This window comes from Lycorma delicatula, chromosome 2 (assembly GCF_047948215.1).
Source record: "Lycorma delicatula isolate Av1 chromosome 2, ASM4794821v1, whole genome shotgun sequence".
NCBI lineage: Eukaryota > Metazoa > Arthropoda > Insecta > Hemiptera > Fulgoridae > Lycorma > Lycorma delicatula.
The window spans coordinates 210,495,566-210,639,744 of NC_134456.1; the positions used below are offsets into that span (position 1 = coordinate 210,495,566).

Here is a 144,179-nt window from a genome sequence, read left to right on the forward strand (position 1 = left end):
CGAATCGCAGGTAGTTAACGTAAAAATAGAAACAGGATAGAGATAATTTAGAAACGACATAAATTATTGCGTTTCTTTTTTCACACTTTGACATTAAAGAAGCAGCAAGGTTTATTACCGTTCCTAATTTTTATTAACGAGCTGCGCGCGAAGGAAAACTGAACGGCAAGTTTATGGTTTTTGCCGTAGATACGGCGCTGTTTTAAAGTCCAGATAATAAGGTTGTTCTTTCGCATTTGGTGTACGAGAACCTTCAAAAACTTAATCTGTGGTTTTACGTAAACTCGTGGGTATAAATGCATGATAAATTAAGTTAAAGCCTACAAGTTAAGGCCAAAGCAGACCGGACACAGATCTTCAAAATTTACGCTACCGGACGCGTAGCAGTAGTCTGTGGATGTGGAAAAATTGGGGAAGCTATGTCAAATATCTTGACAACAGACTGAGGAGGGGTTACCATATTATACGTTTAAGAAAGGAGCTCATCGTAAGTCATAAATTACTGTTTACGCCCGGTCTGTACAACAAATACGTTACGTTATGTATTAGTTCAAAATAGTCTTCAGTACGGGAAGGCGCTTATCTTTCACAAATTAAATCGCTTACGTTAGGTCAGAAATGTTTCATCTGGATGTCCCGGGTTCGAATCCCGGTCAGGCATGGCATTTTCACACACGCTACAAATCATTCATCTCATCCTCTGAAGCAGTATCTAACGGTGGTCCCGGAGGTTAAACAAAAGAAAAAAAAGGTCAGAAATGTTTTTAATACGGACAATAGCTAAAAACTCTCTCACCCCTCGCTGTGTTTTATTTTTTTTATAGAGAGAGGGTACCACCGAGATATTTATACTTTTATAAAGTTCTCGAAATATTTTATATCAAAAGCAGCCAATACTCGAATAGTATTCATAATTTAAGATCGACGGGTATACTACCTACTTCAAGAACCCGTAACGAGGCATTCCACAGATTATATATAAATGAGGCTCCCCGTAAATTAGGGCCACTGCCGCCTTATATAAAACACATTAAGCTAGTAGATGTTTTTTGAAAGCGCAATAAAGAAATGGCTTCTGGATAGTGCGGATATTGAATAATTTTTGTAACATATAATCTAGTCTCCCCGCACCCGATTTAGAATCTTATCAAAGTATTTAGTTACCTACCATCTAGCGACAGTCTTAATCCGATTTAGTAATCTTAAATTGCATTTTTATTATATTTTACATCATAATGAACGCAAAATTTAATTATGAAACGAAGCGTAACAACTTTGCTGTACGATTGTCGGTGCAATAAAATAATGTACAAGTACGGTTATGACATCCGATGGAAAGTTAATAAGAATTCTTTAATTTTATTATTTTACTCTTGCTTGCTGTACACAGAAAAACATTTTTTGTTTTAACAGATATATGCCGGTATCTCATACATAGGTAATCCGAAGAAGTACCTAATTTCTCGCTTTGTGCACTATCTTGTAGCTGTAATAAGTCAAATAATCATAACACTAATTAATGCTAAAATGTAAATGTCATTTTTGGATGTAATTTCAAATTGTGTGAAACGATATTTAAATCTGATGTATATTATTTTGCAAGAAATAAAAACCATTCGGTCGTTCAAATATATTAATCATTTTATAAAAATTAAATAGTTAATTACAAGTAACTTATTAAGGGAACAAAAATACCACAATACACGGGCAAAGTATAAGGGCTAAATTTAATAAGAATTTTAAGATTGTTTTCCTTTTCTGAAACTTAACAGAAACACAAATTACAAACCTATGTCGCTTCTAAGGCGTAACCCGATATTGCCAAACGATGAAATTTGCCTCGACGGTAAACTTGTTGATGTAGCCCGCTCCATTTTTAACCATTAACTAGAGAACAATACGTACAGTTTTCTTTTCAGATTACAGAAAAATTCTGTAGATTGGTCGAATAGCGTATCCGAATTTAAACAGAATCGAACTAAGAGATCTCAAGTTCCTTCAACTCGATCCGCAAAACTTTCATTTGTAGATAAAATACACTTCATAACACGGGAAACAGATTTCCTTAAATACTACTGAAAACTAACATAATACTACTAATAACATAATAAACTAATTAAATAATACATTTAACCGAGTAAGATAGAAAGCAAAATCCAAAAGATCCTTTTTCACGCAAAGTACTTTTGATTTAAACTACATAATAAATCGACATTCCCGACTTTTCAAAATGAAACACTTAAGATCCTTTTAGGGTTGTTTGGGAAGTCCTCGAGCTGACACAAAGGTAGCACAAGTGTGGCAATATGACTATAGTATTTTTAAACATGATCTTTTAGATGGCGTGCGCGAAGTTTCAGACGCGTGCATTTTTTTGCTTGTTTGTGTCGATCGAGTAAAGAAAACAACTTTTAATATTTTCTGAACGCCATGTTATACTCATAAAATACTTTGTTTTAAAAGATTTAACCCCGTCGGAATAAAAAAAAGGTAGATTGTACTTTAAATGATTCTTCCCCTTCATTTCCGACTGTAAAAAAGCGGGTTGATGAATTTAAACTAGGTCGTACATCCGTTGAAGATGATGAACACTCGGAACGCCCAAAAACCACTACGATCGACGAAATCGTCACAAAAATCCACAATTCCGTATTAAATGAAGTTAGGCGAGCTTGCTGATATCTTAAACATCTCTGAGAGACCGTATTACGTGATATTTTGGCTAGGATAAAGGATACCGCTCGATCGGTGCCGTGTTTGTTAACGGTCGACATTTAGCGTATTTAACAAATACGCATTCCATTGAACACTTCTTAAGGGTTTCAGACTTCCTTGGAAGTTTTATAACACTAGATGCAACGTGAATTCAACATTACACGCCAGGGGTAGGAGCACCCATCAGTGCTCGCATCCGGTGGGAGACCAGGGTGGAAACAGATGAAATTCTGTCAAAGAAAGCGAAAGCGTTTGCATCTGCGGGAAAATTCACGGCTACGATTTTTTGGGATTCTCATGTTTGATGGGTACGATGCTCACTTGCAAAAAGGCAGAAACATCATCATCCCAACCCAGTAGGGTCATCCATCCTAACATGATTCCCTCAAAAAAACTAACCGAAGAAACTGGACGAAGATTTACTTCGAATGATGAGGTTAAGGTCGAGAAAACCGTTTATTTTATTCATTCGGATAAATCGCATTATAATAAAGATATTAAAGATTTGGAAGTCATCGGTCTAATTATATCGAATTACAAAGCGGCCGAATTGAAGAATAGAAAAAAATTCCCGAAATATCTTATTTTTTGTTCGTCAGGTCGAGAACTTTCCGAAGTTCTCTCGGAATCTTCGTTTGTGTTTTTACGAGTTCAACGCTACTTGTACCTTTAAAGCAGCGATACCGTTTAAAAATTTGTGTCATTAAAATAATTAGGTCTAAACTTAATACGAAAAACCGAAACGATAGATTCAACTTCAACCGAATCTACAAGAGTAATACTACAAAACGTACGTTTCACTTCGATTCGCTTAGAAATAAATGAAACATCTTAAATTTTCACGCTCTTTCGATTACGAATCTGACCAATAATTAAAATGTCACAAAACGAAAAAGAAATATATATTTTATAACAGAGTATGAATGCGATTAATAATCTGCCATATCCAGGGTAGAACGGGAGCGTATCCGACTTTCATCCAAGTTTCTAGGTCCGAATTCTGATCAAGCTTGGCATTTTTCACGCGCTAAATAATTCATCAACCGTTTAAAAAATGTAGGTTAACTATAAAAAAGAATAAATACATAAATTATAATCGTATTACCGCCGAGGAAAAACACAACCGGCAACTATCACAAAACTTCCAGCTGAGTACACTAACCCGGAACGGAATGGAAGGATATCCCAGGATGCAATACCCTCCTGTCTATTTCAATATACGGAATTACGTCCTTTGCCGCCGGGTCTTCCAAGTGGAGCGGCAGATAATAAACTGAAAAATGATTTTCACGGTTTACGGTAAGTTTTGAACTGCGTTCCGATCCGACGGAGTTTTGAGACACTGTTCCGCAGGAACAGACGAAATGATCTACTCGTAAGTTTATCTTCCGTGTCGAGCATACTTTCCTTCCAGGAAGCTTCCTGAACTTCCAGAAACCTTTGTAATAAGGAAATACGCTCCCGTAAGGATTAGGTGCCGGAGGCGATTTTAGGCCCTGTTCCTACGCGGCATCTACTGCAACTAGTTTACAGTCGAGTGCGAGTCGGTCGGGCTCTTCTAGGATGGTAAATGCTAGGCTGAGCCCGACCAGTAATATCTCGTAAGGAAAGGGACAGGTATAACGGAATCTGGAGCGATGTAGTAGCGGTACCTAGAATTCATTAGGCTTTTTATATAGTGGATGACGATAGAAACGGATAGGTCAAATTGATGCAGGTATATGGATTTCAAAAACTAGAAACAGTATTTACTAGGTCTATAAATAAAGTAATGAGACTGGTTCAGAAAAACTTTTTATTTACAGTCCAATTATACATAGACTGTATCGCCTTCGAAATAGTTCCCTTGGGAAGCCACGCAACGCTTCAAACGGTTTTCCCACTCATCATAGCAGTGTTAGAACTCAGAAACCGAAATATCCTTCTGATGTCGGTTACATTTTTTTAATTGTATTCTATTGTTCCATCCTTTGAGGTGTTTTTTTAAAATTCGGAAAGAGGAAAAAGTCGCAGGGCCTCAAGTCAGGTGAATAAGGTGGTTGAGGAACTGCAGGAATGTTTTTCTTTGCCAAAAACTCTTTAATTTAGAGTGCAGTGTGATAAGGTGCATTGTTATGATATAGCATCCAGTTATCTTTGATGGCTGGTCTCACTCTTTTCCGCAATCTTTCAAGAATTTCTCGGTAAATATATTGATTTACAGTCTATCCTGTAGGCAAAAATCCTTATGGACAATGCCATTACTATCGAAGAAACAAATTAGCATGATTTTGATTTTTGATTTCCACATTTTTGCTTTTTTAGGACGTGGTGAATTTGATGTATGCAGTAGCATACATCAACAACAAACGCCACTGCAAGGAGTACCTTGCAGTGGCGTTTTGTTTCTGGGTCGTACTCAAATATCCAAGATTCATCACCAGTAATAACATTTTTTTCGAAAATCAGGATTAGTTTCAATTCGCCGTAGAAGATCGCGGCACACTTCCACCCTGTTGTTTTTCTCAATGAGGTTTTTTGGGATCAATTTTGCAGAAACATTTATCATGTCCAGTTCGTTTGTCAAAATTTGATCAATATGGTACGGTTCAAATTCAGTTGTTCTGCAATCGTTGCGACAGTTAATCGCCGGTCGTACCGTATCAAGTCTCTGATTCGCTCAACATTGTCGTCACTTTTTGACTTTAACATTTTTCCAGAGCGTGGATCGTCCGCAATTGATTCTTGGCCTTCTGAAAATGCTTCACACTATAAACTTGGGCTCGTGACAGAGCGTCTTCTGTATATGCCCTTTTCAACTTTGAAAAAGTTTCAAAGCATTCTCAACGAGTTTAACAAAAAAACTTTATTGCACAACGTTGCTCATAATTAGTATTTCTTATTTTTGTAGGGCACAACAAAAACTCGTTTTACGAAAAGTTTGTTTACACCTCACGTGACAACAATAGACCAAAAATATTAATGCCTAATATAAATCAGCTGTTCATATACCCATATGTTTACTAGTAACTTTACAGTGTTACCACTTTGGCTGTCAAAAAAACCTATTCTCATTACTTTATTTACAGGCCTCATATACCTGGAAGTTCTTGCAAACAGATGTGTTTATTTCTTCGGTAAAAATTATTCCATTTCCCTAACGGATTTTGACGTATTTTATTTTAAATTAAAAATCGAGCTTTTACATTTTTATTTATTTTAATCGACATTACTTTTATATAATTTCTTTCAGGTTTAAATTTCTACAAATTTTTATTTGTTTAGTAATAATTTAGCGAAGAAAATTTACGTCAAATCTAAATAGTGCGGTTTTTCGAATCAGATTGTTTCGAGCTTTACACCGATTTTTTTTAAAATTACAAGAGATACAGTTGACGAACATATTTATTATTTACATAAATTTTTCAGATCAAAAACATATCGATCCAGCACTATCTCCTACCCGTAATTAATATCGCGATAATTTCAGTTTACCCTTGGAGCAAAAATCAGACCGAAATTTCTTCTCTAACTGTAAGTAGAAAACTAAACCTTTTTGAACTGCTTTCTACATGAACCTTCTTTTATTACTTTAGTCACAGGAGTAAACTTAAAATTTTAGCAGTACATTGTATAACGCTGTATATATATATATATATATGCCTAATTTAATATCGGCGGACGAACACTGTAGCAACTTAGTGCGAGCTGGCGCACAGTATACGGACGCGCTGACACATCTACCGCCGCGTAGTTCTCACACCATAGCGGTGCTGCGGCTCCCCCACTTTCATACTCTAATAAGAGATCATGCATGAGAGTGAATTTTAAATTCATCGTCGATTACCATCTGGACGTTATCTTCCCACTCCAGCTCCAGCTCGCTGGGCTTCAATCTCCCTGGCCGGCGAACTCGACGGCACTAGGAGCCGGCCCAACGTGGGATCGATCGGGGAGAACCGCCCCGGCACTGCTGAGCTCTGGGGCCACACTGCCACGCTGTAGTGGGGACCCAACTACCGCTGAGGAAAAGCCCGGTCGGACTTCAATGGACGAGCCGCAGCTACCTGACTTCGTCGGAGACCAGTCTCCGAACCCAACAACTCTTCTCAGAGCTAACGCAAAAAACGGCCCTTTTCAGGGTCAGCACAAGGTTATGAATTACGTGGCGTCGAAGCCATTCGGCGACAGTATACACACACACGCACACACACATATATATATATATATATATATATATATATATATATATATATATCTTCTATAGATGATTATAAACTGTTCTGCAAAAGAAATAAAATTCTTATTTAATAAAAAGAAGTATTAATAATTTCAATTCAAATATTATTTATTCAGTAAATAAAATATATATATTTATAATTTTATAACAAAGGACACCATCGATTCCTTCAGAACTTTTATTTATTTAAATATATATATATGTATGTATGTATATATAAAAGTAATTTTACGGTTTCATATTACTGAAATATAAGTTAACTATATCATTATTTTTTATGAATTCGCTATAAATTTTACATTAATTCGAAATTCATAATGAAACCATAAAATTATTGAAATAAATAATTCAATAAAATAACATTATTGTAATACAAAAGATAATCACACGCAATATAAGCAAATAAATCTATTAATACTACACTTTAACGTATGAAGTTTCCCTATTGAAAGAAACTTACTATAAACTGATCAATACGCTACTCCCATTATACTATTTCTCTCTCTCGCTCTCTCTCTCTCTCTCTATATATATATATATATATATATATATATATATATATATATATACAGGCCACATGACTGAATTGAAATATGAAAACTAATTTCAATTTATACTCTGCCGTGGTAGTTAGCAGAGTAGACTCTTATTATATCCGAATTAAACGCCATTCATGAGGCATAAAAGAAATTTCCCTAATTATGTACCGCGTGCCAGACGGTTGAGACAACATGTTTTTGTTAGTCCTTCCTCGATTTAAATGATGTTAAACTTTCATCTTTTAAAAGGTGTTCTTACGCTTAAAAAATTGTTAAAATATAATGTTGAAATATACTTCAAATTACTTCTTCGAAGACTTATACAGTTATTTTTACGACAAATAAGCGTATGTTATTTTAAACTAAATTTCATTAGAATCAACTACGGGCGAAAAAAACCATCGATCACTTATTAAAATAATTGCGTGTTCAAGTACATTCTTACATCGATTTCCGTGCACTTTACAGATCAATTATTATCTTTTTTATTAAGAAAAATAACAATTTTGTAGACTTGTGAGGAAACACGTTAACAAAATAGAGCCCATATATAACATGCGGACGCCAATCTCATATTTTTTCTATCGCTAAAAAAAAAACTTTTAATTATCAAACGCGAGCTGCTTACTACATTTAACCGTTATGTTACTGTCTAACAACGTTTACATAAGATCTATCGACCGCTGAAACCCTAATTTTGTAATTACTGTTATTTATCTATTGTAGTTTCTGAGGCTCCTAGAACTTAAAAATTAATTTATTACAGGGTAAAATAGTCATTGGTATTCGGGACCGACAGGACGCTGTGCGTATTTTTCAAAGCAGATACCTCGTTCCGTACGAAAGCTCTGCCGAAATAGTCGTCTAAAGATTTACATTTATTTTATTAACGGTATCGTAACAAAACATACGAAGTTGAAACGCGTGTCGGTAACCGGTTATGAGATTCCTGAATCTTACATCACTCGACTATTCGTTTTTTCCACACACAGGTGCAAAAATTCTCTCCTTACGAACGATGTAGTTGTGAACTTGATTCGTCGCATACAGTTACGAATTAGAATCGCTTATCTGAAATACCAATTAAAATATCTTAAAAAACCTATAGATAACGGAAAAATTGCCATGTAAAGTAGAAAGTATAAGCTTCAATATATTTATGCCCATCGGTTACTATTCGGGGTTGTTTATCGTAAAACTGTTTTTTTTTTGTGGGGGGAAAGTACGGAACGGCTCATCTAGAACTTGTTTGAAGGAAGAAAAAACATATGTGAAATTCATCTAACAATTCGGTTTATAGGATCGTAAAAATGATCGGGCGTATTTAGCGTAAAAGGAAATAAATTAACTTCCCTTCTGTATGAAATATTGTGTTTTTTGACGTTCCAGAACGGTAGGGAAACCGCAGAATGTTTCTACTACGTCAATCGATTACATATGTTCGATACGATTTATTCATTTTTGGATATAAATCAATCTCTCAGTAATAGAATATCGCAAACGATTAAGTTTATTAAAGTTATCCTAAGTATTACAAGGATTATTCAAACGGAGGTTCCGGGTATGAAACCCGGTAAGGCACGGCATTTTCACGCAAAATCATCATCTCATGTTATCCTTGAAGCGATAAAAAAAAGAAAAGTATTATCAGGATACAGTACGACCCACCGGGTTGGTCTAGTGGTTAACGCGTCTTCCCAAATCAGCTGATTTGGAAGTCGAGAGTTACAGCGTTCAAGTCCTAGTAAAGCCAGATATTTTTACATGGATTTGAATACTAGATCACGGATACCGGTGTTCTTTGGTGGTTGGGTTTCAATTAACCACACATCTCAGGAACGGTCGAACTGAGAATATACAAGACTACACTTCATTTACACTCATACATATCATCCTCATTCATCCTCTGAAGAATTATCCGGTAGTTACCGGAGGCTAAACAGGGAAAACAAAGCAAAGGATACAGTACGAATACCAGTAATAAACTACGTTCATGTATTAAGGATTTACGTACGTTTGACCGTGAAAAGAATTACAAAATCTCATTTCCCGATCTCAGGTCGCTTTAAATATGTTGTATATATATTTTATTCCGCATAATCTTTTCCGTCTGACAGAAACATGTTTATATGCAAAACACATACGACTACTATTAATTAAAGTTTATAACAAAAGAAGAAAAAAATATATATACATAGAAGCGGCAGATAAATATTAGAATTATTTAATTAAAAATTCGCGCATCGAAATCCACGCAAATCGATCTATTAGATCGAAATCTATCAAATCGATAGAATAAACGAAGACGCGATTTCATTTTCTGAAAAAGTACGAGTACAAGAAAGCCCGACTAATCTCTAGTAATAATAAACTTAGCTACCGTAAATTTGTATCGCGGTAAGAAAAACTCGTATTTAAATACAGAGAAATAATAATAGTTTACAATTTGTACGATAATCAGGTGCGGTTGTTATTAATAAAGAATGAAAAAAGAGAAGATAAACGGATTCGGAAAGGAAACGAGATAAGAATACGGGTTATCGTAGTCGTTTTTTTAGTAATACAGTACAAGAATTAAAGAAAACAGTAGAAACGAAATGTATATTTAAGAAGAGAAAATAAAGATATTAATATCGGTCGATGACGTTGTTCTTTTAGTATAAAGCAAAGACGTTTTACAAAGAATTATTACACAAAATACTGAACGACATGGATTTATTGCTAGAAGTCCGATTTAAAAAAAAATGTTAAAGAGTTTCAAACGAAAACTAGAAGAAAGTTAAACGAAACGAGAAGACGATAGATGAAAAGTAAAAAAAAAAGATAATTATTTAGGTAGAAAATTACGTAATTTAGAGATCAAAACCGAAGTGGCAAAAGCAAGGACAGTTTAAAAAAAAATACTTCGATTAGCGTCAGTTTATAAGTTAGAATAAGAATTCTCGAAAATATTTGTGTTGAGTGAAACGCCTGCTTGGTTAGAAATTAGTGTTATAAAAGAATTTTAAAACTAAACGGATTAACAAAATTCAAATCTTAAAACGAATATAAAAGAAGTGAAATTTGCGGTAAAATCTTACAAAATGGCAAATTACTACTTATAACGTACGGTTTTAATCTGGAACTTAATAGTACGTAGAGGAGGTTAAGATTGTACAGGAAAAACAAACACTGGAAAACATAAAACCGAGAGTGTACAACGTAATACATTGAAAATAAGGATTATTACACAGATGAAAGAAAGGACCGTTAGCGTCAAGTCAAACGACCGAACCACCGGGTTGGTGTAGTGGTGAACGCGTTTTCGCAAATCAGCTGATTTCGAAGTCGAGAGTTCCAACGTTCAAATCCTAGTAAAGGCCTTTACCTTTACCTTTATACGGATTTGAATAGTAGATCGTAGATACCGGTGTTCTGTTATGGTTGGGTTTCAATTAACCACACATCTCGGAAACGGTCGACCTGAGACTGTACTATACTTCACTTACTCATAGATATCATCCTCTGAAGAAATACCTGACAGTGATTCCCGGAGGCTAACAGGAAAAAATGTCAAACGACCGGACTCAAACATCTTTAGTACGTAACTTTAATTTCGAACTGATATTTCAATCGCACAAGTGTTTACTTGAAAGAGTGATTTTATTCTATAGGTTGTCAATACGATTAAAGACCTTAATTTGCGCTCGATTAAAATATAACAGATTAAAATATAACATAACGGCCGAATTAAAGGGAAAATATCAAAGATTTTTTTTATAGTAACCAACGATTCGCCAGAGTATTGATTTCGATTTTTATTTAATTCGAATTACTCGTAGGCAACAGAAAAAATAATTGTTGCTCGGCAACAAAAAACCTTTAGACAACATAAACTACAAACCTAATAATGTAAAAATGCTGACAGCTCGCTCTATTTCGCTTCATAAATCACTTCAGTTAATACTCCCTTGTTAAAAAATCCTTTTCTTATTGTATGAATTAAAAAAAACTTAATACAATTACATAGTGTCAACGTTTCATCCGTTGGTATCGGATACAAATCCCGGTTGGATGTGGCAGTTTTCATACTACAAAATTTCCATTCAATCTTCTCACACACGTAAGCCTTTCAACTAACGTTGCATATTAATCATCGATGAATAATTTGAAATTACAATTCACTTTTATTTCGATAGTAACAGTATTTGTATACTTCTCGTGCTTTTTCATACACCACAAAATCTTTTTTCTAAGAAAATAGTGAGCGGTACAAAATCGAACCTTAATCTTTTTTTATACTTTCATTACCGCACGAACACTCGTAGATTTATTCTGCTTAGTAGAAGCAAAGCGTGACAAATCATTTTATACCATAAGGGTGTCGATCAGGTTATTTTAAAACGATCTATCGGCAGAAAGATTTATTCCGCGTGAGAAGATCCCGAAGTCAATATTCAAGGAATAATACTTTGCAGAAAAATTTTCTCCGACCGGCTCGCACAGCTACAGATGTTAATATACAGAAAGTAAAGATAAATGAAAAATTTAATCCTTTAACAGGAATCTTCTACGGAGAACTGGGAACCGTACCTCAAAATTTTAAGGTAAAAGAAGAAAAGATTATTTAAGTGTTAGCAGTATTAATTTCTCTCGATAGATTTCATTCATCCTGAACAAAATAAATATTTCTTTACAGACAGAAGACAGGGGCTCCTCCAGAGAAAATGTTGGAGTAGAGCTGGATTTAAAGTCGTGTTATACCAAAATACCTGTTTGTTTTATTAAATTCATAATCTGGCGTTTTAACAAAGTCAAAACCGACTGACAAAAATTATGTTAGTTGTTTAAATCGCAAGGGGAGAAATTTCTAGACGTAAAAGTAAAAAAAAAAACTTTTACTGTAAAGACATTAGATTATTTGCGTATTACCAATACCAGTCTGTGTAAAATAAAATGTAATAAATTAACATAATGGTCTTACTTCTCGGTATAATTTCTAACAAACATTTTAATTAAATTACGCGAAACGAGATCGTTTTGCATATTATAAAATCGTACGTCAAATCTTATTTTTAAAAATAATATTGTGTACGTTCAAAGAAAATACATTCATAAAAGAATTTTGTTTTCGATTTTTACGCACGCCTTCGTGAATAATATAACGTTAAGGAGGCCGCTCCGTATTTTTCAACAGTAAATTATAAATGAATGTAACCACTGAGGTCTAACAGGCTGACAAAATCGCAGTTAAGGAATGTAAGATGGCGTCGTTTAGTGGAGAGGAAATGCAGGCGTGCGCGCGTGTAACTGCGTGCATAGGATATCTATGTGCTAGAGAAGGAATGCACTTTTCATTATGGCCGCGCCGGCAGCGTCGCTTAGCAACCGAATGTATACTGTATTTATAAATCTGACCGGTAGGGACGCCACTTCCTAACAGATCTCTTTTTCTAACTCGATCGCTACGCCTTGTCACCGTTTACATCAACCGACCGCCTTTTTGTTCATCGGTTGTAGCGTAATAAAAACTAATCGACATTCCTAAAGTATTTCGAATCGTTACGATTATATTATCTATATATCTTTTCTTTAATTTTATAGTCTCAAAATGCAACAAATACTTGTTTATTAATACGACTAATTTTACATGAAAAACGACAAAACTTTGATGGGAATCGAACCCAGGACCACCATACCCCACCGAAGTTAGAAAAGTATGTTGTCTAAATTAGTCAGTCGGTTGTAATACGGTTTTGTATACTTCTATATATGCATATAAGTGCAGTCTCTAACGACTCCTACATGTACAAAAATTTATTTTCATCAACTAAAATCTACGTTCAAAAAATTGTGATTTATTTTGCACTGTTGAAAATACAATCCCTTAAAATCCAGTAATTAAACGATTTTACACCTGTCGCCATCCCCAATAATTTTATTTGCATTATATAAAGCGATTACAAACAAAAATTCGCTTTCGATCGCTTATAAAAAATTAAACCGGTGTATGTGAATACTGTAAATCATATGGTTTTACGGCAAATTTTGTCGGTATATCTGCTCTGCTGCTAATGTCAGCGATCGATGTGTCATGTTACTGGTCTGGCAAGGATGGCCGCTGCTGCAGTAGAGAAATCTTTTTGTGCGCTCGAATTAGCCAAAACAAACTCGGTTACTGTCGTGTAGCGACGTTTCAGAACAAAAAACGGTAAATCACCACCGACAAGAAAATCGATCTAAGACTGGAATAGACAGTTTCAAAACACAGAATGTCTGTGTATAAGAAAAAGTGCCGGAAGACCTCCTGCTTCAGAAGAACAAATCGATCGTGTTCCGTGATGCGTATCAACGTAGCCCGAGCAAATCGACTACATTAGCGAGTTTAGAATTGCAAATTTCTCAACCGACCGCGTGTAAAATTCTGCGAAACCGTTTGAAAATGACGCCTTATAAATTAGTCGGTTCAAAGTAAAAGTCTTACGTAAATACGTTTGTGTGGAGTTGCAGGAACGTGTTGAAATGACGATTTTTCATCGCCTAATTTTCGGTGGTGAACGTACGTTTCACATCAGTGGAAAAGTTAAACAAACATAATGTAAGAATACGGGATGAGGAAACCCAAGAGAAAGTTAACAATATATTCGCGATTCCCCAAAAGCGATCGTGTTTTGCGCTGTATCTCGTGTAGGGGCGTTCTTTTTTCACGAATTGACAGTAACCGGAGTAACTTATCTGGACATGTTAAGCGAACGACTAATGTCTTAACTCCAGGAAGATAGTGACAACTTAGTTTTTGTACAAGATGGTGCTCCGCCTCACTGGCACTTACAGGTTAGAAATTATCTGGATGAACGCCTTTCCAGACGATGGATCGACCATGGAAGTAAGGAAAACAGATGTTTAAGCCTTGGCCACCGCGTATTCCAGACTTAACGCCTCGCGACTACTTTTTATGGGTTATGCAAAAGACAAAGTTTTTGTACCGCTCCTTCTTGTTGATATCAACGACTTAAAACAACGCATCACAAATGTTGTTGCTACCGTTGACCGGCATATGCTTGCACGAGTTTGGGACGAATTCCACCACCGTGTTGAAATCTGTCGGTGTTACAAACGGGGCACGTATTGAACGTTTATAAATAAAAACTTAAAGAATTCTTCTATATAATCATGTAAATAATCATCTCAACTCTTACAGAATAAATTTTTAATAAGCTATCGAACGTGTATATTACATTTGTAATCACCTGTTAATATACTGTTCGTTTATTATGAAACTTTTAGATTACTATAAAAACGTTTTACATATTCTCACTGCGCTTATACTTCTGTGCCGACCCTTAAATTTGTAATATTGTCCGATTACTCTTGTTACTTAAATGTTATTTTCCCAATCGCACAGCCTTCGTTAATACTTAAGATTATCGAATCGTTCTGTTTCGATATTCCTTTATATAATAATCAGTTATTACAGTTTTACTACTCGCTAAGTCTCGGTCGGTCGATAGCGTTACCCAATTTAGGGTAAAAAGAAATCTCAGCGATCGCTAAATAATGTAGCGGATTGCAGACAAAATTCATTAGTTTCCACAGAAGCGGCAACTATATCGGATGAAATCGAAACTTGAAATTTTGATGAAATCATAACAGCAGGACTCTATCGCATATAAAATTATGCGGTATTTAACGATAAGTGAAATAAATTACTCTGGCGCACTTTTAGTTATAATATTACAAATTTCTGTTAGGTACATATATTCATACGATAATATAATGTTTGCTTAAAAACAACTTCTAGGAAGTGCCTTAGTACGATTAAGTTTCTGTTTTTTAATAAATCACCTAATTAACTTTAATATTTTACAATTTATTTTAGATTAAGATTATTCCTTTTGCAAAAACAATATTAACTATAACAATCTCGATGAGTTTTTAAATAATACTTACTTTGCGTATAATACAGATGTTTTTTTTAAAATTTTTCTTTGGTTTTCCTAGATCCTTCCAGGAAATGCAGAAACGCTTCATTTTTATTATTTATGCAATAAAACATCACTCCTGATGTGATCAATAAAACGCGTATAATTTTGCTACGCACTGAATAGAGCAGTTACTTAAATAGGTGTACGTACTAAAACTAATAACAAAAACCGATTAAATTATAATTAATAAAAATATTCGTGAAAACAATTGGACAAAACATCTACAGATTATAGTCAAATGATAATTAAAAACGCTAGATTCTGAAATTTGATTCTAAAATATAATAATCGCAAATTACTAAGAAAAATAAAATAGTAAAAAGATGCTACGTGATACTTTATTGTCGCAGGATAGTTTGAAAAACAACCTACTAAAAACAGAAAACTGAGAATTTAACACTTTTTCATCATCTCGATGTCAAAATGTTAGATAAATGAGGAATAGGAAGGATGCATGTTTTTTTTTTTTTTTAAAGCAATGGAACCTTTTTTTTTATAATTTCGTCATGCATTTTTCAAGTCATTAAAATTATGAAGACAGGCCAAGACCCAAATTAAATGATGGCAGAAATCGATAAAGATGAACCGAATATTAATATATAATTTATTTTTTACAAGAAAAGAAGGGTTAAATTAACGAAGCGATATCCAATAATTACACGACTGACGTAGCATTTCAGTAGGCGATGCATCAAGTTCTCTTTTTGCCACTTCTTTCACGATTTAATTACTCCCGATTGTGTTATGTGCGATGTTTACTGTGATTCTAACACCGTTTGAGAACTCGTGAATTTCTTGCGATAAGCTCAGAAAAAATTCGGACGGCTGCGTATCAGCTTTTTATGACAAACCGAAGCAAAGTCAATAAAAACTCCTTTATTCCAGAAAAAACATCATCGAATTAATAAATGCTACAAAGTCGCGTTTCAATGCTCATACATATGGTACACCGAATCCGGGGTATATCTCTTTTTTTAAAGTAATGCTTACTTATACTGGAGTAAGGCAATTATTACCCGCAATTTAGTTATATTTTTGTTTATGTTGGTAGTACTGTCGTGCTGCGTAGATGACGAATGTGTGGTTTAATTGTTGTTATGTCTGTGCAGATTTAATGCTGCTAGGTTAGTTCCATTACCGCTGCCCCGCCGTTAACCATGGCTGCTCCGCTTTCTATTTGCACCAAAGAAGAGCAACGTTCAGTGATCCGTTTTTTGTGGTAGGAAGGTGTATCAGGGGCCGAAATTCATCGAAGACTTTCGGTACAGTACGGAAACAGTGTGTTTCCGCAACGGAGTGTCTACGAATGGATTGAAAAATTCAAAAACGGTCGCACAAGTGTTACGCACGACGAAGGAGCCGGACGACCGTTTACCGCCACAAATGAGGAAAACATTGAGCGTGCACGTGACATGGTTTTCTTAGATAGACGAGTAACTACCGATGAAGTGGCAAATCGTCTGCAAATTAGTCACGGTTCTGCCTACGAAATCATCCACAACAGACTTGGGTTTCATAAAGTCTGTGCAAGATGGGTGCCAAAACAACTCACACGGTTGCATAAACAAACGCGCTTGGACATCTGCCAAAAACATTTGGATCGCTATGGTAACGAACATCTTCTTAGACAGTATCATCACTGGTAAAGAAACATGGATCCATCATACGAGCCGGAGAGGAAACGGCAGAGAGTAATGGAAACATCCAAATTCGCCCTGCAAAAAAAAGTTCAAGACCCACCGTCTGCAGGAAAACTGATGCTTACGGTTTTTTGGGACTCACAAGGCCCGGTACTGGAACATTATGAGGAAAGGGGCACGAGAATAAACAGTGTGCGTTACAGTGAGATGCTTACTGCCAAGCTGAAGCCTGGCAATTCGAAGCAAACGCCGAGGACTGCTGCCGAAAGGTGTTGTGTTGTTGCACTACAATGTCCGTCCACATACTGCTGCCCACACTGCTGAAACGCTCCAGAAACTAGACTTAAAAAGTATTGGCTTAAAAGTACTGAAGTACTGGCTCATCCTGCGTATAATCCTGATCTTGCCCCTTCTGACTACCACTTGTTTGGTCCACTCAAAGAGGCATTAAGGGGCCATCGATTTACCTTGGACAAAACAGTAAAATAAGCTGTGCATTCCTGGCTCATAGCTCAACTAAAAACCTTCTTTTATGAGGGCATCAGGAAGCTTGTGCAACAATGGACCAAGTGCGTTGAAATGCAAGGGGACTATGTTGAAAAATGATGTACATGTAAGTTTCCTATTTGTATTGCAATAAAATTTATAACTACATTGCGGATAATAACTGACTTACCCTCATACTAAGTTATAATGTTTCAACGAGTCTTGATGCTGAATGTATGATTATAACTAGAATGGTCTATTTTCAGTCTTTAACCGAGGACAATACTGCAAGTCTGTTTTGGAGTGTTTTTGTTTTTAGGGAGATTGGGATCTTCCTTTATCCGATAGGCGCTTCAGTCATTACTGTATAGCCACCAGGCAGTTAATAGAATCCTCAATAAATTTATGAGCAGCTCCCTTATCAGTCAACATAATAGCCGTTTCAAGATCCCAGTGTCTTCAGCATAGAGAACCTAGCAGGGTAAGACCTACAATTGTACAACAAATGGAAGTGCAGATCAAGCATAGATAGTAGGGTAGTACTGAAAGGATAACCTATTTGGTAATCTACAGTCTTATCCGAGATCCTCAGAGTCAAACACAAAATTTTATACCAAGTGGCAGTTGATGAATAAAGATATGTACTTCCAGTGGATTCCAAGCTACCGTAAGATTATTAGAAAGGAAAGGGCAGATGGAATTATTAAAGTTTTATCATGAGAGGTGGGCCAAAGCTGCTTAATCTTTACTGCAGAGCATGAAATTTCTCAAAGTGCAGTCAACAAGGTGAAGAAATGTAAAAAAACATAACCCTTGGGCGGGTAGATCTGACAAGTCCTACCGATACTTGAAATGAAACTGTAGATTTCTCTCATTAAAGAAGCGATAGGAAACCACTTCATTTCTAATTTTCATTAGAAATTTTGGCATAAGATGTTTGTTATTCATTCTTGGTAACAGTTATGTGTTTTCACTAGTGACTTGTGTTTCATGTCAGATATCCATAACTAGACGATTACATTGTTTGATTTCAAACTCACTCATTCTTCTAAATATACACTAAAGAAATTAAGTTTTTAGAAATACAGAATGTAAAAAATCCAAACTATAATTGTACACAACAAAATCTATTAATGGCAACCAATACTTTTATTTTTCTAAATTTCAGTGAGAAGGCAGATGAAAATAATAAATTTCTCTTCAAACTTCTTACATAAAGCAAACCCAATTTAATACATTTAAAAAAAAATTTAAGTCATGTTTTCTCATGTGGCCATATTCAGTGACTGGTGCTGATACTATTACTGGTTACTCTAAATTATACAAATGGTGCTGGTTATAAAGTGTTGAATTTGAACTATATCTGCTTTTTCAGCTCATCATTGTGTATTTTGTGATATATACACCAGATATACAAAAAAAAGAAATCAGTGTTTTAATTTGTACTAATTATATCTTGGATGACGTGTACAGAGATGGTTTAAGGCTAGAATAAAAGAACAAAAAGGCAGGTTTTAGTTCCATACATGGCCATAGATCGATTCCTTATCATTCCGCTTAACAGTGCCACAAGTAAAGATAGCGACTATAGAACAGAAAGCCTTCTGTGTTTTGCAGTTTGCTAAATTCACTTCTGTAATTAAAGTCAATGTGCATTCCATAGAAAGTTAAATTGAAATTGTGATCTTACATGTTAAAAATTTGTTGATACGTAATCAATTTGAAATGACCAAATGTCTATGAAAAGGGAAGAGTCCAGAACGTCCAATGTTGTCTTAAAGAAAATGTTGAACATGTCAGGGAATCTTTCCTACGTAATCGTAAAAAAATTTGTTAGGAAGGCTAACCGCAGACTAACAATACTGGTGATAATGCGTAATGTTTTAAGGAAATGCTTTGGAGCCTGCTGACTACACGATTAAAATGTTGCAGCAAGATGATGACGCTTTCTTGATTGTATTGTGTTTAGCAAATGTTTTGAGCAATATGCAGACAGCATGATTACAGGCTGTTCTTTTTCGCAGAAGCAAGCGTAACAGGATTTGTTTATTGTTTATATTCTATGTGCTTAGTTAGCTCTTTCCTCTACTGCAAGATCAACTAAAGAATTTATGATTGTGCACTTTCTCACCAACAAAACTTCATAGAGATCGGTTGAATGGCATTTTCCCAACCGCTGGATCGTTCAGTACAGATCTGATGACCTCACTTGATGAGCTTTGGGTTTTTAAAAAGGATCTTGTGTATGTGCCTCTGCTACCTACTGATCATATGACTCACCTTATTTGAGGCACAGGATTGAAACGACTGTCTCTTCCATTACTTCAGATAGGCTCATTAAATTATGAGATGAATTCTCCAATTGGTTCGATATGTGCAGTGTGATGAAAGGTATTCATTCAGATTGAATACTTGTAGGGAAAACTGTTAAGAGTTACTCTCTCATTTCATTTGCGATTCATTACTGTAAGTTCAGGTTAACAGATATCAAAGCTTTAAAACCATATATATATATATATATATATACATATATCAAAGACAAAAGTATAACACAAATTTTCCACCAACACTTGAAAAAAATTTATATAAACATGGGTCCGGAAACGCATCATCAGTGAGTTACGGCTGGCAAAATATTTCGCCATGATTCCTGGGCAAAGAGTAAAATAAAACCATACTAAAATTCTAGGAACCCAAATTAAGTCTGTTACAGGCTGAAGCTTGATGGTTTCTTGTGGTTTTTGACCTGACAAATTGAATAAAACAGATTTCAAAACTCTATCTACAGTGGTTTATGAGAAAACTGGGCTAGAACACAAAACATTGTGGTGAAAACTCTGTTTTGTTATTTTACGTGGAATAACTTTGTTACATGGGTAATAGTAAAAATTTTAAACAAAACTTGTAGAGAATTTAATTCTGAACAAAATGATGTAAATAAACAACAAAAAACAAAATCAAGTTACAAAAAATGAATATGCAGGTTTATTAATGCAGGAGTGATTATTAATGTTGGACAATTTTTTGTTAACCTTTTGAATTCATTGTGCACAATATATGACAAATAAATGTGAAACATAAAAAAGAATCTCATTACACATCAATCCTTTTTTAATCTCGCATAACAATCTGCTTTTAGATAGTTATGTTGTATGTGATCAACACATATTAACTCAACACATCCATCTCACAAGAATACCACCTAGAACTCAACACTACAAAATACCTAACAAACAAATATTTAATAGCACATTCATTGAATACATTCTTACATAATATAAATAAAAATCACCAATGAAAAAATTAAAAAAATGCATTAAATACATAAACAAAAAAAAAATTAAACGAAAAACTGGATAAAATTTCATTTTCGAATAATGATGGAGGACCAATAATCTAATATCTTCTATGAATTTAAAATTTATTAAAAATCTAATTAAAATTCTTTAATTGTGACATTAAATGTTTATTCTTTCCATCAATTTTTATATATGGGCACGGATATCTCATCAGTTTGAGGTTCATACAGCTATCTTTCTTGATTGAGATAGTTCTATCTATGAAACCTGTACAAGAAGTGTGGATTAAGTTTTGTTGGGCAGTATGAATCGGGAGATATAAATGGCTTAGATGCTTTAAGCTATATCTAAATCTTCTTTTGGGATTGCCTGTAATGATAAATTTTTTGTATTAAAAGTCGGCTTGACCGATTATTGGTCAATATTATTTATTATTAGGCCTACCTTTTCTTCATTTTATTGGTTTACTTATTTCTTTATTTACAATTTTCTGATTACCGATTATGATTGCTTAACCATCTTCAAATGCTGATGTCCATGGTGGAGTAGTAGCGTCTTGGTCTTTCATCTGGAGATCCTGGGTTTGAATCCTGGTCAGGCATGGCATTTTTCATATGTTACAAAATTCCATTTCCATATCTTGCGCACAAGCTTCAACCTTAGTCGGCGATATCAAGCAGAGAAAAAAAAAAGTTTAGTTTTAAGAAAATACTTTTACACTGTTTTTGAGAATAATCTTATATTACAAATTATTACAAAATATATAAACATAAAACAGAGTACATTAAATAATACATACAAATGAATAAGACATTTAGACCACATTCTCTATTGTATAATTTAACCACATAACATCACCAAGAGCAACTAAATATATTTTGTTGAAATTTTTTAATACTGTAAATTTATTAAGTTGGTTTTCAATTAAAAAGTATAGTTCAATAATTCTATAAAGAATTAGTGCTACAGAGAATTTTATAATTCTTTGAGAGAACATTTTAAAATTTAAATTGAAAAATTAAAATTAATAAAAAATATATATTCGTGGTATTAAAATAATTATATAAAAATTGTATGAAATATCAAATAAAAAAATTGTGATGGCAAATTAAAATTAAATTTAAAATATTTCACACTTGATTTTCTCTGTTCAAGGCTTGAATGAATTCTTCTAATTTTAAATGAATTCTTTTGACTCGCTCTGCAACAGCCAATATTAACAATAAGAATACTAAATAAGTATATTAACAATAAGAATAGTAAACTAAGCTCCTATCGATAAAAATAAAATATAATAAAACATTACTATTGAAATAAAAAGGAATTATTAAATGAAATATTTATGAACTTTTTGGAAAATGTAAATAGTATCAGTGTTGTTTGTACTTCACTGAAAAATAAAAAGGCCAAGACTAAAATTAGTGAAAGCACAAATTCAGTTTCTACTATAATCATAAAAAAGTAGCACATGTAAAGCATTCTTACACCATTTGAGTCTTGTCTTTCTGGTGTTAACATTTATGATTCCCCTGGGAAGGTTCTAGCATTAATAGACACAAAAAAATTGAAGAAAAGTAATAAACTAATGTTTTATGTCACGTACTAAGGTTTCCTATAATAATTTTATTTTATTTCTCTAGATGTTTTAATATACAATTTAAGTGTCATTGAATACTGGCTGTTAGTCACTATAAATGGCAATAGCATGTAGTGAAACCTTAAACAATTCAACTCGGGTGATCTACAGGAACACTATACGATTTCAACAGTTTAGTATTTTATCTTTATTTTGAACTCTTCAATTTAGAATGTTACTCCAGGTATTGTTGTATTGGATTGTAAGGAATGCAGCTTACTTTCTAACCTAGGGCTACTTGAAATTTATGCACAGAGTAAATTTTTTTAATAATTTCTTTTGAAAATATTTTTCGTATACTATGCGTGTAAATCTTTAATAAACAGATATTGTAATGATATGAATACAACGATATAGAACAGTAAAAAGGAAAATAATTTTTTATAACCAGTAAATTACTACAGTAAAAAAAAGTGGAAAGTTTTTCAAAGAATGAAACATTAAAGAGTTCCTATGGACAGGCAACTCTCCAGACTTAAACCCAATTGAAAATAGTAAAAAAAAAAATACTCTCAAAAATGAATTTCACCACAAAAACAGACCTTATTAAAGCAATAATATCGGTGTGGTTTCATGATGAAGAAATCAAAAAAAGTCTAGTACACTTTGAACTGATGCCAAATCGGGTATGTGAAGTGATTAAGAATACAGAACAGATTGATTACTAGATATTTAAAATTGTACAGGTAAGATTTTTTTTTACATAAAGCTACTTTTTATTAGATAAAATCTGTGCTTGGATTAATTTGCATGCTACTGTATATGTACAACATATCTATAAATCCCTACAATTTAAGTAGTTACTTTTCATTCCAATAATCTCAGGATGAATAAATCTTTTTTTCTGATCAGTACATTACATAGATCACGCCAGAAATGGGTAAATATAATACTCTACAGGTAAAAGTAGGAACTGGGAAGGTTCTAGTGCTAACAGATGCAAAAAAACTGAACTAAAGTAAACTTGTAATTTATTTTAATAGACATAAGATTCTGTACTAAAATCACTCTACAATAGTTTAATCTTATGTATTTCTCTGGATGTTTTAATATTTGCTAGGAGGAATCAAGAGAAACTGTGGTAAAGGCTTGATAGAGAGCATCTTCACAAAATATACAATACAATCATAAAAAAAAAATAAAAAAGATATAATTATGTCCTTATTAATTATTTAAGATTTTAACTGACAAAATAAGGCAAGTTACATAAAGATACTATAATAGTGAGTCAAAAGTATGGAAACCCCTCAGCAACTTTAAAACTGTTCCAAATTCAGGATGAGATATCGATCAACTACTTTGTCTTTTGACAAGAAATAGAATTTCAACTCCTTCTTGGTGGGGTGGCCTAGGGGTTGTAATTAAAATATTTTAAATCGTAACAATTTTTATGTGATAATCATTTTAAAGGTCTCTTTAATAGAAGAAAAATGGTACAAATAAAAAGTTGAATATGATGTCTAAAAATATGAATATGATGTCTTTAGCCAAAATGGCGGTGGGAAAAGTTTGGATTTAAAAAAAAATTACATTGTTAATTTAAGGAACTGTTATCGCAAATAAATAGATAAATAAAAATTTGATTAAATGGATGTCATTGAATAGATTTATTTTCAAAACAAATTACTTATTAAGCATAACATTCGCTTACTCGCTTACATTTCATTTTAATAAATGCTCAAACTATACTCTTTCTGTTGTTGACAGTATACCAGTCAGTTGTAAAAGGATGATGATGCATTATTCAATGATTCCATAGTGATATTTTGTGCCGATTCTCAAATCTTGTTTTGCAATCATCAATATCTTGTGGCTTATTATGATAAACAATATGTTTATCGTAATAAGCAACATGAAGTGGCTCCATACAAAGTAATCCAAAAGTGACAGGTCGATTGGTCTCTGGCCATTCTATTTGACCCCTTCAACTAATCAATCTTTCAGGAAAAGATCCATTTAAAATTTCATGTACCTGAAGACTGAAATGAGGTGGTGCACCATCTTGTTGAAACCAAATGTTTTGGAAGTTGAAGCCAACAATGTTTTGAATGATATGGTCGAGAAACAAAGCCTCATATTTCACTCCATTTAAATTTCCATCAATAAATATAGACCCTCTCAATTGTCCACCAATTGTTCCTGCCTGTACATTTACTTTGACTGGATACTGTGTATGTGATTCATGATACCAGTGTGAATTAATATCAGTCCGTCCCGACAATTATGGCGATTTACAATGCCGTTTTAAAAAAATGTGGCCTCACTACTAAAAACTATGTTGTTTAATAAATTAAGATCTGCAAAAATATTGTTCATCATAATTTTGCAGAACGCAGGCTGAGATTAATTGTATTAATCTTCAAAGTTCTAGCACCAGATGAATTTTGAAGGGTTTGAAATTTTCACTTTTTAATGTTTGAATCACTGAATGTTAGCTAATGTTATGTTCTCATGCTGCTGTTCAAGTCAAAGAATAAGGATTCTCAATAGATTCTTACACAATCTCAAATGATTTGTTATTGTTTGTTGCAGATTTTCCAGATTTGTTGGCGAAAATTATTAATGCTCCCCGTTTCTTCAAATCGCTGGTTTTTGGCACTGTAGCTTTTGAAATGGGGTTACGATTATTAAATGATGCACTGAACAATTCATAAAACGTTATATGACCTAACTCACCAAGCCCCTCAACATTAAAAGTGAGACACTTTCCTGTTCACTAAGTGACATGCTGATAACAGATAGTGCAGAAAAAATTAATTCAATAAAAAGTAATTACAAAAAACGTAAATAACAAGTGGCTAACAGATTCGGTAAAGGTAGACAAAATCAATTAGCTGAACGATAACAATAATTATCATAAGAAACTAACAGTGTAGTGATGAAACAAGTAAGCTTCATTTCTGCAACAATGGTAAGATTTATCATTAATGATCAGCATGATTAGGTGACATTTTAATTTATTTACTCATTAAATTGTAACAAAAACAATTTTTTTGTTAAAAATTGAATTTTTTTAATTTTGTAAAATTTAAATTTAATTTTTAAAATAAATTTTAATTGAACTAGATTGGATTTTAATTTAATTTTTTTTATTGAATTTTGTTATTTGAACTTACTAGATTTAGTAATTTTCAAAACTTTATCCTGCCGCCATTTTGAGTACAGACATCATACCAACTTTTTATTTATAGCATTTTTTTTTTTATTAAAGAAACTTTTAAAATTATGTATCACACAAAGGGTGTTTACCATTTAAAATATTTGAGTTACAACCCCTGGGCCAGCCTCCAAGAAGGGATTGAAATTCTATCACCAAAAGATGAAGTAGTTGACCAATATCTTTTCCAGAAAATTACAGTACTCTTATCTGGTAGGGTTACTTTATCACGATTACTATATCACTATAATAAAATAGCATATACGCTATTGGGTTATTAATTCCTTATTAAGTTAAATAACCATAACTTACTGAGATCTTCGGCTAACTCAACTCTTCTCCCGCTTAACAACAAATGTTTTTTATTCAGATCTCTGCTGTAATCATCAAGAACTTCTTCAAGTCTCTCATCTAAATTTTTAACTGAAATAACAAAAAATTAGAATAGAAGGAGGAATAATTATTATTTATTTAACCTTATATAAAGAAAATAAGATCATACTTTTCTCAATTACATGAAAAATTAACAAAAAATTCAGCGCTAAAGAAGATTTTATGGTGCTTGGAATCGCTTACAGCAGTAAACATCACCCTCAAAAGAAGAGTTTTAATTAAAAGTGACTCCAGAAAAAAGTTTAGTTATTCTTGAGATGCTGAGATCCTACATCTGGCTACTAGGAAAAGATAGGAGTTTTGGCTTTTACAAAGCCATATTTACCTTATCACAATGGTATATTGAGCAAGCCAAAATGCAAGTGACATTCAGTCATAAAGTGACCCATTACTCGGTGCCTTGCAGGGAGTGATTTAGGTATGCTTATATCATTTTGATGATATTAAGAGTAAATAATATATTTTTAGCTAATAAAAATAGATCCCATCAATACTGCTACACTGTTCCGTATTGTTGATACTGTTGCCCCTGTTTCAAAAATATTTTTCTGTAAGGAGACAGCAAGTTAAGGAATGCTAAATAAATTTGTTATTTGTAACTTGAAATGGCCAGTTTTTTGCTGGATAAAATTGTTGTGGATAAATCAGTTTCATCAAATACTTACAGTGCAAAACTGATATCTCTACACAATTTTCACAAAATTTAAATCACAAACTCCCTCCCTCCACGGTGCTTATTAAAAATGCAAGCTCTGTCTGGTTACCTAAATCTAAAATGATCATATCATTTCCAATTTACAAAATAATTAGTAAATAGAACAATTTTAAACTAATTCCATCTATCTATAATGTTTATTTTATAGTAAACAGCATAGGACATAATGTCAACAGTTCTCTATAGAGATGCCAAGGTATCTGTACACAGTCTGGTGTGTAAGTGTGAATGTATAGTCTTGAACAGGCTGAGGCTGACTATCCCTGAGACATGTGGTTAATTGAACCCTGACCACCAAAGAATACCGTTATCTACAATCTAGTATCCAAATCCATAAAAAAGAAACTAACTTTACTAGAATTTGAACCCAAGAACTCTTGACTTCAAAATCACCTGATTTATGATGACAAGTTATTGTTAACCACTCGACCCAGTGGGTCGGTGATAAAATATACAAAGAAATTCATAAACAAGGGTTCAATTTAGTAGTATATGTCACAATACCTTTATACAAAGTACAAGTTTACATCCACTGGTGTAGCGTCATGGATAGATGAGTATTACCACGTCTCATGATTTACTGTTATTACTTTCAATTTTGGAGATTGGCTGATGACCAATTATTTTTATTTTCTATAAATAAGAATGCTTGTGAAGTGATCTCTATGCATAGACTTAGTTAAAGTAGAAATCAGGTATTAAAAACAGTTTTCAAATTCTTATTTTTTTAAAATTATAAAAAGATATTTTAGTAAAATTTTTTCCTCTATAAAAAAAAAAACTCTGGAGATTTAAGGTATTTTGAAGGCACTATACTTAGTACGGTTAACAGTAATAATCGGCTTATTGTGATAAAATAAATTATCACCTTTACTTTCTATTTTATTAATATATTTTCATTTTACAGTCACTAAGTATACGTTTTCACCTACTGTAACTCCAACAGTACCATCTACATCATGCTATGCTTCATCCTTGCTCCTTTGCCAATAATTTATGTAGGTATTGTTTGCACTTGCTCTTACAATTAGAATAAAGAGTAACTAATTTTTAACAAAAGAAAAAATATGTTGATTTTCACAAAATGAGTTGTAACTCATTTTTAACTATTAACTTCTCCAACACAAGAGACAATCAGTTTTTGGCAAAGGAAACTAAAACTTTTCAATCTACGTTTTAAATGAACATATATATTTAATTTTTTGTCTTCAGTCATCTGACTGGTTTGATGCAGCTCTCCAAGATTCAGTATCTAGTGCTAGTTGTTTCAATTCAGTATACCTCCTATATCCTACATCCCTAAAAATTTGTTTTACATATTCCAAATGTTGTCTGCCTGCACAATATTTTCCTTTTTCCTGTCCCTCCAATATTAAAGCGATTATTCCAAGATGCCTTAATTTGTGCCCTATAAGTCTGTCTCTTCTTTTAACTATGTTTTTTCAAATGCTTCTTTCTTCATCAATTTGCTGCAACACCTCTTCATTTGTCACATTATCCATCCATCTGATTTTTTATAATATCTATAGATTTAAAATATATATGGTCAAATAATTTTTGATGCATTATCAAAAATTTTTAAAACACTTTTTTAAAATACAATTTTTTAAAACAATTTAGTTCAAAATTATGATTTCTTTTATAAATTATGTTACCATTTTGGTAATATATGATGATTTTAATTGAATTTACCAGATACAAATAAACATCCTCATAAGGAGCAAGACAAGAGCTAGAACTAACATAGCTATCTTATTTTTACTTTTGTAAATTTGCCTATTATTTCAATATAAAAGTAGTTTTGTCTATCTTATAATTTCCTTACAGAACCTAAATTTAAAGAATCTGGGATGTAAATACACATATATATTTAGAATAAATGATTCCCTGAATAATAAAGAAATTATACCCGGGAGCTTTTCTTAATTTTAAGGGGACCTTTGATAATACACACTATCATTTAAGTCTTTGGGAAACAAGAAGTAAAGCTCGCTTCATGTAAATAGATAAAGTTTCTACTCTACAGTTGAGGATGAGAGGAAAGATTATCAGGGAAAGTGAGACAAGGAAATAAATTATTTAAATAATAATGATGCCTTTTATTAAAAAAAAAAAAAATTGAGAGGATAGATGGACTTAGGCCATACTTAAAAGCTTTCAGGTAAGGTTACGATTATCTAGGGATTACCTTGGACAGCAAATTCATCTGGTTCTTTTAACAGAATATAATAATTAACAAAATCTCATAATCACTAATGATTTACAGAAGCCTGCAAATTTAAAATTGGGATTAACATCTCTTCCATACCTTAGGCTGTAAAAGTCCAGTGAAACAGCAGATTATGGATGGTGGAGATAAGCCCAGTAATCTAACATAAAGATGCGGCTCCAATCTATTTAGAATATAATACATTTACGCATCTCAGTGGCTTTTTGAAATAATCCCCACAATTGTAGTATAGGTCACTCAATGTAAGCAGGCAGTCAGATTCAGAGACCCGACAGTGATCAGCGAAACAAAATCTGTAATTCTTTAAACTTAAATGCACATTGTAGTGACAGGCACCAGTGCTAACTTACAGGTTGTCTTAGACAATTTTTCGGAATGAAATGTTCATTCAGGTTTCAGATTCAGTAAGACAAGGAAGCATGGACATTTAATAAGTTCAATGATTTTGTTTAAGTGGTAAAAATGATATTTTAATAATTGTGTGTTTTTTTTGGGAAGGTATTTTTTTGTTTTTATATTTATTTAAAAACTTTATTACAACAAATCTATAGGTCTGTAATTATCATACTCGAAGTAAATAAAAAAAACTGTAAATGGAAATATTATTGTATAAACATAAATAGTAAATTTTGAATAAAAAGCTTAAATTGCATTCCAACAGAGTTGTCGATCGCTGTTGGCAAAAAATAGCCAAAGATATGGGTGTTCAAGGTATATAATTAAAAAAAAAACCAATAATTTTAAATATGACAGTACTTGCAGTAATATTTCCTGCTGAGTAATAAAACAGATCAGTTAATTACAGTAAATATTATACAGATAACAGTTCAGTATTACTTTATACAATACAGTACGATTTGTTAGTTTTTGATCATCATATGACAAGGGAAATTTTTCCATGTAACAACAAAAAATGTTTCTTACACCTTTGGCATCAGTCGGAAACCTTCCATGTCTCTCTGAAGTTACTGATTCACCATGAACAGTAACTTCAGTTAAGTACCTGTGAAACCCTTCTTATCTATAATGGTATTACGTAAAACAGAAATGCATTTGACAACTGTTTCAACTAAATTGATTTTTGTTTCAATGGCTTTGGAGAGAATACACCACTTTGAATTCAAAATTCCAAAAGTGCATTCTACAGATTTTCTTGCCATAGAAAACAGTTTGTTAAAGTTTTACGTCAAATTCTTGCATTTGTGAGGTTTATTAAGTTAAGGAAGCAAAGGGTAAGCCAGATCTGCCATGATAACATAGGGAGCTTTGACATTACAGTGAAGGGAAAGTCAGGTTCTGGAAAAGTTACTTGTTTTTCATTGATAAAATTAAATATGTCTGAAACCAAAAACAGAGCCCCCATTGCTTTGTTTTCCATAACCATCAACATCAGTAGCGATATACTTTTTACATCCACAAGGCCTTGAAGAATCACAGAAAAAAATGTTTGCAATTATAGAACATTGAACCAGTATTATCTGGACAAATAACAGGGACTGTGTTTTCCATCTAAACAATCAACAACATGAGGGAAATTTAAGATTTCAAATTCTGCTGCATTATTTTTAAGTGATTCTACAGTCGGTACCGGCATGTGCAGAGCATGAGCTCTTCCCAAAGTATATGAACAGTTTCTTTGATAATACTTCTGATTGTCATATTTCCCATACGAAAACACAAGGCAAAAGTCCAAAATGATATGCCAGTGGTCAGGAACCTGAAAGAAACAATAAGACGATTTGGTACAATTTTTTTTTTTAATTGCATCATATGTTTTCATACTGAATTAGCCGCATTTGGACATTGTTAACAAAGTTAAAATAATAAGCTGTTGTCATATTATTTTATTTAATTCAATATAGAACAGCAAAGTTCGAAGGTGACAAGAAGGTTTATACTTTGATCTCAGATACTGTTTCGAGAAAGAAGTGGAAATATTTAAAATAACAATTTGCTAGAATTCAGGAAGATGAACTCTATCAACAAAGAGCAAACAAATCATCTGAGCCAAAATGCCCACATTTTAAATCTCTTGTTTTTAAGAGATGTGAAGCCACAAGCTTCCGCAGGTAATTTGTCAGCAACAAAATCTGCTCCATCGTCCAATGAAGCAAGCCAACAGATTCATAATGTCAATGAAGATATTAATAATGAAGCTGCTGAAAACCAGGGTTTTCAAGATCCCATAACATTTGATAAGCCTAATACTAAAGAAAGGACAGATGTTCCATGTGAAGCAAAATATTTATACCAGGAGCCAGAAATATTGAAAACAAAGTTATTTTGTGACAAGAGAAGAGATGAAGGATTCTGATTAACACTAAATACAATGAGATAGTGATTGACATGAAGCAGAGAAAAGTTACAGTTTACTAAGCACGCTGAAAATGAAATTGAGTTGTTTTTCCATGGCCTGCTACCACACGTTGCAAAAATACTGGCCAACATGAAACTGTCTTTCAGGAACTGTGATTATTGTGGAGCAATTTGTGTTCAATTCTGGATCTTCAAATTATGAAATGTTTAAATAAGGTGCCAACCGCACCTCAAACATTGTATGTCTACAGCTCCTCATCTCTTGAGTACCATACTAATCCTCTGATTGGTTTGCACATCTCCCCCTAACATGGATAATTATCCAAACTAAGGGTATTTTACAACACCATAAGATACACAACTCTCCAAAAATCCCCATACCCCTTAATGATTTATCTATTGTGTAAAAATTTAATTTGTCATCAATTTATGTTTTTTATTTTTCATTTTAATATATTTGTTCAATATATTATATTATTATTCATGGGTTTTTTGTACTTTTTCGGTAATTTTAAACAAATAAAAAAATATTTCAATAACAATTATGAGAAGTTTGTATTAGTTTATTTATACTACTTCATGGTTAACATTAGCAGTTTTCCCGCCAAAATTTTCTGCTGATGATTTACATCAATCTTTCAAAAATCTATGCTCAATTTTCTCTAAAATGTAATAGAAAGTTTGAATCTACATTCTGAAATATTCAAAGAACTTGATAGAATCCTTTTTATGATCATCAAAAAAAGTGATGGAATTTTCTCCATATATTCCTTTAGCCTTAATAATATCATGAAACCCAAGTTTCTCTTGTTTTAATTTCAAACTGGCGTTTTCTGATGCTAATAGTATCAAGATAGCTTCCTTATGGCTGAACTCTGTGATAATAAAATAGTAACTAAATAAATACACTTATCATGATGACAAGCTTGTTTATCTGACTCTACTACATGCATCCAACCAACTGTCAGTGCTGGTAATCTGAATCTGACTTCCTGCTTTTATTGAGTGTGTACCCTTAGGACTGCTACTGCTGCTGGACCTGTGGCTAATCTCTGAGACCTGACTATCAGTATATCGGCCATTTGCACATGTTGGTGTAGGGGTGACATAACACTAACAATAAGTACATCATTGATGATGTGCTTTAATAACCCTATTCTTGACATTATATCTGGTAAAACATTAAAAGTCCAAAATGGAAACAGTTAATGAACAGTTTCCATTCATTAACTGTAAACATAGGACAGGAAAAATCTTTCAACTAGGCAGGATTGCTCATTTTACAGAGAAAGTTCCAAAGGGTTTAATTACTAAGTAAAGAATAAGTAAAAATAGAAAACAGCATGGAGTTCTCTCAAACATTGCTCATTGAGATGAACGGTTCATGTCAAAATTTACACCATATTGTGTATTATTCAATATCATGCAACAGTCTACCTACAAAGGCAAGGTCTTCACTTTTCTGACAGTGAACAGCAGCTCTTTGAGCATTGAGCTCAATACAGATTTAATTCTGAGCTAGTATTGTTAGTAATACCTGGATTTGCTAATTATATCTACCTGTAGTATAATAAAGAATAACATAGGATGCTGAAAGACTCTTACATAAATGAAATGGCAAAGAGAAATAATGTACTAATTAAAAAAAAGTGCATCTCCTCTATTTGTAGAGTCTGATCCTGTTTATAGACAAGTTGAAGTTGTGTTTTCGTTACAGACACGAACAATTCCATGATAGTATTTTTTATAGTCTTTTATCTATATCTAGAAATGTCAATTCATAATCTCAAATACAAATCCTCAAGCAGGAATAGTTTCATATCTTTGGAAGGCATTTCTATTCTAGCTAAGAAAGTTCTTGAACTTATAAGACATATAGAGCTAGACAAAGTTAATTATTTTGCGAATTCACACTATAAATCTTGTAGTTATTGTGTCTTAGGGGACCTCTTCTTCTCGCTATTCGGTAATAATAATAATACCATATCTACAAAACTATTATACAACACAATATACAAATTGCTTGCAATATAAATTTAAAATACTTATTACTTTCCCTATTCATGATTTGTAGTCTGAGGGCATTGGCAGTCACTTTTAACACTTGATCTAGCCTCCAAAATAATATGACATCACTACATTCAACCTAGAAATAAATAAATATAATCAAAATAAAATATATTCAAGCATATTCACATAATTATTTTTGTGGTTTTTTTTTATTATTAACTTTGTGCTTTTAAACGAAGATTTAAATTAAAATAATTATAAAGTAAAATGTATAAAATAGAAACACAAAAATATTAAACTTAATCTTTACATTTTGTAAAGAACTATTGAACTCTTCATTACTTAGTGATTAATGTAGTACTACAACTTGGTTGGAGGTGGTGATATTTCCTTGGCAGTAGTAAGAGAAATTAACAAAACTTTTTGTAAGAAAGTATGTGATGATCAGCAATAGTAGTATTATTTGATCTTTATGGTTTTTTTTAATAGTTTTATTGTGTTACTTAAGCCACTATACTACAAATCATAAAAACAAAAAAAAAAATGACTTTATAGGTACAAATTCGACATAACTTTTGACAGAAAAAACTGAATATTGTACAGTTTTAAATACAGCGTAGGTCATTGGCATTTACTTTAATTCACATCCTTCAGTTTCCAGGACACTACTCCCAATGATGTTCTACAAGTTCTACAAAGATTAAAAAGTAGGAAGTACTAAAAATTAAATTATGAAATTCCAAATTGAAATTTAAAACTACACAAATAGTACAGTTGAGAACACATTCTTCAATGTTAATGAGAACTTACTTTTACTGAGGGTCAAAATAACAATTTTTAAAATTATGATCATCAAGCTGAATCTGTCAGGCAGAATTTTTTTTATTTTTAAACGACTAGTTAAACTCCTTCTTAAATATACATTAACACTTATTTCATATAATTAAATTATATAATTACTGAAGATTGAAACTGTATCGGCAGGAAAAGATAAAAAATGTTATATATTTTAGAAGTAGATTTTCAGTATTGCTACAGGTAAATAAACTGAAATCCATAACAATAAGGATCAAAAATAAATTTTATAATGGTATAAAACTTATTTTTTTCCACCAAACATTCTGTAAGATTTTACTCTTCCAACTCAAACATTTCTCCACTGACCAATACTATAAAAGACACAACTAGATATAATATATTTTTTATAATTCATGGAGTCTTCCATTACTAAGCTTGTATTATTACAATTTTGTACTAACGTTAGAATTTTTAGGAACCTTTTTTAGAGGTATTACCTATTTCTATTGTTCACATCATTACTATGTGATGTCTGTAAAGGTTTTTAATTTATTTTATTCATTTTTTCTCTTTTTTCAACCTGACAATTAATGCATGAAGAAGATCTCAAATACAAACAATCCTCAACACCAATTGAAAACAAAACGTAATGGGAAAGTCAAAATATCAAACTAAATAAATTTTAAATCTAATTAAATGTAAGATTTCCTCCAAAAAACTTTTGTAGTAGCTTTTTTTTTTACATTTAAAACAGTTGAAAAATGATAATATACATGTGACACTTTATAAAGACAAAATGTGATAAATCAGCATTTGACTTAAAAAGAATGATGAGACGTGCAATTTCAGACAAGGTTTATAGCCAAATATAGTTTTGTTTTTTAATAAGCTTCTAACTGATATCAAATACAAACAGTAGAAATAGATTATGCTGAAATTAGAACTAGTCAGTACATACAGCAAAGTGAGCTAGTTCAGAATTCTTTATACAGTCAATTAATAGTGGAGCATTGTCACAGTTAATTTAGAGAAATTTTAATGTAAATTATTACTAAATTTTGAATCATGTCAATCTATACAAATCACTGAAAAGCAGCATATAAGCTTAGATTTCTGGGTGAACACTAAAAAACTGAATAGTTTTTAAACCTTACCATAACAAGAATGTGCCAAAAGTTCATTCTAATTAATAGAAAACTCAACACAAATTAAAACAATAAATGTTAATTCGCTCAATATAAAACTAGCAGATTTCATACATCCATTTCCAAGAAAAACAATACAAATAAAATAACATAATAAAATCTTGGAAACTTCTAATAATTTCAAACCCAAAGTCAAACATAAAATGAGATATAAGATACAAATAAGGAATAAATTATATTATAGAATAAAAAACACCATACAAATGATAAAACCTGTCTGAAAGAGATGTTAATTTTATAGACACTGAAACTAAACTAAACAAATACAGCAGAAAAGGTCATACGGAATGGGACAAAGGAAAATTAATAACAACAATTCATGAAATAACATTTTCAGAATTTAAAAATAATGAACTAAAATAAAATTTGGCAACCACAAACAAATTCTATTGAATGACTGAATGAATGACACATGTTTCGTATCATCAAATTAACAATTTAAGAAGTGAGATATCAAACAATTGTATGGCACCCAAAGGTAATCACTAAATTTGGAATACTGAAATTTGAAACTCAAATTACAGATAACTGTCGACTCTATTGATAATGAAAATTCAGCGTATATAAATTATAACACTGAATTTTTTTATTAAGTATTAAATGTTTAATAATTTTCCTGATAAACTTTCCTATATGTAATACATATATGTATTCATATTTTAGCCTCCAGAAATTACCATTCAGGTATTACTTTAGAGAATAAATGAGAATGATATATATGAGTGTAAATGAAGTGTAATTTTGTACAGTCTCAGTTCGACCATTCCTGAGATGAGTGGTTAATTTGAACCCAACCACCAAAGAACACTGGTATCCACGATCTAGCAATCAAATCCATATAAAATTAACTGTCTTTACTAGGACTTGAACGCTGGAACTCTCGACTTCCAAATCAGGTGATTTGAGAAGATGCGTTCACCACTAGACCAATCCAGTGGTTATACTATCTATATACTACACTATACACTATATAGTAATATATCTACTGTATACTATCTACTCAGTTGGAAGGTGTTCTCATCAGATGTTAGTTTATATTACAGCAACAAAAATGATAGTACCTAATTGAACCGTAATACTGAAAATAACATATACAATAACATTTTAAGCACTTAAGCCCAACTTACTAAAAAATTTGAAAATGTAACTTGAAAAATAACAAAGCAACAAGATGGATGTCAACTTAAACTGGATTATTACCTCCAGAATCTTACTTTAAATTGCTGATTACGATTTAAAAATTTTGTTACAATAATAAACTTCAGTTCTTATACTAATTTATTTTATTACGTTTCCTTCACTAATTCTTCAGTGGTAAACACTTGTTTTCTATTGTTATTTACATTCATCATTATTTAATATACTTCAAATTTCAACATGCTAACCACTTATGATTAAAATTTGAAATTTCAATGAAAAATTACATTGTCAGGAAAGTAGTTTATAGAAATCAACTCTTGAGTTATATATATGTATATATTCAAAAAAACAACAACTTAATCACCAAACACAGAAATAGAAAATCTTAAACAAAAAAACCAATACCAATAGTCGTCTTTTTCAGGATCCTGCATCATCAGTTGATACACAATTCTATAATTACATCAACAAATAACAAAAAAGAAATAAAAACTTAAAAATTTAGAAAACCTAAACACTAACCACAAAATCTGTAACAACACAACTACACTGCCATTATAAAAAAAAAAAACAAAAAAAAAGTCAGTTAGTTGTTTTGGGTTTTTCTGTTATTGTGTTTGGTAGTTAAATAGTTTTTTGAATTTAATTAGCACAGTGGTAAATATGTTAATATATTATTTGACTTAAAATATATATATATATATATAAATCTGACCATATATGAGTTGTTAGTAAGATTCAATATTTTGTCATTTTTTAAAAATATATGTACTATTAAAATTGACTTCACTGAACACTAACCTCTAAGCCCAACTGATATTGATGGAAACTCTTCCGACAATCACCAACATACGCTAAACGATTTTTTAGTAAATTCTTCTTATAGATTGCATTCCAAATGCTAACAATATCATCTGAACTAACATCAAAGTTATTTTCATTAAGAGATTTCTGTATTTGTTTTAATTCACTCTCTTTTAAGCTCTTTGGATGCTTCTATTATGCATTAAAAAAAAAAAAAAAACAATATAATGAAATTTACATGAGTTGATACTACAAATATTTTATTAAAAATTCCTTCATATTACAAAGTATAATTACATTAGAATGAAATTTTACAAAATTTATTTCAGCAAGAATAACATAAATATTAATTATTTTAGAATCAAGCATAAATAAAATATATCTATAACATAAAACTAATCTCTATTCTCTATTAGAGAATAGAGAATGATAGGTATGACAAAACAGAAAAAAAACAAATATAATTTTTCTAATACTAAAAAAAAAATACCGTTTTGACTGTAGAAAAATAATAAATTTAAAACTAATAACTATAAAAATTATTAATTGTAATGTAAGTATTCATAAAATTGGGTATAAAATGCTAATAAAACAAGATTTTAAATATTTCTAAATCATGTTTGATCAAGCTACAAATAAAATACATAAATAAAGACCTCTTATGCAAAGCATTAACCTTAGAGGCTTCATATATTTTTCTAAAGCAAAGGGACTAAGTATACGATTCCTGTACAGTTTCTGAATTTTAAAATAATCAGCCTAAACTTATTAGATTTGAAACCTCTTGCACATTTTCTTATTTCTGTTTATGTTGAATTTAGTAAACAATGCCGTAAACGGCCTGCCTATCTTGTCAGTGCTTTATATGTGATGAGGGGCTAAAAATATGTTAGTTGTATTGTGTATTTTGTGTAATATTAATAACTGACCGGTTGTGCCAATGGGTGCAAATGTCCAGTTGGAGTGATCTGGTGGTCATGGCTAAATTGAGATTTTACGTATCAAATTTATTGTGTAATATATTTTGTAAACTGTATCTTGTAATAACCTGTTTATTGTTATAATATAAGCTAATTTTGTTATGCTCATGCCCACCATTGATTGTGGTGCTAAGCTTGTGATCATAGCTGTTCTTGTCTATGCTGATAATCATGTGTTTGTAAATAATGTAATTAGGTTAGTGATTTCATTGTATTCTGCTGTATTCAATGTTCCATATTTTGTTATATAAGTAATGTTAGCACTAGTAGCTTCTGCATCACCAACATCTTGATCAATCCACAAACATGTGACAATATATTATGTCAGTGATCAATTACTGAGTGCAGATCAGTTAAACTGATAAAAAAAATACAATGATAAAATTATATTAAGTACTTGGTAATGAATGTTGTACTATCTTCTTCTGTTTCAATGTCGTCAGAAACTGAATTAACTCATTTTGTATGTGAAAAGAGAGAACACGAGAACATTATGCGATACGTTGGAAGAGGAAAAACCGCTTTATAAAACCTTTTTCTGTAAATATATCATGTAGAATGATATCATATAGAAATGATTTGGTGAAAAATCTAGACTGAGAAGTTGCAATATACTTTATTATCAGACAAAAGAATGAATAATGCTGATAATTACCACAATTATACTCTAAATTTTCTTTAATTTTGCACAAAGCAGCTTCTTAACTTGTAGTTGTAATAAAAAATTAAAAAGTGTTTTCAACAGTTTATTCTTCCTGCCTGCTTTCCCTCTGTAATTGTCATTATTGAATAATAATTATTCAATACGGTAATAATGATAAAATATGAAAAATATAAGATAATAGAGATAATAATAAAATGCCAGTCCTGCCATTTACCTTAAACCGATCGTAAACTTACATAATCATAAACCGATATAACATATCGCATATCCGTCGCATATCCGTGATAATAAAATTGATAAGTATTTTGTCTTGTCTATGAAGTGAATGTATGGAGTTCAGCTTTTACGACTGATCAACATTTTTACTTGTTTTTTATTAATCATTACAAATTTGAAAAGAGCATTCCTTTATAATCCTTTGCGGAAAATACCTTCTGTTGCACTGCACGATAAAAAATAAAGTTATTAACTTTCAGCAGAGAAGATTATGAGCATGAATTTCCACATATTTGTAGAAGTGTGTTATACATAAATCTTAATAGTTTAATATTCTTTTAATATGATTGCACCTTATAATGGTGGAATATTTCACAAACAAACAACTTGTTCGTGAAATATATCATATTACACTCAAAGAAAGAAAATAAGATGGATTTAAATGAAAGCAGTAATGTGGATATTTTTTTTATCTATTTAAGCAATATGAAGCCTTGAAAGATGAATGAAGTGAAAGACATTTTTAAAAGAAAGATTACATGGTTATTTAGACAATCTGAAAATTGTTTTGTTAATTGTCACCATTCATTAGAACCGGATTAATGTTGCATAATTATATGTAGACTGAAGTCATTCTGATATTCAAAATATTTTCATGCAAAACTTCAAAAAAAAAGTACGAAAAGTTGAAATAAAAAAATATTCCCATATTCCAGACAGCCTCAGCTTTTAATTAATAATAAGTTCCCAATAATTTCTTTATATTCCTTTTCTTATGTTTATCAAGACACGTATATTTCTCATTTTTTCCATTTGTTACATGCAGCTTCTTATCATGCAATGACTTTGGCTTTTTGTTCGCCTGTCTTTATTTTAATTAAAAATAAAAGTAAAATAACAAAAGATTAAACTTTAAAAAATAATAAGAAAAGAATGACTTCAGAAAATGCACATAAAAGTGAAGAATATTTGACTATTCAAGTCTTCTTTAAAGTAGATGCATTGCCTTAAGTTTTAATAAGTTATTTAAGATATTATTATATTAATATTGTTTTTGATTTGTCACCGTCTCCAAAAATCAAAATTTAAATTACAAGTGATTATTAGATAACAAATATTTTGATGGTATTTTTATCACTTTATTATTACTTGTTAATACTTAAAATATTTGTAAATAAGTAAAAAATATGATCATTTTTATAATTTGATGAAAGTATTCACTTAGAATATTTGATAATGATGACAACAAAGTTAGCATTTGATCAAGAGTCTACATGATATGGTTTGATCTCATCACAAATAAATTCAGTTTGTTTGCCCCAATCTATTACTTAATAAGATGCCGAAAATTTCAAAATATATGAAGACTATTTTGGGGATGATCATTTAAAATTATGAAGAGAGACAATGCTCTCTTTGAGCAATGTACCTGTTCAAAGGACCAAGAGATCAAGGATGTGCTTTTGGGCACCCTATATTCCACATCTTGGAATGAGAACTATTTTACAGGCTCTCTTTTATCAAAAAATTTAACTTCATCTCCTATTATAGTTAGAACATAAAAGAATAAAACCAACTTTTCATATTTCATAACATTTCATTAATTAGGAAGTAAGGAACTAAATCAAATGATTTACTAATTGTAGAAAATATAAAAGAGAATTGTCCAGTTATGTTATAATTAACAGAATAAAATAAAATGTTTATAATATACTAACATTATTAGAATATAATATTTTGTCTAACTGAGATTTCACTAAACCATTCTTTTGCTGATCATCTGTGCGATATTTCCAGTACAACCACATTTCTTTTACCCCTGGTCCAACCATATCATATATTTCATCATCAATGCTCTGCAAATAAAAAACACATACACTTGCCAAAGGTTTAAAAATATGATAAAAAAATTGTTACTTTCAAGATCTTACAAATTTTCATAATGGATTCAAAGCTAATTATTACTTAATACGAAAATTACTTGCTCGGTCTTAAATTTATAAACTATGTGGAGTATAAAATTAAAATTTTGCAATTAAGTTAGTGAAAAAGTAACTAGCAATTTTTATGAATATAAAAGTTTTTTAAAAATGTTTTTTAATTAAACACTTTTATGATCGCTGTATTGCATTAGCAAATGAAATGTGTTCAGTTATATTTTTAAATATTAGTTTTCAGTACTTTTTTCCATTAAATTTGGGATACAGTAAAAATTCTATTTTTTCTATAATTAAAAACTAAAAACCACTAAAAAAAAAAGGCTGAACCAAATTTAATAAATACAAAGTTTTAAAAATTTACTTCATAACATTTTTAGTTGCTTTTGTGGCAGTCAGCAGCAAATATTTTCATAAAATAACATAATCGCCCTGATACACTGATGATATCTTGTACAAAGACAAGATAATGTGAACAACTATAAATATACTGAAACAAAATACACAGTGAATTAAACTTTACAGCTGAACCAATAAAATAAACTTATTTTCTTGACTTCATATCTCACATCTCAAAAAGCAATCGACAGCAACACACTCAAAATTTACAGAAACTATCAATAATACTTTCATTTGCAAAATCTCACAATATCCATCACACAAAATACATAATTGTAGAAGTTTAACTGCCGACTATTCAACAAACCCAAGTCACCTGAAAACCAAGTAGAACTCAACACTATGAATTACTTTAATTACAACAAAAGCATTGCTCTCCATGACCCAATTGATGTTAAGAAAACAATAATGACAAATGGTTGTTATACCTCAAATCATCAACAAACTCTCTGCTTTCATAGGCATGATACCTACCTACCTGTGTCACGTGAGGATCACATAGAAACAGACACATAAAATATGAATGACATCCACGATATATTCCTACACATTCATTCATAGCGTTCTGCCGTTAGGGCAGGTTCTGTCACGGCTGCTGCTCTCCACCTTGTCCCTTTGTTAACCTTTGTTTCCACATATATTCCCTTTTCAACAATTTCATCCATTACCTGAAATCTCTTTCAATCCTTCCATTCACCAAGCCTTGTATCACACCCACTAATATCTAGATATCTTCTCATACAATGTCCTAGCCAGTTCCTTTTCCTGTATTCAATCACATTTACCATTTTCCTGTTCTCTATGATTCTCCTTAATACCTCTTCATTTGTTACCCGGTCTTGCCATCTGACAATTATTATTCTATGCCATACCCACATCTCAAAAGCCTCAATTTGTTTTCTGTCTGCCTTTCTCATCATCCACGTTTCAGCTTCATAGAGCATCACACTCCAAATAAAACTAAATAAATAAAAAGGAAAATGCACAGAACAGAAAATACCATTACACTAACTTACATAAACAACGATTCAGAGATAAAAATGTTACATTGCAAGCCTCTAGAACACTAAACAAAACAAAATAAATCATTACCCTCAGAAGACAAATGTAAAAACACAAATTCCTTGGAATATGTCAACTGGATTATTCCTTTTTCAAAATGCTCCACACTAGTCCAACAGGAAATATCTTCAAGGATATAATGAATATTTGAAAACTTTAACAGTGTGCATATTATGCATGTACACATACATGGAAGAAAAGTTTTCAAGTATATAGATGAAGACATGTATATTCAAAAAACAAAAACAAAAAAAAAATTCAGCAATCCACCACAGTATAGAACAAAATAAGTGCTCTTACCTTACTTTTTTCATTTTTATTATTCTCCCTTATAAATCAATAGCGCTTTCGAGGAATTCCTCATCATCAGTCAATTAAAATTAAAATTTCAAAATTACACAATAAAATATCACGTTATTACAATATAAAATATATGTAGTCAAATAATTAAAATCTTTTAAACATCTTTGTGGCTAACCATTAAATACAGCACTGCACTAATTTAATATTAAATTTAACTAATATTGCCAAAAGGGCAGAGAAGTTTGATAATTATGCTCATATCAAAGCTGATAAGTAGCAGCACTTTTGGCAAAATTAGTTAAACTTTATATTAAATAAGTACAGTGCTCTTTATTTAGTAGCTAGCCACAAAGATTTTGAAAAAAAATTTAATTATTTGACTACACATATTTTATATATGGACAATTTAAAAGTTACTAAATTAATATATACCATGGTACAGATTCCCAATTTTTCTTGTTATTCCTCAACAATTTTGATAACCATTGTTTACATAACTTTTAAACTAATCTTTCTTTTGCTAGCTTACAAACAACAATTCTTTATAGTTCCAAATAAGAAATTCTTTCTTTAATTAGTTTATTTACAAAAGTGATCACCATTAGTTTTTATGAACATCCAGTCACCCAATTTCAATTCATTACATTATCTTACCTACTGTACAGTAAATGGTAACGAATTAACAATGAATTTAATTGTAAAGCCTCATTTTTATTTCAATCATAGTTCTTCAGATTAGAATTTCAAAAGTTTTCATTAATATTGATTGTTAAAAACAAGATTTTAAAAAATCTTAAATATTATGTTATTTTACAGATTCATTAAAATATTTTAAATTAATCTTATTCATTCTGATAAGACACACTGCATAAAAAAAAATTTAAAAAAGTATCTGTGAATAGTATTATATTATATGCTTAAAAAATTTCTTTCAATTTAAATTTCATCTATAATTTTAAGATTAAAATAAAATCTTGTCATTTTTAAAATATCTACAAATTTTGTTATGAACTTATACTTTGTTGTTAAGAGTACTGTAAAATGTAAAACATTACAATGTACTAAATATTGTTTATAACACATTTTAAGTTAAAAGCATTATTTACAGTTTGATAAGTGATAATGCAATCCAAAACCTTTTTAATGTTTTTGTAAGTGTGATAACTTTAATTTGTGTTATTCGTAGATCAGATATTTTTTAAATAGAATCTTTCTACCACTCTCAGTTTAAAAGAAAAGACACATTAAAAATCTATAAAAGTTAATATGACTAATGTTATGGGATGTCAAATACTCACATTAAAACTTCTTAACAGCACATGCTCTCCTTTTGTAGGTAGGCCTCAGGTACATCTCAAATTAAAGCCCAAAAGTAATCCGCTTGCATATTAACTCTCCATTTGCCTTTATTAAACAGCTTTCTAACTCTGAAATATTTTGGTGGAAATATTCATCACTTACTGCCCCTAGGTTTGACTGGAAGAAATCCCGATGTGAATGCAAAAAATGAAATTTTAATGACATATTACTCCCATAGATCTGAATGAATTTATCAGTTTACCTACAATAGTCAGGTAATTTTGTGACTTTGAACACCCAGAAAATTTTCACAAATAATCCAAGCAATGAGTTCTACACTGGTCAACATAGAGTTAAACATTTCATTTCTGACTGGTTCCCTAATTTGTGAGTCAACAAAAATCCCTTTTTGATTTTTGCTTATTTTGCTTCTGGAAATTCCATCCTTATGTATTAGAATCCTTGACTGTTCTTCACAGCTTTTCCAAAATTTTTTATTAATCCCAGTTTGATATGAAGAGGAGTAAAAATATATTTTTCCTGGTTTAACTAGAGGCTTGTGAATAATGTTTTTTCACCCGGTCAGTTCTCACATTTCTTCTACTGTTTTACTAAATAATGTTGATTCTTAGCTCGAATGTCCTAGTTACAAATAAAACAACATTATTTTGTACACCCTAACTGCATGCCTAGCAAAAGAGTTACTACTTTTAAATTTCCACACAAGTTCCAACTATGATTTTTATAATTTACTTTTTCAATAACAGTTTTCATAGTATCATATATTTCTTTCCTATCGATTCCATAACAAATTGGTACGAAGGATATTTATTACTATTTTGAAGCAGAACTGCTTTTAAGGCATACTTGGAGGAATCAATGAAAAGGCACTGCTTCTCAGATTCATGAACTTGGCCTAATTGTAACATAAGCTCATCAATATTTGCACAGTAAACAACATAATTTTCTTCAGCAAACTATTGCAAAACCTTTTCTGTCAGCTTTGATAGTAAATACCAACCTTACAATCTTAAGCCTAAAAATTCAGCTTCATGTTTTGATGAGTGTAAATCTCTTGCAGAGTTATTCGACTAACCTTGTGATGTAACATGCGCCTCACTAGATTGTAATTCCGACTGAATCATGAATTTCTTCATCCATAATGTCCACTTCTTCATCACTATATTTTCACATAGCAAGTTTTCAGGAATCTTGGCAACTGGATTCGATTCACTGTGAGGAACAGGTCTGAGTGCAAACAGCAATGAAGAGTACAGCGTGTTTAGACTTCTTAGAAGTTCCAGACGTATTAGTTAAAAAAAAACAACAAAATCGGTTAAGTGATCTTTCCATCCACACCAAACCAGAGGGGGACCAAATGGTAAGGCCTTTTGTGTGTCTTTTGGTCATCATCATCATAAGTCAACCCTACACTTACTACATATAATATGAGGAGCCCATTTCTTTTATCCTGCCCATCAACTTTACAGTCAAAGTACATTTTATAAGCTTTTTTAATTAAAGGTGTAATGTTTTTCTTGTGATTTTATAGCAGCTCACCAGACACTTAACAAAATCTATCCAAATAATTTACACAATTACAAGGCATCATGAGACTTCACTTCTAATCATTCAATATGGTTAGCACACGGACTGAAGAGGTTACAATATTAAAAGCAGTATATTAACAAAGTTAACAAACTTTGTGTTGTTTTGTATTGTACAGAAATTAATGAAGTCTGAAGGATAAGTCTTGTTCATGTATGCTTCAAGAGATATGTCATGATATGTGATGTTTGTTATGACTTAAGTTATTGTTACAGGATTAACAACTGATTAATAGAGTTAAAAATATATACTGAGCGCATAAATATAAAGTAATCATCTAAAATAAAAAAAAACCATTCTGTATAAATCATACATCATATAATATCAACAATTTTTAAATTTTGGAATTTTTTAAATGCAAGGAGGTAGGAAAATTCTGACTTCAGATACATTTTCAGCATTAAAAACATATTGGTTTCACGTATCACACGTTAAGGAACAGAAACTCTGTTTATCACTGTATCATTCTGAAAATTATCTGATGCTAGATACATATCAATTTATACGCATCACAAACATAGGTTTGTTTTTTATTCCTGTTTTGATTTCAGGCTATTATGAAGTGCTTGGGAACGAGTGGATTTCCCAAGGCGTAGTTTGATTACAGGATGGTGACTGCTATCTTACTGCATACAGGTTTATTTTTTGGAATCTGGTCCCTAGGATCCACTGCCCTCTCCATTTTTTAAGTTTTTCTCTTTAAGTTTCAAGATAATCAATAATTTCTCACTCATACCCACAGGCAGACAATCTAGTTGGATTTTCTTGTCTTTAACCAAATGGATTCTGCTCTTTTAACAATGCTAATACACCTACCCTTTCTTATTTACAATTATTAGCCAGATGAGCTTCAGACCTGGATTACTGATAATGTTACCACAGGAGAGTACAATTCAATTCTCAGAAGGAATTTTACAACATATAAAACATTGCACTAGCTGAATTACAAAACTGTAATATGAAAAACCTTCTTCAAAGTGTTACCTAAGCATACAAGGAGAATCTCAACAAATATTCTATTCAACTGGCCAATTCAATTATAGTGTAGAATAAGTCACTAAACTTATTAACTAGAAAGTAAGTGTAATCCACCAAAACTATGATCTTAAGACAGGAACACTTGAATCAGCTCTGCAATAGCCTAATACTTCTTTAGACAAAGTAATTTTATTGTCTACTAAGCGAACAAAAATTATTAGCATTGTATTCATGGATCACGTCTGCTACAGTAATGGCAGTAAGAATATTAAATAGGTTAATAAAATACTTTTATGTGATAATAGTGAATCTACGTAACGTCTTAGTTTTCTATTAGCACTTTACCATATTTACAAGCTACGATACAAAAAGAAATTAAATAAATATTTCTTACTTTCAGTTCTTCCTTCATACTATTTTCAAAGAACTTAATAGCAGAATCCCATTGGTATTTCTCTTGAATGGTTTGATCTTCTACAGTGTTCAACTGAATAACTCTTAGTACCTCGTATGCCTGTAATAAACTTCGGATTTATTACTTAATTATTAAGTAATTTGGATACTTACTTAATTATTACTTAATATCATTAACTAGCAAATAATAATATAACTAAAAATAGCTACTTAATAATATTCCCTAGCACTAATATTATTAAGTAATAATTTTCATATAACTATTAATTATTATTAGGATATTAATCCATCATTTAAAAACAAAACTTTTAAATTGATTCAATTTTTTCTTCTACCTGCAAAGCTTCACTAGCTAGAAAATAAATTTTGATAAAATAACATTTAAATATCATCAGAGTAGATTAGTAATGCGGTAATAAGATCAGCTTTATCCAAAAGAAAGTCACCGGGTCAGTCCTTAAGTAACTAGTTAGGAAATGCATTCCAGACAAGTTCAGAGGAAGAACAATTACTACACCAGCTCAAATTTCAGAGTTGTGCATTAATAACTACACTTAATAATAAATCTGAACAGGCTGAGATTAAGTTTCTCACACTGAACCTCAACATTCTGCTATTAATGTATACTGGAAGGGAAGTATTGCAGTATTTGTTAACTTAAATCTACCGTTCAATAATTTAAATTTAATATCATTGCATTTATTAAGTAGTTTATACAGAAGACCCCTGATTTACAACAATTTGCTACAACAACCGACCTTAATTTACTAAAAATAAATGACTGAAGAGTTACGTAAAGAAAATGGACATTCATCATCGCTCATTTGTGATTTCTTTGCTATACTAAAACTGATTGTTTTTATTACCTTCCTTCAACCAAAACTAACTCCTTCCATCCTACTGAACAGACTAATAGCTTTAAAAATTTCACTTTCACTTCAAGCTACATCCCAATTCAGTAAGTTTTAAAGTGAATACAGTTTTACAGTAAAGATTTAAGATTCTACAATATCTATTTTCTTATGCTATCTAATCTGCTTAGTATATCTTTTCATAATATTTATTTCAACAATTAGGCCAGATTTTTCTTACTATGCTTTGATGTTATATTGAATAACATGTAGTTATTATTTAAAATTTTATATTACGATAAATTTATTGTAATTATTCAAGTTCATCTAATAAATTATCAGCACGATAAAGAAAATGAACATATCTCCTTAAGGAAATATGTTTTTACTAATGTAATGATGAAGAAAAAGGAAACCAATTATCTTTTCAACATCAAAGGAAGGCAATTTTTCTAGAATCACACAACATTTTAAAACTAACAGATCGAGGAACAAAATAAATGAAATCGCTATAAAATGTAAATTATCATTTAACTACAAGCAATAATATAAGGAATTATAGTTACATAGATGTTGTCAAAGTAGATAAGAATTCATGAATGTATGATAATGTAACTGAACTGATATTATCAAACATAATCGGCTCATAGCCAGGCAATTATTTCTATAAATACAATGACAAAGTTTCAAATTTTAATTGTAACTGTGAGGGACTTTGCTCTATGTTGCAAAGGATAGTATCGATTTAGAAGGAATCATATTACATTAGATTAAAATACTAGATGCAGCTATAGATAATGGTATTTCAACTGCTAAAGACTATCCTAACACATTAACTAAAGTAATAGAGAAAGAGGAATACTCGACACATTTGAAATTCCAAGCTATTGAAGTACACATGCTACAATAAATGAAGGAAAAAATATACCTGGTTTTAAGGCTCCAACAAATGCGTTTTTATACAGTACAGAACGTAAATGTTCAATTGCATAATATAAGAGTCTACTTTAATCACGTTAAGATAATCACTGAATTGTTCGTTTCAGAAATTTTATGAAATTTGAAATGGACAGAGTCCATTAGTTAACACAAGTTGATTTAATCACTGATGTTGTTCACACTGATTTATATGCAAAAATTCCCTAATGTATAAACTTACACATTTAATAAATTCATGTTTTGTTTGTGCCAGATTGTTTGGCATCACTGAGAAGTTATTTCTAGAATCTGATTGCTGCTCTGTCCATGTAAGTTTTAACATAACTAGTATCTTCAGAATACTGCATCCTTGCTGAATTGTATAACCAATATATGGATGACATTCATCAAATTATCAACTCTGGTTAAGACGCTACAATAATGCTTATAAACTGAAATGTTGTTTACTTTCTAAATAGCAATTTTCAATTTACTTGTATAAATTATACATTAATTCTTCTAAATGACTTTATTAGCGATGAATGAATGATAAGCTGAGTGTATGGAATCTTTTCATATACAGAACTGAAAAACTCAAACATGATACGTATTTACTTTGTATTTTGCTTTGGTACGATTTAATTCTAATCAATATTTTAAATTGTAATATTAAGTACCTTTGGTTCCCAGACATGCCTGTTAATTGTTTCTTTAATAACAAAACTTTTCAGAACATCAAATATATCATCACGACTTTTATCCTGTTGGCTATCATCAACTACAAACTGTGAAAATTTTTCCTGCAATATTTCCCAGCCGATTTCGATTGACTGTTCAGGAAGTAGCTGATTTGCCCAGTCACGCAACTTTATATCAATACTGGTGTTAAACATCTCTGTAAAATTTAAAAACACAATTGCCGAACATTTATTAAATCAAGAAACTTATACAATTTAACAATTAAATTAAAAAGTTAGACTCATTAAAAAGTAATTCAATAAATAATGTTTATACGAAATGAAATAAAAGAGTCAATTTTAAGGAATGTTATAAATCTTATCCCCCTCTATGAATCATGAGACCTTGCCGATGATGGGGGCTTGAGTGCTCAGTGATACAAAGTAGTTAGACCAAAGGTGAAACCATGTCGAAGTGATATCTGTTGAGAGCCAGACTAAGAAATGATTCCTGAAATTGGGCAGCAGCTCTTTTAGTAGCTGTTAAGGGCACAGGTCAGGAAGACTTAAACGGCCATATCAACAACACTCAATCTTCTGAGTAATGCAGAGCTGAAAGCAATGAAAAACTACAGCTGTTTTTTTCCAAGGAAATGTAACTCTCTGCATTTTCATGTAACAAAGATGGAGGCGCCTTCCTTGATAAAATAATCTGCAGGTAAACTAATCCCCCTTTGGATCTCCGGGTGGGGACTGCTAAGCAAGCGGTCACCAGAAAATTAAAAAATATCATTCAATGAGTCAGAGCGTGGAATGTTAAAAGTCTAAAAAAAAATGGTAGGTTAGAAAATTTAAAGGGGTCGGTTAAATGTAGATGTAGTAGGAATTAGCAAGATTTAGTATGAAGAGGAAAACAACTTTTGGTCAGGTGATTTTAGAATAATTAACTTGGCATCAAATAAAGAGCAGGCAAGAGTAGGTTTCATAGTGAACAAGAAGATATGGAAGTGAGTAGAGTATTTCAAAAAGCAGAGCAATAGAGCAATAGAATCATTGTAATAAGGATGAAATCAAAACCTAAGCTAACAACAATTGTTAACGTCTATATGCCTACAATTGCCCATGATGATGATGATGAGGTACAGTATGTATATGAGAAATTGATGAAGTAATTAAACACATAAAAGGGGATGAAAATTTAATAAGAGCTGGAGATTGGAATGCAAGCATAGGAAAAGGCAAGGAAGGAAATAATGTGGTTGAATATGGATTGCGCAAAAAAAAATGAAAGAGGGGACCGACTTATTGAGTTTTGAATGAAGTATAACTCATTCAAAACACCCAGTTTAAAAATCATAACAGAAGAATATACATATAGAAAAAGCCAGGCGATAATGCAAGATATAAGATATATCACATAATTAACCAAAGATTTATAAATCAACTTGTCGACTGCTAAGTACATCTAGGAGCAGACATCGATGGCAACCATAATTGAGTGATAATAAAATATAGATTGGGGTTTAAAACTTGAAGAATAGGTGTCAGATGAATTGGTGGAATTTAGAGAAGCTTGAGGAAGAGGAGGTTAAGAAGACTTTTGAGGAGTACATTGCAAGAGGTCTGAGTAAAAAAGATAAGGTTGAAAATATAGAAGAATGGGAGAATGTTAAAAAGGACATTTTTAAATCAGCAGAAATGAACTTAGACAGAACAAAGAGAACTGGTAGAAAACTTTGGATACAGAAGCCATTTTGCAGCTGATGGATGGAAATAGAAAGTATAAGAATGCTAGTGATGAAGAAGGTAAAAGAACTTTCAACAACTAAGAAATACTATAAACAGGAAGTACAAATTAGTTAAAGAAGAGTGGATTAAAAAAAAGTGTACAGAAGTGGAAAGAGAATCGGTAAAATAGACAGATTATACAGTAAAGTTAAGGAGAATTTTGTGGTACATAAGTTAAAATCTAATACTGTGTTAAATTAAGGTGGTATTTATAATACGAAAGAAAAGGTAAATAGGTGGATGGATTCTATTGAAGAGTTGTACAGAGGAAATGAATTAGAAACTGGTGTTTTAGAGGAAGAAGAAGAAGTCAAAGAGGATGAAAAGGGAGCTACTATACTGAGATCTGAATTTAATACGAGCATTAAAGGATATGAATGGGAGAAAAACTACTGGGATAGACGGGATACCTGTAGAATTACTGCACAGTGCAGGTGAGGAAGCGATAGATAGATTATACAAACAGGTGTGTAATATTTACGAAAAAGGGGAGGTTCTGTCAGACTTCAAAAAGAGCGTTATTGTCATGATACCAAAGAAAGCAAGAGCAGATAAATGTGAATAATACAGAACTATTACTTTAACTAGTCATGCATCAAAAATTTTAACTAGAATTCTTTCAGAAGAATTGAGAGGAGAGAGGAAGAAGTGTTAGGAGAAAACCAATTTGGTTTCAGGAAAAGTATAGAAATGAAGGAAGCAATTTTAGCGCTCAGATTAATAGTAGAAAAAAGATTAAAGAAAAATAAACCAATAGACATGGCATTTATAGACTTAGAAAAGGCATTTGATAATAGTCTGGAATAAAATTTTCAGCATTTTAAAAAATTTAGAGTTTAAGTATAGAGAGAAAAAAACAATTGTTAACATTTACAGGAACCAAACTGCAACAGTAGTAGATGAAGAGCATAATAAGCAGTAATAAGAAAGGCAGTCAGACAAGCATATTCCCTATCCCTATTACTTTTTAATCTTTACAAAGAAATAGCAGTTAATAATGTTAAAGAACAGTGGATGTTAAAGATGCTAGGATTTCCTGATGATATAGTAATTCTAGCTGAGAGTAAAAAAGATTTAGAAGTAATAAATGCCATGAATGAAATCCTAAGCCAAATATCACAGGCCAAACAAGCTTTCAGTCAGAAATATAATTTGCTTATATCAAAAATGAATTTAAACATAGGGAAGCATTTTTGAAAGCATATGTTTGGAGCGCAGCTTTATATGGAAGAGAAACATGGACGACCATAGTATCTGAGAAGAAAAAATTAGAATCTTTGAAATGCGGTGCTATAGAAGAATGTTAAAAATCAGATGGATGGATAAAGTGACAAATGAAGAGGTGTTAACAGTAAATTGATCAAGAAAGAAGCATTCGCAAAAATATAGTTAAAAGAAGATGATTTGCATGGCATTTCTTCCACCACCACCCCATTTGATGGCCCTAAAGCATAAGACTGAATGTCTGTGCCACAAACAACTACTTAGCCTCGAATCAGTTTAGTGACCAGTGTCCTAACTAGCTCCAGAGCTAACCTAATTGCGTGAGCGAACTGATGGGACGTGAAGCAAGTGGTGTGTGTGTCACACACCACTCTCTTGTCATATATTCTAAAATGGGTAGGTCAACTACTAAAATATATATGACATTCAATAAATTAAATTTATCTTGTCAAGACAGCAATTTGCTATCATGCCTAAGTCGCTGAATGCTAGCAAGTACCTGTCCACCAAAATTATAGCACTTTAATTGGCTGATGGCCAGACATAACTCTCGGGTCTTCCCACAGCAGCGAAATAGGAGTCTTTCCCTTAAATAAACTACTGATGCCAGTTGGACAAAGCAACGACATCAAGGAACACCCATACGGTCTTGCGGCTCACGCCACATTGACTTGCTGCTTATGAGTGGCCAATTTTCCCCTTACCTCTAAGTTGAGTGCATACTATTAATGCTCTGCGCTGAGCATTCCTTAAATTCTGAGTAAGTGCTCGATTTCTGTCCAAACAGATGCCATGTAAGAGGTCATACTTTCAAAGACACCCTGGTACACCATGTACAAATGACAGCCCGACAGCCTGCAATCATTTCGAGAAATCCTCCTAAGCTATGTGCATCACATTTCGATCACATATCAAGTGCATCGCACAGACGGCATCCATTGCTACTTGCCTAATGTGGTTGCTAAACAGCAACTTCTCATCAAACAAAACACCTAGGTACTTATGAACTCTAACTCGGCTGATTACACAGCCTTTTACTTAATGTGGGGGTTACGACTGTATGATAATTTGTCTACACCCTTGAGAAGCATAAACTTCATCTTGGGCACAGAAATCTTTCAATTTTGCACGTTCATCCAGTCCTCTGCAGTTGACAAAGCTGCCTGCGCCCAGTCTTCTAGCTGCGGTCGTGAATTACCACAAACTAACAGGAGATATTCATCGGTGAAAATCTGGACCGTGACTACTACTGAGAATGTCAGTCTCAGAAATCTGTGAAATACCAGGTTCCACAGCAGGGGGCCGAAGACAGAACCCTGCTGTCACCACGGTAAGTCCCTGTAGTGACAGACTTTTCCACAGCCAGGTGTGCATCTCTAAACAGAGTCGTACAGTTAGACAAATAGTCATGCACTACGGCCTGCAGGGCTAGGGGAACATTGCGGCATTTCAACTCATATAGAACAGAACTCCAACACAAGGAAGGAAATCCTGTCTCAATGTCAATAAAAATTGCCAAAATATATTTACAGTCGGTGCCTTCCACGTCAGCAAGAACATTTAGGATGCAATCTTCAGTGCCAACCCCTTTCATGAAGCCATACTGACCTCGATTTAGAAGTGAGTTCATATCGATGCTTTCCCAGAGCCGTTCCACAACCAGCCTTTTAAGCAACTTGCCGATTACCGGCAAGAGGCTGATGGGTCAATAACTGCTGACCTCACTCGGATCCTTTTCTGATTTTAATAGCACCCTCATCAAAGCCATCTTCCAACATGCTGGTAAGCAACCCCAGCTTAGACACTCCAAGAACAGCCTGCCAAGCAGCTCTATATGACAGGCAGCAGATAGAAAATATGTTGGTCAATCCTTGGTGCCTTTCTCAGTGCCATTCGAGAAACAACTCAGTCTATATCTACAGATTCCACAGCCTGTACGCCAGGGAATGGTATCTCACCTGCCCTAACGCCAACTTCTGCTTTACCCTACGAAGCATCTGGAAACAGAGTATCCAGGTATGCTTGGTAAGTCGCCACAGATGTTAAAATATGTTCATGACCACCAAACCCACATCAAACACTGGACAGCATGTACAATGGCATTGGCCGGTAACATGACTTAGCGAGCTGCCGGGTCTGTGCTACAACTCGCGCACGGGGTCTTGCTAAACTTGTTTTTGGCTTCCTTGATGGCATGAACATACTTAATACGGTCGTACCAGTAGATCCGCAGACCCTCAGCGCACATGTCATCAACAATAATTCTCATTAGGGGGTGACGCTGGTATCTTCTCTTAGTGGACGTAACTCTTGGCGCAGCACGCTACGGTCAGACAACCACCACTTTTTCTTGGGTTTCTGCCTGCGTTTAACAGATGGCTCCCTAGAAGCCACAGTCATAATGGCTCCAGGCACTCTCTGATCAGCAGACTGGCTACTACCTAAGGGTCCGTCCATTGAGCGGGGCCGGCATAAGACCCTATTGCAGCCAGTCTTGATGGTCTGGCCGAATTGTTCAGCCATCAATTCCACATCCTCCATGTGCTCCATGCACTATTCCAATCCCTAAAAGAAAAGCTAAAAGAAGAGACAGTCTTATAAACCACATCCTAACGCATCCTGGAGTAGTCACTTTGTTACTGGAGGGAAAGGTAGATGGGAAAAATATTGCAGGCAGGCAACATTTAGAATATGTAAAACAAATTGTTGGGGCTATAGGATGTAGGGGGTATACCGAAATTCAACGACTGGCAGTAGATAGATAATCTTGGAGAGCTGCATCAAACCAGTCAAATGACTGAAGAAAAAAGAAAAATAAATTTTAATGTAAAATAAAATATACATTGACATGCATGTGCGCTCACACACACACACAACAAAAAACATCAACTTAACCACCAAACACAGTAAGAAAAAACCAAAAAAATAATACCAATAGTCGACTTTCATGGGATCCGACATCATCAGTCAGTACACACAATTCTGCAATTACAACAACAAATAAAAAAAAAACACAATAAAGATTTTAAAAAAATAAACCCTAATAACCACAAAATTTGTGGCAATACTAACACACTGTTTATGACAGTGAAGTTGTGTTATTACAGTTACACAGTTATTGGTATTAGTGTTTTTAGATTTTGTCTTACTGTGTTTTGTGGTTGTTTTTTGAGTTAAACTGGCACAATAGTCAGTACGTAGATGAATTATTTGAATTTTTAGAAAGTTATATATATATATATACATATATCAAAAGCATAAACAAAATTCAGTACAATCCACCAAAGTACAGAATCAATAAGATCTCTTACCTTATCTTATTTTTCTTTTTTATAAATCAAAAGCGCTTTCAAGGAATTTCCTCATCAGTTAATTAAAATTGAAATTTGATTACACATTGAAACGCTAATAAAATATTTAACATAATATTATTCAATACATTACATAATATATGTAGTCAAATAATTAATTAAAATAATTCTTTAATTTTGAAAACATTAAATTTTTTTTTATGTTTGTGGCCAGCCACTAAATGCAGCACTCTAATGTTAGCACAGCACTCTACGAGTATTGTACTTAGTGGCTGGCCACAAATATATATAAAAAAAATATTAAGTTTTTAAAATCAAAAATTTAATTATTTAATTAATTACACTGGTCAATATGACTTTTGTCTCACGAATACCAATAAGTATACTTAATGCAGTTTTTTATCCAGATTTCAAATATGTATTTGGAATTTCTCCATCGCCCACAGTTTTTTTGTTATTTTAATCTTTTAAAACATTTTTTCATCCATTTGTCCATTGACAAGTAACTGCTTCTAGAGCATTGTAAATATGATGGAACCAAATGAGCTCAAAGGGTACTCAAAGGGTAGCGTTGCTACTTATGCAGGTTCAGACGTGTATAGACATGTCTACAGTGAATTATTTCCATAATCACATAGATATTACTAACAGATCAAATTGGTTTTTCCTGAAATCTTAGATTATAGAATCTAGCTAACACGAGAACATGCATGAAATCTTTTGAGTTAATGAAACATTTTTTTTGTCAAATGAATGACATTTATTAAATTATTAGTATTTAAATTATGCCAAATGCAAATAAATTTTGCCACAATGAAGATTATGTAATATAAACAAAACTTAACCAATCAAATAGTATTACCTTCTAAATAATATTGTGTGAATGGCATGAAGATAAAATAATAATAGAATAAAAATACAGCATACATCTATTGATCATCAAGATCAAAAGTCCAAAGATGGAAGTAATTATGAGATCAGGGCTACAACACTAATATTACAACAAAAGCAATTCATATGAATAACAAAAAGGCTATTATTCGGCATACTCAAGTAAACTGAATTCTCTCTAGTGAAAAATTGTTCAGAAAAAATTTACAATAATTGTAAAGCCAAAATAATCAAATAATTTTTTTTTCATTAAATAAAAAAGACGTGAATTATGTTCACTAATGTAGCCTGTAGGTAAGCTGAATTCCCATTACCATAAATTTATAAATTCTTATTAGACCATTTGGTAATAGATTTCTTAAATTAAATTTGACATACAATGACTTTTTTAATCATTTAAAACCCCCATCAAAATTAAGTTTGCCTCATTTTCCAGAATGTATAGAAATAAAACTTTTGAAGAGGTATTTGTGGTATGGCAGGCTCCAAATTATGTACCACCTGAGCAAAGCAAGGAAAAACTGCTCATCACTTTAATATGAGACTTTAGGATAGACATCGGTTCTGTAAAATACTCACTTATGTCATGATTCTCAGCAGATACTAAATAAATATGCTCGAATAGGTAGCTAGAAACTTTCTCCCAAATCTTTTTCACAAGTATTTCTTCCCACTGTCTAACTGTCACTTCTCTTAACTTCATAACTTGATCAAGTATTTCACCACGAGCCTTCTCAAACAACTCATCTCGATCTAACTCCCGCAATCTGTAAAAATTTACAATATATTTTATAATGAATAATGATAAAATATTAGGAAAGATAATTTAATAATTTTATTATGCTAAAACTTATTAGTGATTACTGTAACCACAAAGAATACTCCAATTCTTTTTCCTCAATAACTTCAAGTATTACTAATATTCTGTACAAAAGTCATGGAAGAACAAAACTGTCTACCATCTAAATTCCTACAAAAATAATGACTAACTGCCCATCTATCAAATTTAATATCTATTGTGCCTTGTTTTGTTTTATATGATTGTCAAGAACATGTTATCATCTTGTTAAGATAAACATTATATCCATCCTGCTCCGTTTTAAAAGTTCACGTTTTCTTGTGACTATTGTCAACTAGAATAAAGCAACTGAATGGGATAAATAGTTATACTCGTGCTTTATTTTATTTACATACAGTGAGATATGTAATTTGTGTAATTTACAAAAACACCATTGGGAGTTTTTGAAAAATGACATTAATTTTTCTTTATTTAGAAAAGCTTAATCTTTGAATTATTTATAAATTACTAAAAAGGAAAATTAAATAAGGTAAAATAGTTTAATAGAATTATTTTAATTTCACTGTTATATTAAAAAAAAAATATTAAGGAATAGTTTTGAAAAAATAAGTTGAGAAATATTAAATTTTTTAAGTTGACAGAATTAACAGCTGATCAACAATTTAAATTCAAGTATTAAACATTTGAACAGCTTTGCATGCTTTCAAAATTAACGCACTTTAGCATCACTTCTGAACAATAACGTTCGTTTTCAAATGATGAATATTCAGACACAATTTTTGAAAATACACTAAGATACACAATATGAAGATTGCCGAATAGAAGTATTTCAAATCTGAAAACCTTTGGCTGCAGTATTTCAGTATTTACAAACAATCATGTTCATATTCTATTAAAAAGAATTATTATATAAATAACACAGAAATAGTTTCATCAATTTTATATTCATGAAGAACAAAAAGTAATTTGGCGAGTTCAACAAAGCCTAGAGTTCAATACTAGGCAAATTATTTCAAATTGTACTGATTTGTCATATAATACAGTATGGTGAATTCTTAAAGAAAATCTCTCTATCCCCAATGCTTCCAGGAGCCAATTCTTTCAAAGGATGGAGTTAATAATTCACAAAATAAAAACATTGGAGTTTCAAAAACCCACACAACACAGTGAAGTAGTTTCCAAAATAGATTTATGTTAATTTTTGGAGTGATCTTATTTGAATATTTATTTATAAAGATTATCTAATGGGAAATACATGCCTGAATTTCTTAGAAAATAATTTGTCATCTATTTTAAAAGATGTTCCACTAATGAGGTAAAGAAATGATTTTTCAACATGACACAGTTCTTCTCAATTTTGTCACAAATTTAGAAACTATTTGAATATATGATTTAGAAACAATAGTTTCAGATGAGTGGACCAATTAATAAGCCTGCTAGGTCACCTGACCTAATACCAATGGACTGCTGCTATCTTTGGGGTCATATGAAATCATTAGAATATGAATAAAAAAGAAGAATTGGACAGAAATTTTCAGTGCAGTAAGAAAAACAACCCAGGGAATTTTACACTGAATGGAATACTGTGTAAACAGTGAAGGAGGGGATTTTAAATTATTGCAATATGGTTTTATTTACCTATTTAATTTTGTTTTTAGATATTTTCCAATACTGGAATGATACTTTACTTAGTTTAAAATTCTAACACAGTATTTTTCTCCCATGTTTTGCTATATTTTGTTTTGAAGATAATGTTCGGTTAAGTTACTACATAGGTTTTAACATAATTAGATTCTCTACATATTCTGTTGTAAAATTTTATTTTTTTAATGCCAATAAATAATTTTTTTAAATATTTTCCCCAACCCTAAAAAATTCTATTTTGTGATATTAATTTTCTATGTTTCACAATAATTTAAAAAAATAATTAAATACAGATGTGACATCTATTTTATTAAATTTTTCAAATGAAATTCACCCATCACTTTATGTTTCAAGAATTTCAGTATCATCTTTTTATCTTTAGAGAGAAGAAATTTATTCTTCTGTTTTTTCGGGTTTTTTTTCAAGGAAATATTTCATCTAAACATCTGAGAATAAGTTTATTAATATATAAACAAAATATTTACAAAAACAACTCCAGTAATTGTGAATCAATAATCACTACACCAGAAATAAAATCTATTTTCATTACTTATTAAAAAGTAATTATTTAAAAAAATTAATTGACATAAATAATAAATTAAGAGATTGCTGTAACATGTCTGACAATGGCACTAAGCAAACTATTAAGTATCCCATTATCAAACATGTTACACTGCCACTATTTTTTGTAGTGTTTCTGGTTATTTTAGACAAAGAACTATGTCCAAGTAATTATTAAATCTTTTCATATGCAAAGAAAAATTGGCATGAGGCGTCAGTTTTTAACTAAAAGTGGCATTGAAAGACTTAATGGGGTGGAAAAGTAATAAGTGAAAAATGGGAAAGAAAGGAGGGTGGGAGAGACAGTAGTCAAGTTAAAAAAATATGAGGTGTTCATATTTCAAAACCAGCTGAGTAATCCATTACCTGCAACAGGGTTCCCACTGAATTTTAAGATTTGTTTTTCCTGACCAATTTATTAATAATTTACTGACACTCATATTGTTATGCTATTGAACTTTACTCTGCTAAATATATAGATTTTTTTTTTCAGCCTCCACCAATCCCCACAGCTGCCCAATTCACGCCTTTTTTTTTTATTAATTATTAAATTACACTCATTTTTATTTTTTAATTATTTTTTTATAATATACATTTAAAATTAGGCTATTTTTGTGATAGATTGTTTCAGTAAATTACATAGCAAAGTACAAAAAAACCACAACATTTAATAAGTTTCTTGCATAAAAATGAACTTCAAAATAATTAAAAATAACACAGATAAAAAATAAAAACTGACTACAGCAATTTTTAAAAATAACTGGCTCGCATTTAAGATTGTTAAAATTTTTTACAAAAACTAGCGTACATTATTTTGCAAAGTTAACAAAAAAAACAATATTTAATAAGCTGGTTTGTACAAAAATGCTAAGAAACACAGATTTCAATTTAACAAAGAATATATATATGAACACAACTCAAAGGAAAACTAAAATCACTGTGACTTAAAGTAATATAGATAAAAAAACTAGAACAGAACACCTTATTTTGTACAGAAAACAAATGTTAAAAATTTACTTAAAAAAATATTTTGTCAATATTGTTCTGGCGTATTTTCAGAATGCCATCAAAGTACGGTGCAAGGCCCACTAATAATGACATAAGAGCATTTAGCAGTTCCAAGCTGGAATTTTGATATTATACAACTATAAGGAAACATAATTTTAAATATTGCACTTGAAATAAATTATAAGGATAACTTATTTTTAACAACACTGAGAACCCACATGATCTCTACCATAAGAGACATCGTCTTTATAAAAAAAAGAAGTAATTGTGTTATCATTTTGTGTAAATGAAGTCGAGGATACAAATGTATCATTCGCTGCTGAAATACTATTACCCTGATCAGAAGATCCAGGCAAAGTAGACAGAGATGTATCATAACCACAGTTCTCACAAGTGGTAATCAAAGTTTTGGTCTGCTGAACTGAAGTACCACTAGGAAATAAAAAGGCTTTCAGTGAAGACTGAGAATTCTTATCTTAATTATATCATTATGCTGCTTTCCTTTACTGTGTGAAGTCACTGCCTACCGGCCCATACTGTGCAGTCCAAAATGATTTTTTTACACTCCACAAAAAGCATGATACACATCTCTACCTTTTCTCAACCAACTGAATTGTGGGGGTAAATTTATATCTAACCACAACTCATTAAAGAGAGTCTTTTTAGACGCCATTTAAAAGCAATTAATTACCTGAAATACAAAAAAATTCATGGTGCTTTGAGAAAAATTCTAAGAAAACAGTCAACAACCTTTACATTTTTCAACGGTAACTTTTTGTTAAAATTTCACTAATGAAAAAATTAACTGCAATTTGAAATATTCCTCCTTCAATATAAAAGAATAATTAGGGAATGTAAGTGAACATGACATTTTAATGACTGCTTGAAGCATGTAGTTGCAATGCGCTGGGCAATGGGGTTGCCACTTCCCAACACCGGGAAAGTCCATCAAATATAATTTGGCATTACTTAAAAAATATTTTATTAATAACTTAATCTTAATTCGGTAACAAAAATGTAATTTTTGAAATTTTTCCTATATTTATATTTCCTAACTTTTCCTGTTAATGGGAACCATATGAAAGCACACTAATAAATTTTTCTAACAAAGTGCATAGAAAACCAACTTCAGCACTAGAAATCCACTGAATTTATAATCACACGTGATTCAAATGCATTAACTACTCTCTTCTTAGCATGTCATTAAGGTCATTCAATTATAAACCGGAATTTATTTAGGTAGTTTTATTGATTAGTTAAATGTACAAATAAATTATCTTATTTTTCTACATAGTTTCCTTTAACAGAAATGCATTTTCTCCACAGGACACTTCCCAGTGGATAGGAAGCTACCTACTTTATGATCCCTTCACTAAAAAACAAGGTGGCAGCCCCAACAACCAATTGCACAATTGCACACACAATGCCCAACTGCAGCACTGTCTTCAAATATTTTCCCTTCTACAGCAAACCAAACAAGTGGAAATCACACAGTGACAAGTCTGGACTATGCAGTGGTGTTCAAAAGGGTGTCTTAACAAATTTTAGCAAGTTTTTGAGTCTGTGTTGTTATTGAGAAAGAGGATGATGTGAATCGTTTGCAGATGTAGTTTGTTGCAATAAGCAGCCCTCACATCATCCAACAACAACACACCTCTTGAATACCAAAACACAATTGCCAGAATTTTTCTAGCTGACAAGTTTCTTGGCCTTAATTGGCGCCCCTTCCTACTTTTCCACCACTCCATACTTGTTACCTTGCTTTCTTGCTTTCAAAGCTGCTGACAAATGTCTTTCTGGATATTTCTTGTATCTCAGTGAGAAGATGTGGAACCAACCTTGCCGACACTTTTCTGTATTCAACAGCATATGACAACATTTTGTGCACATTCAACACTTATGCCCACCTCTGATGTAATTTCAGCGACGGTTATGAGGCAATCATCTTCCCACAAGATCACAAACGACCTGAATCTCATCACTGACACTGGTCAACAAACAACTTTCATGACTTTTGTTCTTCACTGTATCACGGTCACTTTGAAACTTCTTGGGCCAATCAAACACTTGAGTTTTTGACAGGGTAGCATCTTTCTTTTCTGTTTAGCCTTCGAAACCATGTAAGGCATTACATTAGAGGATGTTATGAATGAATGTAAATGAAGTTGTCTTGTAGTCTCAGGTTAACCATTCCTGAGATATAGGGTAGCATCTGTGAACTGTACCTGGAGTCTAGTCAAAATTTCAGAGAATTTGACACTTTCATTGGCAAGAAGTGGTATTACAATCTGTTGCGCAACGGATGATAATACCTCTTGCTCAGACATTCTGCTACTGACGAGAAATGTGACCTACAGACATGGCTAGCCGATTGCTCCCCTTTACACATGTCTAACTAACTACATGCAGCGCCCCACCACATTCACTGTTCATCCTTAGTCCATACGGCAAAATTCCAGTTTATATTTAAATGACCCTCATCTAACATTTTTATAATACATATTTGTTTTCAAATTGCTTTTAATAGTACAATGGAAATTTTTTAATATTTTTGCTTATTCAAAGTGATGAAATCTCAAGAGATACAGATAATGTGATGCACTACTGTAATTTAGGTTACAGTCCTAACTATTACTTTTGATAATACCCAAAAAAATAAGGAAGACCGATTCAACAAGTTGACTAATGTGTATCTTTTATTATTAAAACTAATTGGTATTCATTCTTATTCTTACCCAGGATAATTATTTTTCCATTCTGTTTTAAGATTGGCATAAGATATTTTAAATGAAACAGCTTGCTGTTCAACTGTCTTCTTCACCATTTTCCAGAAACAGTCTGCTACAGCTCTACTTAAATTTTTTGTCATCACTTGACTTCTGATAGATATATTTCTGCATAATTTTAAAATAAAAACATAAGTACAATCAACAACATTAACATACTGGAGTATAATATGTTTATATACAAAAACAGCCACTACTGTTAAATAAATTTGAAGTTCACATCTCAGCCTAACATCCTGCTTTTATAAGCAACACCTCATTAACTAGTACTAGGTTTAATTGCCAGTGAGGAACTGGCAATTTTCATTCATCATAAAAGTGCCTGTCCTGACTGACAATGAAAATATCAACATGGTGACAAAGTAGACCTCCACGCCTGTGCTGTCTGTTTCGCAAATTTGTACATAAACTTAATGCCATTTCCCATCATAAATATTTATGAAATAAATTTCAACCAATGATACAACAGTATCATTGAAGGTATCTAAAGAGATATGAACTCTTTTTTGCAATAAAACCTTTCTTAATGATAATTTAACAGTACTACTTTTTTGCAATTTATACTTTTCATATTTGACAAATTTATTAATTATATAGACATGATTATACATGAAATCTCCATGGATTCAAAAATTATGAATTTTTTTTCAAGTAGAATATTTCTGATCAAAAGGATCTGTTTAAGGAAGAGTAATATATTTTTATAATATCCTTTACAAATTATCAACTTAAAACTAGTGTTACTTATTTTTAAAGTAATTAACAATTAGTGATATGTTGTAGATTCAGATTAAAACTAAATTTGGGTAAATTTTGCGTTAAATTTACAATAGAACCCCTGATAATTCACAGTGTAAATAATTTGCTCTACTGAAATGAGTATATGTCCCTACAAATATTGAAAAATAAATTGCTAAAAATGTTTTATAATACTGTGAAAGTAATCTAATAAATTTCAGTAAATTAGCACATTTTGAAATAAAGGATAGAAATTTGACTAAACTATGTTTTATTGTTAAAACTGGTCACAAACAACGTATTTCTACTAAAACGCAAAAAAATGTGGATCTAAATCTCCAAGTATTTAAAAAGCCGTTTTTTGCAGAATTCTCTACAAAACTATTAATTTTATGGAAAACATACAAAATAGTACAAATTTTAACCACATAAAAATTTTCATTTAAGTGAGATGTGCAGCATTAATCAAATTAGATTAAAATCGAACAAGACAGAATTTCTTTAAGAGAGCATATTTTCATCTTTTGAAAAAGCAAACATCTATGAAACATTCTCATGATTTACTAAGAACTATGAATCATGTGCTAAAAAAAAAACTTTCTATAAAGATAAAATTACATTTAATTTCCTTTATTTGAAACTTATGATGCTTCTTTAAGTCATAAATTACCTGAATCTGATGACTGTTTTTCTTGCAAATACAAATCCTTACAATATAAATAAAGCAAAATTAAAAGATATGCAATCAAAAAATTTAACATGTAAACAGCACTTTATTATAATAAATACATTAACACACCAATTAAAATTCTAAGAAATCATTTTTAGAGTGATATATTTCTAAGTGCCTGATATTTTATACACAAGAATTCAATTTCAAGAGTTGTTGTATTTTTATCTTCCATTATTCTACACCTTAGTTACTGGAAATATTTTGTTTATAATTTATCTTTTTGTTCGATACATTTAATATAACTGCTAGCAACATATTTTTTTAGTTTTTAAAGTACAATTTTATTTCACTCAAAATATTTCAACGAATATGATATTATTTTGCCTAATAAGATCTCTCACCAATATTACATGTGCTTCTTTGCTTATATGGCTGAGACGATGGCTCTTAATAAGTGCTAACACTAACTTTATGTATGATCAAATAATTATACTACTAAAAAAAAATATATATATTGTATATATAAAATAGATTCAACCTGATCCACCCAAGTACAGAATTGAATAAAATAAAATTATACTTACCTTACTTTTTCATATAATAATACTTTTTGCGGCAACCCGCAATATATATATATTAAAAAATATAATGATCATTAATCATTGTGATGATATTTATATGGGTAAAAACTAATGTATCTTTTAAAGCCAGATTTCATGAACATTTTAGACATTATAAAAATAAAAAAATTGGGTTTCTGTAACGTTGCTGACGCCCTGATTAATAATAAAGCATTTTATTTCTGATATTGACACTAATTTGAAAATATTGGAAATTAAGAAAGGAGATATAAAAAATAATAATAAAAATCTAGATATTTTGGAGAAATATTACATATATACATAGTAGTGAATTTAAGTTGATCAACTTACAAACAAGAGCTGCAATAGATAGCAGCACTTTTTCAGATAATGATATTACATAAACATTTAATTAATTGTTCATTACTATAGTACTGGCAGGCCAAACACATGTAGTATATAATATTTTATTTTATAATTCTTGATATGTGATTTTTAATTTTAACAATTTTAACATTTTTACATTTCCTTTAATGAATTTTTAAATCTTTAAAAACTATAATAAATCATTAGTTTTTAATTTTGAGTTTAATATGTAATTTAACATTAAATATTTAACAAAAAAAAAAAAATTTACAACTTAAGATGCAGGTTGCTGCGAAAGTGCTATTGTAGATTGTATGAAAAAATAAGGTGAGAGTCATTTTATTTTATTCAATTCTGTACTTGGGTGGACCACGTTGAATCTATTTCATATATACAATAATTATTAGTACAGAGGTGATGTGGGTTTTGAAAAGATTGACTCTAGTATTATATATAAGGTTTATAAACATTTGTGTCTTTTCTATCACTCATTTTTCTTTCTTTAGCAATTACTTAAAATTATTAGGATCAAGTAAAATTTCCTGTCTTCACATTAAAAGAAAAGCATTATCAACGTCCTTCATTGGTATCTTTTAACTAAGATGGTTACCAAAATTGGTATTACAAATATTTTCATTAAGCAATATTCTTAGGCGACAAGTAATTTTTTCTGTTATAGATTAGTACAGGCTATTGCATGGTATCATTTAGAAAGGTTTTGTAATATTCTAATTTACATTTAAGATTTAAATTAAAAAGCATAGAAAATTATTCTATATCTTGACGTTTAGTACTTGTAATGAAGTATGTTCAAGATTCTTACAAAATTAAAAAAAAAATTCCCAAGCGCAAATTTCATGTAAAATTGCAGTTATAAAATAATATATTACATGAAACATATTCAGAAAACAAGGGTACAAGATCAACAGACATGCAAGGAAGATTGTCTTAATTCACATTCACTAGTGCTGCCAAATTTTGCTTGCAGTTTGTGTTTAAAATAGCTGTATAAATTCAAAAATCATATCTAGCATGAGGTATGTTCAGTTATTCAAATCCTTTGCAGAAAAAGAGGCCGACGCTGCATTTCACTGCACAAGTGTTACTGTTCCTAACAAAATGGTATAGAGGACAGCAATAACGTTCAACATGAATAATGTAGTGCAGTTATCACCGATAAAAATTAAAATAAGAATTGTGTGAATAGATGTTTAACAATAGAAGAAATTTTGAAGAATAATCAAAAGTATTAAGAATTGTTCTTTACAAATTAAGTGTAGAACGATCAAGGAACGGTAACTGTACATATAGTTTCAAAAGCATTATATAAAAAACTTAATGCGTGTGGTACAAGCATTTCAGGAGCCAATATGGTGGAGTTGTACTCTCGACTACATTTGGCATAGAGAAGCAATATAAAGGTATGTCACTAAACATTTGAGGTGTCGAAGTAAAATAACCAATGCAATGGCACACATCCAGTCAGTAAAAATTGTCAAAATATTAATATTTTGAAAATATCAATATAATTAACCTCTGACTTTGATTGAATTTTTGCATAATTTTCTCGAACAGAAAGCAGCTACTTCTTATTTACTTTTGTTTTGTACAGATATAGAACAGACATCATGAGTGCTGCTATGTAACACGAATCCCAACATTACATCCATGTCTCATTATCCAATGTCATTAAAAAAAATTATAGACTTTTGTCATCATTTCATTGATTCAAAAGGCAGCAAGTTGTTTTATTTCTTACACAATAACTGCGAAACAAATTTTGCCACGGTGTGTGTTCAGTCTTTTGGTCAAAATCATGACCAAAATTTTTGAAATCTATATTTTATAAGTTCCTTTTCTTCTGACATTTCATAGACAATCTGTTGATGATTTTCTAATATTACATACATATTCTGCTTAAGCTGAAAGAATTAAACCATTTGTAACAGTTTATGTATTATTCTCACATTTTCAAAATATTTATAAGTGTTACTGTTTTTTTGTGTCTAGTCCTTAAATATATTTTATACATTTTTTAATTTAAGTACTTTTTCAGTAGTTACAATATAAACCATAACCTAGACTTACAAAAATTCCATGCTAGTATATCAATATTCTTAGAAAAGCCTGATTTCTTCATCCCTGCTGAGTTTTTTAATTTATATATTTACAGCTAGGATTCCCACAATCTCTATTTACTATTAATTTATGACTAAATTATGAGATTTATAATACTGCAACAGAAATCATACTTGAAAATTTGAGAACTTTTAAAAAATCTTTCTTCGTATTCCTGTATATCTTGAATTGTATCATTTTTTCTTCCTCTACCAGCTACTACAGCGAAATAGCCCACTGCTTTCATCGGAAGAAAATCTCCAGACAAGATTTTCTCAATCTGGAAGTAATTAATTTGCAGTTAGGATATGTTAGGTGTATCAATATGCAGGGGAGCAAATCCTACATATATATTATAAAATGTATATGCTATGAACAAACTGATTACATTTTTGGAAGAATATACATCAATAGACAATTTCCATTAATTTAATTAAAATTATTAAATCAATTCATAGAATCTGGTTTCACAGCAGTAGGTAGCCATCCACCAGGATGTAAACTATCATTTATTTTATTAATCTGCTTGTAACAAATTTACTTTATAATTAGAAAATCAGCTGATTTTTATAAATTTAAAATCAACTGGTATTAAAGGAATATGAGCCATCATTGCAATTTATATATAGTGAACATACTGGATGATTTTTTTTTAATCCAAATAAAATAAATTTTGTTTAACATTTAATAGTATAGATTTGAAGAAAGGAAAATCTGTGTGTGTATGGAGCCAGGTGCGATTCAAAATACAGTGGCAGTTCTAGTTGCACCATAATGGACTGTAATACATAAAATCAATGACTGCTGGCAAAATAAGTCTTCAAATCAGCAATGTATTACTCCACTGATTTTTAAATTTGAATGTAACAAACACTGCCAAATTTCAAACTTCATTATAGTTTTAATGGCACAAGTGCTGACACTCAGCATTTGTGTACACATAAATATGCATTAACATGTACATAATACACTGCTTCTGGAAGATACAGTTTTCTCCTTCTCTCAGATATAATTATTCATAAAAAATCCGATTGTTTTTACATGCTCTTTAAAAAAATATATATATTTATATATACAATATAATATTCTTTCAGCCTCTGCAAAGCACAGAATTAGAGAAACACTCTTAACTTTACTTTTTTACTTTACTATAACGTTTTCAGACCTAAGCCCATCTTCAGTGATATTTTTTATAAATGTTTAGATTGTTTACATTTACACTTTATTAGCTTTTTACATTTTGTAAAAATTGTTGGTTAAAATACAAATTTTCTTGATAAAATATATAAACCTGATATCATATAATAAAACATTTAAAATTTTATAATAATGAAAAAGTAAAAAATAAATACGATTCTTTCAGCATTTATAAAATTAATGCAAAAAGATATATATTGGTAAAATGAATATATCATTTAAAAACAGATTTAATGAACATTTCAGATCATTTAAAAATAGAAAGATGGGTTTCTCAAATGTTGCTTACCATTTGATAAATGATAACCATAATATAATTAGTTTAGAAGATAATTTGGAAATAGTAAATAGAAGTAAAGTAAATATTGAAAATGAAAATAGTAATAAAAAATTGGAAATTTTAGAAAAATTGAATAAATATAGATATAAACGTGTATTCAGCCTTATAAATCTATAAACAGAATTTTACGTGGACATTCTTATTAAAATTATTTAAGTTGGTAAACAAAGATAAGATGTGATAAATTAATAGTTTCATACTTTTTCATTCTTGACTGAATAAATATTTGTTCTAATTTAGGTTAAATACTTTTAAGAAAATTTTTATTTTAACCAACAATTTTTACAAAATGTAAAAAGCTAATAGAGTAATGTATAAATGTAAATGGTCTAAAAATTTATAAAAAGTATCACTGAAGATTAGCTTAGGCCTGAAAACATTATGATAAAGTAAAAAACTAAAAATAGGGTGTTTCTCTAATTCTGTGCTTTGTAAAGGCTGAAAATTATATTGTGTATATAGATATTTACATACAGAGGGGGAAAAATGGACGACAAAAAGTTTAACCTAAATAAATAAATATATATACATACATGAGGGACATTCAATAATTAATGACACAAACTGATGTAGAGAAAAACAATTTATTCAATGACAATGAAGCTTACAATACTTTTCAACATAGTCTCCGGTAACGTTTAGACACTTGTCTCACCATTATGTGAGCTTTCTGATTCCTGCAGAACAGAAGTCTTTACCTTGCTGTTTGAACCATTCATCTAAAAAGTCTTTGAGCAAGCCGAACAAATGAAAATCAGATGGGGCGAGGTCTGGGCTGCAAGGAAGATGTGGCAACACCTCCCAATCCAACTTCTCAAGCGTTTCTCCCATTCTCTGAGAGATGTGTGGGCGTGCATTTTCATGCAAGAGAATCACACATTTTGAGAGAGTGTTCTGACGTTTTTGCCTTATTGCAGGTCTCACTTCCTGTTGGAGCATGTTAGAACAGTACTCACTGTACATGGTACATTGTTCTTCTAAAGTCACTAAAAATTGAGCCTTGCGAATCCCAGAAGACCCTGAGACTCAGACACTGAGTTCTGAATTTTTTTTTAGTGGGTAAATCTGGATGTTTCCATTCATGACTGCCATTTGGATTTGAGCTCGAAATGGTGTACCCACATTTCATCACAGGTTATTATATACGATCTACTAGGTCATTCCGCTTCAAACTGCTCTTTGAGCTCAGAACATATGGGAATACAGGTATCTTTATGGACTTGAGTCAATTGCCTTGGAACCACCTCAAACATGTTTTGCGATAATTCAGCACATCATGATTGATTGAATGCACAGTTTCAACAGTAATATTACAAAACTAGCAATTTGGGAAATTTTGACTCTCTTGTCTTCATGAATAAGATCATTTATATGATTTTGCAGTATGGTAGTCAAATCTTCAACTGATTTTCCACAGCGATGGAGATCAGTCACACTTGTTCTGCATGAATTAAACTGTTCCACTATACAAGTTACTGCAGTTTAAACAGTTTTCACCATACTGTTTCAACATGCTTGAGTAAATTTCTGCCAGTTTCACACTTTCTGATAGCAAAAATCTTATCACTGAACATTGCTTTCCTGGTATACATATTTCAAGCAGAGCTAACATTCTGAAATCAAGAAGAGGTTACGTTTAGATTAATTATGATCAAACAGCTGATTAAATGTATTCCCAAGGTTGCCAACTTGACAGTTTCATTGTCACTGAATGAACAGTTTTTTCTCTACATGAATTTGTCTCGTCAATTATCGAATGTTCTTCGTGTGTTTGTACATATATATATATATACAGGGGCTGTTCAAAAGTAATGATAAAAATGCTCTACAGAAAAAAATATTTATTCTAAATCTATATGCTCTTTTTCAAAGTAACACCTTCAGTTCTATTATACTTTTCCCACTGTTCCTGCTACTTTTTAAACACGAACGCCAGACCATCTTTCTCAAGCTCCCTGCAGCATGCCTCCACAACTTTGATGACCTTCTGATTGGTTTTGAATTTCCATCCCCCAAGCGGAAACTTGACTTCAGAGAACAGCTAGAAGTCGCAAGGATCCAAATCTGGACTGTACAGTGGGTAGGATACAGTTGCGATGCCGTGAGCAATAAATTAACTTCAGTGTGAGCGACATGGGGCCACGGATTGTCATAATGCAGTAAAATTTTGGTACTGTTCTTGTGCGGCCATTTTTTCTTAAAATGATGCCATGGCTGTCTGGCCTTGAGCGACAGCATATTGATACAAAAAACCCTCGGAATCGAAGAAGATTATCATCATAACCTTACCGGCACTGCGACCCATCATTGATTTTATCAAAGGTGGCAACTGCACCCTTTTCCACTGAGAACTTTGTTCCGAATTGTAGTGTTGTAGCTAAGATTCATCTTAAGTTATGACTTCATCTTAAGTTCATTTCTTCATCTGCTTCCCCACCAAACCACAATAACAGGTCTTGACACATGAAGTCATGAAGTTGCATTTGCTGCAGTGTGAGCAGGCATGGCACCCACTTGCAAGTCATGCATCATATGGCCAAATCATGCAAAATAAAAAATGCACTGCCAACTGAAATGTCTACATTCGGCGAGCTCCCTAATGGTAATCTGTCGTTCTTCGTAGACGATAACGACAGTTGTATTCTTTACCTCAGTACAAGACATTGACCCTCGTGCAGCTCATAGAGCTGCACGAGGGTGCCCCTCGTGCAGCTCATAGAGGCGATGCTCTCCCTATCCTCCTTGAAAACTTTATACACCACTCGTAGAAGGTCACACTTTTTTTTTTAGCCTCCGGGAATCACCTTCAGGTATTATTACTTCAAAGGATGATATGTACGAGTGTAAATGAAGTGTAGTCTTGCACAGTCTCAGGTTGACCATTTCTGATATGTATAGTTAATTGAAACCCAATCACCAAAGAATACCAATATCCATGATCTAGTATAGAAGTAACTGCCTTTACCATTATTTCAGCTGATTTGGGAAGCCACATCGACCACTAGACCAACCTGGTGGATTGTAGGTCACCTTCTTTGTGGACTGTGTCCACAGTTAGTATTACTTCAGAGGATGAGATGAATGATTTGTAGCGTGTGTGAAAATGCCATGCCTGACCGCAATTTGAACCCAGGACCTCCAGGTGAAAGGCCAAGATGCTACCACTCACACCACAGAGGCCGGCGAAGAAGGTCACCTGGTTCATAACATCTTCACCATACATTGTAGTTAATAATTCATATGCATCTTTTTGGTTCTTCCAGTGTTTCACTACACATTTCACGTTACAAAGTTGCTCTAACTTTTTATCCACGCTGGATATGGTAGGCAAATGAATATCTAACAGACATTATGTGAATCATCACATATGTCCACTTACTGCACTGGACTTGAAACTGATTGTTATAGATGGCTAAAAGAACGGGCTACACAATGCTATGCAGTATTACCACCCTTCGCAAAACATTTTCCCTCAGTGTCACTATTATCATTACTTTTTGAACAGCCCTCATGCGTGTGTACACACACACATTTAAAAAAAGTTTTTACCATATTCTGTAGTTCTGTACTCTTCCTTCTACCGTTAATATATGCTAAGACTTCAAAAGCTCATTTTAAAATGTCACGCTTGGTGTATATTTCTGGATGGATAGAATATGGACACTTGGAAAAATGAAAAAGTAAAGGCTGAAGGCACTTAAAATATCTTGTGCGCTTGGAGGAGAGAAGATTAAAGGGACAGAGTGAAAAACGAAGTAATAAGTAGAGTGAACTAGAATGAAACCTTGTCAGAACAATTCACAAGAGTATGAACCCTAACCAGAACAATTCAGAATTGGTAAACAAACTGTTCTTACTGGATAGACAAAAAGATTAAATCATAAAGAGAATGTACAGTTTATTTACATACTTGCAAAATATAGATGGCTGCTGGTGCAGATTTTTTCCACAGTTTTTCAGTCACATTGCTATATTGCACAAGTCCATTATAGAATAGTTTCATGACACTATGTATGTAGTATCAACATCGTATCCACTTGAAGAATAATGGACTCAATTTCTTACCTGTAGTAAAATACCTACTCTCTTCTTAATATATGATAATGGTTAAGTAAAATCAATCCCTTTGGTATAATTCTAATTTCTTGGTCCGTTTTAAACATTCATCTATAACACACTGAATACTGGAAAATGGCCAATGAGTCTGTAATCCTGGAGACTGGAGTATGACCTAAATTTCTAGAAAGCCAGTCCTTATGACAAAGTTATATCAGAACAAACTACATGATTATCTCTTAATTATTTTTAATGACTCCATGTGATGATGGAGTAATAATAAAAATAACTGTAACAAGCTAAACTACTTTTGGAAAAGTAAAAATTATAGATTTTTTTGCATACCTTTAAAGAATCTGCTGAGTTATTTTCAACTAAATCCACCTTAGTTAAAACAAAAATTGTTCTTTTTCCCTGAGGATCTATTTGAGATACAATTTCTGCTACATTAGATCTTCCAGAATTTGCAGAACAATCTTGAATACAAAGTATTATAGCATTTGGATTGGACATATAAAACTGACTCATTTTCTTAACAGATTCTTTAGTATCATCAGACATAACTTCTGCATCTGTCTGCTAAATATTAAATTAATTCATTAAAAATTATTTTTTGATGATTTATTTATAAAATTAATTTTTATACAGTAATTTTAACCTTAACTCTGGCAACTTATAATAGCTCGTCCCAAAAAATAACTGCAATCTGTATCAGGTGTGCAATCTAAAAGTTGTAACAAATTCCACCACTAAATGTAGCATGTTTACAGCATTCTGTAGCAGTTTGCCAGGTGACATTGTTCTGTAAAATCTATTATTCTTGGTACTTGCTAAATGTGTTTGTGATGAGTGATGATAAAGATTAGAGAGTTTGAATGTTAAATTTTGTTTTCTCACCAAAATAGCTGCTGGAACATTAGTGATGCTTCAAAATTCTTTTATATAAGAAGCTTTATTTAAAACACGGATTTATAAACGGTTTTTTTGTTTCAAATGAGGGGAAATATCACTTGATGACTAACCAAGATCTAGCCAACCTTCCACAATTAGGAATGACAAAAATCTTAAAAAAGTTTGCAAAATAATTTACAAAGATCATTATTTTACAAGAAGTTTCTTAATTAACTTGAGTGTCTTGGAATTCTTGCTGACAAATTTTAATAAATGATATGAACATGAAATGTTTTGCTGCAAAATTTCTGCCTCAGTCACTTACAGAAAAACAGAAAGCCAATTGTATGCAATGTCTTAAGAACAAACTTTGAACTGATCACACTTTTTTTTCTAAAAATCCAGCAGATAATAAGAGTTTGTGCTAAGGTTATGATCTGGAATCAAAACAATAATCAAGCCAGTGGAAATCACACAGCTAATATTAATAATAATAATAACAACAGAGCCTTTATTGAAATAATATTTATAAACTTAAAATATTTGACAAAAGACAACACCTCTTTGGTCTATGATCATCAGAGGGATTGTAGAACTAAAAAAAAAAACACATTAAAAATTAAAATCCAGAATCAAAGAAAATCTATATTTCCAAGCCTTTCTACAATATTTACTTCATATTGGCCACCACTTCCATTAAGATATGCTTCAGATCCTCCATTTCCAAAAATTCCTTGTTAAAATACTGTAGCATCATCTCTCATAGAATAGGACAAAATGTGTAATGACCTCCTCTCTTTGCATTATTACACATAGGACATGCCCAAGAATTAATAAAAAAAAAAATGAGAACATGTTCAGACAAATCAATTTCAGCTTTAAAAAAAACCACCATTAAATTTGATTAAATTTTTAATTAGGGTCATTCCAGTATACAGTATTTTTAATTAGGGTCAAGTGGTCCAGTTTTGAAAATTTTTCTCAGTTGACAATCTGCAAATTTTTGGTGAAGGTACCCCACGGTCTGAAATGCCATTATACAAACTACCGCTTCTATAGCTGATTTTTTGTGGCCTCGTGAAAAAGGGGTACTACTTATAGTTTGTGGACACATGTGAAAATTGATATCTTTGACTAACAATTTTGACAGAAATAATTGATACATATAGATTCAAATTTTGGTATTGTTGATTAACTTTTTATACTGTATTCAAATGTTATTACAAGTTTCTTTTGGAACCTGGTTTTCAAATATAGCAGCTAAAATTCAGCCAATAATTTGTTGCAACATTTTGGAAGCCAAAGTTTGAACTTATATATTTCCTTATCTAATTCTTTATCAGAATGAGCTTCATAATTTGAAAAAGGGAGTGAAATTATGTATAGGATCCTGCAGTTTCAAAGCAATTGGAATCTTATGTAAGGAAAAATCTATTACCAAATTTGGTCAAAAATCTTTTATAATGATTTTTCCCCCATCTTCAAAGGTTTATATCTCAGGTTATGTCTTCTCAGATTTTGTTAGTTTTATAATAGGTGGAAAGAGCAACTTACAACAAAAACCATGCATTTTGTTTTTTGACCGTATATTATATTACAACAGGTAAGAAAGCTTTTCACAGATGTCTTTTGATGTGGAAGAATCTTTTGTATGTGGCAGATTTTTAATCACTGGACATTTCTAGTTACATAAAATAGCTGAAGGAGAAAAAAAAACATTCAATGCTTCAGAATATTATTACATTTTTTAAAGAATGTTACCTTCGAAATTATAAGTCAAAGTCAGAATTTTTTACATATATGTGCTAACTATCAGTAAGTACTCTTTTTTTCAAGAGATTACAGAAAATCAGCAATAGCAGTTGTGCAGCTAAAATTTGGTAAAATGGTATTAAAAACCATAGCGAGTGTCCATGCAAAATTTGATGAAGTTTGGAGATGGTTGACAGGGGACTCCTGGTCCACTTAACATAGAATGACTCATTACTGTATACATAATTAAATGCTAAGTCATGATTAAGTTTCTTTGTAAATTTGATGACTACGACTATTGTTCAAAATACCTATTTAGTCTAACTTCATTTTATTCTTAATCATTTCTACAACAGAATTCACTTTAAATTCTGGGTAGACATAAATGAGTAGTATGTTATATTTTTGAACAAGTTCTTTCCATTCACCCTATAAATATATTCTTTTTTCTATAATATGCCTTACTAAAACATTTGGACCTTGTTTCTGGCAGCTTCAAACAACATTGTATGTATTTTAAATGGAGTCTAATTGTATGCAAAAATATAGACTCCAGTCCGGTTTCCAGATATAAACTATAAGTTGGAGAATTCTGGGGCAAATAAATCACTGTCTTAATAAAAAATTTCTGCAGAATCTTTACCTTATCATACATCCCACACCCCTGACTTTGGGCACCCTAACAAATTATTAATCTATACATCACATTAAAAGTAACCAATTTTTTCTCAAATGCAATATTATCATTGCACAACAGATTACTAAATGAATTCAAGGTCAATTTTGTCACTGTAATCTTTTCTTAAAATGCATTTCCAGAGACTATTTTGTTGACAGTGTAATACTTTACAATTTCTATTCATTCTTTTCCATACCATCACTTTTCAAGTTTTGTTAGTCTCACCCCTTTGCGAAAAACCATAATTTTTTATTTACCAAGATTTAACTGTAAATTACACTTCTGGTAGTACAGTAGCAATCCACTTATAATCCTCTGTAATGAGACAGGATCTTCAGCTAGCATGACATCAGCATAAGCTTGGAACAATTTCATTAAAGTGTCAGCTATATAAACTCCTCTTTCCACAACCATTTCCAGATCATTAACAAAAAAAGAAAAAAGTAAAGGGCTCAACGGACCTTGTTTTAGATCCGTAATTGTTTCAAATTCTTCTACAGCTTCACTGTTGTCAGACAGTAAATTGTCAAGTAATTTGCATAAGATCTGACATGTCTGAAATTACGCCAAACTGGGTCGAGAGGGCAGACAGAATAATGTCCTTACATTGTTGTGTCCCAATACTCTATAGACGACTCCCCAGGGATCCTTGTTCCACTGCTCATATAAAAAGGAACACCAGGAATCTCTCTTTGCTGTCCGAACTTTGTGAAAATATTGAGATCTATGATGTCTGTATCAAGCCACAGGCAGGAACTGCCTGCCATTCCAGTTACCCTCACATTGAGAAGCTCTCCGCAAACGACAGACAGCCTGTTTCAAAGCTGAAAATTCCCTGCTCTACCATGGAGCAAGCCTCTCTCGACCAGAACTATAGAGAATTGAATTTTTGGCAGCGTCAGAAAGGGCACCGACATACTCACTTCCAGGTCTTCTAAATCCAGAAGCACCAGTCCCTCCCTAAACTTGAAGCCTGGCCGAAAGAAAATAAATTTTTTTCAGTCCATATGCCTGTGCAGATACAATAAACATTATTATTTTATTGTAAGACAAGATATTATCACATGGAACATGTTTATGAATTAAAAGATGAAACCGCTATTTTTCTAGAAGAGGAAAATTGACCAGAAGCTGTTTAGTTTCCAGGTGGTTTATTTATGATGGAATTAAGTTACTTGGTTGACATATTCAAGAAATTAAATATACCTTGAATCTTCAACTCCAGGGAGCAAATTGCCGAATACGAGTGGTAATTTTAATGCTTTTTCTAGAAAATTGGAATTGTGGAGCAGAAATTTAAAGCAAAAAAACCTAGAAATGTTTGCAAATATGGATGAATGTGTTAAAACTTACAAGGATGAAGAACAACATGTGAAAGTTGTTTTTGTTGACTTTGAAAATCATTTACCCATGCTGGCAAAGAATTTTAATAAGTATTTTCTGGCTGATGACCTGTCTTGCATAGCAAAGTTTTTCAAAGGAAGGTTTAATATTAGTAATAGACACTCTTTTTCTATATTTAACTGAGATCTATATTTTGTCTTCAAAGCAGCAAATCCAATTTTTGAAAGGTAGGATGTTGAAAATGGTAATAGTATACGAAATGCTCTTGTTTTCATTGCAGAAAACTCATCATCCACCCCTGTCTAAAATTCTAAAGTGAATTATTACTAAATTGAACTTAGGGTAGGAAGTTATGGAGTGGGTTAGGGATCCATTTCAAAATATTCCTGAAGGGTTCTCAACTACCGAAGAAGAAATTTTCATTGACTACACAAGTGCAAAATCAAGAAATTTAGTAATAAATCACTCTTAGAATTTTAGACAGGGGTGGATGATGAGTTTTCTGCAATGAAAACAAGAGCATTTCATATACTATTACCATTTTCAATATCCTACCTTTGCAAAACTGGATTTTCTGCAGTGGCTGCTTTGAAGACAAAATATAGATCTCAGTTAAATATAGAAAAAGAGTGTCTATTTCTAATATATTAAACCTTCCTTTGAAAAACTTTGCTCTGCAAGACAGGTCCAAGGGAGTCACTAATAATTATTAAGTTGTTTTTAATTTAATATTGATAAGTTAATTATTAAAAATACATTATGCAGTACCAATACAATCCTATTTGTAAGTGTATTATATCAGTGTAAATGTGTATTTTATTATTTATTATGCCAGAATATATTTTGTTTTGCTTTCCTTTCAGTAAATTAATACATTTTTTAAATATTTTCTTTTTGATATGCTTGCGCCCCCCATTTAGTGTCATCACACCCCCGTAGGGGGGCGTGCCCCACAGACTGAGAAACACTGTATTAAAGAATAACTTTCTAATAGTATTTCTGAAAAAAAGACCTCTGTAATTTTCTACCTCAGTTAAAGATCTCCTTTATCATATAATGGTAATATTACTTAAGTTTAAAAGCAATTACACACTTTAGCAGTTTCATATATTTTATTATAGATATCCAACAATTTATCCACTACAACAAGCAATGGGAACATTCTTTAACAATTCATAGGGTAATTGATCTCCCGAAGTGGCTTATAATTTTTGCTTCTTTTGATTATACTGAGCAAGTCTATTAATTTAAAGGGAGCGTCCAAGGTTTCATCAAGGAATAAAGGCTCACAGTAAAGTCTTCTAGTAATTGGATTCAAAAACTTAGTAAAATACTGCACCCACTCCAGACGTGTAATACCATTCACAGAACAAAATATTTTCCATTTAAAACAGTGAACCAACTTCCAAAACTTTCCAGTCTCGCACTTCTCTGAATTTAGTAATTACTGACCTCCCAATACTTTTCCTCTTTTTTTCTAACAATTTTTGGTAAATTTTATTAAGTTCTAGATATTCATGGTTGAAATATTCTGAATTAGTCCTTTTATACATTAGGAGAAATCTAAACACACTTTTATGCAATTTTTGGCACTCCATATCAAACTACTTCTGTTTAAAATTTGTGGCATTAGTAGCTTTTGGACTATCTCCATTATTTAATATATCTGTTAATAAGCTTGAATCATGCTCTGGATCTCCAGACCAAATATCTTCTCTAACCTGTTGTTTTACTTTGATTTGGAATGCTTTTTTCATTTTACTTTCTCCACTTTAATTTTGGACAAATTGACGTTACATTATTCAAGATCATTATTGATGATCAACTTTTACAGTTATTGGTCAATGATCTGAGAAATATAATTACTGTACTTGAAAGTTATCTATAATTGGCAATAGTTCAACGTCACCCACAGTAAGGTACCTCAATTACTGAGGCACCTTGCGATCCAATAAATGTCATTTCTCTACTTGCATCTCCTGTAAAACATCCATTTAAAACTATTAAATTGAAGTCCTTAGACATTTTTAACAGCTCCTTGCAATTTCCATTTAAAATTTCATTTTTTAAATTTCTAGACAGGTTCAGATTCTCAATATTCACTAATACATCTTATGGAATTACTTGTTCCAATCCCAATCAACTATTCTTATATTGTCCCTAATTATATTGTTATAAAGCTTGGGGACTTATAACTATTGTTATAAGTCCCCAAGTAATAGAAACTGCTCATTTTTATACTCCAAGAGGTTATATAACTTTTCAAAGTCCGGGTGCCATGTATTATAATTTAAATAAGCAGGTACCACATGCACAATATAGGAGGAGAAAGCGATTTTTATAACATTGTATTACCCAGTTTAACAAACTTTAGATATTTACATATTTTTACATATAATACACATTTACATATTTTACCCTTTTTAATTCCAAACATGCAGCCGCCACTAACTCTACCAAAGTTGAATGTTTTAATTGCAGGAATACACAAAAAATTATAATTAACTAATCTATTCTTACTAAATTCTCATCGTCAATAAATAAATAATCAATAAATTATCATCAATAGATTTAATAATTTATTCTAACTAAATTCTCATCATCCAACATGAAAGTTTCAAACAGAAGAAAAATGTTTAATCTACATTTATTATATGCTATGATATTCACAAATTCATGTAACTTTGACTCCTCATTATTAATTATCCTTCAACTTGGCTGATGATGCTGAACCAGTTGTTGAATGAAAAAAGTCAGCCATTACTGCCGACATCACTTCTTTTGAGCTCTTACCTATTCGTTTCCTTTTTTCTTTTTTTTGTTTGTTCACCTTCCTGACCAACCATATCCTCTCTTTCATCTGTAGTATTGTGTTCCTGAATCAATTCTTCATATTGTTGAAAAATGCCATCAACCAACAATCCACCTCTAGAAATTTTGAATCCTCACCAGCAAAGCACAGTTTTCCTAATTTCTAACAGTTTTTCTTTTCTTCCATTTTCCAAGTCATAGTCCTCATTTAAATAGATTCTGCTCCCTTTCAATTTAAAACTATGCCCCAAAATCTTCGTTTTACTAATCCTTGAAACAAAGGAAACTAGCACTGGACCTCACCTCCCTCTCCACTAAGCCAAGTCTTCTCATGTAATTGAGGTCAGTTTTTTAATAAACTTCTACCGACATAATATTGTTAAACAATATATCAATCAATTTATCCTATAGATTTTTAAAATTCTCCTGTTCTAGTCGGTTAATACTGTAAAAAATTAAATTATTTTGTCGCGGGACAGTTTAAAAAATTCTCCTTTTCTATGGCTAGCTCTTCAATTTTTCTATTTTCTTCCTCGTGTATTGAATTACTTAACTTTCCAATCAATTTCTTAATAATATCTTCCATGTCTGATTTTACTTCACTTTTAGCTTATCAAGTAGAGCTGCCAGAGTAGCCATAACTACAGTCATATTACCAAAATTGCATTCTATGTCTCTCCTCTATAAAACAAATTACTTCATGAATTTTAAAAATCTTGAATTTACAAATTTTATGAATTTACTTATAAATATTTTTATACATTAATATAAATAAGAGTAGACTAGATTAAATAAAACAACTGCAAATAATTATTACTGCAATAGGCTATGATACATTAACAATTACTATAAACCATAAATATTATTATAATATTAAGTTAATACTTATTTTAAATGTAACTGATAAAATTGTAATCAGCACTATTATAATATTACAATAACAAACGTCATCATAAATATTATAAATAATTTTGATAATTAAATTCTGGAGATATTCCATAAATTAATCAACTTAATGATAAAAATATGAGATACTGCCCACCAGAAATAAAGCTGATAATGATGAATTCTTCAATACAAGCCAAATAACTATCAATTCCCTGTTGGAGCTGCACTGTATTTATTTTCTAAATTATGACGATCAATATATACTAGGGCAGTCTGTAAAGTAACTAACATTTGTGTTTAGCATGGAGATGGATGGGGATAAAGCCACCATCCTGGGGTCAAAACATTTCTACTCTCAGTACACATCAAGCTGTTGTAGCATCTGGAATATGATTTTTCTACTTTGTTCGTTGTGAATTATTGAAATGTGTACTTCAATAGATAATCCCATAAGTTGTGAAGTGTGTTCAGTGATTAGGTTTTTACTGGAAAAAAATCTCAAACCAACTGAAATTCATAGACAACTTTGTGAGGTGTACGAAGATGGAACAATGAGTGTAGGTGGAGTGAGGCAGTGGTGAATTCAGTTTAAAAATGACCAAATCAATGTTCATGATGAGGACCACAGTAGTTGGCGTAACCTTGTGACTGATGAACTGACAATGAAAATCAATGGTAAAATTCATGAAAATCACTGCATTATGATTTCAGAACTTTCGCTTCATATCCCCCAAATTTCACAAAGTTTTCTGCATGAAACTGTATTGGGGAAGCTTGGTTATCACAAGTTTTGTGCAAGATGAGTGTCAAAAATCTAAGGCAGCAAATCTGAACAAAGAAGAATTGAAAAGCTTGTGCACCATTATGATAAGTGCTTCAATTTAAATGACAACTATGTAGAAAAATAGTTTAAGATTGTTCCTTTCAAATGTATATAATAAAATTTCTTTATTTGGCTGGTTTTTAATTTCATAACGCAAGTTACTTTCTGGACAGCCCTCGTACAATCAATAAGTACAATGCTACTATCAAACTATCAATAATTACTGCAGTTTAAATGAATTAGTACAGTACCTAGTGTACTTTTTGATATTAACGTTGGCTTCCAAAGTCAATCCTAACTAATTTAAACATCTAAGTAGCACTTTAAGTCGATTGTCAAAAATAGTCCCTACCTCTCCGTCACATCTAATGCTTTTACCAGCTTTAAACTAAAAGAAAATAATTACATGATACCTATCTCTCCCAGTTTAATTATATTATGTCCAAAACCAAAAAAAATACATAAACTATAACAATAACTTCCACAATTTTTTAAAAATCACGGAACTCATTTAACTAACGCTATCACTTAGAATTCACTTCTACCAACCTCGAAATCACAGAATATTCACCACAACAAAAAAAGCACAGCAAGTTTGATCAAATATGAAGACAATGTTTAATTTGTTTCTCTGTACACCCTCTTATTTATCAAACTTAGCATCATTATTATGTGATATTTTATTATAATTATTATTAATATATTTAGTTAATTTATTATTTGTAGTGTGTGTGTGGGTGTTATGTTAATTTTTTTCAATTTTTTGACTAAAGGGAGTGTTGTATTCATTTATTATATTTTTTTCTTTTTATCTAGTAATAATTTTATATTGTTAGCCATATTAATTTTATTGTATAACATATTTATAGTATTAATGTTATAACCATTAATAATAGCAATGTTTTTAATTATTTCTATTTCTTTGTTTAAAGAAACTTTATCATGTTTGAGGTGATGTATGGCTCTATATAAAAGTGCATTAAAAACAGCCATCTTTTGGGACCATGGATGAAATGAATTTTAATTAATTACTGCATCATTTGAAGATTGTTTATGATATATTATACTATCATAAATGAATACACTCCCTTTAGTTAAAAAATTGAAAAATGTATAAAAAAATTAACATAACACCTGTCTATATTACAAATAATAAATTAACTAAATATATTAATAATAATTATAATAAAATTTCACATAATAATGATGCTAAGTTTGATAAACAAGGAGTATACAATCTGGGTTGTGAGAACTGCGATATGATATATGTCAGTAAGACCAATCATAAATTTTCTATACATGCAAAAGAAAACATGGTCATTATTAAAAACAATAAACCAGAAAATTCAAACTTTGCTAACACATATTAGATAATGGTCATACATACAATCCTAATACTTTTATAAAAGTCTTATAATACATATAATTTAGAAAAGTATCAAATTTACAGTAATAATAAAAATTTAATTTTTTTAAAGAATATATTATTGTTTAACATGCCCTAAATATAAACATATTGCAATAATAATTTACCAAATAAAATATATTTTTTTATAACATGGCTTTCCTTTTAATTACATTTCAATCCACCAGAGTAGCTTTATATTATTTCAGTATACTGTTGGAATGCATGCAGTCATGACTATGTAACTACTTTTTTTTAACCTGTGACTTCACTTTAATTTTTTAATTTATTATAATAATTTTAACTCCTGATGATGGTTTTGAAATAAACTGAAAGATCTTGAGACACTCTTAATTTGCTGATAATTTGGATTTTCATTTTTTAATAGCTTTTTGTAATTCAAGTAAAGATTACTGAAACCATTTTTTTTTTTTAATAATTCCAGTTATTTTTGGATATCCTTTATATGCCAATAAAAACATTACATGCAAGAAATTTACAGAAAAACTTTATGGTATGTTCAGAAAAAATGAACTAATCTTAGAATCTCTGATTCTGGGTCTTTATGTACTAAAACAATTTATTGGAATCATGAATTAATATGTTTATGCTTATGTGCTTGTAAGCACACAATACCAGTTATACAATTACACAATTATAAAGTAATAGAATTTACATTAAAAATGTACTGCAAAAATAGAAACAAAACTAACATTTAACAAAATGTAGTGCGTGCTATTATGTTGTAAACATATCTCTCAATTAACAATACTCAAGAACCTCTAAAAGAAGAGAATTTTATTATACAAAATTATTCTACTATATTGTATTCACAATATTTACGTAATCTGAAATGTTTCCTTGAGTATAACACTATGTGATAAGATCCACAACTGATAATACACATGATAGTGATTTTACAGCAGAACATTAAACATGACATTGGGTTACACAATAACCTGTCACAATAATGAATGTTCACTCACCAAAACTAAGATTAAGCTCATCTTAATAATAATTATTTTTTAATATACCTTAATACATTTATTAATGAATTGGAAACTCTAAGTTTCAATTAATAACTTAATTTGTTAAAGTTGCCTTATAAAAAATTGTAGCAACATTTTTTATAAGGCATGTTTTTAAAGTAAGTAGCATAATGAAATTCTGCTGCTGCTACGCTGCAGTCAGCATTCCACATATGCGTATAGTGTACCCACATCTGTTGGCAAGCCACAAACGCCATTATGGAAATATTCAACTGTGTTTACGTTTGTGAGTATTTAAAATGCCTCTGCTGATTGAGAATCCCACTGACTGTGAAATACGTAGTGTGATTTGTTTTCTTAGTGCTTAAGGTGTGAAAAAGCAGCTGAAATTCATCGCCAGATCAGTAAAGTGTATGGAGAAAATATTATGAGCGATGGAATGGTACAAAAATTGGTTAGAGCTTTTAAAGACAGCCACCAGAATGTTCATGATGAGAAAGGAATGGACAACCTTCTGTCATATTGAATATTTGGTGCAAAGAGTGAGAGAGAACAGACGTTTACAATTTCTTCACTATCTGAAGAGTTTCCTAAGTTTCAAGAAGTGTTGTCTGTGAAACTGTGCCCAAATGCTTAAATTATAGAAAATTGTGATTGTGTTAAGTGACGTGTTGCAATGGTTATTAAGTCAAACAGCAGACTTCTACGACGACGGTGTTCAAAAGCTGGTTGTATGACACAAGTGCCTTAATATTGAAAAGTGCAAATGTAGAAAAGTAGATTAAAGTACAGGCACTCACATAAAAATAAAATTGTTAAGAATAGTATACTTGTTTTTTTCTTTTAATTTTCAAAATGGTACTTACTTTAAAAACATGCCTCGTGTGTATATATATTTTTTCTACAATCAATCCTTTCAAGACCCATATCAACTCTGTACTAATAAATATATAATGTAAATCAACTTGATCAATCCAAGTACAGAATTAAGAAATATCTTACCTTATCTTGTTGTATTTCTACAAGAGTAGTTCCACGGGACTACTGTAGAAAAACAACAAAATAAGGTAAGATATTTCTTAATTCTGTACATGGGTGGATCAAGTTGGTTTACATTACACACAAGCACGCGCACATGTGCTTGCATGCACATACACACACATATACATACACACCTTTTAGCCATTTTTCTATATTCCTCAGTTATATGAATATACCTTTCAAAAACTTCCTGATCGATTGTCGTGCAAGATTTAAAAAAAATTCCTCTTCTTTCTCAAAAGACACAGTTAAGTTTGATGACACTTTTGCTTTTCTTGGTTTTGGTTTTGAATGAGTTTGTCCAGCTTTATTATTTTATTTTCTGTCTCCAAGTTTACATATGAAACAGAAACCCCATTACCCATAAGGATTTCTTTTTAAAAAAAGTATCACCTCAATTTTGTAGCAGTCATGTAAGGTTAATGCTGATACCAACAACTGTGTCTTATATTGTGAAAGAAGCTAAGCACATAAAACCTATAACAGCATAAAATTCTTGTGATCACTTCATTAAGAACTGGCAAAAGACTGAAGGAAATGGATTAAAAATGCTCGGAAACTATGATTTGCCAGTTATTTTGAACCATCAACTGTGCTGTTTATCTTGTGAACTAAACCATCATTCATGACAATCCGCCAGCCCCCATTTATGAGTTATCATGCACATGGTCCTCTCATTTCTAAACATACTGCACTAATATCTCACACCTTCCACACTCTTGTATTCTTTCCATAAACTTCTCAAAGTTGATGTTTGATTTCAGTCGCTTCTCAAATTCTGACAGACCAGAATCTTTAATTCTGAGCATATTTCACAGCTGGAGGAATTCTCAGTTGTAGTATATTTTAAATGGCTTTTATTAAACCAGGAACAGAAATAATAACTATTTTCTACCGATGGTAGACATATACATCATAATCCTACTGCAGCTGCACTAAGATAGTGTTATCACTTTAGGAAAGTTTTAAAAATCTACTTTCAGGCACTCATTGTATATTTGCATTATCCTAAACATTTTACAAAGAAACGAGCAAATATAGCTGAACTGATGAAAAATAAATCGTTGTGCATCTCTGAGAAAAACTTTACTTTGGAGAATTACACAGAGATCAAATGCAATCTGGTTTAAATTATAGCAATAATTTAATTGATAAACCAATAAAATATAGGCTGCTAACCTAAACTTCAGTTGGCTGATTTATTTGAAATTAACAAAAAAAAAGTCACAGAAAATAATTAAAATTCTGAATCAAGCTATTATTTATCAGTGAATTCTTTTAATACATTAATTAAAACTGAAAATTACATACACTTATGATTCCTGGCAAATCAACTAAAACCATTCTTTGCAAGTCCGGACCCTTAACACTCATTGATATAACATCATTTGACACTGTAGTCTCAGACTGACTAACACTTTTAATCATTCTGAGTTCCACCTGAACAAGATAAAAAATAAGATAATGAATTTTTAAAATTAAACTGGGAACTCTAAATTAAAAACATTTTTTCATTACAAGAATATACGAGCAGAGTTCATTAACAAGAAAAAACCCATGAGCAGAGTGGATGATTCAGGTTTGAAAATTTTTCCTGAATGACCTTGAAATTTATATAAATAATGAATATCAAATGGAATTATAAAATTGTGGCTTTAATTATTTTTAGCTTCAAGTAGTAGTCTGGTAAAAACTTCTGCACTATAACTCTAACATCTAACGGGATAGTTTAGAAATTAGTAAAATGTAGAAATGAGTAATAAGTATATTAGATGAAGACCAGTTTAGTTTTGTTAAAATATATTGTTATATCAGTGTTTTGTTTAAAATTTTTAAATATAAATTCATGTTTCTAGTGGACTGTAATTTGATGATTACAGTCCACTGTAATGTAACACATTACATGTGTTGTTGAAAGCATTACATTTTAAACGCAACTGAATACATACATAATGTTTCAAACTGAGTACATACATAATGAATAAAAAATACACAATTGTTGCAACACGTGTGAAAGCTTGTCGTTCGACAGGAGAGAGAAGAGACCAAGCGGCCAAAGTAAGAACTAAATAGTTCCTACGTCATAACAGTGTAGAAATACACCAAACAATCAGAATCCACTTCATCATTGAAATTCATCTTAACAAGGCAGGCTTAAGAAAAAAGCCACCTTATAGCATTTAAAGATCTGGAGAAAGCATTTGGAACAGAATTAAGTAAAATGTTAAAAATTTTTACAGAAAACTGGGGTGAAATGATAGAAAAAAATGTTGTTTTAATCCATATAAGATTTAGTTGCTAGAATCTCCAATTTAAGAATTGTAAAAATATGAAAGTTGAAAAAAAAATTAACCCTTCTGTGCAGAATTGTATGTAAATGATTGCGACACTATATATAATTTCACTCTGGATAAACCATGTTTTTCTGTGGCATTTTTATCTAATTTAAAAAAAAATTTATTGTGCGTTTACAAAATTCTATTAAAAAGCAAATATTCCAAGTAAAAAAATCAACTCAGAATAGATTTGCCAAAATGTACTTCTGTGAATCTTACAATATAAACATTTCCATATAATTAATTTTGAAAAGATTTATATAAAAAAATATTCAGTGAAAATTTCTGATAATAATTTGATGAGACTGAAATATAATTCTGAAAAATAGTTCAAGTAATAAGACACCAGTAATTCAATAGAATGCTCATCATAGCTACCACTTTTATTTAGGTGATTTTATTGTTATTTTTAAATGATAAGAAAATTATTTAAAATAAAAGAATGTAAAATAATTTAGATATTGTTTTCATATAGTCATGTAAAAAGGCAATGACTAAATTTGTATATTATTTTCTTTCATTCTTTATTGGGATAAAGAAATCTGCTTTGTCTGTAGTTGCCAACTGATCAGAAATGCATATTTTAAAAATAATTGATGACAATATAAATAAAAAGACAATTCTTTAGGAGTATTTAAAAAAATACCTGTTTACGCAATTTTGCTAAATCCTTTTCTTTAGTTAAATCATATTCATATTCAGAGTCTCTAAACTGTGCAATATGGTACGGACCTTCACTTAGTGTTACTTTCACTGGAGCACGAGTCATCATTTCACCTGTTCCCCTATAATAATAAAAAACAATTTCTTAAACAATACAATAATTGTATTTCATATGTAAATTAGAATAAGAGACAAAAGAACTACTAAGGAGAAAAAAAGAGAAATTAAAAGGTAAAATACTATATAAAATATTAAGCTGTTTTTAAGTGATTTCTTTGCTGATAATACCTTGGAAATATCCTAGCCTGAACAATCATCTCCAACACAGAAGTTTTACCAGCATTCTGATCACCAATAACTATGACTCTAGGGAGGTGATCTTGAGACTCAAAATTGCTGTCATAATCACTTATCTCATCCAATACATCAGAGTACATATCTATCAAAGACTTCTGTAAACAAAGATTTTTGCAATTACAACAATGTTTTTCTGAACTCCATGAGTAATATAACAGAATAAATAAATATAAAATTTAAAGAAATGTATGGCAACCAATAAAATTAAAGTAAAATGCAGAAATATATATATATATTTTTCCTTCTGAAGTCGATCTTTTCAGGATCCATATCACTTTTGTACTAATAATTATTGTATATATAAAATAGAATCAACTTGAACCACCAAGTACAGAATTGAATAGAATAAAATTACACTCACCTTATTTTTTCATACAATCTCTACAATAGTGCTTTTGCAGCAACCCGCATCATTAGTGGTAGATTTTTTCTTTTTTGTAAAATATTTAATGTTAATTTACATAAAAATTTGAGATGGCGTCTGGGGGATACAACTTCCTGACAAGCTGTGTGATAAATTTTTTAAATGCCATCCAAAACAAAAAGTTGCAGTAGTAGTGTGTTTATTATGTGAAGGAATATTTCATCAAAGTGATTTTGTGAAAATAAGAGGAACTAAATATAAGTGATAAATTAGCAATTTGTCCTGAGCACAATCTAACCTCAAAGTATGATGACGAGTCACTAAGTAATTTTGCAAGAACAGTAATAGCCGACATTAAAAGCTAAAAGCAAGGAGATATCAGGGCACAAATGCTTAAAGAACTACAAGAAGAATCTATAGACTAGCGTAATACTACATTAATAGATGAAGATGCAGAATATGAGATTATAAAAATAATTGGAATAGATAATTATGAATAAATGGACAATAAAAAAATTGAACACATAAATAACAGATTTCAGCAATTTTAGCACCATAGGCCATGGTTTACACATGTACACAAACAAAAATACTGGAATGGATACGGTTATTATGGAAGTTTCATCTGAAATTTATTTACATCTAAGAGAAAACAACAATCAAATTTTTATAGGATATCAAAATTGTCGAATTTAGGATATGATAAATGTTAGATTGTTAGATATTAGATCGTAAAGTGTTCTGATAAAAAATGAAACTAAAATGTGCTCAAGTCAAGAAATAAGGTGTTCAAGCTGTATTTATAACAATAATAAATACAAATCTAATTATAACATTAAGCATTCTGTCAAGGACTTGACAGAACAAACTTGAACACGTATCAAATATATATGAACAGAGTAAAAAGGTTAATTGAGATGACTGATTTATTCTGTGACACCTGAATTACTGGCATGGAACAATACAAATATACAGGTACATTGACCAAGGGTAACTCAACGGATGACACATACTATATCAATAACTAGACTAGGCAAAATTCCCTCATGCATTTTAAACAAGCAACAGAATTGTCCATCTGCATAAATATGCAGTGGTCAGAGGAAAAGAGTATAGCAACTGATATGTGATAATAGAGAATAAGATAGATAAGTATACAACACAACAATCTCGTGAGAGAAGCAACATATTGTGATCTTGAAATTCTCAATAGAAATATGCATGATTATGACAGATTAATACTATACCTAAACATAAGAGCCTTAAATGCTAATCATGAAAAACTTGAAATTTCTGATGATAGTTTTTCAACCATACCTTATACCATTATTTGTAGTGTGACATGGAATCTTGAAAATTTTGCATGTTTTTGTTTGACAGGGTATAGAATATATTACAATAATAGTAGGATTAACAAATTGGATGGTGTTATGTATGTGAAAGAAAATGTAATGCATAATGCTGATGTTATAAAAATAGACATACTTAAAGTTCTAAATACAAGTGTAAAAATTGACGAGTTGAACAATTTTGAGATATCGACAATATAATCACATGATATGCGTAAACTTGAATTTTTCAATAATATAAAGAAATTAAATCAGAAGAAAAATCTCAAAAATCATATAATATTGGAGACTATAATATTGATTTGCTAGAATATGATAATATAAGTCAGGAACTTCTAAACAGTTTTCTTTGGAATGGATGTGTATCCAGTTTTCATTCGGTAACAAAACCATCCAATAATGAAAAAATTGAATCATTCATTGACAATATGTTCATCAAAATCACATCATCAATCTTGAGGATATTAAAACTTGAGAGCTCGATGACTGACCATTACCCATTATTCGTATCTTTGAATAAATTGGAAACAATAAAAACGGTTGGTATAAGATACAATTTCAATTATGGCAAACTCAAAAATTATGCTGAAACAGTTAATTGGAATAGCATGAACTCTATGCAACATCCAAATGAAGCAACTGATAGTCTCAATGGCAATAGGAAAATGTAATGATGATTCCAAATATATTAGTCAAGTTAAAAAGATAGAAATAATATACCTAGAAAGGATTGGATTACTACAGGAAAAATAAACTCCTGTATCAGAAAAGAGTTATTATATAAGATATGGAAATTAGAGCCCAAAATTTAAAACTGAATACAAAAACTATGATTAAACCTTAACTAAAGTTAAAAAATTATAAAATAAATTTTGATAGTAAATTAATAAAAATTGTGAAATTAGGAATTTATGAAAATTTATAAACTCGAAACTTGGAAGAATGGTAAATAAAGATAATGGAATTACATTTATGATGATAGCAAGAACAAAACTGAAAAGCCTGAGGAAATTGCAAACATTATGAATACATATTTTTGTGGAATAGGAGATAACTTAAGCAAAAAGATTTTACAACCGTTGAATATGAATATAAAACTACCGCCTATGAATGAAAAAACTATATTAAATGTATTGACAAGATAAAAGCACAACAAATCATTAGATTTGAAATTATTAACACAAAATCAATTAAGACATTAGCTTGTTATGGCTGAACCTTTAGCTCACATATTTAATCACTGTACAGAGAAGGATGTATGGTCTGAATCTCTAAAGAGAGCTGAAGTTATACTGATCTATAAAGCAAGTACTAAATGTAATATAAGTATAGACCTATATCTCTAATTATCGAATCTGGGAAAAATCATTGAGAAAATAATTCATAAAAGGATTTACAACTTTGTATGTGAATGTAAAATACTAGCAAATAATCAATATGGTTTTATAAAGAATAAAGGAACTAATGATGCCCTCAGCTACATAACTAATAAACTATATAATGAATTGGATAAAAATAATTCAACGGCAGTTACATTTTTGGGCTCGCTAAAGCATTTGACACTGTAGACCACTGAATTTTATTGGATAAGTTTTATAGATATGGTATCAGGAGAAAAACTTTAAAACTTAAGGAAAGTTATTTAAGTAACAGGCCACAGAATGTTAGAATTGGAGTAGCCAAAAGTGATTATAGGACGATATCAATAGAGGTTCCACAAGGTTCAATCTTAGGACCCCTATTATTTATATTGTACATCAATGATGTTCTTGTGGATATGCCTGAAAGTGCAGTTTTGTCATATGCAGATGATGCACCTATAATTGCATCAAGCAAAAATTCAATTGAAGTTGAAAGAAAAATGAATGAATACTTAAACAATATTTCAAACTGGCTAGCCCTGAATATGTTATCTGTAAATGTAGACAAAACTGTATATATGACCTTCGGAACCTACAGTGATATTGTACCCATTGAAATGAATGTACAAATCAAAGGTGTTAAGCTGAAAAGAGTTGAATATAGTAAATATTTAAGAATTATTACTTATTTTAAACTGAAATGAGTTAAGCACATTGAGTTGATAATCAAAAAGACTAAATACACAGTATTTATATTTTATAAGCTATCAAGAATCATGAATACAAAAACATTAAGACTGATAATTATGCCTTTTTCCACAGCTTAATTAATTATGGAATTATTGTATGGGGTAGTGCACACAAAACATGCACAAACGTAATACAGTCTCTCCAGAAAAAAAAAAACTGAGAATAATAAATAAAAATACTTTTAGTAGAAATTGCCTACAGACATTGAACAGATGTTTTCTTACCAATCATTAAATTACAATTAATTCAATTAAATTAATTAAATTAATTCAATGTAGTCATTGAATTACAAAATAAATTCATCAATTCTAATAGTACAACAAGAAATAAATGTATTCCAATGCCGAGAATAAATAAGACTATTAGCTTCAAAAGCAGTTATATCGAAGTTATAAAAATATTTAATCTACTACCAAATGGTCTCAAGATTAGTAGGAAATAAGCAACCATAAGTAGACAACTTAAGGTTTGGATTATAATGAATATATAAATTTTATATTCTGTTAAAATCCTGAACAGGGTGCTTTAAAAACTTGTTAAAGTTCACTAGGAATTTTTAGAGTTTGCATATTATAATTTTGACATTAGCTTTCAGTTTGATCACGAAAACAATAAAAAAGTCCGTACAGTAATTACCAAACGTACACATGAATGTCTGGAGAGTCACACAAGTTCATAACAGAAGTTCCCATATCCGGCCAATCAGGAGAACCAAATGTAGGATAGGGAACTAAAGGAAATAATGAAATCGGAGTACCATAGAAATATTAGTATAATGAATGATAGGATGAAAATGTATGTAGAATACTTATGTTGATTTGGAGATAATGGACTGTTTAGAATGCTAGGATTGGAACAATCCCTTGGACTGGTATGAGAAGGAAGATACTTGATAAATAAGATAAAACGATATTTAATATCACTAAAGTATAAGTCATAGTAAATACATATAATGATACATTTGCTGATGGAGTGGAGCCATGTTACTTACAAAGAAAGCACTAAGCACAACTGCACGGTGGTGAAGCAAAGTTGGTGATGCTCATAAATACTGAACGTGACTGAATTAATGATTTGTTACAACCAAACCTTATTACGAGTTCTCCCACCATCTCTCAATGTCCAACAACTACAAAAATAAAAAATTGGGTTTCTCTAACGTTGCTAGTCACCTCATTAATAATGAGCATTCTAATTCTGATATTGACACTAATTTGGAAATATTGGAAATTAAGAAAGGAATTATAAAAAATAATAAAAATTTAGACATTTTGTAGAATATATATATATATATATATATATATATATATATAAGAGGGGATTAACCTTAATACAACTTACAAACTAAGTTTGGGGATGACATTTTATTTTGCTTTGTTGTCTCCCTTTCATACTTAGCGTTCTACTAATTTCACACAAACTCTTAGTTCTTCTAGAGGGCTTCCTTCACTGCCTTCTTTGATAAAATATTGCTGAAATCCGTTCCAGAATTTTTTTGCATCTTGTGTAGATATGGTATTTGACATCGAGTTCATCTTCATCTTAAATCTCATCCACTTGATGACTACCAGTAATGCAATTAATTATTTCTTCATCACCGGTTTCATTCTCATCATAGGATTGTACTTTTTCATCTATGTTTGAAAACTTTTCAAAATTTTGAACTGGTGCTGCAAAAAACGTAATCGTTGTCATCAGCATCAATTGTTTCAGTTAATTAAAAAAGTTTTAAATTTTGGCATTGGCTTCTAAACCACTTTTGGCAAAGCAATTTCTGATATTGCTACTTTTCACTTCATCCCAACTATTGGCTTGAAATGAATTACCTGCATCAAACTTACAATGCACTTTAGCCATAGCCGAGAAAATCATCTTTAGCTGTAGCTAAGGAATCTTTAGTCACAGCTGAGGAAGTAAACATATTACATTCAATTTCTTGTAAAATGTAACTTAATAGTTTACTTCGGAAAATAACAAGAGGCTTTAATTTGTCACTGCCTGACGCATTTGTGTAATTAAGCACAACAATTCAATCCACTGGTATTTTGAGCCAGATTAACGAAATGTGTTTATAACAGAGACCAATCTGGCATAGCACAATAGAACAGGCCCGTATTGTATGCGTTATAGATGTCATCGGGTGAATATTTCTTTATTTCAGGAAGTTTAGAACTCTTCCACGATTTTGCACTGTAAGTATTGACGCTTGCCTTTTCACCATGAGCATTTTTAAATATTATTTCATATCTCCATTTCCAACACAACAACCAATAGTCTGTTGTTATGAAATCACAGTGTCCCAATTATTTTGCAAGCTCTTCTGTTTTCTGTTTTAGCATAGGACCACTGACACTTACTCCTCGATTAGTAACGGTAGAAAAACTCATTTAAAGCTTTCTCAATGAGTGGATCCTTTCCTTCACATTTATTTTTTAGAGAAAGATTCCTTCTCCTTCTTGTTTGTTAGACCATTCACTGCAAGGAGTTTCTTCTTTCTGTAAAATCCAAGCTATTGTAGTTTTTGATGCTCCTAGAAGTTCTGCAAGTTTACGCTGATCAGTGTTTGGTGGATAACTTTTTATTTTGTTTAGCAAAGCAATTCTTTCTGCAAATGTCATGTCTTTACACGGCATGGTGACGAATTGGGTAAATTATGAACACAGACTTTTAATTAAACTAACACTTCAAAGTAAAAAGATAAAAAATTAAGTGATTAATGAAAGTAAAAAGGCAAGCAAAAGTGATTAAAAATAATTATGGAAAAATGATAAAAACAGCACCATACATAATGAACAACGGACTAGCAATGAAGAAAATAAAAACATTTGCTTTGTCATGACGGCATGTCATCTGTGTCGCCATGCACCACGTTCTGTGAAGACCAGTGATAGAAGGAAGTTACCTCAATACAATATTTAGCAACAGTCAAGCGATTTAGATTACTAATAAAATTGTGATATCTTGGAAGTAAAAAAAAGTAAAAGTAAACGAGCTAGTGGGTATTATAAGTGGCATTTTGGACCATTAAACCAATGTAATTTTACATGAATTATACAAATATGTTTCTGTTTTCACAAAAATGCCCCAATTAAATGGCTGCCCTGAATAACATGTGGTCCTATTACCTGGAATCCACTGTATTTTATTTTATTTAATTTTATAATACTTGATGTCATATTTTTACTTGTAATTTTTAATTTTAATAATTTTAACATTTTTATACTGCCTTAAATAAATTTTAAAATTTAATTTTTATATTTTAATTTATTATCCTTTAATTTTTAACTTAAAGAGTTTAATATGTAATTTAACATTAAATATATCACAAAAAAAATCTGCAACTGCAGATGCGGGTTGCTGTGAAAGTGCTATTGTAAAGATTGTATGAAAAAATTGAGTAAAATTGTATGATTGTTGTGAGTATCATTTTACTTTATTCATTTCTGTACTTGGGTGGATCAAGTTGAATTTATTTTATATGTACAATATATATAACATTTTTTTATATATGTTAATACTGTTTATGTTATGTTAATATTGGAGGGACAGGTAGAAGGAAAAAATTGTGCAGGCAAGCAACGTTTGGAATATGTAAAACAAATTGTTAGGGATGTAGGATGTAGGGGGTATACCGAAATGAAACAACTAGCACTAGATAAGGAATTTTGGAGAGCTGCATCAAACCAGTCAAATGACAAAAAAAAATAATAATACTGTTATTATTTTTAAAAAAATAAATCTGTTTTACTTCTCTGTGCAGAATGTTAATTTACTCTTTACTGATAGAAAATATTACATTTAAAATTGTACTCCTTTTTGTAATTATTTAAACTTTTTTAGTGGAAAGTAAATTTTATGTCCTCTTATTAAAGTGACATACAAGCATTATCACATTCGCACTGGTTTGAGGCAAATGGCATAAAGACCGAGACCCGGTTTCTGTTGGCTGGGGTGGGGAACGACATAGCCGGGCTTTGCCCTCGTCGGCGGGAATTAGAGGCAGGCAAGAAAAGATCTATTACCGGGGCGGTTGACCTGCCGTGCCAGGTGTAAAACCGGTGGGCGGGAAGACCGCCTTAGAGTCAAAAGACACGTCTCTGGGCCGAGTATATTTAATTGGATGTCCGGCCCAGGGATGTAGAGAAAAAAAACAAAAAAAAAAAAAAAAGCATTATCACATTAATAAACTAAATAAAAAATCTGCTGTTTCCACTTACTAAACATAGTCTTTTGAATACACAGATTTGAGATAATTCAAAATGCGTGAGTACAAATAACTAAGAGACTTGCTTATAATATTATTAACATTTGAGAGGTAAAAGTAATTTCTTAAAATTATACCATTTTTATTTCTAAAAATAATTCATTAAAATTTTTAGGTAAACATGTATTTCAATGTAAGTTTTTTAGAATGTAACAATGATTTTAAGTATATAGTCTAATCAAGAATAAAAAGCAGATAACTTGGCATACATCTCAAATTTCTGACAGATCTTCCATCAGGTTCTGTAAAGTAAGAGGTCAACAATTTGAAAATGTAATTCATCTATGTATAGTCAAGAATGTAAAAAGTATATCTATCATTAATTAAGGATCTAACATTTACAGATGGTAAAAATAATCTATTTCAACAACAGAGATCAATTACTCATCTGAATGATGTTAAAAAGAAATTCTGACTACAGAATTCTAAATTATACAGTGATATGAATTAATTTAATAAAAATTGAATTTATTATTTTAAATGGAATTCCAAAATTTACCTACATGAGCCTGCTTTTTTGAGCTGCCGAAACATTGTAAAAATAACTGTTTTTGTAATTTTTTATTTTCCTGTTCTAATTTTTCTAATTTATTATTATATTTCACATGCATTTCTTGCAATTTCTCTTGGAGTGCTTTAATTTTTTCTTCGTTAGGATCTTAAAATAGAAAGAGGTCATAAAAATTAAAATATATGAAATATAATTAAAGAAAGAAAAAGAATTACATAAACATAACTTCGTATCATGCATATAAATAGATTATTTACATAGTGATTATCAAGATAACTATTCATAAATATTTATACACATGTAAACTAATACAAGAGATTTTTAACATAGATTTAATGATATATAAAAATAAAATGCAAAGGTTTATCTGATTGTTAAATTCTAAAAAGATAAAAAAATTTAACACTTTGATACAAAATTTTACAAATATTGGATGAAAAATTTAACATAATCTAACAACTTAAAATTCATCTACCTTGAGAAAAAACTGCCCACTTTATGTTAATAATAATTTGAAAATTTGTAATTAAAAACTTCTGAAAAGCTTAAAATCTTTAAGTAAGTATTTTTGAAGCATGCACCAAATGCTATTTATTCCAAATAAGCAAAGGTTTTTAAAACTATAGGAAGTAAATGGTATAATTGATACCCTAAACTGAAAAGTGCTGAAAATTTTCTAAAATTCATTTCAGAATACATTTATTTTCAGAAAAAATGAAAGAAAACATTTCTACTTGGAATAAATTGCACTTTCAACTGCAATGCACTTGTAAACTTTGACTGTATTTAATTTTAAATTGTTCAGCGAGTCTGGTTTTTCATTTGGTTAGTAATGTCCCACTCATAAAAAATACTTTACCTATGTAGACAAGAAAAAAAAAGAATTATTGGTATGGTTTGTAAACTGTTTCTTTCTTTTCAATATTCACACTATTTATCTCACTTATAATCCTCTCACTTATCTAGTGGTTACTCAGCTAATTTTCAAAGTTGATAGTTCTACAGTTTGAGTCCTTGTTAAGACAGTTGCATTTATATGGATCTGAATGCTAGACTGTGGATACCATTCATTGTTCTTTGATGGTTGGGTTTCAATTAACCATATGTCTTAGGAGTGGTTGACTTGAATCTCTTCATGACTGCAGGTTTTCAGATACATTTACACTTACACTGCACTACATCTGCAGGTATGTCAAGCCTACCTAGTGAGCCGGTAGCAGTAATTGTATTTACACATGTGCGTGCGTGCACATACACACACACACAGAGCAGTAGCTGGAAATCTTGTTGCAGAAATATATATATATATTTCTTACTTATGAATATAAAAAAGGCCTATCGAGGTAATTATAACAGGTAACATAAAAAAATAACGATGTGAATGACTATTCACAAAAATTTATCATCAGGTAACTGATCAGAATGACTGTTGTCTGATCACGGAGATATTAATTTAAGCATCAGCATATAAGCGTCATTTAAGCATGAGTTAAAATTCATTTCTGGTACAGTATAAAAAATGACCGCTTTTTTAAGAATTAAGAAATTTTTATTTAAAAAAAATGAGTTCAATTTTTTTATTTAGAAGATTATATGAAAAAATGAACTTTCAATGTTTGCAGTCTTACCAGTCATCAGTCATTAACTGTATCATCTACTTCTAGTTCTTCCTAACAGCACTTATTTTTCAACATCCATATACCATTATATTCATTTAACATCCCTCCTTGTCCTAATTTTCATAAATGTAATTCTTTCATAATGCTTTTCAAAAGCTTCTCAACTTTTGTTTTTCCATCTTTATCCTACACAAATCTTGCTACCAGAAGATTTTAAAAATTCCACATAAATATCTTTACAAATAAAAAAAATATCTTAAATATCTATATATATAGATAATATATAAATATCTTATCTTTAATATATTATCATAAATACAGGGTGATTCAAAGAAACAGGAAATTTTAAAAATTAAATAAAATTAATGAAAATTTTTTTTTAGAAAATGAATTTTATTTCATGTAATTGTACAAATGTTGCCATTTTAAGATACATACATTTTAGTTTATTTTTTAAAGATGACATCTTGCAGGTGACCTCCTCTTCTACGTAAACACTCACGAAGTCTCTTCGTTAAATTGTTCATGGTTTGCCGTAACATCTCAACTGGAATTTCCGCAATTGCTTCTCGGATCTTTGCCTTCAGTTCTTTCGTTGTAGCAGGTCTACTGTGAAACACTTTGCTTTTAAGGTGACCCCACAAAAAGTAATCGCAAGCTGAGAGATCAGGCGATCTGGGAGACCATCTAATGTCACCATTTCATGAAATGACACTTTGTCCAAACAATCGGTGTACAGCTGCCATCGATATTTGTGCAGTATGTGACATTGCTCAGTCTTGTTGAAACCAGGCTGTGTTAAGAATTGGTGGAAATCTCTTTTGTTTTTTCATAACAAAGGTTTCAAGCATGGCTACATAACAAGCCGACGTCACTGTAATGTCAAGACCGTTGTCATCCTCAAAAAAATAAGGGCCTATAACACTGTAAGATGACATAGCACACCACACGGTCACTTTCTGGCTGTGTACGGATGCAACGGATGCTGGTGTAGCTGCGTAGGATTTTCTTGTGCCCAGTATCTGAAATTTTGCTTGTTAACAAATCCACTGAGGTGGAAATGCGCTTCGTCTGACATCCACAGTTTCGTGAACAAACTCTTCGTTATCATTTATCTTCTGAAGCATTACATTACAGAATTGTGCTCGCACAACTGCATCGTTCGGTTTCAGTTCCTGGACGATCTGCAACTTGTATGGATGGAATTGCAAGTCCTTCTTCGAACACTTGAACTATGCAATTGTAAAGATGCTGAGAGACGACGGATTGATCGATGTGGACTTCGTGTGACAGCATCTTGTAAAGCTTGAACATTCTGTGGTGTACGGACGGTTCGCTCACGGCCTGGAGGTTTCTTTTTCATTGCCGAACCAGTTTCCTCAAAATTAGATATCCATGTTTTAATTGCACATGCTGATGGAACACGGTCGTGCCGTCCCAGATTAAAATGACGGCAAAATTCTCTACGTGCTTCCTCTACACTGTCATTGTTTTTGTAAAACGCTTTGATAGCAAATGCACATTGCGCACCACTCCAAGGATCCATGACAACTAAATGGCAGGTTAGGTTAGAGAGGCTGGCGCCACTTATCAAGTGGTACCAATTTCCCACGGCTACCAACACACCTTTCAAAATTTCCCATTTCTTTGAATCACCCTGTATCTTTTATTTCTACTTCTTTACGTAAGAAAAGTTTAAACAATTCCTTACTTCTACGCACCCCACCTGCTTCCCTATGTTTGTTTCTTATCTGACTGAACATTATTTTGTTTTTACCACCTATATTCAGTGATCATCAATCCAAAAATTAATTTGGATTATTATCCTTATATCCATTATTATCCTTTTGAAAAAGTGCCTGCAAACTTTAACTTTTAGCTACAAAAAGGATTCAAAAATGTTAAGCTCACAAGATTTTGCCTTAAAACTCATTCTTTTATTTGTATTAAAATCAGATGATTTAATGTATTTTAATAATTTTTGTAAAGTTTGAAACAATAAGAAATATAGTAAAAAAATATAATTTGTAAATTAAAGTAACAGCTTCTTAAATTTATGACAAGCATTTCAATTTTTATAAGTATTGTTTATTTTCAGTAGAAACCTGACTACTCAGGGGTGAATTTAACCCTCACTTTTAATGTACCATTATTTATCCAAATATCTGAAAAAAAAACTGCAAATTCATATTTTTTTTAAGATGTCTGCAAAATGTCAAATATAAATGCTAATGTTTTAGACAGGAAAACAATTTGCAATTTTAAAAGTAAAAAAAATTACAGTGTGTCATATTTTCACAAAATGGATGATAAAAAATAAAATAAATAATTAAGTATGATAAAATTTACTTTACTGTCAGTATCATCAGCCCTTTATAGTTATCACCATTGTTACTGTTGCTATTATTATTCTTGTATGAATATTTAGAAGTCTCCAGATATCTCATGTAGCTTTCTGGATTTGGAATCCATAGGCAGCCGTGATTTTTGTTCATGATGTGTGAGTGAGGTATAGTCTTGTACAGACTCAGGCCAACCATTCCTAAGAAGTGTGGTTAGTTAAATACCAACTACAAAAGAACACAATCCACAATCTAGCATTCAAATCAGAATAAAAGCAACTCTCGACTTCAAAATCAGCAGATTTATGTCAATGAATTTTACCACTAGACCAAACTGGCGGGCTACTTTCACCTAAAGGGTAAAGAGGAAATAAAGTATTTGTTTGCCTCAAATACTCCAGTGGCAAAACAACAAATGCAATAGGTCTTAAAACAATTACAAAAATTAAAATTTTTAAAACGAGCAAATATTATTGAAAAGGTAAAAAATATTTTTGCTTACCAACCACATTTTTGTCTGGAGAAAAGTATGAAAATGGACCAACTAGGAAACCAAAATTATCATTTTCTTCCATAATGTCATTAAGCCAAGCAATATCAGGTAAGCATTCCTTCCACTGTTAAATTATAAAAATAATCATGATTATCTGTAGTATATAAAAGTAATAAAAATTGCACTATAATGCTTTATGCATATAAAGAATATAAAACATTTATGAGAGAAAATGCAACTTCTATATATAAATACACAAATATTAATCAGATTTTCTTTTAAATTAGATGAGTATTATCACATTGTAAAAATTAATAGTCACTTAATATTTAATTGTTTTACAGTGAAAACCTGTTCAAAACTGACCCCAAACAAGATGCAAACCTTCCCATTTTGGAAAACAATATTGTTCCCATTAAAAAAGTGGAAAAATCTATGTAAATCATCCTGTATAATATGGAACCTCCACAATACGGGAACAGAAAGTTAGGTACCCTGTATAATATGGAAAATATACTGTATGAAATATGGATATTAAGGAAAGAAAATTTGCTGTTTCATCAAAATTTTTAAAAGGTGATTAAAAATGGCAGTAGCCTATTAGAAAGTTATAACAGATGTATGTGAATTGGCAGTTGAACATGCAAGTAGAGAACAGGTATAGAGGCGCCATACACATTCTACAAAAATAATGTCATTGTTTACTGCATGATAATTTGTCTATGCTTCTTTTCTCTCAGTACTGCAGTCAGTTTACTTACTTGTAAACTAGTCGTGGATGTCAAATTACCCAATGTTCATGTTAAGGTTTTATTGCATAACAATTAATGTGTTTGCCCTTTATTGTATTCTTCTGTTTTGTGTCTGTATCAGTTTATCATAATTATATTTAAAAAAGTGGAGGAAATATGAAAAGACAGCAGAAAACTACTGGATATGAAGAAATAAACGAACTGTTGTGGGAATGGTTTGTTAGCAGTAGATCTAAACACTTGTCAATTTCTGTTCTTATTTTACAAAGCCAAGCTTTACTGTTAGCAAAAAAATGAAATAAACCTGATTTTAAAGCTTCTAATCGATGCCTTGAAAGTTTAAATAGACATATCATTTGGAATGAAGTTTTTACAGAAGCAAGTGATGTCTGTAAGTCTCTAATTAAGGAATTGGAGAGAAAACTTTCATCATTCTGGCTCACTAGATCAAAAATACATTTTTAACTGTGATGAAATAGGAATAATTTTTAGAACTTTGCCAACTAAAATGCTAGGGTTAAAAGGGGGAAAAATATGTCAGTAGAAAGATTCAAAAGAATGCCTTATTGTCCTTTGTGCAAATGTGGCAGGGGAACATCTAAAACTGCTTGTCATTGGTAAATCGGCAAGACCACAGTGTTTTTCTCACATTAATGTTAATTAACTCCTTGTGACTAGACAATTTAACAAAAAAGCTTTGATGACTTCATTGCTGAACAATTTTAATTCTAAAATGAAAATTCAAAACCGCCGTGTTCTGTTATGATAATGCAACTTATCATGCTCATATCAATTTGTCTAATGTTAAATTATTCTGACTTCCAACAAACACTACAAGAATTACACAATCATTGGATCAGTGTGTGATTTACACCACAAAAATCCTCTGCAGAAGAACGGTGGTGTTGCAATCAATTATTATGTAAATGAACGTTGTGAAGAGTGCTAATGAGCTTGTGAAATCAATTTCAGTACTTGATGCTGTCTACTGGATTCATATGATAGTAAAGAACGTAGAAGAGGAAACTATAACCAAAATGTTAGCTTTTAAAAAAGCTAAATTCATATCAATTCCTAATGCAACAACTGTAGTCTTAGAGGAAGCAGAGGAAAATATGAGAATTTTAAAAGATACGTGCAGTACTAATAAATTTGAAATAGATGCTGATGACACATATGTAAACTCTGATAGTAATTTGGCTACCAGTATTACAGCTAACAATGCAACTGAGGTAGTTTTGTCAGTTCAGGAAGATAATGATGACATTGAACTGCTAACTGATGAAGATGAAGAAGACCTACCAAATGTTGTGATTCAACAAGCAACACTAAAGATCTCATCAAAATAAACTCTTACTTCAATGTGTTCCAAAGCTTAAGTGACTTACAGAAATTCGCCGCATGAAAAAACTGTACTCAATTTTTTGGAGTATTTGTATAAAATGTACATTTCTTTAGAATAGCATGCTGTTAACGAAGAGACAAAACAGATAACATTGGCTGACATGTGGAAATCACACAAATAATCACGATAAAGTTTAACTTAATCATACATACTGTTTTTGAAAAATTGTATTTTTATAGTTAATTAGTAACATTAACAACTCAACAAAGGAAACCTCACATCATCCAATATCTCTAACATCATGTGTATGCAAATTAATGGAAAGAATGATCAATGAAAGAGTAAAATGGAAACTGGAGTCTGAATATTTATTGAGTGACAGGCAGTTTGGTTTCAGATCAAGAAGAACAACTATGGATGCTTTGCTGTACTTATTGATAAAATAAATACTGCCTTCACCAAGAAATACTGTACAATTATTGTAATGATCGATTTTGAAGCAGCATTTGACAGGGTGCCAAGCAAGTCCATTGTTCTCCAGTGCATGAAACTGGGCTTACAGGCAGAATGATGAAATACAAATTTCTCTACAATTTTTTGATCAAAAGGAAAATTAAAACTATTGTAAATGATGTTGAGTCTGAATCAAGACCAGTGAACAATGGAACACCATAGGGAGCAGTGCTAAGAAGTTCCACATTATTTAATATAATGCTGTATGGCATTACGTTCAATACTTCAAAAAACATGGATTACATCATATATGCACATGATTTAACAATATGGTCTTCGCAGGAGAACCCAGTCCAAGCTGTTCTTGAAGTGCAGCAAGCCATGAACTTGGTGCTCAAGTGGACAACAAAGTGGAATTTAAAGATATCTGAAGAGAAAACAGAATCTACAGTTTTTACTACAAGATACTCCCTCAAGAATTTTAAACCAATGATATATATTAATGGTCACATCCTGTATTACAATCCAAATTCAAAGATTCTTGGTATCGTCTTGGATTCTAAATTGCTGTGGAGTCCACATATGGCTATGTACAAAGCCATTGCATAGGATGAATGAATGCTATGAAAGCGGTAGCGAGCAGGGTTTGAGGTGCAGATACTGTTACTCTTAGACAATTTTATCTGGCATTCATTAGATCAAAGATGATGTATGCATCTGAAGTTTGGAAGTGCTGCTGCATATCATCTCAAGAAATTAGAAGCAATTCAGAACAGCTCCATGAGAATATGTTTGAGATGTCCCAGAACACAGAACAACTGGTGTCCAGTTGATGGAAATTGAACTGGCAATTGAACCATTAAAGTTATACTTTGGAAGGATATTCATGACAAAACACATCAAAGTCAAGGCTCTCCCACAAAACCAACCACTCCGTCTAGAAAAAAAAGAACAATTTGGTTCCCAACGCTTTCAATAGTGTCATATCAAGTATTGAACACCAATCTATACAAAGTGCCCAGAGGTCTTTCTGATGGTAGGCTACATTCCTCCGTGGTTAATTGACAAAATTAATACTTTAGTAACCATCCCTGGAAATGCAAAAAAAAGTTGAAGAAATTCCAGAGTTCCTCTTTCAGACAACCTTGGAGTATATCGGCATGTGATATAGATGCCAGTGGATTTCCACAGATGGATCAGTCGAAGGTAATAAGGGGAATATTGAATCTGCCTTCTATGATCAAACAGCTGACACACAATTTGTGCTACCATCAGGATCTACCTCTAGAACCAATGATGAACTTGTCGCAATTAATACACTCACACCATCCCTGTGAGTGTTATCTGCATTTTTATCAACTGTAGATAAGCCCTACAAATAATACAAAAACAAGTCCAACAAGATCCCATTTCCGCACCGAGGAAATTTATAAAATGCTAGGGAGATTATCTGGAAAAATATCACCTTCCAGTGGACACCTAGTCACTATGGTGTTCCTGGCAATGAAAGAACTAGCTGATCGCCTGGTCAACCATGCAGCAAAACTTCAATCTGCCCCTCAGAGACAACATCTCTTGGTGAGTGCTGCAGGAAGTTAGAAGGAAATCTGTGGATGCCTGGATAGAGCAGTGGAGGGTTGGTGCATCATGACGTTTCCTTTTTAAGATTCAGAGAAAGGCTTCCGAAGTATCACTGTACCGAAATGTTCCACGTTCAACTGCATTGTCACCCAGGAGTATCTGAATAGATTTCACTTAGTGGAGTCTCCTCACTGTTTGGCTTGTGACAAAGAGGATGAAACCATTGAACACATCCTCCTTTATTGTAAATCAAATAACTACGCAAGAGATAGGCTGCAGACTTATGTGATTGTGACTCACTCAGAGTTTGAATAGATTTTGACAGAAGATATTGGAAATTGGCAAAGGAGGTTTATAGGAAACATCAAGCCATAGGAGAGTGCATTGGAAGCTTGTGTAAATAAGAAGTGCAACATTAATTGTGTAATAAAAATATCCGGTAAGCCTATAAATTGAATTATTTTAATAAAATATTGTTATTCCAGTGAATTACACAGCTAAGTCAACATATTCTTAGCATGACGCATATTACTTAGCACAGTACACAGTATGTTTATCATTACTGGTGTAAATGGATAAAATGAAAACCTATCCAAAATTAAAAAAATTTGATCCTGTTGGTTTCTGTTTTGAACAGGTTTCACAGTATTAGAGACAAAATACAATCATTCATTGAACACAGAGACAAGTGTTCAATGAATCACTTCACTTACAAATTGTTACAATTATTTTGCATACTTAAGTTATTAAATCTAAATGATTTTCACAATATTTTTTACTAAAATGGCAGTAGTTTAATCTAAAATGGCAAATATATTATCTTATTCAAATAAATAATTACATCACTGAAGCATGAGCCTCAGGAAACTACTAAGTGGGTATGTATTTCATTCATACATTCCCACTTGCAAAACATTTTCAAAAATACTTACATTTATAAAAATGTTATATAAATATAGAAATTATTAATATTTATTACTGATTCATTTAGCATGAAAAAACATTTCCTTAACTAATTGTACTTCAAAAATCACTAAACCTAATAAAGTAAACCAAAAAAATAAATTTGTAGTTTAAAGAAAATTAAATTTATTACGTAAACTCAAGAGTCCTCATTTTCACTTTTAGTAAGTCTAACTTTAAATTCCAAATCATCATATTACAACACATTACTTAAATGTAACATGCAATCATAGATTAGTTTATTAATAAAAAAAATGTTAAAGTAGATAAAAAATTTAATTTAGTTACAAAATAATAATATTATGAACTAAAAAATTAATATTCCGGTTGAAAACATAAATTTCACCATCAAAATTTTAAAAATTGTTAAAAAACCACAAAAAAAGGCACAAAAATAAAATGTGGATGTTTCTGCATAAAGCAGAAATTAAGCTTGAATATTATTTCGTTGTAACTAGAAATGTGCAAGCTAGGAAGGGATTAACAAACTGCTTTATTTATTTAAACTTTCTAAGTAAAAAAAAATATATATATAAAATATCTATATGAATTTCAGAACAAATATATACCTTTTGAAAAGAAAATCCACCTCCAATCATGCTTCCTAATACCATATAACGAATTTTTAAAACCTTTCTTAAAACTTTGGAAGCCATCACAGCTGCAACAAATATGTCTTAACCTTAATATAAATGAATACAAGTAGCTAAATCTGATTATTAATCTGATAAAAGTAGAATATTAATATTTATGTGATACAAGTCTTCCATTGTTATAAATGTTATCAATATTAAATATTTCAATAACTAATCAAGTTATCAATAATAAATATTGATTATTTTAACTGGTCAATTTTTAATGACTAATTATTACAAATATTTTAAGTTGATTTTGTGTACATTTAAAAAAGACTTGAAGGGCAGTTAATTTACCCCAAAAAACGTATGGTTCTAAACTTGAGATTTTGTGTTTTTATAAGTTAATATACTACTAGATAGTTTTTTTAGCTATTTCCTTCAGTCATTAACTAATGTTAAGTAAAAAATTATGTCCAGAACAAAATGTACCCTGGGCATAAAATACAGTATATGTTTCATGCAAATTAATGTGGTTTTTGTTTAAAATGTTTCATGTAGAAAGTGTGGTTTTCATTTAAAATGTGTATCTTTAAAAATAGGAAGTTACTTAAGTTTCCAGAACCTCAAAAAAAAGTGCAAAATTGGCTGTTATTTTATAAAATGGCCACTCAAAAAAATAGGAAACTTACAAATAACATAAATTTTCCACACTCTAATTTACAAAGACTGACAAAAAATAAACAAATTTTACCATCAACATGTTAATTTTGTATTAGGTGATTTGACACAGGCTGACCCTAAATAAATGAATACATTGTACATTTTATAAATGTATAGTGCTGCATAACAATTTTTGCAGAAGATTATTTTATTTACAGATCCAGAATATTTTATTTGAGTTATTTTCTTCAAGTTTTTATTTTAAGTTTGAATTTTTTATTTTGGTTATTGGGGTTTTATTTTGTGTAGGAATGAGTCAAAGAGGGTGTTGTTATACCTACATCCTTGTTGTTGCCAAATAGTTAGTGTCAACATCTTAATTGACATTGGTGTATTATGTAATCTACGGACTGTGCTTCTAAAAGCTTAGAGTTAACATGGCATTGAACAGGTGAGGCTGTAAGAATAAAAATGTTACTCACAGATTGATTACTACATTTTGAAAATGTGTATGTATTTTGTTTTGAAACTGTGGTCAGAAAAATTATTTCTTTATTTTTGCTACATTCTGCTATATTTAAAAAAAATTATAGTACTACATCCTGTTAATGTATTATAACCATTTAGGATATTGATCTTTGTTCATGATGTCAATTATTTAATCTACATCCAGTATATTAATTTGATTGATCTGCAAGTTGTAAAAAGATTTCTGATGGAATGATGTAACTGAGGGATATTTGAAATACTATCAAGTAGTGTGTAGTATTTTTGTATGTACTTTTTTAAAATAATTGTTCATTCACTTTTCAAATCTGTTCTGGCAATTTATTGCACTAATTTTTTTTTAAAGAATACAAAGTATTAATACACAAGATGATGGTGAAGACATGACATGATGGTTAAGTTAAATAATGCCAATCTGAAGTTATCACCAAGATATCTGGCAACACGGCATGGTAAGTCAAACCAAAACTGTCTGAAACTCTTTCAAGAAGGTTCTACAGTTATTTAAATATTGGTATAAGAGTATAGAGTAAAGAAGGTATAATTTTTCAATAAATATAAATCGCATCACTGTAAATTACTTGAAAAATAATTCAAAATTATTAATGAAGAAAAGCAATTGATAAATGGATATTATCAATTTAAAAATAAAATAATTGCTTTGGAAAAATATTTTTACAAAATTTTAAAATTGTGAATTTTCTTGAATAAGAAACTCTTTTACTAAAAATATTTATCATCTTCAGTGTTCATGGATTTCACGGTCATTACTGGTATACAGAACCCCAACATCAGAAATACCAGTTTTCTTGTTTCTCTCTTTTATCAATAAACATCTTAAAAATAACTTACTATTTTGTAATAAAAAATCCTTTTAATTCTTTCAATAAATGTTTATAGGGTGTCCAAATTTATAAGCCTATGTATATCTTAAGTACATTACAAACAATAATTAAAGTCGTCCAAATATTGGAAAAATTCACAATTCCTTCTAGAAAAATTCTAAATTTGCCTATATTTATTTGTTTTATGTTATTCCTTGGGTCCCATAAATTGAGAGGGTGAGATGGGATTACAGTATTTATTTTTGAAAAAAGAAAGAAAAAAATATATATATATATATGTCCTTTTCTAGGTAATTAAACATTATGAAGAGTAAGATTCCATGTGACACTTACACTACTTTTACTCTGGACCAAGAAATAGTTTTAATAAATTACGTTAACTAAACCTTGACAAATTTCATATATTACATACTTTAATATGCAATAGTAAAGCAATTTTAGCAGCATGTAGATTTGTTTGGTTTTCCTGCATTTAAATTTGGGTAACACTTAATAAAGTAAATTAACAAGTCAATATCTAATAAAAGATCTGAATAATAAAGGCTAGTACCAGCAAAATTAAGAAGCTCCTTTCTATGCAGAAGCATTTTAACCTCTTAATTATTTCATTTAAACTAAATCATCTATAAGTATTAAAATAAAAGTTTTCAATTAAACAAATTAGTGATTTTAAGAAAAAACATTTTACATATTTACGTTCTGTAATACTTATAATCTTATATCATTGACCACTACTATTAGCTTTAAAAACCTTTAAGACTAATGTAAATTATTACTCAGCAATATGCTTTAGCAATATTAGACGTTTCTTTTCCATCTACAAATTACGTTTTGAAGACTAAAATACTGGTAAGAAATAACGTACAATTTTCAATCCTTATAAACGACATAAGAAACGCGCAATTTATTGGCGAAAGCTCGTACCTTATAGGTTTTAAACATTAAATCCCTAAACCTATAAGGATAAACATACCAAAATTATATGTAATAAAAGTTATAAGTTTCTCCCACTAACGTTTAACCATACTTACATTGGTATTAACATAGCCAAATGATAAGCCGACGAGTCTTTCCTCATACTCCCCTTTCAACATTAGTTTCATGAAACGGGCTAGCTATAAAATTTAATTTTCTTATTCAAAAAATATATATTCTGGAAATTTAATTCACCGCAAGAAAGAAAACAACAATTTAAAAATATTTAACATAACAATAACACAGTAATACCGCATTACGCAGTAGTGGCTAATTAAAAAATAATCAACCAGTTGTTACTGATCAGCGCATACTGTATCAGAACGATTTCATCTTGAAAATTAAATGTTAAAGTGATAACATTATAAAATGTTATAAATATACTGTAGTTAAATAAAAAAATTGATTTGTAAAAAAAAATAAATAATATAAACGAATAATTAGCTGATTCTGCTATTAAAGGTAAAAAATTTAATGTTGGTGTTATGTGAAGGTTCGCATGTGGTACTTTTTTGCCTGCATAAACAATTTTTTCGAATCGATGAATCGAACGAAGGAGAGTTAACTTATTGACAGACTGACTAATTATTTCTTATTTCATATATAAATCTATTTAATAATATATAACGTGAGTGAAGTTATATACGTCCATAACCTTTGTTTTCAAACTTTAAGGTTAATCGTATAAAGAATTGAATTACTATTTTTGATTTTCATGATGTTTGATATATGATAACCTTGTAGTGGCAAAAAATATTTTTTTATTTTTAAACAATTTGTTTCTTGAATAATAGATTATTTTCTAATAGGTAAAAACAAACATTTTCACCACTTTTTCCATGAGCTGTAGGATTTTTATTTTACATCGTACAGAGGGTCAAAAGCGGCTTTTTGGAAAGTGAAAATGGAACTTCACCTTAGTGTACTCAAAATTCATTTTGTTACATAACCAAATCTTGTAATGTTTACTGAAGTTACGTTTACAAATTGTTTCGTCAAATAATGAAAGGCCTAGGGTAAAAGGTCTGTTTTTTACCTTTTAACTCTTAGGTACTAGTAGTACTTCCAAAAAAAATATTGTACTGTTGAAAAATATTGTCCTTCATTAAAAAACCAAATCGTAAGCTTTTGAAAATATCTCATTTTTGGGGCCCAAAAACCACATGTGGGACAGGTAGCAAAATTCATGTTTACAGCAGTAAGTACTTTTTATGTACTTTAAAACCATATAAAATTTATTTTGTTACTCAAAGGGGTTGATGAGTAATGAGGCCAATAAAACCATTAAAAACACCGCTCCTTCTAACCGTAAGCAACATATCCAAAAATATTGATGTTATGTATTTTTTTTTCAGATTATAAAAATTACAACTGAACTCATTAGAATGAATAAATTGATAATTAATAGACAATTACAGAATGATAAATAATAATAATTACAAAATGATAATTCAACTGCATTAACATGTTCAATTCACTTTTACCTTATTTTACTCCTGCTAATGGAAGTTATGAATAAATCTTGCACCTTTTGATAACAAATTTAACTAAAATAACTTAGTGCACCTGCCATTTTTTTATTGAGTAAAACTTGTAAGTCCTCATTCATCTTTGGTGTAGTGTTGTGTCCTCTTCCAGTAGTTAATAGAAAAGCTCTGAAGGCTGAGAATCTTTGAAATATTTTCCAGTTGAACCCATGTTTGATTATCCCTCAATGATTTCTTGAATGAAGTACCAGGACCCTTCACTGCGAATAGAAAAAGTATATTCGATATTCCTCTTTTATTTTCATGAATTTTGACTTCAGTGACTTTGCCTAACCACCACTTGCCATCGTATACGCATCAGACATAATTTTTACATTTTAGCTTCGGTAAACCTATAAAGCAATCAGAAACACTAATGTCCTGGTGTACCGGTGCTGATGTAAATGTTTCTGATTCAGAGGTTGCCCGGACTTTCAGAATACATTTCTGACTTGTTGGAACATAACTGTGAAAGGTTCTTGTTTTTGGAACTGTTGTGATTAAATGATAATGAGAACTGAGGTATTCTTCAGTCTCTTGAACATCTTTATTAGACCAGAAAATAAATGTTATATTTTTAATATTGTCTGCAATAATTGTACATTTCATAAGGTATAACAATTTGATTGTTAACTGCCCTTTGAAGGCTTGCTTTAGTCAGTTCTTTTTACAGTTCCAACAATACCAACACATAGTCCTTTTCCATGGTATGAGACCAAAAAATGCCATTCAGATGCGATTTCAAAATCTTGATGGTAACACAAATTTATGAACTTTTTATTTTTATACTGGGCTGAGGAGCCATCAGAAAAATAAAAAAATTGTTTTAACTTGTGGTAACAGTGTTTTTACTTTATTTATAACTTGCTTTTGGAAGCAGAACAATGTACTTTTGTGCTTCAAGTATTCATTAATCATGCAGTAGCTTTGGCTTTATAATTTTCCTTCTTTTTAAAAATATATTTGAAATGGATATACTGTGGCATAAGTTTTTGACCAGTGATACGACTGGACAAACTACTATCCTGGTACCACAAAAGGAAAATTTTGAGAAAAGTCTCCCATTACAATACATTCATCCTCCAACAAGTTTTCCTTTTTAATTTTGAGGAAATTAGCTTGTTTCTTTGCAACACAATGATGCCTTTTTAGATTATTTAAATTTTCAGTAGGTTTATCTAAGTACTCTTGAAATGGAAGAATTTGAGTAGCTAGTTCACAACGGTCAATAGAAACCCACTGTTTGAAGATAATTTCAGAATCAAAATCATTTCAGCTCTCTTGCAGTAATCTGAGCACTTCATTAGTGCCTGGACATTTTTCACACTGTGACAGCATGCATGTTTCATTTTTTATATCACATACCATGGTTGAAAGGAGAATTTTATAATCAAATTTCATTTTTACAGCAGGTAACATGAGTTTTACATTTTGGTGGGTGACACACACACAAATAGCGTGAGTACCTGACCCACCAGTCAGAACACAAAATTTAGGTCTTAAATCAGCAAATTTTGAAAAAACAATTTTTGAATTATGTTTTTCTTTAAAGGCTGTGTACAATTCTTTTAAGTTACATAAGATATGCCTTTTTTTTTTAAATATTAATTTTCTTCCTGTCAGCTTGTTGTCTTACAAAGACACAATCTTTGCTTGGCATCATTCAGCTGTGCTCATCATTCTGGTAAAAATCTTGTTAATAACATTTTCTTCAATTATGTGACTCGATTTCTTTTTGCCGATTTGTAGAGAAGAAAACGGACGCCAAACCTGAATGCCAAGCCATTTAATGAGATACTAAATGATGACAAGAAGAAAGTGACTACTACAGAGTTCGTTATGGAGGCTCCCAAGCCTCCTGCAACTGAGGTGGCCTCTAAACCATAGAGGCCACAAAAAACCACACAGGGAGGGGGCAAGTGTCCTCCCTTCCAGGGGCGGTGACTGGTGCGATTCTCGTGTCGGGGGTCGGTCAGGTTTCCGCCTCTCAATCGGCGCCGATCCATGTCCGTCGTCGTCGGCGGCTTCGGTGGTCTCAGATTCGGAGACCGGAAGCTATACGGGCGACCACGTTCTCCGCGAACACAAAGCTGTTCGCAATATGGAGAAAAAAAGAAAAAAAAGTTGACCGAAGGGTAAACCAAGGCTATAATTTAATTAAAAATTAGCGAGTCGATTGTACAATGTAACATTAACGGATGTTTTTCAAACATCCATGAGCTCCAACGCTTGGTACATGATGTAGACCCGATTTGTATATATCTGCAAGAAACACATTTCTGCCGAAATGAAAATTTTCAATTAAGAGGATATGATGTATTTCGACGAGATCAACCACCAAATGTAAGAGTTAGAGGTGGAATAGTCATATTAACATTGACTAGAGCTGCCGCCGAAGCTGTTGATCTAAATACAATGAACCTTTTAAAATGGAAGAATCCGTGAAAGCTTGGAGAAAGCAAGCAATACAGCTGAAATCCGGATGAAATCCATTATAATATGATCAGGCAGCTGAATACCACTGCAAAACGAAGATTACTAGAACTATATAATCAAATATGGCGGGAAATATGTACCCGCACCAGTGGAAAAAAGCACATGTTGTTCCAGTACCGAAAAAAAAAATTAACAGATCCTAATGGCTACCGTCCTATTTCTTTGACGTACACTATGGAAAAAATACTTGAAAAAATTATTAATAATCGACTCGTTTGGCTTTTAGAAAAAGAAAACCTGATATCACCATATCAAGCAGATTTTCGACAATACCATTCTACCACCGATCAAATGATCAACTTAGAGAACATTATATACAACAGCTTTATTACAAGGAAGCATTGTGTCCGAGTCTTCTTTGATCTTCAGAAGGCTTTCGATATGACCTGGCGTAATGCTCCAGATACATGAATGGGGCATTGTGGCAATACGTTAGTTTTACTCAGAAACTATATGAATGACCATACTTTTCAAATACGCGTCAACAATGAATATTCATCTAAAAGAAGCTTGGAAAATGGCCTACCACAAGGTTCGCCGTTGAGCGGTACCTTGTTTATGATTGCCATTAATAAATTGATATTAGCCATTCCAGTAGAAATCAGCAAAAGCGTCTATGTTGATTTGGCAATTGTGTATGCCAGCAACAAGACTGCTATGGTGAAATACAAATTACAACGAGCGATTAACGCTCTAAATGAAGTTGCAAGGAATAATGGATTCCAATTTTACCAGAAAAAAACGTGCTGTGTACACTTCTGTAGGAAGAGAAGTCCAATTTTGACTATTGGCAACAATCCAATACAATATAAGGATAATGTGAAATTTTTAGGACTGGTATTGAACAAATCCCTTACGTGGGGATTACATATACAGAGCTTGAGTAATAGATGCAAAAAAGCACTAAACATTATCAATTGTTTATCGAACATCAATTGGGGCTCAGATAAAGAACTATTATTGACACTGCATAAGGCATTGGTTCAATCAAAACTAGACTACTGATGTATTGTATATTCATCTGCTAGGAAGTCTCATTTAAGAAAGTTCGACGTAATTCGTAATAGCGGAATAAGATATGCGACAGGCACTTTCCGCACCAGTCCGGCCACTAGTCTAATGTCCGAAGCCGGAATAATGCCACTACATTATAGAAGAGAGATCCTTTTGCTAAGATATGCAGCAAATATATGGGCTTTGCCTGCTCATATAAATAACAAACTTTTTAACAATCATCCTTCTGCTACCTATTCCAGACCAGCCGGAATTAGATACCACGAATTAACAAGAAAACACGAAATTGCTATTCTAGAGACATTAGAAATTTCTACGAGAGAAATACCGTCATGGCTCTTGCCAACGGTAAATACAAGGTTGGATCTCTCTCAGGAAGAAATAAAAAAGAGGCCAGCTCTGATCATCCAACAGGAATTTTTATCAACCGTCAGTAGTTACGAAGAATATATTAGAATTTATACTGACGGTTCTAAAACCGAACATGGTGTTGGACGCTCCATATATGTAAATGGAGAAGCCCACTTTTGGAAAGTGCCAGATATGGCCAGTGTCTAACTAACATAATAAGAAACAAGTGGAATACTGATTGGAGGAGTTTAAATAAAATTAAACTCAGTTAAAACTTCTCCTTATAAATGGATAAGCGACGTGAAGTTGACTCGCCGAGAACAAGTGGCTGTGACCAGACTTAGAATCGGTCACACGTGAATAACAAATTCATATTTTCTAACCGGTGAAGAGAGACCAATGTGTGGTGTTTGTAATAAAACAGTTACAATTAAGCATCTAATTGAAGAGTGTACCATATATGAGGACCTCAGAAAAAGGTTCCTGGTAAGAAATGGTATTGACTTATTTAGATAATGGTAATGAAGAAAAAATAGTTGCATATTTACACGCCAGTGGACTTCTTAAAAGTCTATTAAAGTGAAAAATTTAAAGCTGTGAAAGAAACTCTAAGGGGTAGTTTTATACATATAAGGGAGTCTCGAAGCGTGGCACGTATAGTGACGGGAGGTAGCCCTCATGCCAAGACAACCCTGGCTCGCCAGGGTTGAGATTTTTTCTCAAATTTTAAGATCGGGCCTCTTTACACCCCATAAGTGTTGTATGTTTATTGTTGTGTTTTAATGATTATTGTGTACTTTGTGTTTTTAAATAAAAATGTAAGGGCCCTTTACACCCTTACATATGACGACCCTGATGGTGATACTAACCTCTTTTTTAAAAATGTGACTAGGGCTAATGACCTTAGCAGTCAATGCCCGTAAAATACAAAAATAAAAAAAAATAATAATAATGCCCCGAGGTACACAATCCCCACGTCCGAACACAACATCTACGTTCCACATCCAGGGCGGCAACAGCTGTACTTACGTACAATACATGCAGCTGGCTAACGGGGTTCCGAGTGTTGTTCTCGGACATGCTATTTTCCGGCCGAATTACATCTATAGGCCCTACTTAAGGGCTGGATCTTGCGGCCACCTGCAGGTACGGAAATTTTTAACGATTAAGGACATGGACTAATGCCATCTTTAGAGCTGGCGATGTGGCGGCCACGGTCGAAGTTATCTGCAGGTGTAACGGAGGCCTTTCGCTATCCACATGCCCCCCGCAATGGCAAGCATGTAGTTAATGTGCCCATGTTTTTCGGCGCATGGGAGCCCTCGGTGTGTAGAGGCCTGGAGTCAGTGCAGAGACTGCGCATCCATTCTCTGCCAAGACACATGCCGGTTCACCGGAGTACCGGAACGGACCTCCAGGGTTGGTAGCCCTGGAGTGGGGGTATACTCCGGCGGCTAGCCTTACTACAGAAGGGATTAAAGGTTATGCAAATTGAACAACCAAACATGGCAGAGGGTTCACGTAAACACCCTTGTTTAGAACCAGCCATTTTGCCTAATGCGAAACGGAGAAAGAGTGCAAAATCTCGCCGTATAGAAGTTGTGGCTAGGAAAAGCTTGCAAAAAGCTTTTTTCAAGAGCAACGTAATGAAGCCAAAATATTTAGATGGCATGGGGGATCCTTAAGGGTGGACTGTGGGCGCAAGGCTATGGGTAAGCGCAATGCATGCCTGTAACCTAGTAGGCCAGCCTCCCTGCTGAGGAGCCTTTAGCCTGTACTGAACAGGTGGTCGGTCAGGTTGCTCTTATGATGGTGGAAGGACCCCGATGGGTTACGCCCTACAGGACTGTTTATAGGGGGGAGTCAACTGCCACGGCATCCTGGGACGACTGATATGCTGCTTAACGGCAGTTCTGGTCGCATGAGGGTGCTTAAATAAATAAATAAATGAGACAGGTAGAAGGAAATAATGGTATTGTAAAGACTTATATTTTCCATTTATGTACTTTGTGTTATTTTCTCAAATTTTAAGATCGGGGCTCTTTACACCCCATAAGTGTTGTTTATTGTTGTGGATTAATGTTTTGTGTATATTTTGCTTTGAAACAAAAATGTAAAGGCCCTTTACACCCTTACATATGACGATCCTGAAGGTGATACTAACCTCTTTTTAATAATGTGACATGGGCTAATGACCTAAGCAGTCGATGCCCGTAAAACACAAAAATAAAAAAAAAATAATTTTAATTTTAAATGTATAGAAATATTTAATGAATTAAAAAAAAAAAAAAAGGCTAAAACTGGCGTATAAGTTATCCGACAAGCATGTATTTTGTGGAATACGTATTAATATTTTTTAAAACTATAAAAGCAAAAGTGAGTGTATAGACATTAACATTCTTGGCTATTTAAATAATAATCCCCAAAGGCTACTGTATTTTCATTTATTTTAGTATTGTGATTTATGACAAGTAGTGCGTATAGTCTAAGACGAAAAATAAGGTGTATGAAATAATAGGTGGAAAAATATCAACAGGAATTAAACCAAAATAACCAGCTGATTTAGAAGCCAGCACACTAACCACCACTACATCAGTCATTCAACATATTTTATATATTTTTATGAACTCACACTCTTCCTATAAGGGTAAGAATTTTAAAATGAATTAAACATTTTTCTTGTGCATCATTTATGTCTTCTCTACTGGGAAAATAAATCCAATCTTCATCACACTAAATATAGTTCAATAAATTAAATAATTTAATCATTTTTAGGAGAAAATAATATTTTATATGGGGAAATAATACTTTATATCAAAATTTTAACCTTCTTTATTTAAAAAATAACCATCTTCAAACTTTTTTGTAACCGCTCTAGTTCAACGTTTTTAGTATTTGGTTTACATCATTAACCAAGGCTGCAACCATCAAGGGCAAGTTGTTAATGTGAACACAAGTAAAAAACTTTACACTGTAAGTAAAAATAACTTTAAAAAAATTACGTATAGAAAGTTAAAAATTAAAGTAACAATAAAATTATTATAAATTCCGTTTCATAGCAACCATTCAGAAATTATGATAAAAAGTAAAAATTCACATTCATTATAAAATCTTGAAACTAGAAGACATGAGTTCACAATTTATAGAGATACTGAATATAAACTCAAAAGATGTTATAAACGCAATGAGCAATAGTAGTGGATAGATGAGTAAATAGCAGATAGTATAAATTATTTTATATTTTTTTCCACAATTTATATGTTGGAGACTGGATTAAAATAAGGTAAGGTGAAAATCTAGTTTAATAATTATAAATCTATTATATATATATTAGATTTATATATAAATCTATGTCGCATATATATATATATATATATATATATATATATATATATAGTCGCATGTTCACGGCTCGATCAGGATATTGAGAGATGAACAATTTAAAATGTTTATATAATTACAATTTATTGGTTTAAAAACATAAGTAAAAGAAGACAAATCAATAATAAAACAAATAAATAAAAATAGTAATCACAACCACAATGATAATCAGAATAATAATAATAAATGTCAATAATAATAAACAGTGATTACATACAAAACAGAATTTAAAAAATCGTCAGAATTTATTTTAGTTAAATATAATTCAGTCCTATTGACAAAAGACATTAGCACGACCGCTAGTATTAACACTTTTCACCACTAGTCTTGTATTAACAACAATAGTACAATGGATAAAACAAATATAAAGTTGTATCACTGCAAATACCTTTGTTGTTCACGAACAAAACTACCCAACAACTTATAAATGAAATTTAGTAATGTTCTGTTCCACTTGTGCCGTCAGGTGCTGCTACCTAGCAAGGGCTAGGGCTCTCCGACAAGCTTGGTCAGGCGATCTGACCACACGATGTCCTACGTCATAATACCTCAAGGAGTGGTCATTATGATGTAGCGACTTTCTACTCATTCGGCACTTGAATCTGACCCAGGGCAGTCGTGTTGCTCATTCAGTCTGGATGGACATGTTCGCATGAATGCTTATATTAGTCTTATACTTATGTTATTAAGTCATACGTTATTCAGTTTAATCATATGTGTTACATTATATGCTTTATTAAGTTCAATTCTATGTTATCGAAATGTCAAGACAACAATTAATTAAATAATTCAACAAGCAACAAGGCGTTGTTTCAATTCATCACCTATGAATATACAGTCAACCTCGCTCTAAAATCTACCACAACATGTTAACGATCTTCACGCGAGATCGTTAATAACAGTACATTATCTCTTCCTCTGGTAGTCTAATAGTACTCACTGAACCGTTTCTTGTTTTCATGTACTGTAATTACTTGTAATATCACACTAGTAGCGTTGAACTTAATTCACTACAAATTTGCTTCTTCACTGACCTCCTCACGAAATACTCTCCCTGACTGGTACCTTGCAGACTTACACCATAATGTCTCACTTAGACTGTCAATTGGTCTTTCCCGGAATATTTATACTCCTATCTTCTTTAGCTGCAGGACCAGATCACAGTTGATCGTGAGAATGATCGACCAAGCGCTTTTATTCCCATGCATTCCTAACCTGATCCGGTAACTCTTCTCACGGAACATTTGTTTAGGTGTGTCAGTAGGCAGTATTACAAAGGGCGACTGTTAAACGGACCTGTTACCTTTACTAAAAAGGTTATTTTTAATCCCTTTCTGGATTCCTCCCATTTATTTTTAATCCCTTTCTGGATTCCTCCCATTATTGTATTTTCTACTACTTTCTTCTTAAATGGCAGGAATTCTTAATAATCAGGTCTGTTATACGTGCTTTTTGTCAGATGTTATGTGTTTTTTGTAAGTAAGACTGACGAAACTTAATGGTGGATATTTTAATTCCCTGATGACGCTGATACGTTGAAGCGGCAGAACATGTAGGAAATTTCTATGACAAATAGGAAATTTTAATTTTTTTAATGGTAAGACAATTAAAATTATATATGTTTTTAATACTATATATTTATATTGTGTTAAATAGAAAAAAAAAAATTATATATAAATCGTCTAGTTTCAAAAGCAGATAAATTGAAAAATGTAAATTTTTCAAGAAAGCTGAAAAATTGTTTTTTCAAAATTATGAAATGATACAACATTGCGATTTATTTGAGAAATAGTTAGGGTAGAGTATTTTTCATACTGAAATTTTAACTTCATGTGGATGTACTTGTTTTTGAAATAATCCAATCTGGATTAGAAATAAACTTAAAGCCATAATAATTATACAAAACATATGATTTTTTTCTGCTAGTTGTAATTAGAGACCGAATTATATGCATTTGCATATTAAGCCCATTCTTATTACATATTTTCCTTTAAATCTAGTGATGATGCATATTTTCGCTATATTTACAATATTTTTCGGTAGAGTACCTACAGATAAAAATGAAGTCTTAAGTTGTAACCGGCCAAACCTATTAGCCGCGTAGTTCTTACAGTGCACTTAGCAGCCGCGCGTCTATTATTTTGTTAGGATAATATTATTATGAGGCCAAGTAAAACACAAACTCACGTGAGACAAGGGCAGACGATACTGTTCTGCGTCGCGCATGCCTACTGCAGCACTCCTCCCACTAGGCAATTACATTACTCATTTTATTGTTGACGCGTTAATTCATCAGTTTAGTTTTTTATATGTGTAAAGTTTAATGTGTACCATGCCTCCTGAAAAATAGTCTCTACGTGGATAGCTAACTATCTTGGAATATTTACATACGACGGAAATGTTTTATATTGTCGAGTTTGCGAGAAAAATATTTAGTGCACAAAAGGGTTTCAAATAGACCAGCATGTCAAGAAAAATGTTTATATCGCAGGATTGCAAAAGAAAGGTCCACAACAACAACTTGTAACAGCGGCAAGTAGCAGTAATTTCACTTCCAAAGGTAAACAAAAAAAACCACATCAGCATGGATTTATGTGAAGCATTACATAATGGTAATATTCCTCTTCACAAACTTACAAATTCTACCTTCAAAGATTTTATGCGAAAATATTGCTTGACTCAAAATATACCAGATGAATCAACATTGCGTTAAAATTACATACAAACAATTTACCTGCATATTCTGGAAGAAATGAACTGAAGGATAGCATTATTTAGATCTCAGCTGACAAAACTACCAACACTTTTGGCCGTTACATTGCGAATTTATTTGTATGTGCATTAAAACTAGAGGTCTCTTCTACCTATCTGGTGGCCTGCAAACACCTGGAAAAGACAAATCATTCTACGATCGCCAGATTCGTGAATGAGGATATTAAAAAAATATTTCCTAAATATCTTCTGCAGATGAGACTGTTAATATTTCTCTCAGATGCTGCTCCCTATATGATCAAAGCAGCCAAAGCTCTCCAAGTATTTTATCCATATTTGATTCATGTAACGTGCTTTGCTCATGGAGTACATCGACTTGCTGAAGAAGTACGATCCACGTTTGGGAATGTAAATAAACTGGTTTCATCAACAAAGAAGGTATTTCTTAAGGCATCTGCTCGTATTAAGGCCTATAAAGAAAAACACTGCCAAATGTGCCTTTACCTCCTAAACCAGTGGTTACTCGATGGGGAATGTGGATTGAAGCTGTGCTGTTTTACAATGAACATTTCGAAGCCATCAAAGGTGTAGTAAACGACTTCGATAGAGCAGAGGCAATGGCAGTTTGTCACTCCAAGGAAGCATTTAACGATTCTGGTATAAAAAAAACGTAGCTGTGATTAGGACTTACTTTTACCTCATACCTGCGAGTATTAAAAAACTTGAAACTCAAGGTTTGGCGTATACTGAATCTATTCAGTTAATGAATAAAATCTGCCAGATGAACTCCGCATTGCCAGTATTCCCGTGTAATCGTAAAGAAAAATTTGAAAACATTTTGAACAATAAGCTAGGCTTTGAACCTTTGTGTCAAATTGATAGTTTTATTAATGGGACGGGTGAACTTTTGCCAGAAACAATAACATATCTCCCAAATTCAAATACTGCCCAGTTAGCAGTGGATGTGGGGCGATCCTTTTCCACTACTACCAAACATTTGGAACAGTACCTGATTGTTTACGTTTACAAAAGTAACAAAATATTAAATAATAGTAAATTATCGAATTTATCGATATGTTATTCAACTACTTGCTAACTATTAGCTGATTTTGAAATAACAAAATTAGAAAATACTATATTTTTTATAATTTAAAGTTCCATAATTTGACTCTTTTTCATATTTGACATGGATATTTTAAACATTTTTCATGTATATTTGCATGGATATTTCAAGCTTTTTATGTTGCATATAGTCCGGTCTCTAGTTATAATAAAATTAAAGACAAATTTTGGTTCTTGTGTAATAGATTTTATTTAAAAACTCAAAATTTCTATTTAAAAACTTCTTGTTCCTTCTGAATTTTAATCTTTTTAAGGGTTAAATCTAAAATGTCACTTCCCAAGAGGTTTAATTACTATTTGGACAATACTCTTTCAATTAAATATATGATGTTAACTTTTAATGAGACTACAGTTCTAAAATATGATAAAAAAACGTCGTACTATGCAGGGTTAACAATATAACATTCTTAGCTTTAATTCATTTTCCAGTCCGACTGATAACTCTGTCTGCAGGCAGAAACGAGTGCCCAACTACATCGAAAACTAGTAGCAATTGTTTCACATATTTGGGAGCAAAATTCAGAAACTATAGACAACATTCCAACCACGGTTGTGTTCTTTTTTTGCCCCCCTCACCTCAAACGTCACAGGTAAAGCGAATTTCTGTAATAAACTCTGGAATTTGAAGTTTTGTTAGGCAATGATACAATGCTGGTTATTACGTTAGATCCTTTATTATAATCGGCTTCATTCCATTCATAGATGAAGACATTTTCTTACAATTGTATAATGGTCTCGAGTAATAAGCAATCTGATCAGGGATGGGCGGCAGAACCTGATTTTTTTTGCAATTAAAAGAAATAGTTAAAAGATTCTCCCTTTCTTCTTTCAATATATAGTAAAAGTTTTTGTATTTCGGTGGATGACCGTCTTTTCCTACAAGAAGTCGCTTTAATATGACATATTTTTCACACGTTTTATTCTTTCCTTCAAAGAAATACAGGTTGAAAATTCGTCAACCCATGGCCTACTAAAACCAATGTTGAACCGCATTCTAAAAATATGATGAAAAAACTTTGTTTGACCGTCATTCTTTAATTATTATGAAGCAGTATTATAATGTAAATGACATTAGTAACACTGTTTTCACAACAATGGTGTATCGAAAAAGGTTTTCTGGCATATTTAATCCTTTTCTCTCTTTCGAAATTTAAAAATAAAATATTTTTTGTACAAGGAACAAGCTCCTTTTTTGTAAACAACAGTACGTTTTTTTTTTGGAATACTGGCTTATGCATATTTTCTATAAAATTATCTAGTCTCAGTTTCATGTAATTTTGTTGCACTCGTAAGTCTGTTTTTTATGATGGTAAGTTATGGCATTCCGGGAGCTCCCTATTTGTGAAAAACCTTAGGCTTTAATCATTTGCAAAACGTTTAGAAAAATTATATTTTTCTAACATGTAGGCATATTTAATAAACTGAAAATTTATTGTTAAATCAAACGTTTATCAATATGAATAACAAAGAAATATTAAATTGTACAGCACAAGGAGCCTTATAGAGAATAACAAACATAAAAATAATAGCATAGGCCTACACAAGTTGCTAAAATTAGGCTATGCATCTAACAGTAAAAAACCTGCGTTAAGATTGTTTCGGCAATAAAAATTAATGTTGTAAAACTGATTTCTTAACTGTAGGTCTACACCTTTTTAAAAAGAAAAAAATCCTAAAATCACAAACAGCTTGGTCTTTTTTCATATTTCGTTTCCATAGTCTTTCATTTTTAAGCTTTTTCCTTTAAATAACTACTTCAGAATAATACTCCAGTTCAATTATTAACTATTATTATTAAAATAACCACATTCTAATACTTCTTATATCTATAATTCTAATACTTTTTATATCAAAACGTGGACACCAGTGGAGGCTCGCGTATAGGCACTGTAAAAGCTTAATGTCAGTAGTCAGCCCCCAGTTTATGAAAAAGATACAAAGATCTTTTTGTATGGACCTGTGCGCTTCACAGTTCCAACGGAGTGGTGTTTGGTTGTTGTGCGCATGCGCACATAGGAAGCTTCATGCAAGGCTACACGGGAGAGAGAGCACTGTCGCTCCCGCAATGCCGACCCAGGCGTGCTGGTGGAAGGTAACTTTTTTTACTCCGCGTGTGTACAGAATGTTCATTGTTCGTTTCCTTTTGAAGTTTAATCGGTGGAAGAAATATGAAACTTGTTTCAGTAGTGATCAGAAGATGGCGGAAAGCAAGGGCTCTTTGATTGCCAAATCTGTACAAAAACAGGGTCGAAGGGCAAATGAGAAAGTAATTAGTATAAACTAATTATGTTTTTGTTTCTGTGTACATAGAAATTTAAATTAAGCACCACTGGAATATAGTGATTTTAACATTTTAAGTTATCGTTTTATTTAACATTTTATTATTTATTCGGCTAAACAGACAATGTAGAATTAGATTATCCTGCTTCCAGTTATTATATTTCATTAATTTTTTATCGGTTCTTTTATTTTACAGAAAACTTTACCATGGTCTTGAAAAGACGCAGAAAAAAATTTTCTGGAGCAGCACCCCCACTAATTTTAGCTACGAGCCGCCACTGGTGGACACTAAGAATACAGCTTGCAACTTTCAGCTCAATTAATTACATAACCTCAACAAGGGTTCGAGCCATGCGATATCATCTGTGATTCAAGGTTAACTGGAAAGTTATCTGGTTTTGCAACAAACCGGCGATTTTATACATGATTTTTTTAAGGATCTGTCTGGTTTTAAATCATGATATTTACGGCGCATGTACAAGATGGTAAACTGTTAGAAAATCCAAAAGTGTAAAAACTGAAAATTTTGAATCTCAGTGGTCTTGTAACTATATAACATATATATTAGTTATCATTATTAAAATATATCTTAGATATAAATTATAATATATCATTATAATTGTAAATAGTGGTAAAATTCTTTTTATATATATATATATTTTTTTTTTTTCAACAGAGAATAATTTGCCAAATCTGAAAAAAATTAATAAAACTACAAAATTAACGAAATACAAAAGTGTAACTAAATAACTTTTTTCCGGGAATACGAGCATCAACTGTCGTGGTCATTAGCTTTTCCCCGAAAAACAAAGAACATAAAAATTCTTTCCCTTCCTGTTAAAATATTTAGCAACGTACTCGGAAGAAATTAGTTTAGTCAAACAGATTATACAAAACTAGACTTGTCATAGAACATTAATTCCTTAAACACGATATCTAGAAGGTATATAGAGCTCTGCCAGTAAGATATATATTTCATCTATAAAGAAATTTAAAATTTATCAAAACTGCCTTAAACTCCTTCAATTATTAAAAACTCATCCTTTCATGAAATTAATCAGAACTTATAAAACTTATCACACGCACATCTACTGCCTAGATTTAACTTTAGGCCATCCTTATTTGCTTCTTTTCTCCATCCTGTTGCTGGCCTCCACCTCTGATTCCAGAGTGTTCCAGGCTGTCTGAGCCTTCTGAAATGGAATCTTCCAATCCATCTTGGATTTATATTGGAGGATACTTTACTGCCGGCAATAGATGATACCGAGCCAGTGTGGTGTGGTGAGTATTGCATGGAGCAGCTAAAAAGCTCGCTCTTTCTTTTAGGGGCCACCGAGCTTTCCAGGGCTCCATTGATGTTTGTCCATCACAATTTCTTCATCATCACGTCGGCTTCTTTCCTGTTTTCCCTGAATGGGAATTTTCTCTATTTTAGCGTTTACCGTCAGTGCATTATGTTTAAACGACTTGTGCTGTTTAGTTTACTTTCCTTACATATTGACCGGTCGAGAGCTCAATCTCAGGTCTGGAACAACTTCTGTTTGGAGACATCTGCTTTTTTGATGTGTTGGTTTTGGAATAATTTCTGTAAAGGACAATTTTTCAATTTGTCATTAATGATATGTTTCAACATGTTTGCTAGATCTGGTGCCAGTTCAGAGATTACGACTTTTAGTTTAAAGTAATCTGCAGGAGCTGCAACAACTTTAGCATAAGATGCAACATTCAGTGACTTTTCTAGATTTAGTTGGCGTTTTAAACAGTCTTAATCTCTTGAATTGCGAATTCCTTCTTGTAAATTGTACAGTTTCGCGATCTCGCAGAGTGATGCCCATGGCGGTTGACACAAACCGACGGCTCCCTGCACGGGTCATCTGGATATAATGGGTCACCACAAGGACAAGGATAGATCCTAGTGCATCACGCCGCTGTATGTTCAAATTTCTGATATCCAAAACACCGCAATAGTGTTGAGTGGGCAAACATCTTAATGAAATCAGCTTTTATTTTTCTCATACTTCTCCGTTGCATCGTGTGTTCAGTCGACGACATGCAACTATTCCTTGTCCGTAAGAGTTCCTCTACAATTTCATTTTCTGTGGTGTTTAGTTTAACAAATCCCTTCACACAACTATTCCCTTGAAGGTATTTAGCGTACCATGCGGTAACACCTCAGAGTTTATACGTCCTATCTTCTTGGCCTTGAGTAGTGGCGATGATTGTAGGTCATTAACGGTTTCAACGAACAGTTCCAAAGCAAAATTCTTTGCCTCCTTAACAGGTCCTCCTGCAGCTTCTGTGATCCAGATTTTAGGATCTTCTTCTTTCCTCTTTATCACCAAATACTATATCACCAAAGGCTCTCCTAGATGGGAATTTTTATGTGGATTATCTGCCACAGAAATCGTAAAAGTTCAAAGTTTCCATGACTAAAGTGACGCCATTCAATATGTCGCATGGTGCAGGCGAAGAGACGGTTGGATATGCCCAGGATCATTGATCCTGCCTGAGGTTTCCCAGTCAGCCGCTTCCTACAGATTTAACCCGAGCCGAAGAGTCGGGTACTAGGCTCTTACTACTTTGAAATATAGACTATTTAGTCCTATTTAAAAAAAAAAGGGCAATTGAATAATAAATTGCATAGCTAACACTTTTAAATATTTTAATTTTGTCTATATTGTAAAAAATATATCTAGGTAATATTTATTTGTCTTTTATATAATCGTAATTTTAATTATAGTTATAAAATAATTTGTATTTTTTTAATGTATTTTTTAATTTTTTTTTGCAGATGAAAGATGTATAACTGATGATGTATAACAAGACATCTTATAAACATATTTCTTCAATTAATAATAGAATTATCAATTTCTTTGATAATATTCATAACGGTATATATATATAAGGGTAATCCCTGTTTTTTAACCAACTAGGTTCGCCCGAGAACTGGTAATGTTAACTTATGTTTGTTCCCATAAATCCGATCAATTAGAATTAAATTTTATCAAAGTTCATATAATATTTTATTAAATGTGTCGGGGACGTACATAATAAATTAATAATTACATGTGTTTTCCGTAATTTTTTTATATATACGTTATTAAATCTAATACATTAGCAGTATGAAATGTTAAAATACCATCAAATCAACTGAAACGTTTATTTTAACTTAGCGTAATATGAAATAAAAATTAAGATTAACTTTTTATACAAACTGATAACGGAATACTGACCCTTTATGTTTTATTTTCAGACGGTATAGTTATTTGGAGAGGACCCAATAGGAGTTAGAAGACACAATCAGGCGTACAGATGGGAGATAAAAGAGACAAACAGAAGTAGATTAGCGTACTGAACCACCGAAATTGACATACCGGCGAACTTCAGATCAGGCGTGTAGAGGATCCGATCCCACAGACAAAATCTTTAAGGTTAGTATTACTGTTGAAATTTGATTGTAATCTAAGGTTAATATTATTATTGTTGTTATTGTTATTCCTCCTCTATGAATCATGAGACCTTGCCGTTGGTGAGGGGGCTTGAGTGCTCAGGGATACAGAGTAGCTGGACCGAAGGTGCAACCATATCGGAGAGGTATCTGTTGAGAGCCAGACTAAGGAATGATTCCTGAAAGAGGGCAGCAGCTCTTTCAGTAGTTGTTAGGGGCGTGAGTCAGGACGACTTAAACGGCCGTATCAACATCACTCAGTCCTCTGAGTACTGCGCAGCTGAAAGCAATGGAAAACTACAGCTGCTTTTTTTTCCAAGAAAATGTGGCTCTCTGCATTTTCACATAGAAATAATGGAGGCGCCTTCCTTGGTAAAATATTCCGGAGGTAAAATAGTCCCCCGTTCGGATCTCCGGGTGGGGACTACTAAGGAAGGGGTCACCAGAAAATTAAAAAATAACATTCTACGAGTCGGAGCGTGGAATGTTAGAAGCTTGAAAAAGGTTGGTAGGCTAGAAAATTTAAAAAGGGAAATGGGTAGGACAAATGTGGATATAGTAGGAATTAGTGAGGTTCGGTGGGAAGAGGAAGGCGACTTTTGGTCAGGTGATTTTAGAGTAATTAACTCAGCGTCAAATAATGGGCAGGCAGGAGTAGGTTTCGTGATGAACAAGAAGATAGGGAGGAGAGTGGAGTATTTCAAAATGCATAGCGATAGAATCATTGTAATAAGGATAAAATCAAAACCTAAACCGACAACGATTGTTAACGTCTATATGCCTACAAGCGCCCATGATGATGATGAGGTAGAGTGTGTATACGAAGAGATTGATGAAGCAATTAAACACGTAAAAGGAGATGAAAATTTAATAATAGTTGGAGATTGGAATGCAAGCATTGGAAAAGGCAGGGAAGGAAGTGTAGTGGGTGAATACGGGCTGGGCAAAAGGAATGAAAGAGGGGACCGACTTATAGAATTTTGCACGAAGTATAATTTAGTAATTGCCAACACCCAATTTAAAAATCATAATAGAAGAATATACACTTGGAAAAAGCCAGGCGATACTGGAAGGTATCAGATAGATTATATCATGGTTAAGCAAAGATTTAGAAATCAACTCGTCGACTGCAAAACTTACCCTGGAGCAGACATTTATAGCGACCATAATTTGGTGATAATGAAATGTAGATTGGGGTTTAAAAACCTGAAGAAAAGGTGTCAGATGAATCGGTGGAATTTAGAGAAGCTTGAGGAAGAGGAGGTAAAGAAGATTTTTGAGGAGGACATCGCAAGAGGTCTGAGTAAAAAAGATAAGGTAGAAAATGTAGAAGAAGAATGGGAGAATGTTAAAAAGGAAATTCTTAAATCAGCAGAAGCAAACTTAGGCGGAATAAAGAGAACCGGTAGAAAACCTTGGGTTTCAGACGATATATTGCAGCTGATGGATGAACGTAGAAAATATAAGAATGCTAGTGAAAGTAAAATAGTAATATAAGAAAGTAAAAGGAACTATCGGAAATTAAGAAATGCTATAAACAGGAAGTGCAAACTGGTGAAAAAAGAGTGGATTAAAGAAAAGTGTTCAGAAGTGGAAAGAGAAATGAACATTGGTAAAATAGACGGAGCATACAGGAAAGTTAAGGAAAATTTTGGGGTACATAAATTAAAATCTAATAATGTGTTAAACAAAGATGGTACACCAATATATAATACGAAAGGTAAAGTCGATAGATGGGTGGAATATATTGAAGAGTTATACGGAGGAAATGAATTAGAAAATGGTGTTATAGAGGAAGAAGAGGAAGTTGAGGAGGATGAAATGGGAGAAACAATACTAAGATCTGAATTTAAGAGAGCATTAAAAGATTTAAATTGCAGAAAGGCTCCTGGAATAGACGGAATACCTGTAGAATTACTGCGCAGTGCAGGTGAGGAAGCGATTGATAGATTATACAAACTGGTGTGTAATATTTATGAAAATGGGGAATTTCCGTCAGACTTCAAAAAAAGTGTTATAGTTATGATACCAAAGAAAGCAGGGGCAGATAAATGTGAAGAATACAGAACAATTAGTTTAACTAGTCATGCATCAAAAATCTTAACTAGAATTTTATACAGAAGAATTGAGAGGAGAGTGGAAGAAGTGTTAGGAGAAGACCAATTTGGTTTCAGGAAAAGTATAGGGACAAGGGAAGCAATTTTAGGCCTCAGATTAATAGTAGAAGGAAGATTAAAGAAAAACAAACCAACATACTTGGCGTTTATAGACCTAGAAAAGGCTTTCGATAACGTAGACTGGAATAAAATGTTCAGCATTTTAAAAAAATTAGGGTTCAAATACAGAGATAGAAGAACAATTGCTAACATGTACAGGAACCAAACAGCAACAATAACAATTGAAGAACATAAGAAAGAAGCCCTAATAAGAAAGGGAGTCCGACAAGGATGTTCCCTATCTCCGTTACTTTTTAATCTTTACATGGAACTAGCAGTTAATGATGTTAAAGAACAATTTCGATTCGGAGTAACAGTACAAGGTGAAAAGATAAAGATGCTACGATTTGCTGATGATATAGTAATTCTAGCCGAGAGTAAAAAGGATTTAGAAGAAACAATGAACGGCATAGATGAAGTTCTACGCAAGAACTATCGCATGAAAATAAACAAGAACAAAACAAAAGTAATGAAATGTAGTAGAAATAACAAAGATGGACCGCTGAATGTGAAAATAGGAGGAGAAAAGATTATGGAGGTAGAAGAATTTTGTTATTTGGGAAGTAAAATTACTAAAGATGGACGAAGCAGGAGCGATATAAAATGCCGAATAGCACAAGCTAAACGAGCCTTCAGTAAGAAATATAATTTGTTTACATCAAAAATTAATTTAAATGTCAGGAAAAGATTTTTGAAAGTGTATGTTTGGAGTGTCGCTTTATATGGAAGTGAAACTTGGACAATCGGAGTATCTGAGAAGAAAAGATTAGAAGCTTTTGAAATGTGGTGCTATAGGAGAATGTTAAAAATCAGATGGGTGGATAAAGTGACAAATGAAGAGGTATTGCGGCAAATAGATGAAGAAAGAAGCATTTGGAAAAATATAGTTAAAAGAAGAGACAGACTTATAGGCCACATACTAAGGCATCCTGGAATAGTCGCTTTAATATTGGAAGGACAGGTAGAAGGGAAAAATTGTGTAGGCAGGCCACGTTTGGAGTATGTAAAACAAATTGTTGGGGATGTAGGATGTAGAGGGTATACTGAAATGAAACGACTAGCACTAGATAGGGAATCTTGGAGAGCTGCATCAAACCAGTCAAATGACTGAAGACAAAAAAAAAAAAAAGTTATTGTTATTAATCTCCATTCCAGCATACTACTATAGAGCTATTACAGATTACCATTTTTAATACACAAATATAGTGTCATTAATATCTGAAAAAACGAAAACAAGTGATATGGAAAAATTAATCATACATTAGTTAAATCGTATTATAATTTATTTTGTATTAGAAAATAAAAATAAAAAAAGGTAGTTGTATTTAAATTTTGATGGTACTCTAACATTTAAAATATATATATATATATATATATATATTTATTTTAACTTAACGTAATATGAAATAAAAATTAAGATTAACTTTTTATACAAACTGATAACGGAATACTGAGCTTTTATGTTTTATTTTCTGACGGTTTTGTCTTTTGGAGAGGAACCGACCCACCCGACAGGAGTAAGAAGACCCAATCAGGTGTAAGTGACTTACCGGACTTTACCCACCAGACGTGACCGACCGGACTTGCCTCTGGACTGGACGTGACCCACCGGACTTGCCCCTAGACTGGACGTGGACTGGGTAGTGGACTGGACCCACCGGACGTGACCCACTGGACTTGACTCACCAGACGTGACCCATCGGACTTGCCCATTGACTGGACGTGGACTGGGTAGTGGACTTGACTCACCGGACGTGACCCACTGGACTTGACTCACCGGACATGACCCATCGGACTTGCCCCTGGACTGGGTAGTGGACTGGACCCACTGGACATGACCTACCGAAGTCGACTCACCGAACTAGACCGACAAACAGAATTAGATTAGCGTACTGAACCACAGAACTTGACATACCGAATTGACTCACCTAACTTGACTCAGCTAACTTTAGGACACGGCGAACTTCAGATCAGGCGTGTAGAGGATCCAATCCCACAGACAAGATCTTTAAGGTTAGTATTATTGTTAAAATTTTATTGTAATCTAAGGTTAATATTATTGTTGTTATTATTATTCTCCATTCCAGCATACTACTATAGAGCTATTACAGATTACCATTTTTAATTCACATATATAGTACCTATATATAGTACACATATATTAATACGTGAAAAAACGAAAACAAGTGATATGGGATAAATATATTTATAAATATATTAATAAATATATTAATAAATATATTAATAAATAATTAATAAATATATTAATATATTAATAAATCTTTCAATAAATATATTAATTTATTGAAAGAAATTTCACTGAATAACTGTTTATGCAAATTAATTTATTATGTATAAATCCTCAACACAATTAATAAAATTAAAAAAAAATATGTGGACAAACAAAAATACTATCGGCCTAAAGATATAAGAAAAAAAGCTTGTCAAATTAAAAAAGTTTTTTGTATTTCTGATAAATATTGTCTTTCCATTTTTAGTTTTACTGAAAATTTTTCTACAAATACTATTCATAGAATATGGTTTACATTTTATTTTTACTCTAAAAAGGTGTATGTGTGTGTATGTATATATACATGGTCATCACTGGACAACTAAAGAACGACTAAATCTTTTTTTCTTGATGCCATTACTTATATCATTAAAAAAAATTAATAAAAAGAGATTATTGATTGCTGGCATTCATTGATAACTCTTTTTTGCAGAACAATCATTCTCTAGTTCACTCATTTAAAAGACTTCTTTTTAAGTATGATCTCACTTAAAAATTTATTTTATCACCTTTATTTTTGATGTAATTTTTTGATCTCCTTACTTATGAAAAGAACACAACTAAATTGCAAGATAAACATGAAATCACATGTCAATTTCATGATATATTATGATCTTAAAAACAGAAATTTCATTTTGCTTATTTATTCCTTTTAGTAACTACGGGGGCTGAGAAATAACCTAAATAAATATTCATAAAATGAAATTCTAGGAAAATAAAATTTTGAACAGCCCACAAAAAAGAGAAATCATGTATTTGAATTAATCTATATCATTTCCTATTAGTAAGGCTGAATAAAAAAAGTGTTATAAATAAGCTCAAAAAAATAAAAATAAATAAAATAATAAATAAAATAAAATAAAAATTGGAAATGATTGTCTAGAATATGTATTATAGAAGGTAATGATTTCATTACCAATATATTTTTTCATTTTTCTAAAATCATTAATCAGATAAAAAAGTACAGTCACAAAACAAAATTTTCTGCCACTGTCGGATAAAACTGAATAGGGCAAGCCTGTCCTGAAATATTGAAAAGAAAACTGTTAGAATTTTACAATACAATTTAATTGTATAATGAAATATTAAACAATTCTGTTGTTCTATCTAGAATAATCTAGGATAAACAATAATCATTTAAATCAAATGAAATATATCTGAAATGGAAATGGAATATCTCTGAATTCAATTATTAACTCAGATACTTCCTTTGAAATTATTTGCTCTGTCATTTAGCAAAAAACCCCACAATATATTATATTATTATTATACTATATAATATAGTATATTATAGAATATAAGATAAAAAACTTGGTCTCTTAGATCTCATAAGCATAATTGTAGTAGTTTGGTGACCTGACAGGACTACAAGAACAGCATAGACAGTTTTTTTGCTACAATCTTTTTTTCTCAAGAATAAGATACTTCCCATGTCTGGCTTAGTAGGGAAAATTAATAGTAAAATGGTGTTTCTGTCATTTTTATTAGGATATCAGTAAATGTACAAGCCTACATAATTTTTTTGGAGTTATTAATCAATTAGTTTGATGCTATTCTCTCTTTTGTTTTGTTCTTTGCTGATTTTAAAACTGTAACTTAACTATGTTGCTTTTTTAGAAAATTTAGCAAATTACATCCTCAATTATCTGTTTTATACATTTTAGTCTGACTTCCTCTATGGCCTTTATCTTCTACATTTCCCTGTATTGCTGAATTAACTAATAGGCCAACCAACCATCCTTGGTTGACTCCACAAGACTTTGCTATAAACTTCTCTCTTCTCCGATTCACTCTTCATAAATCCACCAAACTAAAGTGAATATTCAGCTCTTACCAGTCTTTTCACCAGTGGGATTGGTTGTAAAATGGGCATCATTATTCTCAAAGTAAGCAAGTCTAATTATTATCTCATTTTGCAACATTTGCTCTGTGAAACAATGCCTGATACATACTACCTCAACTCAGTGTGAGAAATAAAATCTCATGAAATAGTTAGAATCCATTTGTAGTTAAAATACAATAGTGAACCAGAAGAAAGAATTAATGTCATCACTTATAAAAAATTGATGGATTCAAATTATCACAACAAAACATGTACCAAAGTTCAAATACGCTACAGTTTGCTACGTTGAAAGATTGCAGAAAAGAAGATATACTTGGGATAAAGCAGTTTCTCGTTCCATTTGACAGGTGTACAAAAAAATACCAGGTTTACCAGCTTTGTAGCCTGGAGGTAAAGGACACCATTGCCATTTTTGTTGAAAATGGGTTTCAATGATTCATATAGTATTTTTGGCACTCTTTCCAGAGGTAAACAACACTATTTCCAGTTGAGAATAATAAATGAAATTGCTACTTTTAAAATTACTAAAAGTACAAATTTTACTGAGGTAAACACCAAGTGCAGATATCGTTGTATACCTCTTAGAACAATTAGTTTAATTACATCATGTGCATATGGTGTTTTATGCCGCTAATTTGTATCTATAATTTTGATGTGGCGAGTGTGAGATGAGTCACAAGGCGACATATGGTAGAAGAATTAATTTTATAACATACAATATTATGTATTTCAAAATATTTTACAATCATATTAAATAAAGTAATTAATTTTAAGTCAACTTTAATGGTATTCATTTCATATTAGTGCCTATCTAAACTTTCTAACATTCACAATTCTAATAATTTATAGAATTTTGTTTCTAAATTATTTATTAATTATTATTATTATTAGTAACAATAATAATAATATTTATTCTCTTGAATGGGATATGTTTTGTTAAAATAATAGTTTTTAATTAGTGTTTAAAATATGTTAAAAAAAAGATAAAACAGTTGAAACATCATGGACTGAAAAAGTTATGCCCTGGTTAATAATAAATGAAGTAACATCAAATCAGGATGAAAGTGAGTAACATTTTTCTACTCTTAGGTTTAGTCTTCAGTTAACATATAGCTGTTCAAAGAAACTCTTAAATGTGCTAATTTTTCCTAATGCTCGTATTTTTTCACTAGAATAATTTAAGTAGTTTTGATGATGTCAGAGTTCCACTGGACTGCTCAGATTGTTGAATAAATGAAATTGAAAAATCAGCTTTTAAACAAAAGATTAAATATAAAGAATCATTGGTAAGTAAATAAAGAAATCAGAGGAAATTTTGTTATAGAAATTACATTATAACATTCACATTATCCATACTGTGGGTCACAGCTGGTTATAATAACAATAATATATATTCCTGCTTTAATGTGGGTAATTTTATCCTGGCATTTGGGAAGAATCTTACTGTAAATGCTTGTATCGATCTTATTAATTATTCATGTTTTTGAAGGCTTTCAATATTTTTATTTTGAAATTGTTAATTTTAATTAACAAACATGTTAAAATACTCAATTTTTCGGCTAGTTGCACAGTTATCAAGGTTTCAGTTCATTGACACTGTAATTGTGCAAAAACAGGTAAAAAAAATTGCTGTACAAAATTAATGTGAATGAACCATATCCTTTATTTTCAAATGAACAAGCCCATACGGGAACCTCCGCTTCTCCCAACTGCTATCAAAATTTAGTTAGTCACATTTGTTAGAAAAGACTTGTATTAAAGTGACTTTGAAAATACTTCAGAGAAGGAAACACATTAACCTAATTGAAAGGTATAAGTAAAACAGTTATTGAACAACAAGGTCAAAAATTACAGAGAAATATTGAACAGACACTTGTAATATTAGCAAACAGAAGTACTGGCAAAGTGGGTGCAAAAGAAATTATGCCTCCATATATGTGTATAACGAACTGTTACCAAAAAATTACTGAATTACAACAGAATGACATTTTTAAGGCTTACTGGGATTCAAGAAAGGGTCACAATTTAAAAACACAGTTCATTACGTCCTACACTGAAGTAACACTATAAGAAAGATATAGAGGTACGGATGTACAAAATCAAAAGAAAATTCTTTTCAATTATAGTTTAAACATAAATGATGTAAAAATAAGGGTGTGTAAAGTTATGTTTATAATAAACATATCTAATACATAGGTAATGCAATTAAAAACAAGAACCAGGAGGAATTGTAGAAATAGACAAAAGAAAATGGCATACATCTGCTATGAAACACCCGAGGAGATAATTCAAAATGTTATTCAACACATAAATGTTATCCTGAAAAATAAGAGCTATTCACACTTGAAAAGTAATAAACCATTTTTAAGTCCTGATTTAAGTTGTATTTATTTTATCAACAATTCTGTGCTGAAAATGAAGTAGGTAAAGAAAAGGTATCAAAAAACTGGTTTTACATAGCCATATACCTGCGATTCGTATCTAGCAAAATTAAAGGGTGAATTAACTTCAGATGGTAAAATATTTATTTAAAGTAATTATGAATTGCACCTTAAGGAACCTATGTATGACCAAACAGTAAAGATACTCAAGATGCAAAGAGCAGTAAATGTGTTGACAGCTGATTTACAAAAATGTTTACCAACACCTCTGTTAACAAACATCTAAAAGTTTCTACTGCACGAAGTTGCGGACATTAATTTCACAATTTATGACATGGTGGTAATGAAATATCTTTTTGGATTCTAAGATAGGCTGAACATTACATTAGCAATTAAAAAACTGAAGAAATAGTATTATGGTCAGACAATTGCTATGCCCAGAACAAAAATTTGTATACATGTTTTATCTATATTTTACACCGACATCCACAGATAAAGTGTATGAGTCATAAATTCTTATTAAGAAGACCATAACTCTTATGGAAGCAGTAAATGTCCATGCATTGATAGAATGAAACAAGAAGAAACAATGAATTTTTACAGATACTGACACATGGGGATTTTTGCTGATATTCAAAAAAGTATCTTTGCAAAATGGAATTATATGATTTCAAGAATTTTAAATCACTGTACAGGTAATACATTTCCATTTATTTACACAAAAGTTTTTAATAAGCAGCCAATAATCCTGTCATAATTGGTTCACATTTAAGTTCAGCAAGAAAATATTGATGAATTATTTTATATATTAGAGATGTTGATGAAGAATTTCTCTCAGTTAATGAAACAATTTGAGAAAAAACCATGTCAAGTTTCCAGATGTACTTGATGTCATTAGTCGATCTGAAATGGATATCAGAATTAAAATACAAAGACCTGTTAATTCTACTTAAGTATTTACCATCAGAGTGTTATCTGTTTTATCTAAACATAAGTAACTGCAGTGAAGTAAATGATTTCCCTGAAGAAGAAAGTGATGAAGACTACAGGAAGTAATTATTTTTAATGAAAGATTTAGTCCGGAATATTAGTTTTATTAATAAAATTGTGTTCATTTTGTAAATTTTCTGCTATTTTATCATTAATTTTCAATATTTTGTGAATTTATTAGATGATATTATTACTGAAGAAATTATACTTTTTAGTTTTTTGTAAATTTTTGTTGAGCGACTGTAGCAATATTATGTTGTATTACACTTTTTGGATGAGCAGAATAATTTTATAATAATTAATTTTTTTAAATTACTCTTTTCTTTTAATTGTAACAACCAGGAGGTGTGTTGCATTAAAGTTATCCATTTTTTTTTTTTTTTTTTTAAATAAAAAAGGAATTATAAATAAGCGATAGTAACTATTCAAGTAACCTAAATAAAGTCTTTTGACTTAACTCACATGAGCGATGCACATCATCAGCGCCAGGCTGGACAACCTTTTGTTGTCTCTAGCCCTCAGCAAGACAGAGATCTTGGTTCTTATGAAGAAGCATATTGATATCCTCCTCCCTTGGGGGTCGAGGATGAGGTTGTCGAGATCAAGCCGGCCATGAAATACCTCTGTATGATGATTGATCAGAATTTCAGCTTTGCTGAGCAGCTATAGAGAGCTGCTAACAAAGCCGTGAGAGCCATAACCGCCCTCAGCCGGCTCATGGTGAATTTCGGTGGGAGGCAGAACGGAAGGCTAGCAGATGACTATTGTTCATGTCCATGGTGTATTCCGGGGTGGAAGTGTGGGCCTCGTTAACATTTGAGAAACCGGAAGCGGTTCGCGAAAGGTGCAATGCACCGCTGCCTTGCAAGTCGCTTCCGCGTATTGGACGGGGTCTAGCCTGTCGTTCTGGTATTCGCCGGCTTTATTGCTCTTTTGGCTAGGGAGCGCCAGGCGGCATACATCTGCCGCGAACCCACCAAATGCGTGGGTTGTGGAGCGACTGGTCAGCAGGGACACCTTCGGAAATGAAGTGTTTACAGCTCAACGCAAACAGAGCCGTGGCTGCCCATGAACTGGCGTGGGCAGCAGCGTTGGTTGCGGGATACGACCTACTGCTGGTCGTGGAACCCAACCAGCGGCTGGTTAACTCAGGCCACTGGTATGTTGACCAGGATGGCGATGCTGCTATCCGGAACGTCACCGGGATGTTCGCAGTCACGAAGGTAGTTAGATGTAGATGTAGAGGGTTCGTGGCTGTGAACATCCATCAACTCATGGTGATCAATGGATACATCTCTCCCAACAGTGGAATAGATCGACATGAATAATTCATCGGAGGGCAGGGTTCCCGGGACTGTTGACCGGGGACTTCAACTCCGAATGCACTGAGCTCGGAGGGCGCCGGTCCACGCGGAGAGGCTGCATCCTAGCTACAATGCTGGGGGCCGCGGGGCTGGTGGTCGTGAACACGCCCAGGGTGGATCAGTGTTGGATCTGACGGCGGCCTCGGATAGTGGGCTGGCAGGTAGTAGAAGACGATTTTGCCAGCGACCACAAAGCCATAATCTTTGAGATACAAGGAGGCCGAAGGATCATAGCAGAACAGGACCCTATCTGGAGGCCGTCGGAACAGCAAGCCGCGACGGTAGCGGATCAGACGGCGGCCGAGGTGGCCCGTAGGCGTGTTCACACCCCCGAGGGGCTCATGGCCATCCTACAGGGAGAATGTGTCAAACAACGACCACAGCCTGGAAGACGGGCAAGAAATGTTTACTGGTGGAACAGGGACATTGGAAGACTGCGTGGAGAAGCCAAAACACCAAGGCGGAGGATGCAGCGCGCACGACGGAGGGACTCTGAGCGCCTACAGGAGGAAACGCGGCGCGAAGAAGCCTTTGTAGAGCCATTAAGGCTGCCAAACAAGAGGCGTGGCAACACCTCGTGGAAGAACTGGAGCAAGATCCGTGGGGCAGGGCCTACCAGATCGTCACCAAGAGGTTTTGTAGGCGTCTGACCCCATTGACAAGGGAACAGTCTCTCGCAGCGATAACGGAGCTCTTCCACGTCGAAGAGGAGGAATGGGAACGGATAGATGGTGATCAACAAAGGCGCTTCACTGTCTGGCGTCAACAAAGGCGTCCAAGAAGATGAGCCTGCGGAAGAGCCCGGGCCCAGATAACATCCCTGGGTGAAAGTATTGGTGGATAGGCACCCGTGGACGGTGCTAGACATGTTCAATGGGACATTGTCCACGAGGAGTTTTTCCGGCTGTTGGAAGGAGGCCAGGTTGGTCCTCCTCCCGAAACCGGGAGCCGAAGAAACCAGGAAATACCGGCCGATCTGCCTCATCAACACGATGGGAATGTACGAGACCGATCGCTGAAAGATTGCGGTCGGAGGTCTTTCCCCTGATCAGTATGGCTTCGTTCGGGGAAGATTGACCGTCGATGCCGTACGACGGGTGCTAGAGTGGGCCAGAGTCCAGTCGGTGGGCACGTGGCGACGAAGGAAGATCCCATTGATCATTCTCCTAGACATCAGGAATGCATTCAACGGCGTGCCATGAGGAGTGATCATGGAAATACTCCGGGAGAGAGGGATCAGCGGCTACTTGCTTGCAGATCCTTTCAGTGATTTCCTCCGTCTTACTGTACGCGGTCCCAGCCTGGAAGGAAGCACTTTGGAAGACTGCGTGGAGAAGCCAAAACACCAAGGCGGAGGATGCAGCGCGCACGACGGAGGGACTCTGAGCGCCTACAGGAGGAAACGCGGCGCGAAGAAGCCTTTGTAGAGCCATTAAGGCTGCCAAACAAGAGGCGTGGCAACACCTCGTGGAAGAACTGGAGCAAGATCCGTGGGGCAGGGCCTACCAGATCGTCACCAAGAGGTTTTGTAGGCGTCTGACCCCATTGACAAGGGAACAGTCTCTCGCAGCGATAACGGAGCTCTTCCACGTCGAAGAGGAGGAATGGGAACCGATAGATGGTGATCAACAAAGGCGCTTCACTGTCTGGCGTCAACAAAGGCGTCCAAGAAGATGAGCCTGCGGAAGAGCCCGGGCCCAGATAACATCCCTGGGTGAAAGTATTGGTGGATAGGCACCCGTGGACGGTGCTAGACATGTTCAATGGGACATTGTCCACGAGGAGTTTTTCCGGCTGTTGGAAGGAGGCCAGGTTGGTCCTCCTCCCGAAACCGGGAGCCGAAGAAACCAGGAAATACCGGCCGATCTGCCTCATCAACACGATGGGAATGTACGAGACCGATCGCTGAAAGATTGCGGTCGGAGGTCTTTCCCCTGATCAGTATGGCTTCGTTCGGGGAAGATTGACCGTCGATGCCGTACGACGGGTGCTAGAGTGGGCCAGAGTCCAGTCGGTGGGCACGTGGCGACGAAGGAAGATCCCATTGATCATTCTCCTAGACATCAGGAATGCATTCAACGGCGTGCCATGAGGAGTGATCATGGAAATACTCCGGGAGAGAGGGATCAGCGGCTACTTGCTTGCAGATCCTTTCAGTGATTTCCTCCGTCTTACTGTACGCGGTCCCAGCCTGGAAGGAAGCACTTTCGAGGAAGAAGAACGTATGGATGCTAGCCTCCCTTACCAGAAGAGCGGCGATACACATAACATCGGCGGATCGCATCGTATCGGGATGCGCAGTGGCAGTCATATGCAATAATGAAGGTTAGTCGGGGTGCTCCGATGATGCATTTAGGACCCTCAGGCTCAGGTCAGGGCAGTCGACAAAAAAAAAAAAAAGGCGGCATACATCATTAGTAATTCTTTTTTTGTTATTATTCTCATTTTTTTCATTTTGGCTGTTTACTATTTCTGTAAAAATGACTCTCTTTTTATGCTAGGATAATCTGTATGATAACCTAACTATGCCGCGTTATTTTTTTCACTGAAAGGATCTGCCGTCGCTTGCTCGCCCGTGGTCCGCTCTTGTTGCCCTATAGTTTTTGTAGAGCGTCTTGTACCTGCTCGGCCCTCTTCGTGACCTCTCTGAGGTGGGTGTTAAACAGCCCATTCTTGTCAATCCACACGCCCAGGTACTTAGTGCAACCGGACGTGTGGACACGTACGTCGTCCACCATGAAGGACATTCCCCTCATTCTTCTTCTGCCGGTGATCGGGACAGCAGCCGTCTTGTGCGGTGCCAGTCGTAGTGCTCTCTCCCCTAGCCATCTACTGACAACTGCCACCGCCAAGTTTGCCTTGTCTTCCACCACCTCCTCCGTCCGTCCCGACACCATCAGCGCGAGGTCATCTGCGTACGCGACCGACTGGCATCCTTCCGGGAGTTCTTCCCGCAGAAGGCCGTCGTACGCGATGTTCCAAAGAAGAGGCCCAAGCACCGACCCCTGCGGAACGCCTCCAGACATGTTGAAGTCATCTTCTCCTTCCTCTGTGCGTACCCGCAGAGATCTCTCATGCAGGTAGTCATTTATTACAGCGAGCAAGTAGCCGCTGATCCCTCTCTCCCGGAGTATTTCCATGATCACTCCTCATGGCACGCCGTTGAATCCATTCCTGATGTCTAGGAGAATGATCAATGGGATCTTCCTTCGTCGCCACGTGCCCACCGACTGGACTCTGGCCCACTCTAGCACCCGTTGTACGGCATCGACGGTCGATCTTCCCCGAACGAAGCCATACTGATCAGGGGAAAGACCTCCGACCGCAATCTTTCAGCGATCAGTCTCGTACAACTTTCCCATCGTGTTGATGAGGCAGATCAGCCGGTATTTCCTGGTGTCTTCGGTTCCCGGTTTCGGGA

The 144,179-nt window shown here is 32.2% G+C and overlaps 2 protein-coding genes across 2 annotated transcripts; both read right to left on the reverse strand.

Moving 5' to 3' along the window:
- Window positions 1-21,911: 21,911 nt before the first annotated feature.
- On the reverse strand, window positions 21,912-39,176 carry LOC142320050 (dynamin-like GTPase OPA1, mitochondrial). The gene is made up of 5 exons (XM_075357728.1): window positions 39,147-39,176; window positions 37,264-37,458; window positions 33,362-33,455; window positions 25,968-26,078; window positions 21,912-22,063 (listed from the first exon to the last, which is right to left on the reverse strand). The coding sequence occupies exons 1-5, from the start codon at window positions 39,174-39,176 to the stop codon at window positions 21,993-21,995; spliced, it is 501 nt and encodes a 166-aa protein (XP_075213843.1). The 3' UTR covers window positions 21,912-21,992.
- A 1,653-nt stretch (window positions 39,177-40,829) lies between these two features.
- LOC142320051 (dynamin-like GTPase OPA1, mitochondrial) lies at window positions 40,830-111,533 on the reverse strand. The gene is made up of 14 exons (XM_075357729.1): window positions 111,401-111,533; window positions 108,349-108,440; window positions 102,695-102,809; window positions 98,224-98,378; window positions 89,564-89,727; window positions 89,259-89,397; window positions 87,588-87,716; window positions 73,999-74,229; window positions 68,195-68,340; window positions 63,534-63,692; window positions 57,366-57,553; window positions 49,573-49,790; window positions 47,107-47,226; window positions 40,830-40,982 (listed from the first exon to the last, which is right to left on the reverse strand). The coding sequence occupies exons 2-14, from the start codon at window positions 108,433-108,435 to the stop codon at window positions 40,830-40,832; spliced, it is 2,004 nt and encodes a 667-aa protein (XP_075213844.1). The 5' UTR covers window positions 108,436-108,440; window positions 111,401-111,533.
- Window positions 111,534-144,179: the final 32,646 nt, after the last annotated feature.

Bases quoted from the DNA above. Each gene is read 5' to 3' on its own strand.
- LOC142320050 (XM_075357728.1), bottom strand. From the start codon at position 39,176: ATGCGATATGTTATATCGGTTTATGATTAT. The intron at 26,079-33,361 runs GTAATAAGTATT...TTGTTATTTCAG, and splicing joins ACAAATCATGAATAGGGAAA to TTAAAAATTTAGATGAGAGA. The intron at 22,064-25,967 runs GTAAGTTATGGT...TGGCTGTTGCAG, and splicing joins TGAGTTAGCCGAAGATCTCA to AGCGAGTCAAAAGAATTCAT.
- LOC142320051 (XM_075357729.1), bottom strand. From the start codon at position 108,435: ATGGCTTCCAAAGTTTTAAGAAAGGTTTTAAAAATTCGTTATATGGTA. The intron at 68,341-73,998 runs GTATGCAAAAAA...AATTACTTCCAG, and splicing joins ACTCAGCAGATTCTTTAAAG to ATTGAGAAAATCTTGTCTGG. The intron at 63,693-68,194 runs GTATGATTTCTG...AAAATTATGCAG, and splicing joins AAAAGTTCTCAAATTTTCAA to AAATATATCTATCAGAAGTC.